Genomic DNA, 144179 nt, shown 5'->3' with positions numbered 1-144179 from the left:
TTGTTGCCTACCCTCATCACCTGGGCTCGGGCCTTCATTTAGTTCAGTTAGCTTGCTTGGGTGCAGGAACAATGGAGGTCATCTTGAAGCAAGTGGGGACAACAGACTGGGATAGGGAGAGGTTGAAAATGTTTGTAAACACTCCAGCCAGCTGGTCTGCGCATGCTCTGAGAATGCGGCTTGGGATGCCGTCCAGGGCAGCAGCCTTGCAAGGGTTAACACGCTTGATGGTCCTACTCACATCGGTGACAGATATCAGGAGCCTGCAGTCCTCGAGAACACCACGTCGGGGGAGTGAGGCGTCTGTGTCCGTGACGTGGCTGGTTTTCCCTTTATAATCCGTAAAAGTGTGTAGTCCCTGCCACATGCGTCTCATGTCTGAGCCGTTGAATTGCAACTCCACAGAGTCTTTGATTGACTTGCGGAGGTGGTCTGTTTGTGCTGCAGTGGTTCGTGATTTCAGTTTTGCTCGAATGCTTCCATCTAGCCACAGTGTTTGTTTTAAGTATGTTCTAATCGTCACTGTAGGAACACACATCCTCTATGCACTTCCAGATTAACCAGAGTATTTGTTGATGTTATTCCCAGAGGCAACCCTGAACATTTCCTGGGGGAGTGGGGGGGGTGTACATAGCTGTGATGTATAAACAGCTGTAAATTCTCTTGGGAGATGATAGGGTCAGCAATTGATTGTGAGGTATTCCAGGTTAGGGGAACAGAAACTCTTATGGGTTTGTACATTCATACAATCACACCATGAGTTGTTGACCATGAAGCATAATGCTCCGCCTTTGGTTTTGCCGCAAAGCTATTCTTCCCTGTTCCTGCGGAAAACACTGCAGGATGTTAAGCCTGATCAAGCACCTCCCCTGTCAGCAAAGTCTCTGTAAAGCAGATTACGTCAAATGTATAACAACTGTGCATACTCTTCAAGAACACAAAACTTTGCATGGTGATTTAAGTTGTTTTAACACAGCACCAACATAAAATGGAAACCATGTTGTAGTGTTTCCAGTAATCCTTGGGATTCTAGCAAACGTAAGCAGATAACTCTGCCTGATCCTCAACTCAATTTACTCTCCCCTCTCATCTGCATATGTATTTTAATACAAAGCTGGAGTCAAACTGGCTGGTCTGGTGAATATTGGAATCCAGCTAATCTTGGGAAATTCTAATAATGGGTGGAATGTCATGAATAATTTGATCTCATAACAGAAAGAGATCCTGGACTAGAATGATGATTTCCAAAAAGGCTGCACTGTATAAATGTCTAAAGCGGTGGTGTTGGTTCCAAGACAAACATCAGTTTGAACACAAACAAATGCATTGTTTGCTCAAACACCAGCTGAGCATCCACTTTCCTCTCTGAGTAAATTGCTAAGGCATTGTATGAGGTTAATTGCAAACTATTCTGGACAGTGTACATACCCATGTCAAATTTTCCCTGAGGTGAGATTTTACTTTCCAACAATAACTGTGATTTTCAAAACTAATTTCTAGTGTTTACTTTTCTGCATTATCAAATAGAGTTTGATAACAAAATAGAGCTTTGGACCAGTAATTGAAAGTTCACTGGTGTGAATCTCCGAGCCGACCATGTGAAAGACCTGTGCCCTTGAGCAAGGCACTTAACCCGAACTGCTCCTGTAAATTGCTCTGGATAAGAATATCTTCTAAATTACTTAAATGTAAGTGTTTTGAGGGCTGGTATGCGCATATCTGTAAAAACATTTGTCTGACTTGCGGGATTGGATTTTATCTACATACAGTAGCTTTAAAAATATACCTGGCTTCTAGGGTAGACCAAGGACTACAATTGCTCTCCAACCAGGGGCACTGCACTGCGGCTGACTCTGTGCTTCTCAACGTGTGTGTGTGTGTGTTTTGTTTATCTGGGGGCGTTGGAGAAGGAACAAGACACATTTCTGTTCTAACGAATGGACAGTAAAGTGTCTAAGGACAAGGAGTATGTCTCATTACAAGGTGGAATGCTGATTGTCAATTGTAATATTTGCTCAGACATTGAGTGGACACACTGATGTGTAAACAAGTTACAGTATATTCCAGGGGGTGATACCTCTCAATGCTTGCCTAGATGAAAACCAGATAATTGCCAGATCGCAGTTACGCCCCCCTTCTCTTTGGTGCACATAAACAACATGCATCTACAGGGACATCATCAAATCCATTCGAATAAGGTTTCAACCAATCCCCATCAAGAACAATTGTGTCATCAGTGACCAATTTAGCCGACAAGCTCAAATACAATTTTCCATAGTCTTTAGTAATATCTAGCTCTCTAACATTATGGCTAACATTGTGTATAGCAAGCTAACTAGCCACCACCACAACGTGGTCGTCGATAAAGCATGCAGAGGAGTGAAACTAAGTCTTCCATTATGCAGGAAACTGATTTTGTGCAGCACCTTTAGAGCTGCTAACCAGCCTACCTCATGTATCATTTTCATTATTTCTCCACTTCCTTGGGGAACGCGTCAGGTGATATGAACTTAATTAATGGGAACAATCAAGGGGAGAGAATAAAAAAACACCAGTTCTCTTTCAGTGATTTCAACACTCTCTACCAGAGATGAGCTTTACTTACAAGAAACCCTTTCAGATGGAGACAAAGGGAGTGAACCAAAATCAGAGTGACACAGTCACCTCTTTCAAGAAACAAGGGAGTGATAGCGAGAAACAAACAATGCTGTCCATTTTCCATCTCGTCTCTTTGCTTTCCTTTCCTTTCAAGAAAGAGAAAGGAGAGGTTAAGCGCATGGAGAATTCCACAGGTGGACCTCTTTAAACATAGCTGGTGTTTGAATCATCAAGATAACAAACTGAGTGTACAAAACATTATGCTCTTTCCATGACCGACTGACCAGGTGAAAAGCATGACATATTGATGTCACTTGTTAAATTCACTTAAATCAGTGTAGATGGAGACAAGTAAAATAATGATTTTTAAGCCTTGAGACAGTTGAGATAAGGATTGTGTTTGTGGGCCATTCAGATGGTGAATGGGTGAAAAAAAGATTCAAGTGCCCTTGAACGGGGTATGGTAGTAGGTGCCTGGTGCACCGGTTTGTGTCAAGAACTGCAACACTGCTGGTTTTGTCACACTCAACAGTTTCCCGTGTGTATCAAGAATGATCCACCACCCAAAGGACATCCAGCCAGCTTGACATAACTGTGGGAAGCATTGGAGTCAACATGGGCCAGCATCCCTGTGGAATGCTTTCGACACCTTGTAGAGTCCATGCCTTGACAAATTGAGGCTGTTCTGAGGGCAACTCAATAGGAAGGTGTTCTTAATGTTTTGTCCATTCAGTGTATGTAACAATGGTACATTTATTATCAAAGTATGCCATGAGGGACACTCAGCATGTTCACATTAAATTACTTTTGGTTTATATATATACACACACCACATCTTATATGATTAAAAGCCTTAATGTTGGAAAAGGTTACACACATTCCGTGTAACTTTATGGAGATCAAAGAACATATTATTCAAAAGGTTAAAATCCTGACCTAATGAGGACAGGTGGTTAAGAACATTGGGCCAGTAACCAAAATGTCACTGGTTTGAATCCCTGAGGCGATTAGGCCAACAATATGTCAATGTGCCCTTGATAAAGGCACTGATAAGACCAAACATATTTATCATACAAAAGAGCTTGAACTAAAGTGATCTTTACTCAGTGAAGATGTACAGCTTAAGACATACATTCAATACAGTGCATTGTCCACTTATACCGGTTGTTCCCAACCCCTCCCTACCACAAAGATGTACAGTGCATTGTCCACTTATACCGGTTGTTCCCAACCCCTCCCTACCACAAAGATGTACAGTGCATTGTCCACTTATACCGGTTGTTCCCAACCCCTCCCTACCACAAAGATGTACAGTGCATTGTCCACTTATACCGGTTGTTCCCAACCCCTCCCTACCACAAAGATGTACAGTGCAATCAGAAAGTATTCAAACGCCTTGACCTTTCCCACATTTTGTTAAGTTACCACCTTATTTTAAAATGGATTAAATTGTTCCCCCCCACTCAATACCCCATAATGACAAAGCAAAACAGTTTTTTAGACGCAAGAACATTCAAAGACTTGTACAAAGCCACTCCTGCGTTGTCTTGGCTGTGTGCTTAGGGTCGTTGTCCTGTTGGAAGGTGAACCTTCACCCCAGTCTGAGGTCCTGAGCAGAATTTCATCAAGGATATCTGTTCTTTGCGCCGTTCATCTTTCCCGCGATCCTGACTAACCTCCCAGTCCCTGCCACTGAAAATCCCTACGGCATGATGCTGCCACCGTCATGCTTCACCATAGCGATAGTGCTCGGTTTCCTCCAGACATGATGCTTGGCATTCAGGCCAAAGAATTCAATCTTGGTTTCATCAGACCAGAGAATCTTGTTTCTCATGGTCTGAGAGTCCTTTAGGTGCCTTTTGGTAAACTCCAAGCGGTCTGTCATGTGCCTTTTACTGAGGAGTGGCTTCCGTCTGGCCACTCTACCATAAAGGCCTGATTAGTGGAGTGCTGCAGAGATTGTTGTCCTTCTGGAAGGTTCTCCCATTGCCACAGAGGAGCTCTGTCAGAGTGACCATCGGGTTCTTGGTCTCCACCCAAACCAAGGTCCTTCTCCCCCAATTGCGCAGTTTGGCCGGGCGGCCAGCTCTAGGAAGAGTCTTGGTGGTTCCAAACTGTCTCCATTTAAGGATGATGGAGGCCACTGTATTCTTGGAGACCTCCAATGCTGCAGAATTTTTTTGTACCCTTCCCCAGATCTGTGCCTCGACAAAATCCTGTCTCGGCGCTCTACAGACAATTCCTTCGAGCTCATGGCTTGGTTTTTGCTCTGATGTGCACTGTCAACTGTGGGACCTTATATAGACAGGTGTGTGCCTTTCCAAATCATGTCTAATCAATTTAAATTACCATAGGTGGACTCCAATCAAGGTGTAGAAACATCTCCTGGATGAACAATGGAAACAGGATAGAACTGAGGTCAATTTCGAGTGGCAAAGCAAAGGGTATGAATTCTTATGTTAATAAGGTTTTTCTGTTTTTTGGGGGGGTTGAGAGAATGCCAAGATTGTGCAAAGCTGTCATCAAGGCAAAGGGTGTCTACTTTGAAGAATCTCCAATTTAAATATGTGTTGATTTGTTTAACACTTTGGTTACTACATAATTCCATATGTGTTATTTCATAGATGTGATGTCTTCACTATTATAATACAATGCAGAAAATAGTAAAAATTAAGAAAAACCCTTGAATGAGTAGATGTGTCCAAACTTTTAACTGGTACTGTATGTCCACAATCTGCTCTATACACATCCTGGAGTGTCTTAACAATGCACATATTTAATGAGATTATTCAATATTTGCATATTGTAATACAATATTTCAGAAAAGTTGTAATACAAAAATGTATTATATTGGTGTCGTTATTCAACTGGTTAAAGTTAATTAACCAAGGGCTCCCGAGTGGCGCAGCGGCCTAATGCACTGCATCTCAGTGCTAGAGGTGTCACTACAGACCCTGGTTTGATTCCAGGCTGTATCACAACTGGCCATGATTGGGAGTCCCATAGGGCGGTGCACAATTGGCCCAGCGTCGTTAGGGTTTGGCAGGGGTAGGCCATCATTGTGAATAATAAGTTGTTCTTAACTGACTTGCATAGTTAAATAAAGGTTAAATAACAATTTAAAATAAATAATTGTGATATGAGTAAGGGACAAAATTACCCTATTAGAGTGTGGTGCCTCACCTTATGTCCAGGCCATAGGTCCCCATAAGGAAATGTGAAAAAGTAAAGCAACTTTACATGTAAACCCAGTGAGGTGTGCTCTGTTATTTCAAGCCCTATGGTAAAGATATGTTGGGTAAGCAGCAATGTGCAGGATGGGATTGTCCATGTTGTTCACTGCAGAGGAGTCAGGCTGATGAAATATTTATGTTCCAGGCAGTGCACCCGACCCGGGCTAGGTCTACTAGGTATAGCCTTTATGTGTCAGGAAACATCAGGCAATCATTAGGGCAGTCCTGTCATGACTGGGCACAGGTTCAATTCCCAGGTAGGGTAATCCTGCACTCACAGCCTCCTCCAGGGAAGACTGATTCATATAAAGCTGGAAAAATGTTTGAAATTTACTCATGACTGGTCTTTCAGTCTGATGAACACAACTTGGTGCATGCTAATATAAGTAGTGTTTGGTTCATACTTTATTTCAAATCTGGCCCATAATTTCCACTGAACATTTGTCATTTTGTGAACAAATGTCAATTTATGCTCTGAATTGACCCAAAATCTACATTGGATTGTGAAAATAGTACAGCATTTGGTCGATGGGTTTATACCGGTTGCATTAGTTGGCCGTCCAATATAGTAATTTATTCAGGGTGAATCAATGTGGCTAAAGCAAGTCAGCTTACAAATGTATTCAGAATGAAATATAGTGGGCAGGAAACTAATGCAAACTGCCTTAGGGCTGAAAGACTCATATATTAGAGCCATTTTCACTTTCTAAGGGATTGGAACAGGAACGTTTTCCTATTACGACGTAAAAAAAAGTATTTGTCCATGCTTTAGCTCTGCGGTGGATGGATGCTTAAGAGTGTTCTTCACAGTACTCCAACCCGAACCACATTATCCTGCACTCATAGCCTTGTGCCTTTTTAGGTCCCTCTAAATGCTATGGAGATGCAGGGAATTCTCATTTTAAACCTTCTCTGCATTACATCAAAGCTGGTAGACATCTAATACCTTCCCTAATATGGATTATTCCTACTTTCCTCGAGTGCAGAGGGAGGCAACAGGGTGGGAGGGGATGGTGATGGATCAGAGAAGGGTGGCAATATACAGAGGGCACATTGCATGATGGACATAAAAGTAGTTGTCAAATCCATTTGCACTTTCCCCTTTTCATTCCTTCCCTTCACTACAGCTACTTAACTTCAATCGACCTCAGAACACTTAGAGTACACATGCCATGAAAGTGGTTGGACTTGGAAGAGTGCATCTTCCCCACAAATAGATCAATGAAAACTCTGTGCCAGTCCACTACCCAGCTAGAAAGCTCATAGTCATAATTAGTGAGAGTTTGGTCAATTTGAAAGTCCCTCCCCAAGCACCCATCAGGAGTATTTTGGGCTGTTATTCTAATTCTGTGGGATCAATCTGGATTTTCAAATATCTGATCTTACTGAGACGAATCAATTATTTCCTGTGAGAGAAATCAATCTTCATCAACAATGGTCACATGGTGTCATCTCCTCCATCACTGGGAGGAAGTTGTATCCAATCAGATATACCAGATGACAGAAGCTTTGGAGGGTGACCCAAAGTCTAGATCAGCAGTAGGCAACCCTGGTCCTAGAGTGCCGTTGGCACTTCATGTTTTTGATGTAACCGACCTGGAAGACCAAGTGTGTTGAATGTAGGCAATCACTGAACTGATCAATTCGCTAGTTGGTCAGGTGTGGCGCTTGTTGCACTACAGGAACAGGGTTGCTTACCGCTGGTCTAGATCATACCAGCTAAACTGCAAACTGCTTCAGCTGGAACAAAATGGCTGAAGGCATTTCTAGACGTGTAATCAATATAACAGTCTAAAGTAGGATTCAAAAGCCACCTATAGATTAATTAAAATGCTGTTTTTACTTTATTTCAGAAACTCCTGGTTATTGACTGATTGAACAGCTGCTTTTAGTTATGTCCTGACTCTAACAAGGCCTTAGAAGCAAAGGAAACCAGTTTAAAACACCAAGTAAAGAGATTGATCTCTCAATTCTAAAACACAGAGGTGAGATTCTTCATAGCCTCTAATGGGTCTCACCACCATCCTCTATGGACTACCTGTCAACACAGCCACCTTCATTCAGAACCACATCCATTCATCCCCTGGCGAGGAACATTTGTGTTCCAGTGTCTAAATAGCACTTCTGTGTCCAGACACTTCCCCGAGACATCAGGCTCCTTGTGTCTGAGTGTCCTGGTTCTCTCCCTGAAGTGGTTCCATTCCATCCTGACAAGGATCTATTGTTAGAATACTTTTAAATGAGAGGCCTTCAGAATAGAGGATGTTCCCTGTTGATGGCAATCTTGTGTAAGGCAATGTATGGTTCTACCTGACATTCTATTGGTAATTTCCACTTCCCTATGGTGTTCAATGAATACGGGTTAGATATACCTGAAAAGCTGTCTTACATGACCATGAACAAAAACAGAAAACGTCCCTCTAATGCCACGAGTCGAGTGCTCTTGATGTGATTCTTTGTCTGATGCTTGTCAAATAATTCCGACTACCCAATGTACATTTAATATGATTTCAATTTAACAATATGTGATGAAAAGGCCTTCCATTGTTCTTTACCTAACATAAGCTAAAATGAGAAGGAATCAATCTAATTTCCTTATTCAACATTTAGTTTCATTACATTTAATTCAATGTTATATGTTTGGGCTTTGCGCGCTCTTGGGTGCCGTTCCTATAGTTCGAAGGTTTTCCCAGGTTACAGTGGAGAGTAAAAATGAGCCGATTTGAAATCTTCTCAGTGATAAGCCTGGTGGATGCCATTTTGTCAGACTTGAAAAGAAAGCAAACCCGCAGAGAAACATTGTTGGTCAGGATTACAACATTAACCTTTTTGTGGTAGACATTGCATAATCAAGAAACCCAGAGGGGCACAGTTACGTAAAAAGCTCTTTTCAGAGAGCCCGATGTAACACAGCACATGTGTCTGTCAGCAAAGGAACACCTTTCCCTTAGAGAGAATTATACTTCCTTTGCGAAGATGAAATATTAATGCAGAGAAGTAGGCTAATTCAAGCCAGCATAATGTTTCAGGTAGGTCACCCTGACACTGATTATGTGTGTGAGTTAGAGGGAGAACGAGACTGACTGCCTCTCACCTACCTTTCTCTGAGTCTTTCTCAGACTTTCTTTGTTAAGCATTAAATATTTAAACTTGTCTAATTAGATTCTATTTCTGGTGGCTGTTAGAGAATGAGACAGTTCAGTCCATGATAGTCACAACTGCACTGCAAATAAAGGGGGCTTGAACAGTGTTCCCTCTGTCCCTGTAAATTATACAAGAGGAGCTAAATATGTATGCCTCAAACTATTTAGAATACATCTACAGTCTGGTTCTAAGTAAGCCATAGCGATAGAGGACTTATATTTGTATCATGTCTCCTACTAACCAATTCCATGAGCAGCAGCACTTAAGAGCTCCTCCTTAAATTGCAATTTTTTGTTAAATTATTTTATTATATGTGAACAGTTCAGTTATTTTAGTGCACATCTAGAGAAATTGGAAGATACTTTTTTTTTGTGGAAATAGTTGAGAGATTTTAACAGATTGATCAACTTGGTTCTTGCAAGGTTCATCTGCTGAGTCATCAGGCAAAACAAGGAAGGAATGGGAACAGGAAACCCAAGAAGTATAACTTTTTATTTAACTAGGCAAGTCAGTTAACCTGTTTGGGCTGCAAGCCCGACACCGGTACACTTATGACAACAGCCAGCTCAAAGTGCAGGGCGCGAAATTCAAAAGATATTTTTTTTAAATATTTAACTTTCACACATTAACAAGTCCAATACAGCATATGAAAGGTACACATCTTGTGAATCAAGCCAACATGTCCGATTTTTAAAATGTTTTACAGGGAAGACAAAATATGTAAATCTATTAGCTAACCACGTTAGCAAAAGACACCACTTTTCTTACTCCATCAGTTTCTTACTCCATCGCTAGCTATCACAAATTCGACCAAATAAAGAGATAAATAGCCACTAACCAAGAAAAAACTTCATCAGATGACAGTCTGATAACATATTTATTGTATAGCATATGTTTTGTTCGAAAAATTTGCATATTTCAGGTATAAATCATAGTTTACATTTCAGCTACAATCAGAAATTGCACCGAAAGCAGCCATAATATTTACAGACACCAACGTCAAATACCTAATTACTCATCATAAAACATTTCTGAAAAATACATAGTGTACAGCAATTGAAAGACAGGCATCTTGTGATTCCAGACAATATTTCCGATTTATGAAATGTTTTACAGCGAAAACAAAATGTAGCGCTATATTAGCGTAACCACAATAGCCAGAAACACTTGGGCGCCCACGACCAGTTCACATGCACGACAGATATTAGAAATAGCATCATAAAATGTTTCTTACTTTTGGTGATCTTCCGTCACAATGTTGGACAAGGTGTCCTTTGTCCAGAAGAGTCGTTGTTTTGATCTGGAACGGCAAATATCCCTCTTCATTTAGCATGGGCACTTGCCAAGTGGTACGGATCTCTCCAACGTAAAAAAAGTCAGAGAACGGAACACGGCAAAACTCCCGAAAAAATGTCAATAATCTGATTAAACTATATTGAAAAAACATACGTTACTATGATATGGTCACATGTATCAAATAAAATCTAAGACGGAGATGTTAGTCGTTCATAACGACAGCTAAACAGAAGGCAATCTCACTGTCCAAGTCGCGCGCTTCAGAGTACCGGAAGTGGACGGTCACGTCAAAGAAATAGCTTTTATTCCACCTCAGACCAAGATAAACACAAAATTTCTTCTCTCACAGCCTCTTGACACCCAGAGGAAGGCGTAAGAAGTGTACGTAGACTCTTACGTATCATGACCATGTATAGGCAGGAAGTTGAACAGAGCATATATTTCTGACATTCCACTTCCTGGTCAGGAAAAGTGCTGCATAATGAGTTCTGTTTCACTCAGAGAAATAATTCAAACGGTTTTAGAAACTAGAGAGTGTTTTCTATCCAATAGTAATAATAATATGCATATTGTACGAGCAAGAATTGAGTACGAGGCCGTTTGAAATGGGCATCTTTTATCTGGCTACTCAATACTTTCCCTTGCAGCCATAACAGGTTTTAAGAACCAATTCTTATTTACAATGACAGCCTAGGAACAGTGGGTTATTCAGGGGTAGAACAACAGATTTTTACCTTGTCAGCTTGGGGATTTGATCTAGCAACCTTTCAGTTACTGGCCCAACGCTCTAACCACTAGGCTAACTGCCGCCCCAATTAGGACATAGATAAACAAACACAAAACCAACAGAGGGAGAAAGAGGATTTCTGGAGGATAGTTCTGTTCTTGATAAGAAAACAACCATTCAGACAACAAACAAACAAGCAAAGAGAACCTGGAAAGGAGGTGGGAACATTCTAAACATTGAGAGAGTATCTAAATCTATGGGTGCGTTCGTAAATTCACTCTGGCTATCTACTCCGATTGCAGAGCACTCTCGTCTGAGTGTGCCAGAGCACAGAATAATTGACGAATTTACAAACGCTCAATACCCATTGAAAAGGGCCGGTGTCACTAAACGTCGACAGCACAGTTGCCAGCAGCACAGTTACAGTCACCAATGCTCTGGATAACATGAAAACAGCCTAACCTGCTCTGCTAGGGCGAGTAAAATGATCAGAGTGAGGTGTTCTCTCATTTGTGTCTGGAAGTAGCTAGCAAGTTAGCCAGTTAGCTTGGGTGCTTGACTGCTGTTGTGGGGCCAGAACGCTCGGATCAACCCTACTTCTCGGTCAGAGCGTCCAGTGTGCGCTCTGATCGCTCCGAGAGCGAAACGCTCTGAATTTACAAATGCCTAGAGGGCACTCTGGCACTCCAGATAGAATTTATGAATGCAACCTATGTGTAATGTGTTTTTCATTGTAATCATTGTATTATTCATAAAAGTGCATTGTTTAAAAATTCTTAGAGCATCCCCACAGACTCTGAGGGCAGACTTCATCCTAAAATCTTCTGTTCTACACAGATGATCCTAATGCTTGGCACACAGCTCTCCACAAGACCAAAATTGAAAAGAAAGAACAATGAGGCAACTGTACATTGATTCCAACACCAAATGTAACATTAGTATTTATAATAATGGCACTGTGGGAGGCCAGTCTTGAAAAAATCTGTCCGCTACTTCGACCAAATAATGCCTCATTGCGGAACTTAAAACCTATCCACTGTCACTACCTACAACAGCTTCCACTCTCTCTGTGCCCCAGTATATAGTCCACAGTGTCCCTCTCCCGCCTGCAGCAGACATAGCCCGCAGCATGTCACTCTCACATGTGACATCTGCAGCACCACAGCATCTAACATGCTAACCAGATCGGACACATCGCGTGCGCGAGTGTCGCAAAATAAATTTAGAAATCCATGTTATTCAATTATTGCACCCACACTGCTCGCGCGCGCACGAGCGTCTGCGATGCCAGGGGCTAAAATAGAAGTAATTCCTATTTCTGACGCAGATCGCGCTGAAAGTCCTGCCTCTCCCATCTCCTCATTGGTTTATAGAAGCTGGTACCCACGTGCCATCTCCTCATTGGTTATACCCACGTGGGTGATTGAAAGACGAAATGTTTTGCCGGTTGTCGTGGTAAAAGTGTAGATGCCAATCACCATATAAGTTCAAATATGAAAAAGCCTGGAAGGAGGAGAGATGACTAGAAACGAGTCGGTTGGCCGTTTTAACTGTCGGAGTAGAAGACCTTGTGCATTTCAGGTAAAATAACATCTCAATATTTATATCCCAGGACAAATTAGCTAGCAACAGCAAGCTAGCTAAATAGGACAAATTAGCTAGCAAGTGCAAGCTAACTAGCTAAATTGCCATACATGTTTAATGTTTTTCGACCTGTCCCCAAATTAATGTCATTGGTTCAGAGTTTGTTTTGATATTTTAACCTACGTGTCATGATTGCGTTCGGTGTGGGGGGACAAAATAAATGTATGCACGATAGCGCACGATGGCGCACGTGCGCAGCCGGTCTGGGTTTCGTGTTAGACAGCAGGTGATCAGCCTGGTGCGTCAGCATAGGGATGAGATCCAGGAGCTGCACTGTGCAATGAAAAGGAAACCAGGCTCTCAGGATGGAAGTGTGCAGACTCAGAGAGGAACTTTCCAGCACAGTCAACACCAGCCACATGGAAGACCTGCAGAAGGAGCTACATGAGCCAAGGCAAGTATTTCTCAGCCACCGCCATCCACGCTACAAAGAGTCCCACAAGAACCAAGGATCAAGCCAACAGCTGAATCAGAACCCACCAACCAATGCACCAACCCAGCTGACCCTCTCCATTTCCATCTCACAGCCTGTAATTACTTCCATCACACCTGCCATCCTCCACAGACCTGACGAGAAACCAGACATTATATGAAGGATGGCCTCCAATGGAAAGTGTATATTAGAGAATAAACTTTTCCCAAATAATAAGGTGGAAAAGTTATGGTGCCCCACAACATGGTTGGTTCCCCCAGTGTTGCTGGGAACCCCCCCCCCCCCCCCCAGAAGTTGGTACAGAGTACAGTATATGATATCTCTCCTCAGGTTCTGCAAAGTCTCTAAGACATCCTGTAACTCATATAGCCTCCCCAGTTCCCTTTGCGTGACTTTCCCTGGCAACAACATTTTAATAAAATCTAATCTCCCCCTGACAGCAGCAACCATCTTGTCCGCAATTAAAAGCTCAGAAGTGGGTTTAACCGAAACTTGACCTTTAATCACAAGTAGGGTCATAACAAGGTGAATGAGTCTAAGCATCTTCTGGCAGCTGGCTGTTTTCATCAGGCCTGCAGTAGCCTTGTGTTCTCAGAAAACCAGTCGTATTCTCAGAACCTCAGATAGCCACGGTGGGGCCCAGATAGGAGGAGCATGAGTGGAGACCTTACAGTTCATCATAACACAATTTATTAACCCTTTAAAAGGTATGAGTCCTTGGTTTAACCCCTTCACACACCTATTCATTCAAAGGATTTTCTTTATTTTTACTATTTTTGACATTGTAGAATAATACTGAAGACATCAAAACTATGAAAAAACACAAATAAAATCATGCAGTAACCAAAAAAGTGTAAAAACGAGTTCTTCAAAGTAGCCACAGCTTTGCACACTCTTGGCATTATCTCAACCAGCTTACCTTGAATGCTTTTCCAACAGTCTTGATTGAGTTCCCACATATGCTGAGCACTTGATGGCTGCGTTTCCTTCACTCTGCGGTCCAACTCATCCCAAACCATCTCAATTGGGTTGAGGTCGGGTGATTGTGGAGGCCAGATCATCTGATGCAGCACTCCATCACTCTCCTTCTTAGTAAAATAGCCCTTACACAGTCTGAAGGTGTGTTGGGTCATTGCCCTGTTGAAAAACAAATGACAGTCCCACTAAGACCAAACCAGATGGGATGGCGTATCGCTGCAGAATGCTGTGGTAGCCATGCTGGTTAAGTGTGCCTTGAATTCTAAATAAATCACCGACGGTGTCACCAGCAAAGCACCCCCACAGCATAACACCTCCTCCTCCATGCTTTACGGTGGGAACCACACATGCAGAGATCATCTGTTCAAATACTCTGCGTCTCACAAAGACACAGCGGTTGGAACCAAACATCTGAAATTTGGACTCATCAGACCGAAGGACAGATTTCGACCCTTCAAATGTCAATTGCTCATGTTGCTTGGCCCAAGCAAGTCTATTCTTCTTATTGGTGTCCTTTAGTAGTGGTTTCTATATTATATATTTCTATATAAGCTATTTATGCTACCTTTTATATTCTTGATCCTAATGATTTAAGCCTAGGTGTAAAACAGCTGAGGTGATAGAGCAACGACCCTGGAAAAAAAACAAAATGTGTTTGGGTGGAGAGAGGGTTGGTTTTACAGGTTTACTCGCTCTGGATTGTCAGTAGTGCATGTGTTCTTGGCTGTCGTGCCGTGCCGTGGCTTTGTCGGAATCGATTGTGAGTTGAACTTGGGTATGCCTTCCCATAAAGGAGTGCCCGGATTTGGCTTGCGGTCGGCTCTGGCACGGCCATGGCATGATATAAGAGGAATACAACAGGATATAATGTGATGCCCAAGACACATTTTTACTTGTAGTCATTAGCACCCGTTAGAATCTATGTTCCTTTTTCCTTCCTTTTTTTGTCGGAAATTAAACAGGATTTAATGAGGACTACATGAAATACGTCTGGCATGTAATGGACATTAAAACTTCTTATGGCTGCAAGGGAAAGTATTGAGTAGCCAGATAAAAGATGCCCATTTCAAACGGCCTCGTACTCAATTCTTGCTCGTACAATATGCATATTATTATTACTATTGGATAGAAAACACTCTCTAGTTTCTAAAACCGTTTGAATTATTTCTCTGAGTGAAACAGAACTCCTTCTGCAGCACTTTTCCTGACCAGGAAGTGGAATGTCAGAAATCGATGCTCTGTTCAACTTCTTGCCTATACATGGGCATAAGACGTAAGAGCCTACGTACATTTCATACACCTTCCCCTGGTTGGTCAAGAGGTGGTGAGAGAAAAAAATTTGTGTTTATCTTGGTCTAAGGTGGAATAAAAGCTCTTTCTTTGACGTGACCGTCCACTTCCTGTTTCTGGAGCGCGCAAAGGGGACATGGATTTGGCTTCTTTTTAGCTGTCGTTATGAACGACTAACTTCTCCGTCTTAGATTTTATTTGATACATGTGTCCATATCATCGTAAAGTATGTTTTTTCAATATAGTTTAATCAGATTATTGAATTTTTTTCGGGAGTTTTGCCGTGTTCCGTTCTCTGACTTTGTTTACGTTGGAGAGATATGTAGCACTTGGCAAGTGCCCATGCTAAATGAAGAGGGGAATTTGCCGTTCCAGTTCAAAACAACGACTGTTCTGGACAAAGGACACCTTGTCCAACATTCTGACGGAAGATCACCAAAAGTAAGAAACATTTTATGATGCTATTTCTAATATCTGTCGTGCATGTGAACTGGTCGTGGGCGCCCAAGTGTTTCTGGCTATTGTGGCTACGCTAATATAGCGCTACATTTTGTTTTCGCTGTAAAACATTTCATAAATCGGAAATATTGTCTGGAATCACAAGATGCCTGTCTTTCAATTGCTGTACACTATGTATTTTTCAGAAATGTTTTATGATGAGTAATTAGGTATTTGACGTTGGTGTCTGTAAATATTATGGCTGCTTTCGGTGCAATTTCTGATTGTAGCTGAAATGTAAACTATGATTTATACCTGAAATATGCAAATTTGTCGAACAAAACATATGCTATACAATAAATATGTTATCAGACTGTCATCTGATGAAGTTTTTTCTTGGTTAGTGGCTATTTATCTCTTTATTTGGTCGAATTTGTGATAGCTAGTGATGGAGTAAGAAACTGATGGAGTTAGAAAAGTGGTGTCTTTTGCTAACGTGGTTAGCTAATAGATTTACATATTTTGTCTTCCCTGTAAAACATTTTAAAAATCGGACATGTTGGCTTGATTCACAAGATGTGTACCTTTCATATGCTGTATTGGACTTGTTAATGTGTGAAAGTTAAATATTTAAAAAAAATATCTTTTGAATTTCGCGCCCTGCACTTTGAGCTGGCTGTTGTCATAAGTGTACCGGTGTCGGGCTGCAGCTCAAACAGGTTAAAAAAAAGGACTGCGATATATTTAGTTAGTTTTCTCTTCATTTTTTTGAACAATTGAATCCAATAAACTGAGCAGGCTGGGCTGACATTCTTATAGCCTTGCTAGGACTTTCAAATATGAGCATGCATTTATAAGATTGTGCTGTTATTATTTCAATTAATATGATCTATTATTGTTACTATTTATTTCTGACTGGTTTCCATGTTATTTGGTTAGTTATCTTAAGCATCCTTATAGATATTTATGTTATCGTGGGACTGTCCATATTTCCCTCTGGCCGACACCAATTGGCGGCCAGGGGTTTGTTTTAGGATGCAAATGTGCGTCATGAGTCAGGGAGATGATCTGATGGTTTTAGTGACCACAAACCTAGATATGGGGGGAGATTTTAGTTGGTGGAATATTAGGACAATTGGAGGTTTAGAAATTTGCAGCTATGGTATGCTTAGCACTGCAAATTATTATGGTACAGCTATATGGACACTTAATCATCATGTTACTTGTAAAAGTAAGTTTATAAACATTGGTTGTGGTAAGTATAAATGAAACTTGGGCATCATTATGGTAAGTGGGGAAATAAGTATAGCAAGTTATAATTGCAATGGCTTAGCAGATCATAAAAACATATCATTTTTTTGCATGGCTAAAGGAGGAATAATATAATATCTATTGTAAATACAGATGTTTGGTGGAAAAAGGACTGTGAGGGAGAAATATATTTTCGTCATGGGCAAAGAAACTCAAAAGGGGTGATTATACTCATTAATACAAATGTTGATCCGATTGTGCAAACTGTGCAAACAGATCCGCAAGGATTATTTTAAATATGCTACTGGACCAAAAACAGATCTGGCTAATTAATCCATATGCGCCAAATAATGATGATCCACACTTTTTCGAAAATATATAAAATAATCTATTGAGCTCACAAGCAACGAAATAATCAATTAATATGGTGGGAGATAATAATACGGTTTAAAGTACCACAATGGATCTCAAAGGAAATCATTCTACAAACGATCAGCCTCAAGCACTCTACCCTTGTGTAGTTTTAACATTCTGTATACTCACCTTGTCCTAAGGGTAACAAATGACCCGCCTTCACTAAACCCCAAAAATAAAGCCGTTTAATTGAATTTTTAACCCAAAATCTATTTTACATGAAGAAACAACCTGTCATTAATCACAAACTTTGTGAATATCTGGGTTTTCCCTCTTCACAATGCAAAAAGACTGCATTTAATCAGTGAGCATCACTCGTTTTTATTAGAACACACTTGTCATAATTGTTTTCTTTACTAAAGTAGAAGTTTATTATTATTATTATTATTGCTAAAGGTACTGCATACGTGTAAACATACATTTTTTAGCAATATATAGCACTTGTAAAGGCTAAGAAAGTAGCAGAAATGTGCAGAAAGTAGTTTTGAATTCATTTTATTGAAGGGAAACAATAACAGTCTTGACCTTTTTTGGCAGCATAGTGATACATTCTTATATACTGTACAAAAAGGAATTCAACTACAAAATAATAGTCTTCTCCCATTTTTTAACCATTGCCCCTACACACAAGGTGTAAAACCAACAACAATAAATACAAATAAAATAAGATAATAGTTACAAAACAAAAATGTGAAGAACCTAAATCAACCAACTCTAATTGGACAGTATGAAATTGTGTGTGCATAGACTTTGCAGATGTATTTCTCAAATGTGCAGCACATAGTATTTGTTTTTACAGTCCTGCTTTGGGGGGTAGAATTTCCATCTCCTCCTCTTGCCTGCCCCAGCTGCAGCCTCAGGTGGATCAGGACAAGATTCAGCCCCCTGAACAGCTTTCACAAGCACTGCAGAGGCTGCTGTGCGGGGGAGGCGCTCCTTTCTTTGAATGTGTGGGGTTCGAAGTGCCTTCCCAGCTGCTCCAGGAACAACAACCTCTTGTTCTGCTTATCAGGCATCCAGGTAGGCTTGATCTTGTTCCATATCACAAAGGCATTGTATGAGGACACATCAATGATGTTATGGAAGATGACCAGGGCCAGCAAGCAGTCATCCTCCTGCAGCTGTAAGTTCCAATCACCTTGTCCAGGTTGTCCACGCCTCCTTTTTTGTGGTTGTAGTCCAGGATGATGACTGGCTCAACGTCAACAGTGAAGAGGCGACTCCGGGATGCTGGCCTTCTAGGCAAAGTTGCAAAGAAAAAGCTATATCTCAGACTGGTCAATAAAAATGTAAGATTAAGATGGGCAAAAGAACACTGGACAGAGAAACTCTGCCTATTAGGCCAGCATCCCGGAGTCGCCTCTTCACTGTTGACGTTGAGACTGGTGTTTTGTGAGTACTATTTAATGAACCTGATAGTTGAGGACTTGTGAGGTGTCTGTCTGTTTCTCAAACTAGACACTCTAATGTACTTTTCCTCTTTCTCAGTTGTGCACCAGGGCCTCCCACTCCTCTTTCTATTCTGGTTAGAGCCAGTTTGCACTGTTCTGTGAAGGGATTAGTACACAGCGTTGTATACGATCTTCAGATTCTTGGCAATTTCTCGCATGGAATAGCCTTCATTTCTCAGGACAAGAATAGAATGACGCGTTTCAGAAGAAAGTTCTTTGTTTCTGGCCATTTTGAGCCTGTAATCGAACCCACAAATACTTATGCTCCAGATACTCAACTAGACTAAAGAAGGCCAATTTTATTGCTTCTTAAATCAGGACAACAGTTTTCAGCTGTGCTAACATAATTGCAAAATGGTTTTCTAATGATCAAATAGCCTTTTAAAATGATAAACTTGAATTAACTAACACAACGAGCCATTGGAACACATGAGTGATGGTTGCTGATAATGGGCCTCTGTACACCTACGTAGATATTCCACAAAATAATCTGCCGTTTCCAGCTACATGAACAATGTCTACACTGTATTTCTGATCAATTTGATGTTTTTTAATGGACAAAAAAAGGTGCTTTTCTTTCAAAAATAAGGACATTTCTAAGTGACCCCAAACTTTTGAACGGTACTGTACATGGAGGAGGCTTAATCAAGCTTGCCGTCTTGATTACTTCCCAGCCTCGTTCTTGCTGGCATCAAAAGTAAATAAAAAAATAAAAAAGTATTAATAGCAGACCGATTACGATCGGACCACCATCTAATTGGCCTCCATAAAACTCTTACAGAATTTCCACGTGGATGGGGATATTGGAAATTTAATCAAAGCTTATTGGATGACAATTCCTTCTTAACTAGGACAAAATAATTAATAATTGACTTATTTTGGACACCATAGGTACAGCAGATCCCCATATTGCATGGGGCACTTTCAAATGTACTTTTAGAGGCCATTCAAAACAATACTCATCATTAAAACAAAAGCAGTTTAGGTCAAAAGAGATTAGACTAATAATGTCATGAGGAGCGAAACAGGTGAGCCCAAGAGCAGACTCAGACGAGGAGACCTTAAAAATATATATATTTTTCACCTTTATTTAACCAGGTAGGTCAGTTGAGAACAAGTTCTCATTTGCAACTGCAACCTGGCCAAGATAAAGCAAAGCAGTGCGACAAAAACAACAACACAAAGTTACACATAAACAAACGTACAGTCAATAACACAATAGAAACAAATCTATGTACAGTATGTGCAAATGTAGAAGAGTAGGGAGGTAAGGCAATAAATAGGCCATAGTGGTGAAATAATTACAATTTAGCATTAATACTTGAGTGATAGATGTGCAGATGATGATGTGCAAGTAGAGATACTGGGGAGCGAAAGAGCAAAAATAAATAACTATATGGGGATGAGATAGTTGGGTGGGCTATTTACAGATGGGCTGTGTACAGGTGCAGTGATCGGTAGACTGCTCTAACAGCTGAAGCTTAAAGTTAATGAGGGAGATATGTCTCCAACTTCACTGATTTTTGCAATTTGTTATTCATTGGCAGCAGAGAGCTGGAAGGAAGGTGACCAAATGAGGAGTTGGCTTTGGGGATGTTCAGTGAAATATACCTGCTGGAGAGCGGGATGAGGCGGGGCTTTACCTAGCAATAACTTATAGATGACCTAGAGCCAGTGGGGTTGGTGCCGAATATGAAGCGAGGGACAGCCAATGAGAGAGCATAGGTCGCAGTGGTGGGTAGTATATGGGGCTTTAGTGACAAAACGGATGGCACTGTGATAGACTACATCCAATTTGTTGAGTAGAGTGTTGGAGGCTAATTTGTAAATGACATCAAGTCAAGGATCGGTAGGATTGTCAGTTTTATGAGGGTATGTTAAGCAGCATGAGTGAAGGAGGCTTTGTTGCGAAATAGGAAGCCGATTCTAGATTTAATTTTGGATTGGAGATGCTTAATGTGAGTCTGGAAGGAGAGTTTACAGTCGAACCATACACCTAGGTATTTGTAGTTGTCCACATTGTCCACATATGTCCACATAAGCCAGAACCGTCCAGAGTAGTGATGCTAGTCAGGCAGGCGGGTGCGGGCAGCGATCGGTTGAAGAGCATGCATTTAGTTTTACTAGCATTTAAGAGCAGTTGGAGGCAGCTCAGGTAGACGGTAATGGAAACTACTATAGAGGCACAAAATAGGTTAGAGGAAAAACAAAAATAATTGGAGGTAATTATTCAAGAACGATCAAGTGTAATGTATTACAAATAAAAAGTGAATTGGATGGGGAAAAAAAAAATATCATCTTCAACATAGAAATTCTACCAAAAATAATTTACAGAAACTCGTTACAAATGGAGATATCCATAATTTACCAAATTATATTTTGAAAGAGAAAGCAAAATATTTCAAGCATGTTCTCTTTCAGTCTCCTCCATTTCCACTGAATGGTGTTAACTGTAAGGATTTCTTTCATAATAATAATAATGTAAAATTAACATCTTTACATTAAGTCCTGTGTGAAGGTGAACTTACAGAAGAACTTCTTGAGGCAATAAAATATTTTCAGTCTGGAAAAACACCAGGTCTTGATGGTATACCAGTAGAGGTATATCAGACCTTTTTTTATGTACTCAAAGATCCATTATTAGCATGTTTTAATTACTCTTATACAAATGGTAGACTTTCAGGTACTCAACAAGGTCTGGTTTCATTACTACTAAAACAGGTCCCAGGTGGTAAGTATAAAGATCCAGTCCATTTAAATAACTGGAGACCTCTAACACTTCAATGTTGTGATGTGAAAATCCTGGTGAAATGCATAGCACACAATAAAAAAGGTTTTACCAGATATTGTTCTTCCTGATCAGACAGGTTTTTTACATGGACGATATATTGGAGATAATATACAACAATTACTTTGAACATTATGGAACATCGAAGATACCAGGCCTGGTCTTCATAGCAGATTTTGAAAAGGCGTTTGATAAAGTACGACTAGAATTTATATATAAATGCCTGGATGACTTTAACTTCTTATGGCTGCAAGGCAAAGTGTTGAGTAGCCAGTGAAATCGTGCCCATTTCAAACGGCCTCCTACTCAAATCTTGCTCGTACAATATGAATATTATTATTCTTTTAGGATAGAAAACACTTTCTAGTTTCTAAAACAGTTGGAATTATTTCTCTGAGTGAAACACAAGTCCTTCTGCAGCACTTTTCCTGACCAGGAAGTGAAATGTCAGAAATCTATGCTCTTTTCAATCTGATGCCTATACATGGTCTTAACACCTAGGAGTCTGCTGACAGTCTATACGCCTTCCTATTGGTGTAAAGAGGATGTCAGAGAAGAAATTTTTTTGCTCCTCTTGGTCTGTGGTGGAAAAAAACCTATTTCTTTGACCTGAGCGCCCACTTCCGGTATTCTGAAGGAAGTGGGATGGACTTCTGTTTTGCCTTCCTAACGAACGGCTAACGTCTCCGGCTCGAATTTTTTTGGATATATGTGACCATATCATCGTAATGTATGTTTTTTCAATATAGTTTAATCAGATTATTGAAACTTTATTCGGGAGTTTTGCCGTGTTCCGTCGTATGACTGTGTTTACGTTGGGCCACGGCTACTGGAAATGGTAAATGAACAGGGATATTTCTCATTCTGAAACGAAACAACGACTCATCTGGACAGAGGACGCCTGTTTCAACATTCTGATGAAAGATCAGCCAAAGTAAGACTCATTTTATGATGTTATTTCATATATCTGTCGTGCATGTGAACGGGTCGTGGGCGCCCAAATGTGTCTCTCTATTGTGGCTACGCTAATATAGCGATACATTTTGTTTTCGCTGTAAAACATTTAATAAATCGGAAATATTGTTTGGAATCACAAGTTGCCTATCTTTCAATTGCTGCAAACTATATATTTTTCGGAAATGTTTTATGATGAGTAATAAGCTATTTGACGTTGGTGTCTGTTGGTGTCTGTAAATATTATGGCTGCTTTCGGTGCACTTTCTGATTTGTAGCTGAAATGTAAAATATGATTTATACCTGAAATATGCACATTTTTCGAAAAAAAATATGCTATACAATAAATATGTTATCAGACTGTCATCTGATGAATTTGTTTCTTGGTTAGTGGCTATTTATATCTTTATTTGGTCGAATTTGTGATAGCACCTGATGGAGTAAGAAACTGATGGAGTTAGAAAAGTGGTGTCATTTGCTAACGTGGTTAGCTAATAGATTTACATATTTTGTCTTCCCTGTAAAACATTTTAAAAATCGGACATGTTGGTTTGATTCACAAGAAGTTTATCTTTCATCTGGTGTCTTGGACTTGTTAATGTGTGAAAGTTAAATATTTTTAAAAACTAGCTTTTGAATTTCGCGCCCTGCACTTTGAGCTGGATGTTGTCATATTGTGGGCGGTGTCGGGCTTGCAGCCCAAACAGGTTAATGTTGGTGCATCTCTTATACAATGAGTTAAAGTTATGTACAGCAACCCCAGATGTAAAATAGTAAATAATGGTTACTTCTCAGAAAGTATTGAGCTTTTAAGAGGAGTAAAACAAGGGTGTCCGTTGTCTCCATATTTATTTAATATGGCCATTGAAATGCTAGCTATTAAAATTAGATCAAACAAGAACAGCAAGGGGTTAGAAATCCAGGGAACCAAAACAAAAGTGTTAATGTATGCCAATGACTCTAGTTTCTTCTTAAGTCCGCAAAATGGATCCCTGCACAGTCTCATTGAAGATCTCAATCACTTTTCTAGCCTCTCTGGATTAAAACCTAATTATGACAAGTGTACCATATTACGTATTGGATCATAAAAAATACAGTGTTTACACTACCTTGTAGTTTACCAACAAAATGGGCGGATGAAGAAGTAGGCATACTTGATATTCACATCTCAAAAAATATAAATGAACTTACCACAATTAATTTCAATAGAAGGTTAGCAAAAATAGACAAGATTCTGCAACCATGGAGAGGTAATTACTTGTCTATTTATGGAAAAAAATCACATTGATTAACGCTTTGGTCCTGTCACAGTTTACTTACTTACTAATGCCACTGCCTACTCCAGATGACTATATTTTTTAAATCATATGAGCAAAACATATTTCATTTGATTTGGAATGCTAAACCAGACACGCACCTTTTTATATAATGAATGTGAGTTTGGGGGGCTAAAAGTATTTCATATTTAAGCTGTAAACCTCTCACTAAAAGCATCACTCACACATAAATTAGACTTAAACCCAAAATGGTTCTACAGTAGATTATTAAGAAAGGCTCATCCTTTGTTAAAAAATTGCCTTTTTGCCTTCATACAGATTACAACTTCTCATTTCCGACTAATTGAAAATGAAATCTTGTTTAAAGTATCGCCCTTTCTTAAACAAGCTATACAAAGCTGGTTACAATTTCAGTTTTATCCTCCAGAAAAGATAGAACAAATGTTTTGGTTAAACTCAAATACTGATTAATAAAAAAACGGTATTAGATGTATTAATGATATTCTGAATAGAAACAGGAGTTATGTCACATAGGCAGTTAATAAAAATGTATGGGAATATCTGCTCAATCCAAATTTACAATCGATGGATTGCAGCACTCCAGAAAAATGGAGGAGGCAAGTGGAAAAGGGGGAAGGTAGGGAACTTGTTTGGCTGCCATATATTAAAGATACAAATTGGCTGAAAGGAACTGGCATAAATAGAAAAATATACCAGTTTCATCTGAGGACAAAAATATTAACAGCTGCGCCATACCAGTTACAAAACAAATGGGAGGAGATTTTTGATGTACCAATTCCATGGCACATGGTTTATGAACTGGTACAAAAAACTAAACTTTATTCATCACTTAGATTTTTTCACCAACACCAACACAATGCTTTAAATATGGGGAATGCAGCAATCTCAGCTCTGTAGATTTTGCTAAAAATACAGACTCAATAGATCATTTATTCCGGTATTGCCCCTATGTAGCTTGTTTCTGGTCACAGGTTCAGGAATGGTTAACTTCTCTAGGATAGGGGGCAGCATTTTCACGTTTGGATGAAAAGCATACCCAAATTCAACTGCCAGCTACTCATCCCCAGAAGATAAGATATGCATATTATTAGTAGATTTGGATAGAAAACACTCTGAAGTTTCTAAAACTGTTTGAATCATGTCTGTGAGTATAACAGAACTTATTTAGCGGGCGAAACCCCGAGGACAAACCATTCAGATTTTTTTTTTTCAGGTCACTCTCTTTTCAAAGGGTTTCATTGGGTATCCAGATTTCTAATTGACCGTGTTGCAGTTCCTACCGCTTCCACTGGATGTCAACAGTCTTTAGAAATTGGTTGAGTTTTTTTCCTTTGTGTAATGAAGAAGTACGGCCGTCTTGAACGAGGGTCACTTGAAGTGTACTGTTAGATAGAGGCGCATGACCAGAAAGCTAGCTACAGTTTGTTTTAATCCTGTATTGAGCACAGATCATCCCGTCTTCAATTTTATCGATGATTTACGTAAAAAAATACCTAAAGTTGTATTACAAAAGTGGTTTGAAATGTTTTGGCAAAGTTTGCAGGTAACTTTTGAGATATTTTGTAGTCACATTGCAGAAGTTGGAACCGGTGTTTTTCTGGATCAAACACGCCAAATAAATGGACATTTTGGATATATATCGACGGAATTAATCGAACAAAAGGATCATTTGTGATGTTTATGGGACATATTGGAGTGCCAACAACAGAAGCTCGTCAAAGGTAAGGCATGAATTATATTTTTATTTCTGCGTTTTGTAGCCTGCAGGGTTGAAATATGCTTCTCTCTCTTTGTTTACTATGGTGCTATCCTCAGATAATAGCATCGTTTGCTTTCGCCGAAAAGCCTATTTGAAATCTGACATGTTGGCTGGATTCACAATAAGTGTAGCTTTAATTTGGTCTATTGCATGTGTGATTTCATGAAAGTTAGATTTTTATAGTAATTTATTTGAATTTGGCGCTCTGCATTTTTACTGGCTTTTGGCCAAGTGGAACGTTAGCGTCCCACATATCCCAGAGAAGTTAAACGATCACAAAATGCACTTAAAATTAACCTTACAAATAGCAATGTTGGCCATTTTGGAAAGCCATAGTCTGTCAAAAAATAATAACCTTTCCTACGGGTATTATTTCATCTTCAGCTCACAATCTGCTGTGGATAATATACGATTAGAAAGGTAAAAAAAATGTTGGTCTATGGTGATAGGTGGGATGGGCTGAGGGTTGGGATTAAAGAGCTTATGTTTGGTAATGTATTATTGTTAAGTGACTGCTTTATATAAAAGTACCATATATGTTAAATGTATATGTAAAATGTATATGTAAAATGTAGCATAAAAGCTGTAAAATAAAATAAGATATTTGTCCTCCGAAGAGTGGGTGTGGTTTTTAAATAACAAAAATTAGTGGTTTCTTTGCAGCAATTTGACCATGAAGGCCTGAATCACGCAGTGTCCTCTGAACAGTTGATGTTGAGATGTGTCTGTTACTTGAACTCTGAAGCATTTATTTGGGCTGCAATCTGAGGTGCAGTTAACTTCTTATGGCTGCAGCCCGACGTCGGTACACTTATGACAACAGCCAGCTCAAAGTGCAGGGCGCGAAATTCAAAAGATATTTTTTTTAAATATTTAACTTTCACACATTAACAAGTCCAATACAGCATATGAAAGGTACACATCTTGTGAATCCAGCCAACATGTCCGATTTTTAAAATGTTTTACAGGGAAGACACAATATGTAAATCTATTAGCTAACCACGTTAGCAAAAGACACCACTTTTTTTACTCCAACAGTTTTTTACTCCATCAGTAGCTATCACAAATTCAACCAAATAAAGATATAAATAGCCACTAACCAAGAAACAACTTCATCAGATGACAGTCTGATAACATATTTATTGTATAGCATATGTTTTGTTCGAAAAATGTGCATATTTCAGGTATAAATCATAGTTTACATTGCAGCTACAATCAGAAATTGCACCGAAAGCAGCCATAATATTTACAGACACCAACGTCAAATACCTAATTACTCATCATAAAACATTTCTGAAAAATACATAGTGTACAGCAATTGAAAGACAGGCATCTTGTGATTCCAGACAATATTTCCGATTTATCAAGTGTTTTACAGCGAAAACACAATAGAGCGTTATATTAGCGTACCACAATAGCCAAAAACACAAGCAATTTCCCATTAGCAAAAGTTAGCGATCGTAACAAACAAGCAAAAGATATATAATTTTTGACTAACCTTGATTTTCTTCATCAGATGACAGTCCTATAACATCAGGTTATACATACACTTATGTTTTGTTCGAAAATGTGCATATTTAGGGCTGAAATCAGTGGTTACACATTCTGCTAACGTAGCATCTTTTTCCCACAACGTCTAAACAGCAACGATATTTTTCTGACACGTTTTCTGACACACATATTCTGACCAAATAGCTATTCATAAACATAAGTAAAAAATACATGTTGTATAGGAAATGATAGATCCATTGGTTCTTAATGAAATTGCAGTGTTAGAATTCTAAAAAATAACTTCATTACGACATCCAGCTTCGGTATAGCTGAGTACCCCAAAGTTGGGCGCCCACGACTAATTCACATGCACGACAGATATATGAATTAGCATCATAAAATGTTTCTTACTTTTGGTGATCTTCCGTCAGAATGTTGGACAAGGTGTCCTTTGTCAAGAACAGTCGTTGTTTGGATTCAGAACGTTCATTTTCCCTCTCGATTTAGCCGCACACTTGCCAAGTGGCACAAAGCTCTCCAAGTCAACAAACGGAAGAGAACGGAACACGGCAAAACTCCCGAAAAATTTTCAATAATCTGATGAAACTATATTGAAAAAACATACTTTACGATGATATGGTCACATGTATCAAATAAAATCATAGCCGGAGATATTAGTCGTCCATAACGACAGCTAAACAGAAGGCAAATCGATGTCCCTTTCGCGCGCTCCAGAAAACAGAAAATGGACGGTCACAAAGAGCTGTTATTCCACCTCAGACCAAGAAAAACACGAAATTTCTTCTCTCACCGCCTCTTGACACCCAGGGGAAGGTGTATGAAGTGCACGTAGACTCTTACGTATCATGCCCATGTATAGGCAGGGAGTAGAAGAGAGCCTCGGTTTCAGACATTCCACTTCCTGGTCAGGAAGTGTGCTGCAGAATGACTTCTGTTTCACTCAGAGAAATAATTCAAACGGTTTTAGAAACTAGAGAGTGTTTTCTATCCAACAGTAATAATAATATGCATATTGTACGAGCAAGAATTGAGTACGAGGCCGTTTGAAATGGGCACATTTTATCTGGCTACTCAATACGCCCCCTGCAGCCCAAACAGGTTAACTCTAATGAACTTATCCTCTGCAGCAGAGGTAACTGGATCTTCCTTTCCCGTGGCGGTCCTCATGAGAGACAGTTTCCTCATAGCGCTTGATGATTTTTGCAACTGTACTTGAAGAAATGTTCAAAGTTCTTGAAATGTCCCTTATTGACTGACCTTCATGTCTTAAAGTAATGATGGACTGTCGTTTCTCTTTGCTTTTTTGAGCTGTTCTTGCCATAATATGGACTTGGTCTTTTACCAAATAAGGCTATCTTCTGTATACCAACCCTACCTTGTCACAACACAACTGATTGGCTCAAACGCATTAAGAAGGAAAGAAATTCCACAAATTAACTTTTAACAAGGCACATCTGTTAATTGAAATGCATTCCAGGTGACTACCTCATGAAGCTGGTTGAGAGAATGCCAAGAGTGTGCAAAGCTGCCATCAAGGCAAAGGGTGGCTACTTTGAAAAATCTCAAATATAAAATATATTTTGATTTGTTTAAAACCTTTTTGGTTAATTTATGATTCCATATGTGTTATTTCATAGTTTTGATGTATTCACTATTATTTTACAATGTAGAAAATAGTAAACATAAAGAAAAACCCTTGAATGAGTAGGTGTGTCCAAACTTTTGCCTGGTACTGTATCTGAACTCATTCAGATGAGAAATCAGGCCTGGGCCAAAGCAAGAAAACTGACTCTGTCGTGGACTGTCAATCTTTCAGAAAATTAAGAAACAGATGTACAATCTCGGTTAAGAAAGCTAAACCAAGCTACTTTTTAAACTCTATCTCTGATCCTTCTAAATTTTGGAAAAAAATAAACGCACTGAACCATACAAATTCCTCTTCTTCCCTGCCTAAGCAAGTTCTGTCTGACACTGGCATCATAACTGAGAAGAATGGGATAAGTGATGCTGTTAATCATTATTTTATCTCGGCAGGTTTTTTATATAAGAGAAACTGTGGTTTAATTGACCGTGATCAGTCAATCGACTGCTCTTCCCTCTGCCAGACTCTAGCTGACTCGAGGTTTAACTTGTCAACTTCAGGTGAATCTTTGTTTTCATTTAAACAATTTACTATCTGTGATGTGCTAGATGCCTTGCTTAAGAGTGATGTAAAAAAAATCCACTGGGGCTGATATGCTTGGTACATTTTTGCTGCAGCTCTGTTCCTCCCTGATTGCTGAATCATTAACCCATATTTTTAAACTGACAATTACATCTGGTACTATTCCCAAGGTTTGGTCAAAACGGGTGAATCTTTCCTCTAGTTCAAATTCAATGCTACAAGGAATTTCAGTGTATATGCAAACATTTTCATTTGAAGAGAACACTGATGTTACAGTCTATCTGTTCCAAAGCAAATGCTTGTTTCTGGTAACTTCTCACAAAACACATTGCTGTGTCATCTTCATGTCGGTCTTACCATCTCAGAGATTCAGTATAGAAGTCATAAAAAAATTTGTTTTATGGATTCTAAACACTTCATCCGGCTGAAAGGACTTTTAGTGTCTATTCTGCAAAGCACGTCCCCCTCATTTGAGGGGCGAGTGACAGTAGCTGTCACTTTGCCACGGTTGATGTGCTGTTCTTCTCCTGAAAGATGGCAAACTTTACTCTAAGAGCTCCAACATACTGCTCAGTCGCATAACAACATCCAAAGATCACTCGCATTTTAACTTTTAAAATGCAGCATGTCTGCACTGAATATGACCTAGAGATATACAAATGCAATGCAATGTTAAATAAAATCTGCAGAAAATGTATGACGTTCCCGTAGAAAGCTCTGTGATGACATTATAAAGATCATTAGTCTTTGAAGACGATGGAAATGTTACTAGGTACTTTCTACAAAGAACTGTCCGGCCTCGTGCTCCACAAGGTGCGAAGAGGAGGTAGTACTTTCTTTATCAGTGTTTCCGAAAGGAGAGGCAGGATAAACTACCAAACTCCATGATGTTCAGCCCAACCGGAGAGATAATCCTTATTTTTCTATTCTCTCCCGTTCTCTTTTTCCCACTTTGTGAATCAATAAGAGATCAGCGTCCTTCAGCATACACAGATGGATGTGTGTGTCGGCACGTAAATGCATTTGTATCCCCTGTGGTTTGAAGAGACACAATAATCAGACTGGTTGAGAGGATATGGAGGTCGAGTGTTCCTAAAATCACAGTAATTTGTGTGATCAATCACCTCCTTTGCTCCTACAGCCCTCCTGTCTACTTTGCAGAGCACAGGATCAATACAGTGCATTAAGTAATATCCTTAGATTATTGACTTGGGCTTTGACTAACAATGGAACGTGATCGCATTGACTTTATACCACAAAGTCAACAGGCATCACAGTCAACAGCAGGGTTACCACTGATGGAGTTCTAAATAAACTCAGCAAAAAAAGAAACCCCTTTTTCAGGACCATGTCTTTACCCATCCACCAATAGGTGCCCTTTGTGAGGCATTGGAAAACCTCCCCGGTCTTTGTGGTTGCATCTGTGTTTGAAATGCACTGCTTGACTGAGGGACCTTACAGATAATTGTATGTGTGGGGTACAGAGATAAGGTAGTCATTCAAAAAGCATGTTAAACACTATTATTGCACACAGAGTGAGTCCCTGCAACTAATTATGTGACTTGATAGGCAAAGATTTACTCCTAAACGTATTTGGACTTGCCATAATACAGGGGTTGAATACTTATTGACTGAATATATTTCAGCTTTACATTTTTTATTAATTTGTTTCAAAAAATCTAAATTATGGGGTATTATCTGTAGGCCAGTGACACAAGTCTCAATTTAATACATTTTAAATTCAGGCTGTAACACAACAAAATGTGGAAAAAGTTAAGTGATGTAAATACTTTCCAATTTCCTTTGATCATCTTTGAGATGTTACTACAACTTAATTGATTGTGGCCAATTCAATTGTTTGGACATGATTTAGAAAGAAACGCACTTGTCTATATAAGGTCCCAAAGTTGTCCGAGCAGGAATTGTCAATAGATCTCCGAGATAGCATTGTGATGAGGCATATATCTGGGGAAGGGTATAAAACAATTTCTAGAGTTTTGAAAGTTTCCAATAGCACAGTGGTTTCCATCATTGAGAATTTGAAAAAATAAGGAACTACCCAGATTCTGCCTTGAGATGGCCGTCTGACCAAACTGAGCAACTGCGCAGGAAGGACATAATTCAGTCAATTGGTGTACCTGTGGATGTATTTCAAGATCTACCTTCAAACTCAGTGCCTCTTTGCTCGACATCATGGGGAAATCAAAAGAAATCAGCCAAGACCTCAGAAAAAAATTTGTGGACCTCCACAAGTCTGGTTCATCCTTGGGAGAATTTCCAAATGCATGAATGTACCACGTTCATCTGTAAAAGCAATAGCAATAGTACGCAAGTATAAACACCATGGGACCATGCAGCCGTCATACCGCACAGGAAGGAGACGCGTTCTGTCTCCTAGAGATGAATGTACTTTGGTGTGAAAAGTGCAAATCAATCCCAGAACAACAGCAAAGGACCTTGTGAAGATACTTTTGTACCTGTTTCCTAAAGTATCTATATCCACAGTAAAACAAGTCCTATATCGACATAACCTGAAAGGCCGCTCAGCAAGCAAGAAGCCACTGCTCCAGAACCGCCATAAAAAAGACAAACTACGGTTTGCAACTGCACATGGAGACAAAGATCGTACTTTTTGGAGAAATGTCCTCTGGTCTGATGAAACAAAAATGGAACTGTTTGGCCACAATGACCATCATTATATTTGGAGGAAAAAGGGGGAGGCTTGCAAGCCAAAGAACACCATCCCAACCGTGAAGCCAGGGGGTGGCAGCATCATGTTGTGGGGGTGCTTTGCTGCAGGAGGGACTGGTGCACTTCACAAAATAGATGGCATCATGAGGAGGCTAAGTTATGTGGATATGTTAAAGAAACATCTCAAGACATCAGTCAGGAAGTTAAAGCTTGGTCGCAAATGGGTCTTCCAAATGGACAATGACCCCAAGCATACTTTCAAAGTTGTGGCAAAATAGCTTAAGGACAACAAAGTCAAGGTATTGGAGTGGCCATCACAAAGCCCTGACCTCAATCCCATAGAACATTTGTGGGCAGAACTGAAAAAGCATGTACGAGCAAGGAGGCCCACAAACCTGACTCAGTTACACCAGCTCTGCCAGGAGGAATGGGCCAAAATCCACTCAACTTATTGTGGGAAGCTTGTGGAAGGCTACCCAAAACGTTTGATCCAAGTTAAACAATTTAAAGGCAATGCTACCAAATACTAATTGAGTGTATGTAAACTTCTGACCCACTGGGAATGTGATGAAAGAAATAAAAGCTGAAATAAATCATTCTCTGTACTATTATTTTGACATTTCACATTCTTAAAATTAAGTGGGGATCCTAACTGACCTAAGACAGGGAATTTTTGCTAGGTTAAATGTCAGCAATTGTGAAAAACTGAGTTTAAATGTATTTGAATCAGGTGTATTTAAACTTCAGACTTCACCTGTAAACACACATTGAATTGTTCTTTTTCACAGCTACCCATACAACTTAATTAATCTTTAGCTTGAGTATTTTGTACTCTTCCATCATTCACTCCTCCATATCTTAGTTATACAGTAGATTGCTGTATAACCAACTAAATATTGATGCACTGAATTATTTCCTAGGCTAGAGGATTAGAAGTGCACTGTTACATGAGACAGGTAACCTTAAAACGCAATGAGCTTTTTAATCACAACTCCAGGAGCCTCTCAAAGCAATAACACAAAAAGGTCACCTTGCCTTAGCCGAGTTGAAAAGATGGAGAGCAGACAGTCTAGATCTATTTTTTTGCAAAGCTGTGCGTATTTTGCAAATCAGAAGTAAGGGATGTGGGTCCAAATCCAAAATGACTCAGATATATCCATCACACTACTTGCAATAAACGTGGGTTAGATCCACAGTGAAAGAATGGTAGAGAAAGTGACAATTCTTTGGAGTCCTAGTTGCAAGAAAATCTCCACAACCCACTGGGCAAGGGTTGTCATGACTACACATGACTACACTGTGGGAAGTTAAACAAATTCAGGAGAGTTCATCAAAGCAAACCCTCTCTCTCTTCTGTGCAGGTACTTGAATTCAACTAAACTAGGATGCTGTGAAATGGACACAATAAGAGCCCTCGAGACTGTTGCTACCGAGTTTTAGAGTTGAAGGTCCATCTTGAGTTTAGCCTTTTGCTGTTTTTATTATTGAATTAAATATACTTCACCATATGCCACATCTCTCAAGCGTTTGGTTCACTGTAAACACAACATATTAATGTTCCATGTGTGCTGTATTTAGAAACATAATTATTGAATGTGGGAAGAATGTGTTCTTGTACAGCCTGTACACTGTGTGTTGTTTCCTTACTGTGTGTGTCGTTTCTGATACCCTCCGAGTGAGACCCTGCCCTATCTCTCAGTGGCCATGCGGTGACAGTCTAGTGTGGCTCAAGCATACCCAGTGTAGGAACAATGGCTGGAGCCCCCCATTGCACACCAGTGTCAGAAACACACTGCTTTTAAACCCTTGGTCTGGAGACAAATGAGACACTGTTAAGTCCTGACCTAACATGCAAAGTTTGACTCCAGCTGGTTTTACAGTACTATCATGGGTGAATGTCTCATCTAGGCATCCATAGTCAACGTCAGGTACAGTAGACAGCACAAGTACTACAGATCTCTAGCCTGTGACTAGGTTTGCTAAATTCTGGTAAATTTCCCCAAATTACCTGGTTTTCCAGAAATCCTGGTTCCAGAAGTTTCCTGTTTATTACATTCTGATTCATGGAATCTTTCAACTGGGATTTCTGGAAAAGTTGGGTATTTTAGGAAATGTATGACATTTTGCAACCTTACCTGTGACCATACAATGCTTGGCGTTATTGACACACATGGGCTGACACTAAAACAGATAATAGTATTCAACCATCAGATGGTCACATAGTGGTCTGTCTGTCCAAGGCCAACAGAGAAAAATCTCTGAGCAAGACAAATGTGTTACTGATTACTAAAATCCCCATTCTTCATAAGCAAGAGCCACCATTTGTCAGTTTGAGAAGACAGACATACAGTTCTAAAGCTATGACAATGAAACAAGGACACAGCTCAGTCCACAAATACAGGTTTGGTTCAAGTGTATCCACTTAGAAATTGAAGACACGTTTTCAGGGAATGAATGCGGAGGCTCTCATCTCTTTACTGACAAAGATGTATTCTGTCCTACAACAAAGCAATCCTTATCTACCGCTATCTGTCTTCCAGTACAGAGACATTCATTTGTCTCTGGATAGAACAAGAGGCCATATTGGATGAATACTCTATTCATTGTGTAAAAGCAGTACACACACACACACACACACACACACACACACACACACACACACACACACACACACACACACACACACACACACTCTCCCCCTCTAACAACCAAACTCTGGCTGCTGGCTCACATGAATGTCCACCTTCATATGCCACAGTTCAAATAGGAGTATTCTACAACCTGTGTGTGTTAACGGTTGATGCAGTAATCATTAATTAAAATACAGCAGAATACAGTTCAAAGAGTCTGTTTTGATACGTCTGTTATACACAACATCTTTCAGTTGTGTCATAAAAATGTTTCAGTCTATAGACAGTGTGTACAATTAAGACAATGCAAGTATGCTTCATTTTTGTTCAGAGAAATAATAGAGAATATTTAAATATAAAAAATAAAATAAAGAACTTCCAAATTCCAAGGAACTTCCACAGGTATTCAGGTATTAGTTACTAAGAATGGGTATGTGGGGTAATGGAGAAGATGGTGTCAGGTGGTGAGGGCAGGGGACAGCTTAAATGAGGTCACCAGAGGAACATGAGCCTGCTCCTGAAAGTGGATGATGACGCCCTTCTGGTGTGGCCGAGTGTAGAATGAGCATGCCCTTTCTCTTCCGCATTTTTAAAAAATGGCCATTTAGAAGATGCTTTTAAAAAAAAATCCTCTGGGAAAAGCTCAAGCAAACTTCCTGCGAACACACTTCAGGTAGAGTGTTTGGCCACAGGAAACAGGACAAAATCTGGATTTGCAATGACCTCATTAATGCCTACGTAAAACTACGTCCTCTGTTCTTTTGAGACTTGCCACCCTTTGACCTTGCATTTGAATAGGCTTCCCTGAAGACCCTAAAAGACACACAGTCACTCGGCTGGGACTAATCTAGGAGGAGGCAAAAAGTCAGAGTGGAAAAACACAACCGCATCTAAATAATTAACAGCCTGGAGATATGAAGACCAACAAGAGGCTGTCGCAAAACTGTATTTTGAAAATCTGTCTTCTCCCACTCTACCTCTACTCTGTCATCCCTGTATGCATCTCTTTCCTCATCCTTTTCTCTGTCTAAAAAGACGGGCCTCAAAGTCCTCTGTGTTTTTTCTTTACCCTGCTGTTCACGGTCTTCAATTGGTCTGACATCCACACCGTTAATCAATCAATTGACCTATTTAACATATTTATGTGAGGACTGGAACACACACCTGCTCACAAAGACATTCTGCTCTACCACAGAAAGTAGACTGAATTCATGTTACCTGCATTTCAGTTAATAGGAGAAAAGTTTAGGAACAAGGGCCTTGGAAAGTGTTAGCCAAAGCACAGGTATAATGTGTACGCTAACAATCGGGAAGCAAGTACAGGGAGTGAATTGAATAAATAAACGAACATGGAACGAAACAAGAACCACGAACAGCGTACAGACATGAAATAGAAACAGAGCCAATAACACCTCAGGAAAGCACCAAGGGGAGTGACAGATATAGGGGAGATAATCAGGAAGGGGATGGAGACCAGGTGAATCTTATGAGGCGCAGATGCGCATAACGATGGTGGCAGGTGTGTTTAATAATCTGGTGACGTCGAGCGCCTGAGAGGGGGAGCTGGAGTACACGTGACAATAGGGTTAGAGCGGGGGACTGGGTGTATGCACAAGGTAAGACTTTTCAGGGACACTCTGAAGGCCATGGGCGAGGAGGTTTGAACAGACAAGGTCAAGTGTCAGTAGAATAATCTGAGTCATGCACTTCTCCAGTCACCTCCACTCCCGGCCATCCAGCTTGGAGGGTACAATGGTGTTGAGTGCTCAGTTATAGTCAATGAACAGCATTCTTACATAGGTAATCCTCTTGTCCAGATGGAATATGGCAGTGTGCAGTGCGATGGCATTGTCTTTGGATTTATTGGGGTGGAAAGCAAATTGAAGAGGGTCAAGGGTGTCTGGTAAGGTAGAGGTTAAATGATCCTTAACTAGCCTCTAAAAGCACTTCATGATGACAGAAGTGAGTGCTACGGTGCGATTGTCATTTTGTTCAGTTACATTTGCTTTCTTGGGTACATGAACAATTGTGGACATCTTGAAGCACGTGGGGACAGCAGACTGGGATAGGGAGAGATTGAATATGTCTGTAAACACTCCAGCCAGCTGGTCTGCGCATGCTCTGAGGACGCGGCTAGGAATTCTGTCTGGGCCGGCAGCCTTGCAAGGGTTAACATGCTTAAATGTCTTACTCACGTCGGCCACGGAGAAGGAGAGCCCACAGTCCTTGGTAGCGGGCAGCGTCGGTGGAACTGTGTTATCCTCAAAGCAGGCCAAGAAGGTGTTTAGCTTGTCCGGAAGCAAGACGGTGTCCGCGACGTGGCTTGTTTTCCCTTTGTAGTCCGTGATTGTCTTTAGACACTGCCACGTCTTGTGTCTGAGCTGTTGAATTGCAACTCCACTTGGTCTCTATACTGACGTTTTTCCTGTTTGAATGCCTTATGGAGGGAATAACTACACTGTTTGTATTCGGCCTTATTCCCAGTCACCTTGCTATGGTTAATGCTGCCATATTTCCACAGTTTCTGGTTTGGGTAGGTTTTAATAGTCACTGTGGGTACAACATCTCCTATACACTTCTTGATGAACTCACCATATCTGTGTATTCGCTGATGTTATTCTTAGAGGCTACCCGGAATATATCCCAGTCCGTGAGATCAAAACAATCTTGAAGCAAGGATTCAGATTGGTCAGACAAGCATTAAATAGACCTTAGCACGGGTACTTCCTATTTGAGTTTCTGCCTACAGGAAGGGGGGAGCAAAATGGAGTCATGATCAGATTTGCCAAAGGGAGGGCGGGAGGGCCTTGTAGGCATTTTGAAAAAAGGTTTAGCAATGGTCCAATGTTTTACCAGCACGAGTACTACAGTCAATGTGAAGGTAGAACTTCAGTAGCGTTTTCCTTAAATTTGCTCTGTTAATAGGGGGGCGCTGTTCTCACTTTGTAAAAAATCGTTCCCAAATTAAACTGCCTCGTACTCAATTCTTGCTCGTACAATATGCATATTATTATTACTATTGGATAGAAAACACTCTCTAGTTTCTAAAACCGTTTGAATTATATCTGTGAGTAAAACAGAACTCATTTTGCAGCAAACTTCCTGTCAGGAAGTGAGAAATCTGAAATCGAGGGCTCTGTTCCAGGGTCAGTTTATTAATTTGCATGGAATCTATGGGTCTACATGCACTGCATACGCCTTCCCCTAGATGTCAGTAGGCAGTGAGAATTGGAATGGGGTGTATAGCTCTATCTGAGGCCGAATAAGACCTGTTGGAATGACGCGACCACTCTTTCATTTCTTCACCATGGCGCGAATCGGTCACCTGGATTGCGTTCTGAACAGCTGTCGTTATAGGCCTTAGATATATCCGGCTCTGATTTTATTCGATATATGTGTTAAAAACATCATCAACTAGTTATATTAAACCGACTTATATCAGTTTATATAAGTTTATTCCGATTTTCGGTATTTTCTTTGTGATGCGTTCTGGGGATTTGGACACTTCTGTGCCGCATGGCTAACGTTGGCTAGCGTTCTACAGATGAAGACGACATTCTACAACCGAGCAACGATTATTCTGGACAAAGGACAACTTGTACAAGATTCTGATGGAAGCTCATCAAAGAGTAGGAACGATTTATGATGTTTTTTCATATTTCTGTCAAATGTTTAGATGTAATTTGGGCGCTGATTTTGGGTGCTGTATCGCTATAACGTAAGCTGTAAGTCGTACTAAAGTTAATTTAAAAAATCTAACACAGCGGTTGCATTAAGAACTAGTGTATCTTTAATTTGCTGTCCAACATGTATTTTTAGTAAAGCTTATGATTAGTTATTTGATTAGAATAGGTGCCTCTCCAAGATTTCTCCGGACAATATTTATGTATTTTCACTACGTATTCACATTGTTCAACCACGATTTGTGCCGCTAAATATGCACATTTTCGAACAAACCATATATGTATTGTGTAATATGATGTTATAGGACTGTCATCTGATGAAGTTTGAGAAGGTTAGTGAAAAAATTTATATATTTTGCTGATTTATTCGCTATTGCTAACGTGTCTTGAATGAATGCGGCTGTGTGGTAGGCTATTGTAGTAAGCTAATATAATGCTATATTGTGTTTTCGCTGTAAAACACTTAAAAAATCTGAAATATTGGCTGGATTCACAAGATGTTTGTCTTTCATTTGCTGTACACCGTGTATTTTTCATAAATGTTTTATGATGAGTATTTAGGTATTTCACGTTGGTTTCTGTAGTTATTCTAGCTGCTTTGGTGAGACTACTGCAATGTAAAACTATGATTTATACCTGAAATATGCACATTTTTCGAACAAAACATATGCTATACAATAAATATGTTATCAGACTGTCATCTGATGAAGTTGTTTCTTGGTTAGTGACTATTTATATCTTTATTTGGTCGAATTTGTGATAGCTACCTATGCAGTAAAAAAATTGTGAAAATATGCGGTTGGGTCTTTTGCTATCGTGGTTAGCTAATAGAAATACATAGTGTTTTCCCTGTAAAACATTTTAAAAATCGGAAATGATGGCTGGATTCACAAGATGTGTATCTTTCATCTGGTGTCTTGGTCTTGTGATTTCATGATATTTAGATGCTAGTATTTACTTGTGGCGCTATGCTAGGCTATGCTAGTCAGCTTTTTTACTGATGAGCGTGCTCCCGGATCCGGGATTGTGACCAAGTAGAAGTTAAAATTGCCAGCGACAATAAATGTGGTCTCAGGATATGTAGTTTCCAGTTTGCATAAAGTCCAGTTTAGTTATTTGAGGGTCGTTGTGGTATTGGCTTGAGGGGGAATATACATGGCTGTGACTATAACCGAAGATCATTCTTTTGGGAGGTAATACGGTCGGCATTTGATTGTGAGGTATTCTAGGTCGGATGAACAAAAGGACTTGCGTTTCTTTCTTCTTCCCGGGTAGTTTTTTATTCCTGTCTGCACGATAAACTGAGAACCCAGATGGCTGTATGGACGGGGACAGTATGTCCCGAGAGAGACATGTTTCCATGACACAGAGTATGTTACAATCCCTGATGTCTCTCTGGAAGGAGATCCTCGGCCTGAGCTCGACTACTTTATTATCCAGAGACTGAACATTAGCGAGTAATATACTCGGAAATGGTGGATGGTGGGCACTTCTCCTGAGTCGGACTAGAAGTCCACTCCGAATACCTCTTCTCCGCCAGCGGTGTTTTGGAGCAGCCTCTGGCATAAGTTCAATTGCCCTGGGGGGTACGAACAAAGGATCCAATTCGGGAAAATCGTGTTCCTGGCCGTAATGCTGGTGAGTTACCTCCGCTCTGATATCGAAAAGTTATTTCTGGCTGTACGTAAGAAATAACAAATACTGCAAAGTTGCTTAGGAGATAGAAGCAGAACTGCCATATCTGTCGGCACCATCTTACTCCATTTCCATTCTGTCACCTTCTCCTCCTCCAGTCTCACAACAACTTGGTCACACAGTGTCCTACACTTGGCTGTAATTGGAACTATGACAGAAATCTGTCACATGAATGAAGTGAGTCTGCGACTTGAATATCTAGTTCTGATGGGAATGTCTCAGTTCAGAAAATAGCTCAGAAAACACAATGCTGTCATTGTCAGCTGATATCATAAACAGATCATGCATGTACTGAAACAGTATGGGCCCTTCATAGTTTTAGCTAAAGATATGGCTCCAGAAAGTGTGCCACTTCTTTGAGCATGACATGAAGCCAGGAAGGGACATCTGTCTTGACAAGTTACTGCTCAATGAAAAGGGAATTGAGTATGCACAGTTCTTGTTATGACTTTTTCGGGATCGGTGTCCCTTCCATGGAACGGTTGAGCTAATGTAGGCTAGTGCGATTAGCATGAGGTTGTAAGTAACAAGACAATTTCCCAGGACAAAGACATATCTGATATTGGCAGAAAGCTTAATCTTGTTAATCTAATTGCACTGTCCAATTTACAGTAGCTATTACAGTGAAAGAATACCATGCTATTGTTTGAGGAGAGTGCACAATTTTGAACATGAAAAGTTATTAATAAACAAATTAGGCACATTTGGGCAGTCTTGATTACAATTTTGAACAGACATGCAAATGTTGATTGGATCAGTCTAAAACTTTGCACATACACTGCTGACATCTAGAGGCCAAAATCTAAATTGCACCTGGGCTGGAATAATACATTATTGCCTTTCTATTGCATTGCAAAGATGATGGTACAAACAAAATACAAAAGAATGGTTGGTTTTTTCTTTGTATTATGTTTTACCAGATCTATTGTGCTATATTCTCCTACATTCACATTTCCACAAACTTCAACGTGTTTCCTTTCAAATGCTACCAATAATATGCATATCCTTGCTTCAGGGCCGAGCTACAGGCAGTTAGATTTGGGTATTTCATTTTAGTCGAAAATTGAAAAAAAGTTTTGGATCCTTAAGAGGTTTTTAAGTCAGTGCTAAGTGGCCATACATCATATTTGCACAATCACAGAAGGAGACAAAGAAAATACCTCATGATGATGTTAAGCTATTTGCATACTGCTGCAATCCCCTTCTATAAAGGCACTTGAAAGTGAAGCCTAGGAACATTTTGGCATACATTGTGGTAGCCTTGATGTCACTTCAACTAGAAGTTGATATAATTCCTCACCTAGTTTAACCCAATGAGTCCCACCGTTGGGCCAGAGTGACTTAGGACTTCTAACTTACTTTAAACATTATGTGTTTGAGCTAGAGAATTCTTGTACTATTGAATTTGTCGCTTTCTTCAGTATCCGTTGGTACCAACCATTAGTCTATTTATTGGGGCTGAGCTAGAGCGAGGTTTGAGAGAAGGGCAGATCCCGAAGGGACCCGCGGCTGGGTCTTTTTTATAAAAATTTCTGTCGAGTCAGAATGATTTGAGGTTTTAATAGTTTGTAGCTATCTATAAAAAGCTGAGATTCTCACGAACACGCACGTTCACTGTTTTATGCTCACAAGCTAAGGCGTTATTTTACATAGGATATCATAGGAAATCCCAGGACATGGTGTCGATAATACTGTAATAAGCTCACATAGTTACAATCACAAACTCCAAACAATTGTCACTGACAATTGGAAATTAATTTCCCACAGATTATGGGGATTTATGTACTAACAGCATTCACATAAATTCATTCACATGCATTTTTATCCGTTTTATTCTTTGGCTGACCTTTTTTAGTTATTGACATTTGTCAATAGAATTCATGAATCCAACTGTTTATGTCAAAAAGTTTTGCGTTCTACTTGTAGCCCTGGCTTTCCTGAAAAGAAAATGGTGAAACGCTTAATTGTGACTCATTTATCTGCATGTCCAGCCCTTATATTTAGAGTCAAATAAATGAAAGTGGGTTAACAGATTTGCATGGTATCCATTTGCAGGCGTCATCGGCTATTTGTATCGATCTAATTAGTAGACTAGAAGTGTTTATCTTTTCCACCACTATTATCCAGCATACTGTAGCATAAAATACAAGTATTTTATTTTGTTCTACTCAATGTGGCTCCATAAGCAGGCGTCCCATTCTTGTTAAGTCAGTGCTAAGTGGCCATACATCATAATAACACAATCACAGAGGTTAGACAAGGAATTTCTGAAGGCCACTCTTTCCCAGGACTGTAACGGATGGATAGGGCACCGTGCAATGACAGACAGACAGAAGGCAGCCATCCCTGTGTGTGTGGTTGGTACAATATCACCATTAAAACAATCTAAGAAGTCTAACAGGTCCCAATTAGGAGATGAGGAAATTAAACATTTTGACCCCTCACCAGTCCTTTATAGAGACAGAGATTTGCATGGCACTTAGCAATGGATCACCAAAGCTGTGTTTATTGGAGCATTTCATCTAACATTCATTCCCTCTGGCTTTGATCAATCATTCCCTCTGGCTTTGATCAATAAATAATATTTGATCAAGCTACTGTCCAAAATCTAGCTCATCATACTGAGAATGAGGCATCTAATACACAATTGTGTTGATTCCCTCCATTCGTTCATTTTGGTACACAGCGTCCCCTCCGCTGATTGTCGAACACACGTGAGTCTCGAAAGACGATTATCTTCCACAATAGGACATTATCAATAAATCTTCACATTAAAGTGCAGAGCATTCGATTTGGCTGTTGGGGGGGGGGGGGGGGGGGGGCGCAAGGCAGTGGCATCATTAGTTCTGGGCTTCCGGATCTTCAGCCAAGGATGTTTTTATCAAGCCCTGAACCTTTTTATGGTACATTTATTTTTAAAATGTTTTACTGGCACATTTTAATGACAAAAATAAACAATATAATATACTGCAGTAGCAGGTACTGCAAGAAGCCCCTAGACTGGTGCGGTGCCTGCTGTGATTGGTCGAGATTTTACAACGCAGTGAACCGCTCACGTCCCTTGACCCCTCTCCCGCCCCCACAGCACCGGTTAGATGTCAATGTCATCCATAGGAGGTTGGTGACACCTTGATTGGGGAGGACAGGCTTGGGGTAATGGCTGGAGCAGAAAAGGTGGAACATGGTTTCCATGTGTTTGATTCCATTCGCTTCTTTCCAGCCATTATGATGAGCCGTCCACCCCTCAGCAGCCTCCACTGATGTAATCACTTAGAAAACGCCTGTCACTCAGTAAGAGTCTGAAGCATAGCACAGAGCAAGTATGGATTTTTTAAATAAAAAAATCACACATTAGCTGGTAGGACTGATTAAAATTAAATGAATCATAGATGTCTTATAATTTGTTCCATGCTACAGGTCCATTTTTCGATTTATATTCATATAGCCTAGGGGCTGTGTATCTTCTAATCTGTCATGTTTGGAGTTGTGTTGCGCTGTTATGCGGACACTTATATTTTTATTTCCAGTTGCGTTGCCCTGGTCGTGCCAGGATACAGTAACTTTAAAGAGCAACTGCCCCTTAAAAACAACTTCTCATTTAGAAAAACAGCCTATGTGGCATCGATACAAGTCAGAAAACTGTATTCTACTGTCAAAATTGACTACAAATTGAAAGTAGGATAATTTTGGTTATAAAGTCAGTCTCGTCCAAAACTGAGTTTTATGCTCGTGACTGCATCAAAACGTAAATGCAGGTTGGGCTTGTTTCAATCCTGCCCACATGCCCACAGCTGGCAGCACATAATCATTCTGAGTTCAGCTGCACGCGACCCAATTGTAATGCCTGTGGTAAGTTTGGGTTTACTTTGGATAGAGCTGTTGGGTGAGTTTGGGACCATCGGTAAAATTGCACAATGCGCATGGTAAAATATTGAAAAATACCAATAGCTCCAAATGAAAATGACAAAAAAAACGAACCAACTATAAATAGTAGAAATTCATATAGAAATATTGAAAGCATTTATTGAGAACTAAAAGGTGTGCAACATCAATATTGTCTTATTTACATTTACATACAATTTATTGACATCGCTAACTAGCCCTGGATAGAGGCTAACTAAAGTCAAAGTCAGGTCGCACACCAGCCGACTGAAGTTAATTAGCTAAATAATTTGTCACACCTGCGAACACACACGAGATACCCACCGACATCAAACCACACCATGAATTCAGTCATGGCTGCTAGCATTTCTTAAATAAACCAAATCTAAATTATGGCCAAATCAGGAATTGTAGTCACCCTTTAAAACTAACTAATAACAAGCTACCCCAGTATACCCTTAACCGTTTTGGATTACAAAACTAAAGAGATAGACAAGACACAGAAACGGCAACAAAAGAATAGGTGATGGAGAGAGACACCAGAAGATTAGAAAAAGCCATACGCGAAGAGGATAGACAAAGGAGACCGTAACAAGCAAGAACCTGAGACAATAATGTTTAATATTGTTTGCATTCTGTTTTACCCACTTCATATTGCATTCTAGTCAAGGCTCATCCTATATAACTACTGCTGTACACACCTTTCCTATTCATATACTGTCCGTACTGTCTATACACACCATTACTTCTTATGGCTGGGGGCAGTATTGAGTAGCTTGGATGAATAAGGTGCCCAGAGTAAACTGCCTGCTGCTCAGGCCCCAAAGATATGCATATTATTAGTAGATTTGGATAGAAAACACTCTGAAGTTTCTAAAACTGTTTGAATGATGTCTGTGAGTATAACAGAACTCATATGGCAGGCAAAAACCTGAGACAAAATACAACCAGGAAGTGGGAAATCTGAGGTTTGTAGGTTTATAAGTCCTTGCCTATCCAATATAGAGTGTCTATGGGGTCATGTTGCACTTCATAACGTTTCCACTAGATGTCAACAGTCTTTAGAACTTTGTTTCAGGCTTCTACTGTGAAGGGGGAAAGAATAAGAGCTGATTGACTAAGAAGTCTGGCAGAATGCCATGAGCTCAGTCAGGCGCACGCCCGTGAGAGGTAGCTGCGTTCCTTTTCCTTTCTAAAGACAAAGGAATTCTCCGGTTGAAACATTATTGAATATTTATGATAAAAACATCCTAAAGATTGATTCTATACATCGTTTGACATGTTTCTACGAACTGTAATGGAACTTTTTGACTTTTTGTCTGGCTTGCGCTTCGTGAATTTGAATTTGTGAACTAAACGCACTAACAAAAAGGAGGTATTTGGACATAAATGATGGACTTTATCGAACAAAATAAACATTTATTGTGGAACTGGATTCCTGGATTCCTGGGAGTGCATTCTGATGAAGATCATCAAAGGTAAGGGAATATTCTTTATGCTATTTCTGACTTCTGTTGACTCCACAACATGGCAGGTATCTATCTGTATGGCTTGTTTCGGTCTCTGAGCGCTGTACTAAAATTATTGCATGGTGTGCTTTTTCGAAATCTGACACAGCGGTTGCATTAAGGAGAAGTTTATCTATAATTCCATGCATAACACTTCTATCTTTTATCAATGTTTATTATGAGTATTTCTGTAAATTGATGTGGCTCTCTGCAAAATCCCCGGATGTTTTGGAAGCAAAACATTACTGAACGTAACGCGCCAATGTAAACTGAGATTTTTGGATATAAATATGAACTTTATCGAACAAAACATAAATGTATTGTGTAACATGAAGTCCTATGAGTGTCATCTGATGAAGATCATCAAAGGTTAGTGATTCATTTTATCTCTATTTCTGCTTTTTGTGACTCCTCTCTTTGGCTGGAAAAATGGCTGTTTTTTTGTGACTAGGTGCTGACCTAACATAATCGCATGGTATGCTTTCATCGTAAAGCCTTTTTGAAATCGGACACTGTGGTGGGATTAACAACAAGTTTATCTTTAAAATGGTGTATAATACTTGTATGTTTGAGGAATTTTAATTATGAGATTTCTGTTGTTTGATTTTGGCGCCCTGCACTTTCACTGGCTGTTGTCATATCGATCCCGTTAACGGGATTTCAGCCGTAAGAAGTTATTAAAGAGCATATTTATATACAGTACCAGGCAAGTTTGGACACACCAACTCATTCAAGGGTTTTCTTTATTTTACTACAGAACAATAGTGAAGACATCAAAACTATGAAATAACACATATGGAATCATCTAGTAACCAACAAAGTTTTAAACAAATCGAAATATAAAATATATTTGAGATTCTTCAAACAGACAACCTTTGCCTTGATGACAGCTTGCACACTCTTGGCTTTCTTTCAACCAGCTTCATGAGGTAGTCATCTGGAATGCATTTCAATTATCAGCAAATGTGTCCTCCTCCTGCTTGACAGGCAGGCAGAGCCCACAAATAATGGGAAATTAACCTAAACCACTCATACTTGTCAGGTATAGTTCACTATATATCACTCAACAATCCAATTAATGGTGGCCAATATTGAGAGCTATCGTGAGCATGTAGCTGAAATGACATGATCAATTGATGTTTACTGATCATGAAAAGCATGGAGTTACTTGATGTATAACTCTGATGATAGACCTAAATGTGCACAACTGTTTTGCATGGAATAGTTGGAAATGTATAGTTCTGACTATGTTCTTCAAGAGGTGAGGATATTACAACCAAATAGTTAACATTTATTTAACAATCCTTTGAAAACGGCAAGCAGTCATCAATGGTTTTAGCAGAGCTGGAGGTCTCCTTTCTCCCCAACAGGCAAATCGAATACTCTGCACCTTATTGTGATGTTTTATTGATAACGACCTGATAGTGTGCACTATGCAGCGAATTCTACTAGATGAAAAGGGTTGTCACTAATTTCCACAAGCACAAAGTAATAAACCCTGTATATTTATATATATTTTTAAACATAACCCTACCTTTAACCACACTGCTTACCATATGCATAACCGTGAGCATGGTTAGGTCTGATGAAACAAAAATAGAACTGTTTGGCCATAATGACCACCGTTATGTTTAGAGGAAAAAGGGGGAGGCTTGCAACCCGAAGAACATACACTAATTTGAGTGTATGTAATCTTCTGACCCACTGGGAATGTGATGAAAGAAATACAAGTTTAAATAAATCATTCTCTACTATTATTCTGACATTTCACATTCTTAAAATAAAGTGGTGATCCTAAATGACCAAAGACAGGTAATTTTTACTAGGATTAAATGTCAGGAATTGTGAAAATCTGAGTTTAAATATATTTGGCTAAAGTGTATGTAAACTTCCGACTTTAAATGTATTTGAATTTACTGGTTTATCTCAGGAAAACGGAGTGGTCTTTGGTGGTAAATCTCAACCCTAATCCGAGCGAGCGAAGCAGCGCCCCTCTGTCCCTGCATGTGTAGACCATGTATCCGATACTGTCTGGACCAAAAGAGTGTGGCATGTCATACGATTTCTGGCCAGACAGCATCAGATACTTGGGCTACATATTGAGTGGTGCTGTTTTTCTCGATCGGATGCTTTCACCGGTGACATAGTTTCAGCCCAATTTGTTTCTATGGGCATAATATGCAGACCTAAGCTTGTTGCCTGCCTTCCCGCCTTTGGGACAAAGACTCCCATTGTCAGGGCAGAGACATGATTATCTCGTTATCATATACAGATCTCTGGTTTCAGCCTCTTGCGAATTTGAAACGAAAGTTGGCGGGTGCACAGTGCACTCTTGGGACAATGAATTCCCCTAAAGTAAATTAATGTTTTGCCAAAATTATAGGCTATAATTACACCTATCTATTCAAAATCATTCAAAATACTTCACCAGAGAGCACGACTTAGCCACAGAGAATCATCAGATAAATTTGTGCAGGCTATGCCTATTTATGAAGCCAGCAATTTGGGTGGTGCGTGTGGCAATAGTTCTAGCTGATTGAGTTACGGCTGTCAGTGATAAGCATCTAAAATATGTGTGACAATAATGTGTCTTGAGTAAAATTGTGACCCGTTTCAGGAAACTAGGCGTATGTCGCTAGGCGTATGTCGCGGGTCACTACTCCACAGGAGAGCCGTTTGAACGTAATTTTGGCAGACATTCCTTCTGTGAACATTCAGGTGCCTTAATAACAAACTTGTATGCCACCTGTGAGTATACAGTGGTCATACTGCAGCACACCTTGTTGCCTGCCACAGAATTACGTTATTTAATATCAGTCATTGTTACCATTAATGCTAGTTAGTGCTAGTTTGACCTCCAGAGGGCTGCTTTGAGAAGCATTTGATAGCCTTGAATAGTGGATGAACTAGAGAATTTCAAAACTTTTTTGTAATAACTTAGTAGATGGAATTGATTAAGACATTCTGGTGCTTCTATTCTAAGAAAAACAAAAAATGAAACCATCAGGGTTTCCGTTAGGATGGAACGGGAAACATGTCGCTACGTACTGTAGACCTGTTTTCCCCACCAATCAACGCACAGAGAAATAGACAAAAATAATAATTGAATAGAGACAGTGATTTTATGAGAGTAATCACATCAAAATTATAATCTTATTGTCACTGAATTTATTATGTTCTAATCATATGTGTTAAACATGTTAAATTTGTAGTGTAGGCCAATTAATTGTGCTAATATTATATACTTATTATGTTCTGGCCCGCCGACTATTGGATCAGAAAAAATTTGGCCTGAGGTCAAACCTAGTTGACGAACCCTGATATACAATATGTCTTACAGATCCTTTCCATAAGTCCACTCAAGTTTCTTCAACTGTCTTTTGACTGTGATTGGGGTGTGGAAACGGTCATGTTGTACAGGGCCAAATTTCCCTAATGGAGTGGCGCAGCGGTCTAACACTGCATCCCAGTGCAAACTGCATTGCTACGGATGCTGGTTTGATACTGGCCGTGACCGGGAGACCCATGAGGCGACGGTGGGCTTTTGGTTTCTCTCCCTCTAAAGACATAAATAAATAATTCTAAATAAGAAACTGGCTTTATTTACAAATTAGTAAGAATGTCTCACTCCAATTAACAACGAAATCTCCAAAATATATTTTTTAAACAAGGCGATTATTATTATTATTAATTCATTTAGAATGATATACAAGCCCTTAGATATTCTCAAAGATCAGATTTGCCCTAATGCAAAATGCCCCTTAGATATTAATTTAGAATCCTCCAATCCTCCAAATGAAATAATTGGCAGAGAGTCATGTCATTGCAAAAAATATTTTTAGATATACTGTCATCCTACCCTGGGCGACTTGAGTCTCACTAGTGTTGAGGAATGGGCTGTCAAAAGTGGTGTAGGTCTTGTTTATTTAAAAAGCATATTGAAATTAGAAGCAATAGCCTACCCGCTGTGGTCAACTATTTCATTATAATTTTGCGCTGCTCTGAGACAAGCATGGGGACTGGTCTTGATAAATCTATTTTATTTTTTATTTTCACTGAATCTCCATTTGGATATTGGTTAGACTACAATTAGGGAGTGTTAATGTTATGCTCTTAGTACTGTAGCCTACTCCCAACCGTCACGTTGTACAGCATCATTTTCCTAACGGAAAACCTGAGGGTTTAGTTTTTCTTGGAAAAGAAACACTATAATATTAAGCAAATAATTAAGTTAAAATTCTTAATCAATCACTTATACTAAGTTCTTTAGTATTGCCAATATTGAAGGCTATCAAATGCTTCTCGAAGATGCCCTCTGGTGGTAAAACTAGCACTAGCTAGCATTAATGGTAACAATGGCTGACAATTAAATAATGTGTCATAGAATTCTACGGCAGCCCGCAAGGTGTGTTGCAGTATGACGCAAATTTTACAGGAAGAACCACTCTAGTCTAGCTAGCTACATGTTCAGATATTACACATTTCTAATTTTGACAAAGTGGTTTCATTTCAAGTTAAAGTGTACAGTTAGCTAGCTAGCTAACTTTAGCTGGCTGGCTCGCTAGCTAACGTTATGTATATTATCTTATTATTCATATCTCAGATGCATTTGCTTGACTTATAGCCTAATGTTAGTTCGCAAACATTGAACCTGATTGGTTAGCTACCTGCAGATTCATGCAGGGTAGTAACGTCATGAGTTGGGATTATGGTTCATTGTTTACCTAGCTAGATCCCTAGCTACATGTCTTAACAAAAGACTCTCGTCTGAGTGTGCCAGAGCACAGAATAACTGATGAATTTACAGCATGCTCGGATCAACCCTACTCCTCGGCCAGAGCATCCAGTGTGCTCTTGAACGCTCTGAATTACGAACGGACAATCTGATGGCACAGTTGCAGTCACCAATGCTCTTGATAACATAACAGCCTAACCAGCTCTGCTAGGGCAAGTAATTTTCAGTGAGCTGTTCTCTCATTTGTATCTCTTTTTTTCTCCCCAATTTCGTGGTATCCAATTGGTAGTTACAGTCTTGTCTCATCGCTGCAACTCCCGTATGGACTCGGGAGGCCTTCGCCTCCGAAACACAACACAACCCAACCAAACCACACTGCTTATTGACACAATGCCCACTTAACCCAAAACACCGTACACCTGGCAACCATGTCAGTGTGCACTACGCCCGGCCCGCCACAGGAGTCGATGGGACAGGGACATCCCTGCCGGCCAAACCCTCCCCTACCCCGGACAACGCTGGGCCAATTGTGCGCCGCCCCATGGGTCTCCTGGTCACGGCCGGATGCGACAGAGCCTGGACTGAAACCAAGAATCTCTAGTGGCACAGCTAGCACTGTGATTATCAACTTTCAAAGCAAAATTGTTTTCCCTTTGTTCCTCAACTGTAGTGTATTATACACCATTTTGTAGCTCTGAGTCTCTACTTTTTGAGCCGGTTGGTCACAATTTAAAATGTTGCAGCAAGAAGAAGGGGAGGAGTGTTTGGCAAATGTATGACGCATCTCTCTCCAGAATTCATGCACTCAGCTGTCTCCCGCCAATTATTGGCATTCATTGTTTCATTGTGTGAATTGTTTGCCCCTTTGATTTTAAATATTTTAAAATAAATTCTCCATTAGGCCTAACAAAAATTACCATTTATCCCCCGTCATTTGTTAAGATACATTTATGTTAATGCATATATTAATTACAATCATTTACACAACCTGCTACACTTTGGTTTGGTTTATTTCATAACCGTTTTGAGTTTTGCAAATTATTTATTTGTGTTTTGTTTGGAGTGCTCTATTTGAGCAATGAGCATGTGTCTTGTTACTCTTTCCTGATAATGCTGAGGGAGCGTATGCGCCTGACAACACATAGAAGTAGGTCTACCTGGCCTGCTACGCGCAAAAGTAGGAATGTGCCCATTTGGCATTGTCTGTTTATCATAAGTCATCACATCCACCACTAATAAGCTGAGCTTCTCAGTCATTGTTTCTTCAACTCACACAGTAAGTCAATGAAGTAAATTTCTTTAACATTCATTGCGAATGACAGTTCCTCAGTATTTGAAAAATCTAGCCTATAGACTATCTCTGAGTTCTATGTGCTTATTTATTTAGCCATCAACGGATCACAGTATCAATGTGTCCATATTGTAGAGGCTGGTGCTCTCCGCTTAGTTGAATATTAATTTTGAGATTTTTATCATTGTACTTCATTTTACTTTTATGAGTAACCACATGACAATAATTTAGAGAAACAAAAACTTTATTATAGAAATGAAACTGTTCAAGGAAAATGCGCATATAACCATAACTGGCACGCAGATCGGTAGAAATGGTAGGATGAATTGTAAGCTTCCCCAAACTCAAGAGCTGCCTATGGTCTTTGCTGTAGCACCTATAAAAACAGTTTTTGCACACATAGAAGGTCCTGTAAAATAAAAGGTCCCGCCTATGGACATCAAAGGCCCGTCCAACTGATTAGTTCTGACTCCCGCCCTGGAGAAATGTCTCTCAGTCTTACTGCTTACTCAGTGCAGAATGACCTCTGCAGTTTGGCTTACTGCAGGCATGAAGAGAGGAAGATTGTCCATAAAAAAAATATTATTCTGATATTATCACTATGGTTTTGATAATACATACAACTTTCAATGATATTAAGTTTGCTAAACAACATTTTAGTTTTTCCTTCCCACAACTTTTTACTCAGTGTTACCGATTAGACTTCCATAAATAGCAACCAGAAAGTCCCAATTATTAGCATGTTATTAGGGGGTGAATACTTGGGAATATCCATTCAAAGCAAGGGCTATCAAAGTGTTTTATTCATGTTTTTGTGTGTGTGTGCATCCATAGAGAAACAGAAACTGCACAAACAGATTCTCTCTGCAGGGTGGCATTTCTCCCAACAAAGAAGCCCCATTTCCATATTAATGATTAGATAAATCAGAATAAATAAATAGCACAATAAAACAGATAGTTAAATGAATAATTGAATTAAACTGAAAATGCAAATCTGGGAATGTGTGAAACTGTAGGCGAGAAAACAGTGCCTAGATGGTACACTCAGCTTCCAGTAGACCTTCTGAGCCAAACAAGAGAGAATGATAATGTTAATTCTTCTCAATGCTCACCATCATATGACCTTTCAACAGCAGATATAATTCAGCTAATGGGGAGGCCAACACAACATAATCGCTACTGCAAGGAAACTAACAAGCTCAGAAGTAAATAAAGGGATCACAGCTTAACTTGCCTCTCCTTGCACAAAGCCAGTGTGACACTGAACTGTCAATTAAGCCAGAAGGAAGCATGGAAAATAAACTAGATTCTCCAGGACGCCGATAGTGTTAGAATCAAGTCCCCTAGGGCGTCATTAACATTTCATTTTCCAATATATGTGTTGAGGGCAATCATTAGGTTCAAACTGAATGAATCTGTGGTGTAATGATTATAACAGAGGGAGAGGAAAACATTAGACTTGACTGACTTTACTTTATATTAGTCTATCTAGTAATATAAGAATCAGCCAAGTTTGGTAGCCTATGCTGTTTCTGACCATGGACATGGTTGTTCATACAGTGGTTACAATGTACTGTATCACTGATCTAATATTCTCATAAAAGGTCAGCACGAAACCGTGTGAGCAAACAAGTTTGGTACAGGGATCATTTTTACGTACAAATAATTGGATACAGCATTTTATTATTGAAATATCAGCCTCAATTTAACTTCAGTTGCTTTTTTCTTTGAGGGCTAATCAGGGGCATTTTCGGGGACACCTGTAGCCAGGGAAAGGCAACCAGAATTGGGGACTGTCCCTGAGAATTGGGGACTGTCCCTGAGAATTGGGGACTGTCCCTGGAAATCGGGGACATCAGGTCACCATAGACTTAAACCGAGCATAGGGGGTCCACCATGACACTCTACCTCTTTCTTCTGTGCACTGGCTTGCATCTCAGTTGTTTTTTTTTGGCCCTTTCCACTTTCTTTTTCTTTGTATATTGTAGTCCAGTGCTTGTCTTGTGGTATCCCTTTCCTGCAGTTATGTGACCAAATCGCCCTCCTCTCCCTCCTAGTGGCCTCATGGGTGGAATGTTATTAATATTTCTCATGTCATAATTAATAAATATTAATTCAAAAAACCCGCCAAAGATCCGATGTTTCTATGTCAAACGGTTTTGTTATATTTTAGTCTCTGTGATTTATATAAAGTGTAATATTGGGAGGCGACCTCAAAATGGAATACATGTCAACTTTGTATATGACATGGTACAGATGTATTATTTGTGTACAGTTGTGTACTTTTGTTTCAACGTAGATTTGTTTAAGACTACCAAGAATCACTCTGTGACCCTGATTTAGCCCAATGCAGTAAAAGGTTCAAATCCGATGTCACGTTCCTGACCTGTTTTCCTTTTTCTTGTATTTATTTAGTTGGTCAGGGCGTGAGTTGGCTGGGTTTGTCTATGTTTGATTTTCTATGTTGGGATGTTTGTGTTCGGTCGGGTATGATTCTCAATCAGAGACAGCTGTCAATCGTTGTCCCTGATTGAGAATCATACTTAGGCAGCCTGGGTTTCACGTGTGTTTTGTGGGTGTTTGTTTCCGTGTCTGTGTTTGTTGCACCACACGGTACTGTATCGGTTTATGCACTTCGTTTATTTGTTTTGTAATTCAGTATTCAGTTTCGTTTTAATAAATCATTATGAACACTAACCACTCTGCGTATTGGTCCGATCCGTCTCGCCTCTCCTCGTCCGAGGAGGAAGAATATGACGATAGCCGTAACATCCGACTTCAACTCTGACTCAGCTGTTCCCTTGTTCATATCGGCCCCCGTTCCTTTGTTTCACGGGCTACCAAAACGTTGCAGGCGTAGACGAGGGAGATGTGTTGGCATCCTTGTGACATTGAGGAGATAATATATTTTCGGAAATAAAACTCAAATCTCTGTCTAGCAAGGACTAACAGCCAACTTGAAAGAGCTTGAAGAATTAAAAAAAAGAATGCAAATATTGTACAATCCAGATGTGCAGAGCTCTTAGAGACTTACCCAGAAAGACTCACAGCTGTAATCGCTGCCAGATGTGATTCTAACATGTATTGACTCGGGGTTGAAGACTTATGTAGTCAAGACATAATAGTGTTTTTTGTGTTTTTTTTCTCCAAATGTTAGATTTTTATTTTTTCACTTTGACATTACATTTTGTGTAGATTGTTGACAATTTAAAATGAAATCCATTTTAATCCTACCTTGTAACACAACAAAATGTGGATAATGTCAAGGGGTGTGAATACTTTATGAAGGCATGGGATATCATTCCTGTAAGATGAAAAATTACATTGCACCAGCACTGAGCTTTTAAAATGGCTGTGTTCTTATATGAATTTGCACATTTAGAGCGACACCATTGGAACAGTACTTGGTGACATACAGTGCCTTCGGAAAGTATTCAGACCGCTTGACATTTTCCACATTTTGTTATGTTACAGCCTTATTCTAAATTGAATAAAATAGTTTTTAACCCCAATTTACACACAATACCCCGTAATGACAAAGCAAAAACAGGTTTATAGAAATTTTTGCAAATTTTTCACAAATATACTGAAATAACAGATTTACATACAGTACCAATCAAAAGTTTGGACACCTAGTCATCCAAGGGTTTTTCTTGATGTTTAGTATTTTCTACATTGTAGAATAATAGTGAAGACATCAAAACTATGAAATAACACATATGGAATCATGTAGTAACCAAAAAAGTGTTCAATTGGTTTGAGGTCAGGGGATTGTGGAGGCCAGGTCATCTGATGCAGCACTCCATCACTCTCCTTCTTCGTCAAATAACCCTTACACAGCCTGGAGATGTGTTGGGTCATTTTCATGTTGAAAAACAAATTATAGTCTGACTAAGCGTTAACCAGATGGGATGGCGTATCGGTGCAGAATGATGTGATAGCTATGCTGGTTAAGTGTGCCTTGAATTCTAAATGAATCATAGACAGTGTCACCAGCAAAGCAATTCCATACCATCACACCTCCTCCATGCTTCACGTTGGGAACTACACATGCCGAGATCATCCGTTCACCTACTCTGTGTCAGGCCCTGATGTGTTTCACCTGTCCTTGTGGTTGTCTCCACTCCCCTACAGGTGTCGACTTGCTTCCCCATTATCCCCTTTGTATTTATACCAGTGTTCTCTTTTTGTCTGTTGCCAGTTCGTCTTGTTTGTTCAAGTCAACCAGCGGTTTGTCTCAGCTCCTGCTTTTCCCGTCTCTCTATTTCTCATCCTCTTGGTTTTGACCCTTACCTGTCCTGACTCTGAGCTGCCTACCATCCTGTACCATATGGCCCCACTACTCCGGGTTATCGACCACTGCCTGCCTTGACCTGTCGTTTGCCTGCCCTTGTTGCAATAAACATTATTACTTCAACACAGTCTGCACTTGGGTCTTACCTGAAACCTGATACTCTGTGTCTCACAAAGACATGGCGATTGGAACCAAAAATTTAAAATTTGGACTCCAGACCAAAGGACAGACTTCCACCTGTCTAACGTCCATTGCTTGTGTTTCTTGGCCCAAACAAGTCTCTTCTTCGTATTGATGTCCTTTAGTAGTGTCACACCCAGATCTGTTCCATCTGTATTTGTTCTTATCTCCACCCTCTTCCAGGTGTCGCCCATCTTCCGCATTACCCCCAGTGCATTTATACCGGTGTTCTCTGTTTGTCTGCTGCCAGTTCAGTTCATCTTGTCTCGTCAAGCCTGCCAGCGTCTGTTTTCCCCGTGCTCTTGTTTTTCCTAGTCTCTGTTTTCTACCCCTCCCAGTTCCGACATTTTCTGTCTGCCCTGACACTGAGCCTGCCTGTCTGACCATTCAGCCTGCCCTGACCTCGAGTTTGCCTGCCGCCCTGTACCTTTCGGACTCTGACCTGGTTAATGAACTTCTGCCTGTCCTCGACCTGCCTATTGCCTGCCACTTGTATTTTAAAATCAGAGAATCGAACCAACTGCCTCCTGTTTCTGCATTTGTGTCTCACCCTGTGTCGTTACATTCAAATCAAATTGTATTTGTCACATGCGCCGAATGCATGTAGACCTTATATTGAAATGCTTAACACAAGCCCTTAAACCAATATAAGTTGTGGTTTCTTTGCAGCAATTCAACCACAAAGGCCTGATTCTCACAGTTAATGTTGAGATGTGTCTGTTACTTGAACTCTGTGAAGCATTTATTGGGGCTGCAATTTCTGAGGCTGGTAACTCTAATGAACTTATCCTCTGCAGCAGAGATAACTATGTCTTCTTTTCCTGTGGCGGTCCTCATGAGAGCCAGTTTCATCATTGCGCTTGATGGTTTTTGCGACTGAACTTGAAGAAACCTTCAAAGTTCTTGACATTTTCCGGATTGACTGACCTTCATGTCAGTAATGATGGACTGTCGTTTCTCTTTGCTTATTTGAGCTCCTCTTATCTTAATATGGACTTGATCTTTTACCAAATTGGGCTATCTTCTGTATACCACCCCTACCTTGTCACAGCACAACTGATTGGCTCAAACGCATTAAGAAGGAAAGAAATTCCACAAATCTAACTTTTAACAAGGCACACCTGTTAATTGAAATGTATTCCAGGTAACTACCTCATGAAGCGAGTTGAGAGAATGCCAAGAGTGTGCAAAGCTGTCATCAAGGCAAAGGGTGGCTGCTGTGAAGAATCTCAAATGAAATATATTTTGATTTGTTTAATACTTTTTTGTTACTACATGATTCCATATGTGTTATTTCAAAGTTTCATAATTCTACAATGTAGAAAATAGTCAAAATTAAGTAGGTGTGTCCAAACTTTTGACTGGTATTATTATATTGGACATTGCTCGTGCTGACGTTTCTTAATTTCTTTATACATTTTTTTTTGGGGGGGGGTGTGTGTGTTTTGTATTGTTAGGTATACTGAACTGTTGGAGCATAAGCATTTCACTGCACCTGCGATAACACGGCCAATAAAATGTGATTTGATTTTGGCTCAGCATTGGCTCATAAAATTACATCTAACTTCCTTCCTACTTGACATAAATACATACAAATGGTATTGACAAGTTCATCTGACTCTGGGGAAGGAGATAAAGGGCTTCACTGCCAAAATCCTGAAGTATCCTTTTAACTAGCCATATATACGTGAACTATTAATAGCTAGCTAGCCAATTTGACCTGGTCCATCAATCAATGTAGCCTATCATGTCAGTCAGCAGCAATTGTGATTAAACAGATAAAAACAGTGTTCAAAAGGGGATAATAATTTGCAAGTTTGGCCTTCGTTGGTTGGAGAAAAATGTACATAGTGGTAAGTAGACAATGTTTAGCCAACTTTAATCACTGTCAAAGGTGCTTCAACAAAGTACTGAGTAAAGGGTCTGAATACTTATTTAAGTGATATTTAATTGATTTATTTTAAATTTGCAAACATTTATCAAAAAAATGGTTTTGCTTGTCATTATGTTTGTAGAGTGTGTAGATTGATGAAGGGATTTAAAAAAAAAAAAATTTGACATACATATTCCATATGATAATAAAAGTAAAAGACAACATTTTCATTGTTGTCAACTTAGCTACATTGGAGAAGGGCAACATCTTACGAGTTCTAACCTGTCTTTGCTATTTAGTGACTTTTTTGTGTGAATCTTTATGTTTTAGTACATAATGTTCATGCTGTTATCTCATATACCAAGCACTTCTGACATCAGATCGACACTTACTAATGTCACGCCCTGACCTTAGAGAGCCTTTTTATATGTCTATTTGGTTTGGTCAGGCTGTGATTTGGGTGGGCATTCTATGTTCTTTATTTCTAGGTTTTGTGTTTCTATGTTTTGGCCGGGTATGGTTTTCAATCAGGGACAGCTGTCTATCGTTGTCTCTGATTGGGAATCATACTTAGGCAGCCTGTTTTGCAACCTTGGGTTGTGGGATGTTGTTTTTTGTTAGCTCTGCGTTATTCTTTAAATAAAGAATCATGAACACGTACCACGCTGCACCTTGGTCCACTTCTTCCGACGAGCATTACAACTAACCTCAATTTCAACTCCGACTCAGCTGTTCCCTTGTTCATACCAGACCCTATGTTTCACAGGCTACCAAAATGTCGCAGGCGTAGACGAGGGAGACGTGCTGGCATCCTGCTGAGATTGAGATGAAGAGAATATCGACCAGCACTCCCCTCCGTTCTATTGGCAAATATCCAGTCACTCGAGAATATGATAAATTAACATTGTTCGAGAGTCTCCTATCAGAGAGACATAAAAAGCTGCAATATGAATTATATGCCTTGCAGAGATGTTGCTGGATGACTCTATGTAGGACTCAGTGGTTTCTCCATAAAGCGGCACAAAGGCGGCTTTGCACAAGTCCAAGGGGGGAGAGGTACACTATACTGTATATACAAAAGTATGCCGAAACCCCTCTAAATTAGTGGATACGGCGATTTCAGCCACACCGGGGGCTCACAGGTGTACAAAATCGAGCACACAGCTATGCAATCTCCATAGGAAAAATTGGCAGTAGAATGACCCGTTCTGAAGAGCTCAGTGACTTTAAACGTGGCACAGTCATAGGATGCTTCCTTTTCAAGAAGTACGTTTTTCAAATTTTTGCCCTGCTTGAGCTGCGAAGTGGAAATGTCTAGGAGCAACATTGGCTCAGCTGCTTACAGAACGGGACTGCCGAGTGCTGAAGCACGTAGCTCATAAAAATCATCTGTCCTCGGTTGCAACACTCACTACAGACTTCCAAACCGCCTCTGGAAGCAACGTCATCACAAGAACTGTTCGTCGGGAGCTTCATGAAATGGGTTAAGAGTGGTGTAAAGCTCGCTGGCATGTCACAAGCCTAAGATCGATCACCATGCGACATGCCAAGCGTTAGCTGGAGTGGTGTAAAGCTCACCGCCATTGGACTCTGGAGCAGTGAAAACGTGTTCTCTGGAGTGAGGAATCAAGCTTCCCCATCTAGTAGAACGTGGTGCAGGGGAGCACTACCTGCCCGAATGCATAGTGACAATTTTAACTTCACTGCGCTACGGATCCCTTTTACGGGATCATTTTCCTAAACAACCGCTGAATTACAAGGCGCAAAATATTACTAAAAATATTTATAATCATGCAATCACAAGTGAAATATACCACCAAAACACAGCTTTGCTTGTTGTTAATCCACCTATCGTGTCAGATTTTGAAAATATGCTTTACAGAGAAAGAAATCCAAGTTTTTGTGAGTATTATATATTTTTTGTGAGTAAATATTACTTTTATAACAAAAAAACGCCATTTGGGTTGCACGTTATGTTCAGAAAACAACAGCCTCGTTCCGGTCCTGAAAGGCAGAAGAAAATTCCCAAACGTATCAGATTCAAAAATATTGCTAAAAATATTTATAATCATGCAATCACAAGTGAAATATACCAAAACACTGCTTAGCTTGTTGTTAATCCACCTATCGTGTCAGATTTTGAAAATATGCTTTGCAACGAAAGCAATCTAAGCTTTTGTGAGTGTATCAATCAATGCTACAATCAATGCTAGAAAAATCACTTCCGGGTTAGATTTTCTCAGGTTTTCGCCTGCAGAATCAGTTTTGTTATACTCACAGACAATATTTTGACAGTTTTGGAAACTTTGGAGTGTTTTCTATCCTAATCTGTAAAATATATGCATATTCCCACGATCTGGACCTGAGAAATAGTCTGTTTACCTTGGGAAAGTTATTTAAAAAAAAATATATAATAATCTGACCCCTAGCGTCAAGAGGTTAAAGTTTGGTGGAGGAGGAATAATGGTCTGAGACTGTTTTTCATGGTTTGGGCAAGGCCCCTTAGTTCCAGTGAAGGGAAATCTTAACGCTACAGCATACAATTAAATTCTAGTCAATTTTGTGCTTCCAACTTTGTGGCCCTTCCTGTTTCAGAATGACAATGCACCCATACACAAAGCGAGGTCCATACTGAAATGATTTGTCGATCGGTGTGGAAGAACTTTACTGTCCTGTACAGAGCCCTGACTTCAACCCCATCAAACAACTTTGGGATGAATTGGAATGCTGACTGCGAGCCAGGCCTAATCACCCAACATCAGTGCCCGATCTCACTAATATTCTTGTGGTTGAATGGAAGCAAGTCCCCACAGCAATGTTCCAACATTTAGTGGAAAGCCTTCCCAGAAGAGTGGAGGATGTTATAGCAGCAAAGGGGGGACCAAATCCATATTAAGATGATGATGTTCGATGAGTAGGTGTCCACATACTTTTGGTCATGTAGTGTATGTCTCTTCATAAACAACAACTGGTGCGGTGTGAAGGAAAGCTCAAGCTTTTGCTCACCTAATATAGAATACCTGCAGACCCTTTTATCTACCAAGATAATTATCCTCACTAATCATTATGGCTGTATACATCCCTACACAAGCCAACACCACTTTGGCACTCAACAAACTTTATGGGGCCATAAACAAACAAGACACCGCTCACCCTGAGGAAGCGTTTCTGGTGGACAGAGACTTTAACGCGTGGAGACTTAAAACTGTTCACTAGGGGCGCTAAAACTTTATCCACTTTTATTCTACCAACAGAAATGCATATAAGGCCCTCCCTCATCCTCCCTTCGGCAAATCTAACCATGACTCTATTCTCCTGCTTCCTGTTTACAAACAAAAGCTCAAACAGGAAGTACCAGTGACATGCTTAATACAGAAGTGGTCCGAAGCAAATGCGAAGCTACAAGACTGTTTTTCTAGTATAGAATGGGATATATTTTTGGATTCATCTGATAACCACATCAGTCATGGGCTTCATCATTAAGTGCATAGACAATGTCATGCTAACAGTGACTATAAGAACTTATCCAAACCAAAAACTATGGATTACAGTCCAAATCTACACTGGGCTAAAGAATAGAGCTACCGATTATTATAAGAAATGGGACATGTACATGGACGCATACATGAAAGCCCGCTACGGCCTACGATGAGACATCAGACAAGCAAAAGGACAATATAGGTGGAAGGTGGAATCCTACTAAACCAGCAGGGCTTACAGACAGTAACTGATTACAAAGGGAAACCCAGCCATGAGATGCCCAATGATGCAGAACTCCTAAACCAGCTAAATTCCTTTTATGCTCGCTTCGAGGAATACAACACTGAGTCTTTTGTGAAGCTCCTGTTCAGGATGACTGTGTGATCTCAGTCTCTGATGTGAGTAAAACTTTTCAACAGGTTAACACTCGCAAGGCCACCGGGGGCGCATTCTCAAAGCATGCACAGACCAGCTGGCAAGTGTATTCACAGACATTTCGATCTATCCTTGTACCAGTATTTAAGCCCAACATGTTTCAAGCTGACCACCATTGCCCCTGTTCCCAAGAACTCCATGGGTACCTGCCTAAATAACTATCGCCCTGTAGCACTCAAATCTGTAATTATGAAGTGCTTTTAAAGGCTGGTCATGACACACATCAAACTGTTATTCCAGACACCTTGGACACAATCCAATTTGCATACCACCCTAACAGATCCACAGACATTGCCCTCTCCCACCTGGACAAGATGGGAATTAACTATGTGAGAATGTTGTTCATAGACTAGAGCTCAGCGTTCAACAGCTTAGTCCCCTCCAAGCTCATCACCAAGCTGGGGACCCTGGGACTGAATACTTCCCTTTGTAACTGGATCCTGGACTTATCGACAGGACGGCCCCAGGTGGTGAGGGTAGGCAACAACAACTTGAGAAGTCAGGCCTCTTCCTAGAGTTCCAACTTTCCTACCGGAAGATCCCTGATGTCATGATTTGACCTCGTATTTTTCTGAATGCACAATAAGTCCCCTCCTGTACTCCCTGTTCACCCATGACTGAGTGGCCACGCACAACTCCAACACCATCATCAAGTTTGCTGAAGACACAAAGGTGGTAGGCCTGATCACTGACACCGATGAGACAGACTACACAGAGGAGGACAGAGCCTTGACAGTGTGGTGCCATGACAACAACCTCTTCCTCAACATCAGTAAAACCAAGGAGCTGATCATGGACAACAAGGGAAAGAGGGGAGAGCATGCGCCCATCCACATCGACAGGGCACTAGTGGAGCAAATTGAGAGCTTCAAGTTCCTTGGCGTCCACATCACTCCCAACACACACTTGCACAGTCGTGACGAGGGCACGACGCCTGAAAAAATTTAGCATGGGCCCTCGGATCCTCAAAAAGTTGACTGGCTTCCTTACCGTAAAGCATTACAGAGGGTTGTTGTTACCCAGACCATCTGCGCTGACTCTATGCATATTCACAAGACTATATACAGTATACACAACTTATCAACTTATCCAAAATGTTGCAGCCTGCCTGGAGTTCAACCTTCCCAAGTTCTCCCATGTCATCCCGCTCCACTGCACACTCCACTGGCTTCCATTTGAAGCTCACATCCATTGCAAGACCATGGGGGACTTTCCTACCGAGCAGCAAGAGGAAATGTCCCTCCCTACCTTTTAGGCTATTCTAAAACCCTACACCCCAAACCGAGCACTCCGTTTTGACACCTTTGGTCTCTTGGTCCTCCCACCCCTATGGGAGGACAGCACCCACTCAGCCCAGTCCAAGCTTTTCTCTGTCCTGGCACCCATATGGTGGATCCAGCTTGCCACTGAAGTCCCTGCCCATCTTCTGAAAACATCTGAAACCATGCCTCTTCAAAGAGTTTCGCCCCCTGAAGTCGATTGACACACACGAGTGTAAATCTAATTAACATAAAAATATGTCTGTTTGTATGGGTTGTGTCTCAATCCACCACATCCGCCTATGTCGGCCTTCCGCACGTGAGGTGGAAAGTGGCAGAGCTACAGCGATGTTAGTCAGACCAGGAGAAATCCTAAAAATCGGTCTTCTCATGAAAATATCTGTAGCGTCCGACCACTCTATGGAAAGGGGAGTGTCAAGGGACTCGTCTGAAGGTAACCGGATTAAAAAATGAATGAAAGTATGGAAGTAGTTTTGTGCTCCCAAAAAGGGGTTATATATGTGTAAAAATAAAACAAATAATAATCCTGAGCTTTCTTATATCTCGACAGACACCTTAAAAACCTTTTTGGAAAATTTTTGGACTGTCTGTTTTGCCATTTATGAATGTGTTATTCTATGCATTGCTCTGGGCTATAGCAGTAAAGGCAAAATTCTAAATATAGACAATTTTATACCTACAGGGGTCCTAAGATTCTACATCAAATAACAAAATGATCCATGGTTTGACCATCTTAAAACAAATCCATATGTTAGCTTAGTAGACCCCCCAAAGGCTTAGACTTTCAGGGGTTAAATAATCCCACAGCATGCCCCCTTGCAACCCCTCCTCACCCCGAACCCCCCCCCTCCCCCCCACCTAGACTTTTTTCCACCTTACTAGATCTGACTTTGCTGAAAGCTACTTTATTGAGGAAAAATGTCTGAGATATTGTTCCACCAAGCTATCGTAAAATGAATGCGCTAACTATACAGTGGTGCCTCCTTTAAAAGTTGCGTCATACTGTGGCACACCTTGCTGCCGCAGCATTCTGTGGCACGTCAATTCAATTTCAGCCATTTTTTCTGTTACTGCAAATCAAATCAAATCAAAGTTTATTTGTCACGTGCGCCGAATACAACAGGTGTAGACCTTACAGTGAAATGATTACTTACAGGCTCTAACCAATTGTGCAAAAAAGGTATTAGCTGAACTATAGGTAAGTAAAGAAATAAAAACAACAGTAAAAAGACAGTGAAAAATAACAGTAGCGAGGCTATATACAGTAGCGAGGCTATAAAAGTAGCGAGGCTACATACAGACACCGGTTAGTCGGGCTTATTGAGGTAGTATTTACATGTAGATATGGTTAAAGTGACTATGCATATATGATGAACAGAGAGTAGCAGCAGCGTAAAAGAGGGGTTGGTGGGGCACCCAATGCAAATAGCCTGGGTAGCCATTTGGTTACCTGTTCAGGAGTCTTATTGTTATTCTGGCACAATCCGGCCAGGTCTCTGACCTCCTCCCTATAGGCTGTATCGTCGTTGTCTCGTCTGCAAACTTAATGATGGTGTTGGAGTCGTGCCTGGCCATGCAGTCGTGGGTGAACAGGGAGTACAGGAGGGGAGCAAGTTTGTATGAAGGTGTGGTTATTCACAGGAAAATTGTTATATGCTATGGAGGTACATTTGTGTCTTTTGTCGAGAGCAAAACTTTTTTTATTTAGAATCAGAAATAATTGTTCTGAAAGCAAACTTTTTCCGACACAAAGGAAGTCATAGCGGACACCTACGAAGAAGGACTGTGTGATGATGGCATCTCAGGTAAGCAACTCATAAGCAGGCCATGTCATATGTTTCATAGTCGATATATTATCATATTTCATGACAGTATAACGGTTAGCTTTTTTTACAGAAGGATGGAAAGAACACTATGTCTGTCAGGGAATGCTATTCTGATATCTCAGATGAAGAGTTAGACCAGAAAGTCAGCGCCATTAAGGCAAAGATGCCCCATGCGGGCTTTAGAATGGTCAAAGGAAGTCTCCAAGCAATGGGCCATGGTGTACAATGGCGAAGAGTTAGCGAGTCTTTGCAGCGTGTAGATGGCGCAGGTATCATTGCATATTTCCCATCACCTAATGAACAACCACAATACCTGTCTGGTGTTAAGCTTTCTGTGCTGTATTGACGTATCCTGAAAATGTATTCTGCTGCTTTAGATTGAACGGTCATATCTCAGTTATTGTTTTCATATCTACAAAAAATAAGCTATTTTCTTTACTTTCAGAGAGCGAGCTGATCAAGGGATCGAAAATTTAGATATTGCCAGATGTTCACTGTCCGAGGAACAGGCGGTGGAAGCATTATTGCTGGCAAAAGTGTCCATAACCAGAGGTAATTAAACTGTTCTGGAGGAACCACAGTAAGTTGCTTTGGATAAGAGCATCTGCTAAACGACTAAAATGTCAATGTAAATACACACTCACTCTCTCACACACACACACTACACTGACACTCTCACACATAACCCACACACATGCACTACATACCGTTGGCACACACACAGGCATACCGACCACACACACACACTTTTACACTCATCATATGCTACTGCTACTCTGTTCTTTATTTCACTCTTATTATTATCTATCCTGATGCCTAGTCACTTTACACTGCCCCTTAATGTCCATATCTACCTCAAGTACCTCGTACCTCTGCACATTGATCTGGTACTTCCTGTATATAGCTCCATTCTTGTGTATTTTATTCCTCTTGTCTTATTATTATTAGTATTTTTTTTTACTCTGCATCGTTGGGAAGGGTTTGTAAGCAAGCATTTCACGGTTAAGTCTACACCCGTTATATTCGGCGAATGTTATAAATAAAATGTGATTGATTGATTGACATTTGACCTATTGTCACCACCGTGAATCAGCAGTGAATGAGAGTGAGGTACTTTAGATACTTTCCCCTGGCTCATCTCTTCAGGAGTTCAAACCATCCCACAAAGTTTAATACTTGCTAAATGCTTGATACTGATGCACAGACCATGGGCTCTGCATCAGTGAAATTGCCATTGAGTTTTTATTATGGGGCCCTAATAGAAAGTAATGAAAAGGGATTCATGCTCCACCGGCTATGCTTTGAGCAGTATATGGCCCAGTCCTTAGACACAAGCCCCAAGCCCAGGAAACCTGATTGGGAGAGACACTTGGGTACAGAACAGGCCATGATCTTTCGTCATGGTTGACTCAAACTGATTGGCGTAAACCTCTGAGGCAGGAATGCATATGCTATATACCGGCACTAGTGATGTAAATAGTCCGGGTAGCCATTTGATGAACTGTTCAAGAGTCTTATGGCTTGGGGGTAGAAGCTGTTAAGAAGCCTTTTTGACCTAGACTTGGTGCTCTGATACTGCTTGCTGTGCGGTAGCAGAGAGTCATGACTAGGGTGGCTGGAGTCCTTGCTAATCCTTGCTAATTTTTGGGGCCTTCCTGTGACACCGCCTGGTATAGAGCGCCTGGACGGTAGGATGCTTGGCCCCAGTGATGTACTGGGCCGTACGCACTACCCTCTAGTGCCTTGAGGTTGGAGGCCAAGCAGTTGCAATACCAGGTGGTGATGCAACCAGTCAGGATGCTCTCGATGGTGCAGCAGTATAACTTTTTGAGGATCTGAGGACCAATGCCAAACCTTTTCAGTCTCCTGATGGGGAATAGGCATTGTCGTGCCCTCTTCACCACTCACTTGGTGTGTTTGGACCATCCAATTGGTAGTCTTGTCTCATCGCTGAAACTCCCATACGGACTCGGGAGAGGCGAAGGACGAGAGCCGTGCGTCCTCCGAAACACACCTCAGCCAAGCTGCACTGCTTCTTGACACAATGCCCACTTAACCCGGAAGCCATCCGCACCAATGTGTCGGAGGAAACACCGTACACCTGGTGACCGTGTCTGTGTGCACTACGCCCGGCCCGCCACCGGAGTCACTAGCGTGCGAAGGGACAAGAACATCCCTGCCGGCCAAACATTCCCCTAACCCGGACGACGCTGGGCCAATTGTGTGCCGCCCCACGGGTCTCCCGGTCGCGGCCGGCTGCGACAGAGCCTGGACTCAAACCCAGAATCTCTAGTGGCACAGCTAGCACTGCGATGCAGCGCCATAAACCACAGCACCACTCGGGAGGCCCGTCATTGGCAAACTTAATGATGGTGTTGGAGTCGTGCTTGGCCATGCAGTCATGGGTGAACATGGAGTACAGGAGGTGACTGAGCATGCACCCCTGAGGGGACCCTGTGTTGAGTATCAGCGTGGCTGATGTGTTGTTACCTACCCTCACCACCTAGGGGCGGCCCGTCAGGAAGTCCAAGAGCCAGTTGCAGAGGGATTTGTTTAATCCCAGTGTCCTTAGCTCAGTGATGAGCTTTGAGGGCACTATGGTGTTGAACGCTGAGCTGTAGTCAATGAATAGCATTCTCAAGTAGGTGTTCCTTATGTCCAGGTGGGAAAGGGCAGTGTGGAGTGCAATAGAGATTGCATCATCTGTGGATCTGTTGGGGCGGTATGCAAATTGGAGTGGGTCTAGTGTTTCTGGGATAATGGTGTTGATGTGAGCCATGACCAGCTTTTCAAAGCATTTTATGGCTACAGACGTGAGTACTACGGGTCGGTAGTCATTTAGGCAGGTTACTTGAAACATGTTGGTATTACAGACTCGTTCAGCTATAGGTTGAAAATGCCAGTTGGTCAGCGCATGCTCAGAGTACACGTCCTGGTAATTTGTCTGGCCTTGCAGCCTTGTGAATATTGACCCGTTTAAAGGTCTTACTCACATTGGCTACGGAGAGCGTTATCACACAGTCGTCCGGAACAGCTGATGCTCTCATGAATGCTTCAGTGTTGCTTGCCTCGAAGCGAGCATAGAAGTTGTTTAGCTCGTCTGGTAGGCATGTGTCACTGGGCAGCTTGCAGCTTTGCTTCCCTTTGTAGTCCATAATAGTTTGCAAGCCCTGCCACATCCGACGAGCGTCGGAGCCGGTGTAGTACGATTCAATCTTAGTCCTGTATTGAAGCTTTGCTTGTTTGATGGTTCATCCGAGGCCATAGCGGGATTTCTTATAAGCGTCCCGATCCTTGAAATCGGCAGCTCTACCCTTAAGCTCAGTAAGGATGTTGCCTGTAATCCTTGGCTTCTGGTTGGGGTATGTACGTACGGTCACTGTGGGGACGACGTCATCGATGAAGCTAGTGACTGAGGTGGTATACTCCTCAATGCCATCAGAAGAATCCCGGATATATTCAAGTCTGTGCTAGCTTAACAGTCCTGTAGCTTAGTATCTGCGTCCTCTGACCATTTCCTTATTGAGCGAGTCACTGGTGCTGCCTGCTTTAATTTTTGCTTGTAAGCAGGAATCAGGAGGCTAGAGTTATGGTCAGATTTGCCAAATGCAGAGCGAGGGAGAGCTTTGTACGCATCTCTGTGTGTGGAAAGTAACCAAATATGCTAACTGGGGGATCAGCAATTAGGTAAAACTGGTCTCTACCTATTAAGGAAACTGGTTTAAGACCAGCACTTACTCCATAATAGAACGGTGGACGAGATCCAATGCAGTGACCCCCTCTAGCTGCAGACCAAACGAATTAAGGGGGCAGCCCTATTCATTATCTTAATCATGTGATCGACTAGGTTATTCCATTGGCTGTGGCTATCTTGCAGGGTCAGTCTTAAGCATACATTAAGCCAGTGTAATTACCTCTGCCTTATTATAGGTCCTCCAGCCCCAAGGCTTTTAATGAAGGCTCCAGTGGTAGATAGAGAAGCCCAGAGTTGAGGTCAACGGGCACACATTCAAATGTCTTCAGACAGAGATACATGGATACACACACACACACACACACACACACACACACACACACACACACACACACACACACACACACAAAATAACACAGAAATGCTCACATTAATTCTTTGGATAAAAAATGTCTGTTAAATGACATATATTAAATGCAGAAAAAGATCCACAAATAGAATATTCACAAACATGCAGTCATATGATAGCCTGGCTGACGCAGACCAGCAACCGGCTGACTCACTGGTCTGGTAACACAGGCTTGTAAAAAGGAAGGTTTGCTATTTTTTTCAGGGACTTTGAGCAACTTTTTGATTGGTTCTCATAAGCACACTACTTGCATGAGTAACGCCTCATTTACCAGATAGCTAGCTAGTTCTAGTCTTCAGGACGCTAGGAAAACAGCCTCCAATCCTGACTGTCGTGTCCTCACTAGAGGCTGTGGTGGACGGAGGACCAAATCTGTGAGGCAATAACACTGGGTCGCTGATCGTGGAGAAAGACAAGAATACTATATGGGAGGACTTTAAAGTACATTGTAGATGTGATATAGAGTCTTTATGGATGTGTTGTGAATGACTGAAGGTGTTTCTACTTAAGTAGTTTTTTGGGAAGTTTACATACACAAAGTTGACTGTGCCTTTAAACAGCTTGGAAAATTCCAGAAAATGATGTCATGCTTTAGAAGCTTCTGATAGGCTAATCATCTGTACAAACAATACTACGCAAGTATAAACACCATGGGAACACACAGCCGTCATACCGCTCAGGAAGGAGACGCGTTCTGTCTCCTAGAGATGAACGTACTTTGGTGCGAAAAGTGCAAATCAATCCCAGAACAACAGCAAAGGACCTTGTGAAGATGCTGGAGGAAACCAGTACAAAAGTATCTATATCCACAGTAAAACGAGTCCTATATCGACATAACCTGAAAGGCCGCTCAGCAAGGAAGAAGCCACTGCTCCAAAACCGCCATAAAAAAGACACGGTTTGCAACTGCACATGGGGACAAAGATTGTACTTTTTGGAGAAATGTCCTATGGTCTGATGAAACACAAATGGAACTGTTTAGCCATAATGACTATCATTATTTTTGGAGGAAAAAGGGGGAGGCTTGCAAGCCAAAGAACACCATCCCAACCGTGAAGCATGGGAGTTGCAGCATCATGTTGTGGGGGTGCTTTGCTGCAGGAGGGACTGGTGCACTTCACAAAATAGATGGCATCATGAGGTAGGAAAATTTTGTGGATATATTGAAGCAACATCTCAAGACATCAGTCAGGAAGTTAAAGCTTGGTTGCAAATGGGTCTTCCAAATGGACAATGACCCCAAGCATACTTCCAAAGTTGTGACAAAATGGCTTAAAAACCTCTTGACGCTAGGGATCAGATTTTTTATTTTAATTTTAAATAACGTTCCCAAGGTAAACGGACTATTTCTCAGGTCCAGATCGTAGAATATGCATATGTTTTACAGATTAGGATAGAAAACACTCCGAAGTTTCCAAAACTGTCAAAATATTGTCTGTGAGTATAACAAAACTGATTCTGCAGGCAAAAACCTGAGAAAATCTAACCCGGAAGTGATTTTTTTTCTCAATCTGTGTTTCCTGTTCCGTCTTTCTTCCATTTAAAGGGGTATCAACCAGATTTCCTTTTCCAATGGCTTCCTCAGGCTGTGACCAGGCTTTAGACATAGTTTCAGGCTTTTATTTTGAAAAATTAGTGAGATTTTTCAAAAGTAGTCAGGTGTCCTCTGACTAGTTCCTGCGCGCGAGAGGGTAGCTCTCCATTTTCTTTTTCTCTTATTGAATAGGTTACGGTCCGGTTGAAATATTATCGATTATGTTTGTTAAAAACAACCTGAGGCCTCCCGGGTGGCGCAGTGGTCTAGGGCACTGCATCGCAGTGCTAGCTGCGCCACCAGAGTCTCTGGGTTCGCGCCCAGGCTCTGTCGCAGCCGGCCGCGACCGGGAGGTCCGTGGGGCGACGCACAATTGGGCTAGCGTCGTCCGGGTTAGGGAGGGTTTGGCCGGTAGGGATATCCTTGTCTCATCGCGCTCCAGCGACTCCTGTGGCGGGCCGGGCGCAGTGCGCGCTAACCAAGGGGGCCAGGTGCACGGTGTTTCCTCCGACACATTGGTGCGGCTGGCTTCCGGGTTGGAGGCGCGCTGTGTTAAGAAGCAGTGCGGCTTGGTTGGGTTGTGCTTCGGAGGACGCGTGGCTTTCGACCTTCGTCTCTCCCGAGCCCGTACGGGAGTTGTAGCGATGAGACAAGATAGTAATTACTAGCGATTGGATACCACGAAAATTGGGGAGAAAAGGGGCAAAAAAAAAAAAAAAAAAAAAAAAAAACAACCTGAGGATTGATTATAAAAAACATTTCACATGTTTCTACGACCTTTACGGATACTTTTTGGAATTTTCGTCGAACGGAACGAGGCTTTGGTTTTCTGAACATAATGCGCAACCCAAATGCCATTTTTTTTGTTCGATAAAAGTAATATTTATCGAACAAAAAGAACATTTGTTGTGTAACTGGGAGTCTCGTGAGTGCAAACATCCGAAGATTATCAAAGGTAAGCGATTAGTTTTATTGCTTTTCTGACTTTCGTGACCAAGCTAACCAAGCTAATATAAGGCTAACTGTTCTAGCATTGATTGATACACTCACAAAAGCTTAGATTGCTTTCGATGCAAAGCATATTTTCAAAATCTGACACGATAGGTGGATTAACAACAAGCTAAGCTGTGTTTTGGTATATTTCACTTGTGATTGCATGATTATAAATATTTTTAGTAATATTTTTGAATCTGATACGTTTGGGAATTTTCTTCTGCCTTTCAGCACCGGAACGAGGCTGTAGTTTTCTGAACATAACGCGCAACCCAAATGGTTTTTTTTTGTTATAAAAGTAATATTTATTGTGTAACTGGGAGTCTCGTGAGTGCACACATCCGAAGATTATCAAAGATAAGCGATTAATTTTATTGCTTTTCTGACTTTCGTGACCATGCTAATTTGGGGCTAGCTGTTCTAGCATTGATTGACACACTCACAAAAGCTTGGATTTCTTTCTCTGTAAAGCATATTTTCAAAATCTGACACGAAAGGTGGATTAACAACAAGCTAAACTGTGTTTTGGTATATTTCACTTGTGATTGCACGATTATAAATATTTTTAGTAATATTTTGCGCCCTGCAATTCAGCGGTTGTTTAGGAAAATGATCCCGTAAAAGGGATCCGTAGCGCAGAGAAGTTAAGGACAACAAAGTCAAGGTATTGGAGTGGCCATCACAAAGCCCTGACCTCAATCCTACAGAAAATGTGTGTGCGAGCAAGGAGGCTTGCAAACCTGACTCAGTTACACCAGCTCTGTCAGGAGGAAGGGGCCTAAATTCACCCAACTTATTGTGGGAAGCTTGTGGAAGGCTACCTGAAACGTTCAACAATTTCAAGGCAATGCCACCAAATACTAATTGAGTGTATGTAAACTTCTGACCCACTGGGAATGTGATGAAAGAAATAAAAGCTGAAATAAATCATTCTCTCTACTATTATTCTGACATTTCACATTCTTAAAATAAAGTGGTGATCCTAATTGACCTAAGACAGGGTATTTCTACTAAGATTAAATGTCAGGAATTGTGAAAAACTGAGTTTAAATGTATTTGGCTAAGGTGTATGTAAACTTCCGACCTCAACTGTCTCAACTGTGGTTCCAGAAGAAAATCACTTTAAATGTCTTTATGTTGTTGTCCTTCATCAAGGTAAGTGTTTCTTGGTGTAACGTCGTCCCCAGGCTTTTGAGCAAACAGCACATATAAGCCTGGGATATCAACCATTCAAAATTGGCCTTAGTGGGAGTGACCATAGAATTCTATGGGAGTGACCTTACTGAGTAAAGTGTTTGTCAACAGGCTTTGCTAGCAAAAAACATTATCCCTTCTCGTTACTAGTTAACATAGCCACAAAGACATCATTATGGCTAAACCCTGCCCATTTCCACAAATGTTCTTCTTAAAATTGAATTCTAAACCTAACCCTAATCTCTTTTTTGCCAAGACAACAACCAAGACGTCAGGCTGGTGCGACGGCCAAGACGTCGAGCCGATAAGACAGAGATGTACAAGACACGTTGTGGGATATGATTGGTTGGTAGATTAAACCAGTGAGTAATGATTCTCCCTGCATTCTGTATTGGCTAACGAAGGCCAAGTTTGATGCGTTGGTCCACCAGACCTTCTGCGCATTTGGGCAGAAGTGTCTGGGAACAAGATTGGTCCTTGCTATTCTGGATCCTTAGGACCCCATTGAAATTGAAATGTAAAATTGTTAAAATAAGGGTCAAAGTTAGGATTAGGTAAGGGTTATGGATAAGGTTAGGGTAGAGGTTAATGTTAGGGTTGAAGTTTAGGGAAGATGTCACATGGATCCCGAATAGCATTAACCGAAAGAAATTAGGTATAATCTGACTAACATGACTTTAGATCGTGCCATCCTTCAGCACAACATGCCACCCTTTATAAAGCACATATTTATATCATTTTTGACATAGTGGGTACATCACATTTGACATTGATGATTATGCCACATTTAATAACCCTTTATAAAAAATGATATAAAAATTGTTAAAGATTAAAGATGCTTTGTAACACATTTATGTAGTGCTTATGAAGGCATTATGAAGGCTTTATAAGCTGAACGTCATTTAAAGAGGGACCCAAAATGCTATAGTATGCACTACATGGTCGAGGGATACTACAGTGTAGAGTATTCTCCAGTACACTACACAATCAAGGAATAATACAGACTGACCAGACATTTTGCAAGGTTAAAATGTGTATTGCTATGTGTGCAGCCCAGATGCTTAGTAGTGGGGTGCATATCTCACCTGTGCCCAACAAAGCCCTTCTCTTTAAAAGTAGCCTTGAAAAACTGGAGGATGATATGGACTCAGGGCACCAGTAAGAACCCTAAAGAGACAGCCAGGAAAGTCTGACGCAAATAAAAACACATGTATCTGGTGGGAATCAAACCCACAATCTCTTTAACATTTCACCAATCAAATCTAGAAGTGTTATCCATTGCGCCACAGGGCCTGAGCAGAGAAGGCCAAATAGATGTCCTCCACTAGAGAGGAGATTGATGGGGAGAGAACACTTGAATAGACAGCAGAAGGTAAACGCAATGCCTCGCCTCATGGCTTTCCAGGGTATCTCAGATTATACCTATCACTGGCATGAGAGAGCGTCTGACAAGATGAAAGAGAGCAACAGAACCACATTGTCAAGATTGGCATGGTCCAAATGACATTTTCTGGCCAGCCCCTGCCCTGCCAAGCCTTTCACAGACATAGGACAAGACACGTGTACATGTACACACACACAAGCATGACACGCACGCACACACTCACTCACTCACTCACTCACTCACTCACTCACTCACTCACTCACTCACTCACTCACTCACTCACTCACTCACTCACATGGCCTGTAATAAACCATCTCAAGCAAACAAAGTGCCACCTCCCACTGCCGTGATGGCAGTAGACTGCTATTACACAGCCAGGGAATCCATTTTCCTGTCAATCGTGTATGGGATAAATGCACTCTGAGGCCCAGGTGTAAATTACACCTATTGTCTTTGAAGTGAGCCCGTGCTAGCTGTGAGCGGAGAGCAAAGTAATAGAGTTCACAAAGTTGTTTTTAGGTGTGTGAGGCATAGTGAACATCAGTGACTGCCTTTGTAGACGTATACAGCGCATTCGGAAAGTATTCAGACCCCTTGACTTTCTCCAGAATTTGTTATGTTACAGCCTTATTCTAAAATGAATTAAATGTTTTTTTCCCTCATCAATCTACACAAAATACCCCATAATGACAAAGCAAAAACAGGTTTTTAGAAATGTTTGCAAATGTATTAAAAATAATAAACAGAAATACCTTATTGACATAAGTATTCAGACCCTTTACTCAGTACTTTGTTGAAGCACCTTTGGTAGCGATTACAGCCTTGAGTCTTCTTGGGTATGACGCTACAGGCTTGGCACACCTGTATTTTGGGAATTTCTCTACAGATCCTTTCAAGCTCTGTCAGGATGGATGGGGAGTGTCGCTGCACAGCTATATTCAGGTCTCTCCAGAGATGATTGATCGGGTTCAAGTCCGGGCTCTGTCTGGGTCACTCGAGGACATTCAGAGACTTGTCCCGAAGCCACTCCTGCGTTGTCTTGGCTGTGTGCTTAGGGTCATTGTCCTGTTAGAAGGTGAACCTTCACCCCAGTCTGAGGTCCTGAGTGTTCTGGAGCAGGTTTTCATCAAGGATCTCTCTGTACTTTGCTCCGTTCATCTTTCCCTCAATCCTGACTAGTCTCCCAGTCCCTGCTGCTGAAAAACATCCCCACAGCATGATGCTGCCACCACAACGCTACACCGTAGGGATGGTGCCAGGTTTCCTCCTGATGTGGCGCTTGGCATTCAGGCCAAAGAGTTCAATCATAGTTTCATAAGACCAGAGAATCTTGTTTCTCATGGTCTGAGAGTCTATGACATCTATGAAGTCTTTAGGTGCCTTTTGGCAAACTCCAAGCGGGCTGTCATGCCTTTTACTGTGGAGTGGCTTCGGTCTGGCAACCTACCATAAAGACCTGATTGGTGGAGTTTTGCGGGGATTGTTGTCCTTCTGGAAGGTTCTCCCATCTCCACAGAGGCCATTGGGTTCTTGGTCACCTCCCTGACCAAGGACCTTCTCCCCCGATTGCTCAGTTTGGCCGGACTCTATGAAGAGTTTTGGTGATTCCAAACTTCTTCCATTTAACTTCTTGTCAATATGGGGGCGCTGTTTTCACTTTGTAAAAATTCGTTCCCAAATTAAACTGCCTCGTACTCAATTCTTGCTCGTACAATATGCATATTATTATTACTATTGGATAGAAAACACTCTCTAGTTTCTAAAACCGTTTGAATTATATCTGTGAGTAAAACAGAACTCAAGTTGCAGCTAACTTCCTGGCAGGAAGTGAGAAATCTGAAATTGGGCACTCTGTTCCAGGGTCAGTTTATTAATTTGCATGTAATCTATGAGTCGACATGCACTGCATACGATTTCCCCTAGATGTCAGTAAGCAGTGAGAATTGGAATGGTGTTGCTAGGCAGATCTGAGGCCATATAAAGGCTTTTGGAACGTGGGGTGCACTCTTTTCAACGTTCGTCATGGCGCAAGACAGACCTCAGGATGGCATTCTGAAAAGCTCTCGTTATAGGCCTTAGATATATCCGGCTGTGATTTTATTCGATATAGGTGTTAAAGACATCATAATGTAGTTATTTTAAACCGAGTTATATCAGTTTATATCAGTATATTGCAATTTTCGGATATTTCTTTGTGCTGCGTTATGAAGAGTTGGACACGTCTGGGCCACATAGCTAATGTTTGCTGCTAATTCCTAAGTTGAAGACGACAATCTACAACCGAGCAACGATGATTCTGGACAAAGGACCACTTGCACAAGATTCTGATGGAAGCTCATCAAAAAGTAAGAACTATTTATGATGTTAATTCGTTGTTCTGTTGAAAAATGTTACACTACTATTCCGCCATTAATTTCGGTGCGGTCTCGCTTTAACGCACGCTGTATGTCGTAGTAACGTTAATTTTAAAAATCTAACACAGCGGTTGCATTAAGAACTAATGTATCTTTCATTTGCTGTCCAACCTGTATTTTTTAGTCAAGTTTATGATTAGTTATTGATTAGATTAGGTGCCTCTCCCAAGATTTCTCCCGACATTTTGTTGGCAGCTTGGCTACTATTCTCATTGTATAACCACGATTTGTGCCGCTAAATATGCACATTTTCGAACAAACAATATATGTATTGTGTAATATGATGTTATAGGACTGTCATCTGATGAAGTTTTGAGAAGGTTAGTGAAAATTTTTATATCTTTTGCTGGTTTATTCGCTATCGCTAATGTGCATGAATCAATGCTGCTGTGTGGTTGGCTATTGTAGTAAGCTAATATAATGCTAAATTGTGTTTTCGCTGTAAAACACTTAAAGAATCTGAAACATTGGCTGGATTCACAAGATCTTTGTCTTTCATTTGCTGTACGCTGTGTATTTTTCATAAATGTTTTATGATGAGTATTTAGGTAATTCACGTTGCTCTCTGTAGTTATTCTAGTTGCTTTGGTGAGAGTTGTGATGGTGGCTGCAATGTAAAACTATGATTTATACCTGAAATATGCACATTTTTCGAACAAAACATATGCTATACAATAAATATGTTATCAGACTGTCATCTGATGAAGTTGTTTCTTGGGTAGTGACTATTCATATCTTTATTTGGTCGAATTTGTGATAGCTACCTATGCAGGAAAAAAATGGTGGAAAAAAAAGTTGTGTCTTTTGCTATGGTGGTTAGCTAATAGAAATACATATTGTGTCTTCCCTGTAAAACATTTTAAAAATCAGAAATGATGGCTGGATTCACAAGATGTGTATCTTTTATTTGGTGTCTTGGACTTGTGATTTCATGAACATTTTATTATATGATATCCCTGTGGCTTTAGGCTAGGCTATGCTAAAGTCAGCTTTTTTGATGGGGGGGATCCCGGATCCGGGTTTGTGTTAAGAATGATGGAAGCCACTGTGTTCTTGGGTACCTTCAATGCTGCAGACATTTTTTGATACCCTTCCCCAGATCTGTGCCTCGACACAATCCTGTCTCAGAGCTCTACGGACACTTTCTTGGCTTGGTTTTTGTCTGACATGCACTGTCAACTGTGGGACCTTATATAGACAGGCGTGTGCCTTTCCAAATCATGTCCAATCAATTGACTTTACCACAGGTGGACTCCAAGGAAGTTGTAGAAACATCTCAAGGATCATCAATGGAAACAGGATGCACCTGAGATCAATTCCGAGTCTCATAGCATAGGGTCTGAATACTTATGTAAATAAGGTATTTTATTTTTAGTACATTGGCAAACATTTCTAAAAACCTGTTTTTGCTTTGCCATTGTGTGGTATTGTGTGTAGATTGATGAGGAACATTTTTTATTTAATCAATTTTAGAATAAGGCTGTAATGTAACAAAATGTGGAAAAAGTGAAGGGGTCTGAATATTTTCATATCTGGGACTGGCTGTGTTTGCCTGTACAGTATGTTTGTGTGCTCTCTTATCCATATGGGAGAAGATCTCCATAAGTCATTACCACGTTGGCCCTGCTGCCTATGTCAATAAACCTTTTGGGTCTGGCCCATATGATTGTTTTTACAAAATCATATGGGTGGGGAGTGGATCATCATCTGTGTCCGGGTTTTTTGGTTTCATTTAATTTCTCAATGAACAGAAGTTCATCTTCTGTTGAGTGATAGTAAAAAGGGGAACTTAATTGAGATACAAATGTCTTTTCTCATAAAATATGGATGAGGCAAATTGGGCAAGGGAAGCTCCAGATGCTTTCAAACCTACAGATTTGGGATATTTTCTTCCTGATCAGAAACAAACCAAATTGTGATATCACCAAGGAGAATTGACCAATCACAGTGCACAATCAGCAACAAGGCGGTAATGCCCCTGGTGCACTTCACATTAATAAGGTCTGCTTAAATGTTCTGTTATCATCACCAAATTTGCTTTGTTTGGAGAAAAAACTCAATGACGTCCGCACAAAAACCTCTCGCAACATTGAGCTAAATGGTTGCCCCCTTTTTTCCCTTTTGGTTAGCGAATAATAAATAGGCTGAATAAGCTGCGAAACCTCATTAATATCACTGAAGGTGCATTTCAGCGCTTAAGAGCCCCACGAGGCTGCTCCTATTTATTTAGGATATTAGTACAGGAGGCAGATCGGCCCTGTTTCTCAGACCGTTGCAAATGTTGCAATCTGTCCACAGCAGCAGTTATTTTCCGTTGTGTTTGTGTGATCATGACGTTGGCTCTGGCTAATTTTATAAAGGACAACGTTTCCCAACCTCTAATTATTCATAAACAATTTTACCAGTCTTGAACTCTATTCTGACCTTAAATAGATTGTGATCCTTCAGCCCAACAAGTACATCCAACCAACCCCCCACCCCACCTGCCTTCCCACCCCACACCTCTGATCCCATAGTTGGAGGGAGTAGGGGCTTCTGTGGTAGGATTGTCTTGCTCAGCATGCAGGAGGGCCACCCCTATGCACAGTCTGCAACACAACTGCAGACTGCTGACATTTTAAGTAGCAGCCTTTCTGTCCTCACTATATCACTCAGTTTGATGTTTTCTGTAGGTAGCTAAGCAGGGTCAGGCCTGGTCGGGAGCTGGATGGAGGACAGTCTGGAAAGTGAAAATGGGCCTAGAAGGCCAGTAGGGGGCACTACATCCTCTGGCTTAAAGTGATTACAAAGCCCTGATGGCAGTGGCTGGGACACTGTACTGTTCTGTATATGCACTGTATGTTAGTGTGTTGTTGCCTTTGTTGATCTGGTGGGTGGATGACAATTGGGTAGTTTTGACTTTGTTATGTATGAGAGAACCCAGTAAGCAAAATTATGGTGGAAAACGTATTATCCAGATGTTGACATCACGTGCATTTTAGGTGCTGAATAAAACGTTAGAAGACTTCTTTTCCAGATGTCGAAAAAACATCTTATATGGATGTCAAAAATACGTAATTTCCGGATTTCCAGATTTCTGGACGTTAAACATACAGCACCAGTCACAGGTTTGGACACACCTACTCATTCCAGGGTTCTTCTTTATTTTTTACTATTTTCTACATTGTAGAATAATAGTGAAAACATCAAAACTATGAAATAACACATATGGATTAAGGGAGTAATCAAAAAAAGTGTAAAACAAATCAAAATATATTTTATATTTAAGATTCTTCAAAGTAGCCACCCTTTGCCAAAATGACAGCTTTGCACACTCTTGGCATTCTCTCAATCATCTTCATGAGGTAGTCACCTGGAATGCATTTCAATTAACAGGTGTGCCTTGTTAAAAGTATTTATTTCTTAATGTGTTTGAGCCAATCAGTTGTGTTGTGACAAGGTAGGGGTGGTATAAAGAAGATCGCCCTATATGGCAAAAACAGCTCAAATAAGCAAAGAGAAAGGACAGTCCATCCTTACACGGAACCGAAACCGGCTGCGTGCGTGCACCATCATGCGCCATCATGCATAAATGTATTTTGTCCCCCCACACCAAACGCGATCACGACACACAGGTTAAAATATCAAAACAAACTCTGAACCAATTATATTCATTGGGAGACAGGTCGAAAAGCATTAAACATGTATGGCTAGCTTGCACTTGCTAGCTAATTTGTCCTATTTAGCTAGCTTGCTGTTGCAAGCTAATTTGTCCTGGGATATAAACATTGAGTTGTTATTTTACCTGAAATGCAAAAGGTCCTCTACTCCACCAATTAATCGACACATAAAATGGTCAACTGAATTGTTTCTAGTCATCTCTCTTACTTCCAGGCTTTTTCTTCTCTTGACTTTATATTGCGATTGGCAACTTTCATAAATTAGGTGCATTACCGCCACTGACCTCGTTCGTCTTCAGTCACCCACGTGGGTATAACCAATGAGGAGATGGCACATGGGTACTTGCTTCTATAAACCAATGAGGAGATGGGAGAGGCAGGACTTGCAGCGCGATCTGCGTCAGAAATAGAACTGACTTCTATTTTAGCCCTTGACAACGCAGATGCTCATTGGCGCGCGCGAGCAGTGTGGGTGCAATAATTGAATAATATAGATTTCTAAATGTATTTTGCAATGCTCGTGCACGTGACGCAAGCGGTGTAGTCAGCCTGTTACTTTAACCTTTTCACACGTACCAACAAACGGGTGTGACCATTTTACAGGGGCCCCTGCAGCGTACGCTCAAATGGGTTTAATTAGAAGGCTTATTTAGAACGTCCAGTTTCGATTGACACAACAGTCAGCATTTGAACACAGTTCTTACAAAGTTATGTCCTGAATGTGATAAGTTTATTGGATGCAATGTTCTGTCATTCACAAAAGTTGCAACAGCATACACAATCATCCAACCCTGAAAATGTAAGTTACAATAGTCCTAGTGCTAACTGAGGAAATATTGACATAACACATGCGGTCATATTTAGAATAACTCTCAGCTGACAGAAACCACAATATGAATTAGCTAATAGCAAATACTATTTATAATTCATCACATCATTGGTAAGCTCCACATTGATAGAAATAATTGAGTAAAACACTATCTAGAAATAGAAAGTAATCTGATTATGGGTAGTTTGTGCGTGCCGCAATGGCGCCACACATAGCTGGTAAATAGCTTAGCATTGGCTCATTATAATCAGTACAACCTTCAAAAAAGTATTTTACACACATCATAGGTCTCCATTACAATCTATGCAATAATCGAAATGCATTATTTGTCACCAGTACTTCAAAATATGAATAAAACTGTAAAAACATTATGCTCCATACATACATACATATTTCATGCTACAGTAGAAACGACAACACCATATACAGCAAATAATGCACTTACTTTGATAGGAACGCACACATGTCCAAAGTTATATTTAAGGGAAAAAACTATGGAGGCAATACGAGAGCCAGCCAGAAAATATGCCCATTCGTGTCAGACTGCGCAAAATGTCTGCATACTTGATGTGGGGAAAAAATTGGGAAGGGCTCTCCTCGAAGAGGGAAGTTTGTCCGGCTCAGTAAAGCCTCAAACATAAATTGTCCTCAACACTGAAATGGGCTACTTCTATGTGAATTAATGAGGAGGTGGAACAACCCTCAATTCAAACTGTTGTTAGAAAATACAACTTGTTAGAAAATAATTTCAAATTGACAAGTTGAAACACAGCCTATAAATAATTAGCAGGCAGCACGTGTTAACTGTCCTGCTGTGTAACAAATCACATTTTGCAAAAGAGGGCATTCTGACATCACGTGCATAAACAACTCACGCTGGGCCGACCGTTAGAGATATTTGGAACTCACATATGAAAAGGTTAAGACATGAAGGTCAGCCAATCCGGAAAATGTCAGGAACTTTGAAAGTGCAGTCACAAAAACCATCAAGTGCTATGATGAACCCGGTCACTGATTATATTGCCAAATTTCAGATGCTATACATCCACAATTAAAGAATCATTTTATTACCATACACATTTTTCGCACCTGTAAATAGAAAGGAGGAGTCGAGTGAAAAATTGCAACAACATTGTTATTAATGCACCCATCTATAACAGGCACTTACATCAGCTTTTTCAAAAGCTTTGAATCTAGCATGTATAAAAATTCTGACAGATGGAATAAATGAACAGACCACAAAAACATTCTGAGCAACGGTTACAGATTTTTTTGGGGGTGATATATTTTGGTTTATCTCCCTTATTTGAATGCACTGATTAAGTCACTGGTTAAGAGCGTCTGCTGAATAACCAAAATGTAAATGTAAAAACAAACACTTGCAAAGCATGCTTGGTATGATTTTAATGAGCTTTGCCTTCAAACAAGTAAACACTATAGCCAGGGCGACCCAGATCTAATTCTGAACGAATCATAGACGTCTAGGCTATGCTTCACAAGTTTCAACATCACAGTACAGTATGGAACATTTTAGTACATTAGAACACAGAAGAGTACAGTACAATGCGCTATGGCATGTTACGGTACAGGACAGTAAAGTAGAGTTATTCATTATAGTTGTCACGTTCTGACCATAGTTCTTTTGTGTTTTCTTTGTTTTAGTTTTGGTCAGGACGTGAGCTGAGTGGGCATTCTATGTTGTGTGTCTAGTTTTCCCGTTTCTATGTTTGGCCTGATATGGTTCTCAATCAGAGGCAGGTGTTAGTCATTGTCTCTGATTGGGAACCATATTTAGGTAGCCTGTTTTGTGTTGGGTGTTGTGGGTGGTTGTCTTCTGTCTCCGTGTGTCTGCACCAGACAGAACTGTTTCGTTGTTTTGTATTTTGTAGTGTTCACGTTTATTGTCTTTATTAAATCATGATGAACACTAACCACGCTGCGCTTTGGTCCTCTCCTTCGTCCACAGAAGAAAGCCGTTACAATAGTAGAGAACAGTAGAGTACAGTAAAGTACAGCACAGTACAGTATAGTTTAATTCAGTACAGTAGAGCAAACTACAGTATAGTTTAATTCAGTGGAGTACAGTAAATTACAGTAGAATTTAATTCAGTAGAGTACAGTTTAGTTCAGTGGACTAAAGCACATCAGAACATACAGTACACTGTATTTGACTTTTCTTTACTCTAGTGTGCTCTACTGTATTGTCCTGTAATGTACTGTACTCTGCTGTGCTCTACTGTACTGTGCTGTCCAAACATGTGAAACATAGATGTCTATAATTGGTTCGGATAAGGTCCCGGTCTGGGCCAAATCTGAACCAATTCTAGACGTCTATGTTTGGTCTGTGGACGTCTATAATTGGTTCAGATTTGTTCCTGACCGGACCAGAAATATACATCCGTGGACGTTGAAATAAAGGCCAGTCCGAACTGCACCAAAAAAAGCGCCCAAAAAAGACAGAGAACCAAGAAAAGTATTCCAGAAGACATCGCCTGACATCAAATGTTTAGTGGGAATGTGGTCATGTGTGTCCATTGAGTAAATGTTTGTGTTTTGGGGTGGTCGGTACTCGCAGGATGGGCGGCTATGTATTTCATGTTGTTCGGCATGTGAGCATACGTGTGTGTGTGTGTGTGTGTGTGTGTGTGTGTGTGTGTGTGTGTGTGTGTGTGTGTGTGTGTGTGTGTGTGTGTGTGTGTGTGTGTGTGTGTGTGTGTGTGTTCTCAAACGGACTAGTGTTTCCTGAATACAAAGCTAATAACCCCCTCGCGACACATGCATGTACACACACACAGTCTCCTTGCTGGGAGTAATCTTGTGTATCTTGGTATGAACTTCAAACAACCAGGAGCAGTGGTTCTGCACTAGCTCAACAAAGGACACAGCATAGATTGCCTTGGAATTCTGCCACCACCTAGCTCTGTGCACTTTAAATATAATGGCATTTCACTTTACCCCCAACCAACAACCTACCTGACAGCACTGTCTACCCAGGAAGTCTCATGGGCCTTTTACATCAAGGCAGGACACAACAGTACTGGTGCCTTTTATAGGCTTCAATCAATTAGAGACAGAGAGGGGAAGAGATGGGGAGTCGGGGTATGGAGCAAATGGGCGTCTCACTTCCCCAGGCAATTGTTTGTTCCCGATCCTCCGGGGTAAAAGAAACCGCTCATGACTCAAGAGCAGTAGAGGAATATTCATCAGAGACAGGAAGGAAGACGGAGAAAGAGAAGAAGAAAATGGGATGGCACACCTTGACACAGGGGACTTCAAACACTGCTTTCCTTCTCTGTCCTTTGTTCTTCTCCTCTATTTCTGGTCAAACACACTCACACACTAGGTAACACATACACACACATTCTCACTCAAGTGCACAATGTTTAAACACATAGAGGCACGAGGACACACACAAACACACACACATTATTCTTTCTCCAGGGGCCCTCCACAAAGCCGTGGCATTAATCAGATGGCGTGCTGGTGGCGGACAGAAGGGGAATCAATTTCCCTTCCTGCCTACCACTCTCGCCCGCTCACTCCCTCCCTCTTTCCCTCGCTCCCCCACCAGAGGATTTCAGCCTCTGTGTTCTGCAGCGCTTCCGCCTGCAACACTAGGAACATTCACATGCTCCACCTATCTCCTCAGAGAGGAGGCAAAAAACACAGGACAGAGAAAGGGAGGAAGAGGGTACAACCCAGGGAGAGTCTAAGAGGTTATCTTGGTCTAAACAGACTATAGATAGTTGGTATTTTGAGAATTACTGAATGTATTAAAGGCATGTCAATGTGAGGGTAAACAAGTTCCACACTGTCACCTTGATAACACAGTGAGAAACTAACAGGAGGTGGGTAGCATGCCCAGATGGATGGCATAGACACACGCTGCGTGGCATGGCTTAACGTGACCACGCCCCCGAGTAGGGTTCTCCAGTTACTCCCATGTCAAATAGCCTACTTCACGCATAACCCGAATATGTCGTTATTCTTAATTTTTTAAATTTATTCTACAAACATTAATCAACAAACTAGAGAAAGCTTCACCGATGAATCCTGGTGTCAACTGTACCGGGCAGATGGCAGATGTAGGGCGTTGTGTGGGCGATTGGTTTGCCCCACGGTGGAGGTGGGGTTATGGTATGTGCAGGCAAAAGCTACAGACTACGAACCCAATTGATAAAACGCAATGGCCATTTGAATGGACAGAGATAGCGTGATGAGATCCTGAGGCCCATTGTCGTACCATTCATCTGCCGCCATCACCTCATGTTTCAGCATGATAATGGACAGCCCCATGTCGCAAGGATCTGTACACAATTCCTGGAAGCTGAAAATGTCCCAGTTCTTCTATGGCCTGCATACTCACCAGACATGTCACCCATTGTACATGTTTGGGATACTCTGAATCAATGCGTACGACATCGTGTTCCAGTTCCCGTCAATATCCAGCAACTTCACACAGCCATTGAAGAGGAGTGTGACAATATTCCACAGGCCACAATCAATAGCCTGATTAACTCTATGAGAAGGACTGGTATACTTTTATTTATAAAGCCATTTTGGCTTTACTACCTTTTTATTTGGGCATTTTTATTGTTCAGAAATGTGGTGGGTACTCTCTTCATTCGCTGGACTTTATCCTGCTAACTGTTCCAAATGTCCGAACTGAATTTGGTAAAAGGGCTTTTATGTACTCGGCGCCATTGTCTTGGAACGCCTTACAAAATACTTTTAAACTGGAAGAACTTGTCCCGATTGGTATTTTTAAATCACTGATGAATGAACTTCGAGACTGATTCCCTGACCTGTCAATGTTTTTAATTTGCTGTTTTTGATTTTTGTTATACTCTTGTGAATGTTATGGTTTTTACTAGATTACTTGTAGTTTTTCATGTTGTTTGTCTGTAATTTTTGTAATGACTTGGTGCTGCCTATCTTGGCCAGGACGCTATTGAAAAATAGATTTTAAATCTCAATGAGCCCTTCCTGGTTAAAAAAAGGTTAAATAAAATAAAATGTGTCGCACTGCATGAGGCAAACGGTGGTCACACCAGAAACTGACTGGGTTTCTGATCCACGCCCCTAACTTTTTTTTAAGGTATCTGATCAAGGGAAGGATATCTGTATTCCCAGTCATGTGAAATCCATAGATTAGGGCCTAATTCCTTATTTCAATTGACTGATTTCCTTATATGAACTGTAACTCAGTCAAATCTTTGAAATTGTTGCATGTTACATATACTGTAAATATTTGTTCAGTATAGTTGCAAGCAACATCCAATCAAAACTAATGCTTTTGTCACATGATCCATTTGAAGGTTTGGAACTCCGGCCCAGTTATCATGTCAACAACACAGCTGTCAGTGATGCGGGAAATGTGATCTAGGGGTGAACTCCTGTTCACACACACAAACTCATTATTGCAGAGTCCTACTAGGAAGACAAATTGTGTATTCTAGAGAGGATTGGCATGATGCTGCCCTTTTGCTTATCAATTTATACAATTCCTATGCTTTTATTTTGTTTTAACATTACACAGCTGATTTAAATTATCAAAGCTTGATGATTAGTTGATTATTTGAATCAGCTGTGTAATTGCTATGGGAAAAAACAAAACGTGCACCCCTTGTGGTCCTGAGTTTTGGAAACCCTGAACTAGAACATTTCATTCATATTTCCGCTGTGCACAGCCTTGACAGATCCAATGGGATGATGTGGTGCACTCTATGCCGATAAGCCTTCTTTGGCGTGTTATATAGCCCTATTCGGATGGGATTAGTATTACTAAAGACGTTGGTTATGTAATTATTATCCAAGCATGTGTGTAATTCCGGAAGACAATTCACACGATTTGTTTTTTTCTAAACTGCTCCCAGTAATTCTTTGTATTTATGATGTAAGCCTGAAGTGGAGGATTTTGTTCTAGGCTTGAAGATATTTCAATATTTAGATGATAATAGGCTACACATAACTTGTGCTTGGCTGCCAAATGTATAGGTGTCCTCATAATATTTGAATTATCATATTAAATAAAATCATTATTTGCTGATTTGAGCTGATGGACAGTATGTCCATCATTGTTGGATTAAGACACCGTGGAGCCGGCGTGAGATATATGGTTCGGAAAAAAACGTGCCTCAAGCCACAGATTTCCATCCACATTCACTCTCCTCGCCGACTCTCCTCAATGAACTTTTGCCTTTTTCAAAAAGAGGTGAGAAAGGACAGAGGCGGTGGAGGTGAATGCTGGAGGTGAGTAAAACTAAATGATAAAAAGCCTTTGTGTACTCGGAAGTAGCCTACAGCAACTAGCCTACTCAGTCTCCTCCATCGCAAGCTTGACACCAAGAAATGGGAGTCAATGAGCAAGGAGTTGAGGAATTGATTATTTTAGAGTTGACTGTCCACCACTACCGTGATCAAGGTGGACAGAAAAGACATTATCCAAATGGGAGCTGTATAAATAAATAATGGCATTAGGGCCAGTAAAGGTTTATGTATATCAGGGATTGGGCCGCTGGTGGCACATGGTTTTGAAGGCCCTCAGATCTACATTTGGTTGTGCATCAGCCGTTTTTTCTTGTTATTATTGAATATTGTCCTTTCCGGACGATGAGGAAAAATGAGACCTTTCCAGCTATGTGGTCAAACTAATATCAGAGGAACTTGACCTGGCTATGTCACCAGAAGATCTGGAACGATGTCATAGGATTGGGGTGAAACAGAAAAATGCTAAATATCCATGTGTAACAGTATTGCTTCCGTCCCTCTCCTCGCGCTTACCTGGGCTAGAACCAGGGACCCTCTGCACACATCAACAACTGACGCCGTCAAAGCATCGTTACCTATCCCTCCACAAAAGCCACGGCCCTTGCAGAGCAAGGGAAACAACTACTTCAAGGTCTCAGAGCAAGTGACGTCACCGATTGAAAGGCTATTAGCGTGCACCCCGCTAACTAACTAGCCATTTCACACTGGTTACACACACATGGTAATCTTCAAACTGTGGAACTATCAGATCAAAATAAACATTCTGAGGGCACAGGGGGAAAAGGAGATCAAAATCCATGGCCGGTCCATTTGATTCGTCCAGGACCTGTCTGCTAAGCTGAGAGCGAGACACAAGTAATACATTCCGACCAGACAGTCACTGGAGGAAAAGGGGATAACGTCTCAGCTCCGCTTCCCAGCAGTGTGGGTATGAAAGGGAATGCAAAGAATGGAATTCACAAGTGCCAATGCAGCCCTAATCAAACTACAAGAAACCTTCTCAGTTGAGAAGAGGACGAAGAAGGAAAAAACGATGAGTGCACTAGGCTACATACAGTGATGCCTAAGACCAGCTTATCCTAAATTGAGACAATATTCTTTCCTCCTCCCCCAGTAGAATATGTACTCTACTTTCCCCAAATAACTGTTCTTCTCTATGAAGTAACAATAGAAGTAGCCGATGCCAATGGGCTACATGGACACTAAAAAGACAATTCAAACGGGGAAATATAGCATGTACACTATGTCAATAACATTTCTATGTGTGCGTGTGTGTGGGTGTGCAGGTGTGTATGTGTTTTTGTGTATGTGAGTGTGAGGGAAGCTGAATACGAATATGTGTTGGTGGGTGGGAGAATAGGTGTGTGGGTGCATAGGGTATGTGGGGTGTAAGTGTGTCTGCAAGGTAGGGAGGGTGGTCGTACATTTTTTACTACGATGCGGTCGCCACAGAAGTCAGAGCAAACATACTTTTTGTGCTTCGCGGAGCAAAGCTTTTGTGAAGGAAGTTGTCAAGGAAGTGAGTTTGTGTTTATACAGGACCTCCCACTCTTGCCTACCATCAACCAATAATGTCAATGCGGAGCTATACGTAGCCCTCTGCATTGTTACAACATTTGAGAGGTACACATTGATGCAGTACGGACCTTGATTTGGCCTCTGCATGCCTCATGATGCGTCACACCCTCATGATGCGTCACACCCTCCATACAATTTCGTCACACCCTCCATTTGACTCCGAAGATCACATTTTCGGATCAAGCATAAATTGGCTTTACGGGTGGGCAAGGATGGGAGGTAGGGACAATTTTAACTTGGATGGGCAAGCATAGGAAGTTGGGACAAGCTTGGCTTGGGTAGGTTAAAGGAGGGGGGACAGAGAGGGGAAGGTGGAGAGGGATGGAGTTGACTTGGGAAAGAGAGAAGGAAGGATTTAACTGTACTACAAAGTCATTTTATTGATTTTTGTGACTTGCAAACCTGATGTAAAAAGAATGAGGTTTGGACAGATTAGTCATTATTATTGTCAAGTCATTATTATTCCTTGTTTGTTATCATAGCTAAGATTTAATTGTGGTTATTGGTCAGAGTGTTAGAGCGGCTCTATCCGAGGGATTGGGATGGGTTGACAGGTGGGGCATCAGACATCCCCTGCACATTGACTCAGTACCAGTACCCCCTGTATATAACCTCGTTTCTGTTATTATATTGTGTAACTTTACTTTAGTTTATTTAGTAAATATTTTCTTAACTCTTTTCTTAAAACTGCATTGTTGATTAAGTGCTTGTAAGTAAGCATTTCACGGTAATACAAACCTGTTGTATTCAGCACTGTGACAAATGTATTTTATTTATGTGAAGTGTGTGTGGGACCTGCACTCATCTCACTTCAGTCTCTTGGTGGACCCACTCTCCCCAAGTAGACCTCCACCAGCCACTGTATTTTAATTTCATTTACAAGGTAATACAAACTGAACACAATACATAAGTGGCCGTCTTTCTCCAATGGATCTACAATGACATAATCCACAAACTTGTGGTATATTAGGAGAGGAGTTGGAGCTTAAAACCTCTACTGGATCAGTGTACCGAAAGCAGGACAGTTGCTGCTCAATTTGCGATATTTGACTAGAATGGCCTTGTAAACAAAAGGCAACTTTCCAGGACAGAGACATGTTTTATATGGTCAGAAAGCTTACATTGTTAATCTAACTGCATTGTCCAATTTACAGTAGCTATTACAGCAAAAAAAATACCAAGCTATTGTTTGAGGATAGCAAACAACAACAAAACAACAACAACAAAAAATGATCATTTTGATACATTCCCCTCTGATGGTATATAATATTACATTCAGTAATCTTGCTCTGATTTGTCATCCTTAGTGATAAAATGTTTGATCAAATAAATATTTATATCCTAACATGATCCATGATGCATACAGCTTTCACATGAATTCCGACTCTTTCAACTTGCAACAAAACAATCTATTAAATCTTATTGGATTCGGGGGTAAACTTTGAACATTGATATACTAGAGACATGATAGATCAGAAACAGAAGCATAGTATATAAAGGAGTGAAAGAGATGTTTTTATATCAGAGGTTAATGGTTCTCTGTAGAAGACAGATGGCTTTGGAATGTGTTGGGTGGACGGGAGGAAGTCAAAAGATTGCTATAGGGTGAAGCAGATGGACATCTGTGGATTAGGCGAAGGAGGGGTTGAGGTCAGGTCAGATCCCCTGAAGGGAGAAATTACGGTTTATTATCCTATTACCCTATTACCATAAAATCTATAAGGATTGGCGAGAAGGAGTGGCTAAAGTGGAGTATATATACTTGTTGTGGTGGAAACATGTTTTTGTCTGAATTACAGCTGTATCGACCCTTTGGGAAGAATTAAACTTGGTTAAGCCTCTAGTGTCCGTGAGTTATTTACTCTGAAAAATTAGAACCTAACAATCTAAATGGCTAAACTTTGTTTCACCCAGTCAAGTTTGGTTTATGTGCAATCCTCAGACACTCTAGAAGGCAACCAAACTTTTCTTCATCATTCTACATGACGTATTGGTTACACAACACCTCTTTTAGCCCACGAAGGACATACATCATTATGCACCAATGAGACTGGCGGTGTTCACTTGATTGACAGTTTCTTGGTCTTATGACCACCTATCATTCTGAAACATATCTAGCTAGATAATCAATGAGCTGGGATTTACATTAGTATGTGATGGCCCTTTGTAGGCGTATCGACCATTTTCCTATGGCTGCGCGCAACGCGATTCATTCTGCATTGAAAATCAACATGGCACAGGGGAGAGCTGGCTTTCTTCTAGAAACATTTCTCAAAACTTAAGAAGTACAACATGGCTACTAAGAGTATAAACACTAAATAAAACTTAAAGTATACACATTTGGATGAGATTATTGCAGAAATTGACTGGGAGAGGGACACGAGGATTTCTGCTTGCATGAAAGATTGGAAGGAGAATGTAATATTATTTTTAGATCAGTAAGTAAAATATGTTCTTGCTTCTCGTGCTAATCCAGTTGTTTAAATTGTTGTATATTCATTTAAGATATTTGTCTTTGATTTCTATACATGTATATATAATATATACATATATAGAAGTCTTATTGTCTATTGATCCACATATTTCATTATAGTGATTGTGTTCCACATACTCGATATAATATATATATATATATATATATATATATATATATATATATAAATGTTTATATATATGTGTTGTGTATTTGATGTATGGATGCAGTGCTGACCCCCTGCTAAAAGTAAGGTTAAATAAAATAAGTAACAGTAAACTTGAGTTCTAACTGATCTTTTTTTATCCTCAATAGTGGTAAAGAATAACATGACCTGGGAAGCCAACTTCAAACAAAACCCACTCATTCAAATGTAGGAACTGGCTTCTGCAGTCTAACCCCTCTGCTCTCTCTGGCTCCACACTCACCAGCCCGCCCACCATCTATAGGTGTGAAGGTTAGTTAGTACCTTTTATGTAGGGAAGCTAATGATCCATTGTGTATGACATTCCTGGGAGTGTGTAAACTTAAATGTTTTATTACCATAGCATTTTTGTATGTTCTCTATAGATATGTACTTGGAAATGTATCAATTGACCAATTCAGCCACTTGTGTACATTTGGGCAAACTCGTGAGGGACACCTGGAAGATTGATACAAAATATTATGTAGGGCTGTCATTCTTCAACGTATCAGTCTGAAACATTGCCACACACTGCTGCTCTCATCCTAGGTCATTGTATGGTCTTTCTTTTGCACTTCAATGATAATGAAAAAAAAAAATGCATGATTTGTTTGCTTTATCTTTTACCAGATCTAATGTGTTACATTCTCCTACATTAATTTTACATTTCCACAAACTTCAAAGTGTTTCCTATCAAATAGTTCAAGAATATGCATGTCCTTGCTTCAGGTCCTGAGGTACAGCCAGTTAGATTTGGGTATGTCATTTTAGGCGGAAATTGAAAAGAAGGGTGTGATCCTTAAGAGGTTTTATAAGCCATAAAAAGGCTTATGGGCTTGCTCCTACCTATCTTTCTGATTTTTGTCCTGCCGTACATACCTACACGTACGCTACGGTCACAAGACGCAGGCCTCCTAATTGTCCCTAGAATTTCTAAGCAAAGAGCTGGAGGCAGGGCTTTCTCCTATAGAGCTCCATTTTATGGAATGGTCTGCCTACCCATGTGAGAGACGCAGACTCGGTCTCAACTTTTAAGTCTTTACTGAAGACTAATCTCTTCAGTGGGTCATATGATTGAGTGTAGTCTGGCCCAGGAGTGTGAAGGTGAACGGAAAGGCTCTGGAGCAACGAACCACCCTTGCTGTCTCTGCCTGGCCGGTTCCCCTCTCTCCACTGGGATTCTCTGCCTCTAACCCTATTACAGGGGCTGAGTCACTGGCTTACTGGTGCTCTTTCATGCCGTCCCTAGGAGGGGTGCGTCACTTGAGTGGGTTGAGTCACTGACGTGGTCTTCCTGTCTGGGTTGGCCCCCCCCCCCCCTTGGGTTGTGCCGTGGCGGAGATCTTTGTGGGCTATACTCGGCCTTGTCTCAGGATGGTAAGTTGGTGGTTGAAGATATCCCTCTAGTGGTGCGGGGGCTGTGCTTTGGCAAAGTGGGTGGGGTTATATCCTTCCTGTTTGGCCCTGTCCGGGGGTATCATCAAATGGGGCCACAGTGTCTCCTGACCCCTCCTGTCTCAGCCTCAGCTGCAGTAGTTTATGTGTCGGGGGCTAGGGTCAGTTTGTTATATCTGGAGTACTTCTCCTGTCTTATCCGGTGTCCTGTGTGAATGTAAGTATGCTCTCTCTAATTCTCTCTTTCTTTCTCTCTCTCGGAGGACCTGAGCCCTAGGACCATGCCTCAGGACTACCTGGCATGATGACTCCTCGCTGTCCCCAGTCCACCTGGCCGTGCTGCTGCTCCAGTTTCAACTGTTCTGCCTGCGGCTAAGGAACCCTGACCTGTTCACCGGACATGCTACCTGTCCCAGACCTGCTGTTTTCAACTCTCTAGAGACAGCAGGAGCGGTAGAAATACTCTTAATGATCGGCTATGAAAAGCCAACTGACATTTACTCCTGAGGTGCTGACTTGCTGCACCCTCGACAACTACTGTGATTATTATTATTTGACCATGCTGGTCATTTATGAACATATGAACATCTTGGCCATGTTCTGTTATAATCTCCAACCGGCACAGCCAGAAGAGGACTGGCCACCCCTCATAGCCTGGTTCCTCTCTAGGTTTCTTCCTAGGTTTTGGCCTTTCTAGGGAGTTTTTCCTAGCCACCGTGCTTCTACACCTGCATTACTTGCTGTTTTGGGTTTTAGGCTGGGTTTCTGTACAGCACTTCGAGATATTAGCTGATGTTAGAAGGGCTATATAAATACATTTGATTTGATTTAGTGGAGCAGGTTTGGCATGGGCATGGGTCCTCAAATCCTCAAAAGGTTTTACAGCTGCACCATCGAGAGCATCATCCTGATGGGTTGCATCACTGCCTGGTATGGCAACTGCTCGGGCCTCCGACCGCAAGGCACTACATAGTGTAGTGCGTACGGCCAAGTACATCGCCGGGGACAAGCTTCCATCTAGGCCCTCTATACCAGGCGGTGTCAGAGGAAGGCCCTAAAAAATGTCAAAGACTTCAGCCACCCTAGTCATGGACTGTTCTCTCTGCTACCGCATAGCAAGCGGAACTGGAGCGCAAAGTCTAGGTCCAAGACTACTACCCCCAAGCCATAAGACTCTTGAACAGCTAATAAAATGGCTACCCAGACTATTTGCACCTCCCCCACGCTGTTGCTACTCTCTGTTATCATCTGTGCATAGCCACTGTAATAACCCTACCTGCATGTTCATAATTACCTCAACTACCTCGACACCGGTGACCCTGCACATTGACACATTGACTCTGAACCGGTACCCCCTGTATATAGCTCCGCTATTGTTATTTACTGCTGCTCTCTAATTATTTGTTTTTCTTATCTCTTACTTTTTTGGGTATTTTCTTAAAACTGCATTGTTGGTTAAGGGCTTGTAAGTAAGCATTTCACCTGTTGTATTCGGCGCATGTGACAAATACAATTTGATTTGATTTGAACTGCTTGTCATCCAACCGCAAGGCGCTACAGAGGGTAGTGCATACGGCCCAGTACATTACTGGGGCCGAGCTCCCTGTCATCCAGGGCCTCTATACCAGGCGGTGTCAAAGGAAGGCTCTAAAAATTGTCAAAGACTCCAGCCACCGTAGTCATAGACTGTTCTCTCAGGTACCGATGAACCAAGTCTGGAAGCAACAGGACCCTAAACAACTTCCACCCCCAAGCCATAAAACTGCTTTAACCAAATAGCTACGCGGACTATTTGCACTGACCCTTTATGCACTAACTATTTTGACTGATCACATACACTGCTGCTACTGCTTATTATCTATCCTGTTGCTTAGTCACTTTATCACTAACTATATGTACATATCTACCTCAGTTACCTTTTACCCCTCATCGACTCAGTACAGCCAAGTTATCGTTACTCATTGTGTATTTATTCCTTGTGTCATTATATTTCTATTATTTGTATATGTTTCTCTCTGCATTGTTGGGAAGGGCCCGTAAGTAAGCATTTCACTGTTCGTCTACACCTGTTGTTTACTAAGCATGTGACATAACATTTGATTTGACTTTTGATTTGAAGATATTGAAACATACAGTACATTATCTTTAGTTTAGTTAGACTTTGTAGCTAACCCCTCAGCCTCACCACTGAGCTCCACATCACTGTCTGTCTCAGTTGCCTAATCTCTGTAAAGGAAAGGTATTATGAGAACTTAGTAGCCAATTTTTATTTCCCCTGCTGAGGTAGGCTCTGTTTAACGTTAGCTTCTTACTTCATCCTTCTAGCTGATTCATCCTTCTAAGTGATATTAGCCAGAGCCCTTCAACTTTACTGTAATATAAGTCTCTGCCAGCAGCTAGCCACCTGACTGACTGACATATCTATAAGCGACTATTTATCATTTGTTCACTCATTTTTGGAGAGTTGTTTTTTTGTTTTGTTTTGGAGATGTCTAGACACGGCAGGAGTCACATGATGGTTTAAAAATTGCCCTTTGTGCGGCATCCCGGAGTCGCCTTTTCACTGTTGACGTTGAGACTGGTGTTTTGTGGGTACTATTTAATGAAGCTGCCAGTTGAGGACTTGTGAGGCGTCTGTTTCTCAGACTAGACACTCCAATGTACTTGTCCTCTTGCTCAGTTGTGCACCGGGGCCTCCCACTCCTCTTTCTATTCTGGTTAGAGACAGTTTGCGCTGTTCTGTGAAGGGAGTAGTACACAGCGTTGTACGAGATCTTCAGTTTCTTGGTAATTGCTCGCATGGAATAGCCTTCATTTCTCAGAACAAAAATAGACGGATGAGTTTCAGAAGAAAGGTCTTTGTTTCTAGCCATTTTGAGCCTGAAATCGAACCCACAAATGCTGACACTCAAGATACTCAACTAGTCTAAAGAAGGCCAGTTTTATTGCTTCGTTAATCAGGACAACAGTTTTCAGCTGTGCTAACATGATTGCAAAAGGGTTTTAAATTAGCTTTTTAAAATGATAAACTTGGATTAGCTAACACAACGTGCCATTGGAACACAGGAGTGATGATTGCTGAGAATGGGCCTCTCTACGCCTATGTAGATATTCCATTAAAAACCAGCCGTTTCCAGCTACAATAGTCATTTACAACATTAACAATGCCTACTCTGTATTTCTGATCGATTTGATGTTATTTTAATGGACAAAAAATGTGTCTTTCTTTAATTAACAAGAACATTTCTAAGTGACCCCAAACTTTTTAACAGTAGTGTAGATTTTTGGGGGTTGAAATGATGTGGAAACAACGTTGATTCAACAGGTTTTTTGCCAAGTGGTTGGTGGCTTACTCATTAAAGAGTCAAACACACTGTCTTCAGAGTTCCTCCTTCGGGCTCATGCTTACTCTCCATCACTTCAGCTCTCATTACAGAGAAGTTTCAGTGGGGCTCCCACTGTATCCAACTTGACATGACTTACCAGGGGCCTTGGGTTACTCTAAGCTCATTCAGGAAGTAGGTCTGCCTTCAAATTAGGATGAGCAAGTCACTTATTAGTACATCATGATCTCAGGAAGAAGATGAAACAAGGGAGGACCTTGTCGCGGATAAGGAACTCATTGTGCCCTGATCTTCATTGTTCAGTTTGACCTTCCATTCCCAGGTTTCTTTCCGGCTGATGTGGAGGCGAAGGCCTCGACCTCTTACAACACCAGAAGCAGAGTGAGAATAGATTGAGGAAAAGTGGATTAAGTAAATCTTCGAGACACAATGTCGTTAGGACTGTTCACTGGGGCCTGCCACTCTGGACTTTAGAACAGACCTTAGGGTAAAGTTGCATTAGAGAATAGAGCGATTGAATGAGCCAGTTGAAAGCTGTAGATGATTAGGTGGCCATGGTAGTATGAGCCGCCCAGTTTAGGGTCTTATCAAAATGGAAGCTAATTATCTCATTTGACAAACAGCAGAACCAACTTTTTGACACTCACACGTCAAGCCTATGACACTTAGGAGTCTGGAGATTAATTAGCGAGAAGGAAATAACAACAGTACGCTTCGCTTACACTCCTTGACATCGAGGAACACAAACACCATTTCTTTTTCTCTTTTTTGCCATCTCTCTTTTCCCAACAGATATAATTGTTCTGTGTTGTGCCGCACTCAAGTGTGCTGTGATCAAAACTGTGGAAGGAAGGAGGAGGCTGACAAGGATTACAATGCCAGCTGAGGAGAAAGGGAGATAATTAAAACACAAACTATGCGTTTCCACGGCAATGAATGCTTTCATGAGTGCCTGGTGCCTCAGAGGCTGTTAGGTAAGGGGTGGGGGATGTTGGGATGTTGGGATACTAGGCTAGGTTAAGTCAGGCTGCAGCTTCAAAGAATTACATTGAGCCCTTCATCTGCCCATGGTCTGTTTCCTGTTCACCAAGGGAGCATTTCCTGTAGGCCAGTGCAAGAGGCTAACAATATGGTGGATGGTCTGCCTCAGAGGTAAACCCTGGCCATCTGCCCTAAGCAAAACCAGGGACACTGGCTGCCCTTTCCAAACACCTGTGTCGAATAATCAAAGCCGCCCAATCCCTGAAACGCCCCCAGCCAAGGGAGGCCAACAAGAGCGTGCAGCATTAAAAGGCTTAAAAAGCATTTTAAAAGGCCCTATAATGAGAGTCAGTAGTCTGTTCAATCTACAGCGGCGTTCAATTCCACAAAGCAGAATAATATGTTTGAGATATTTGAAAAATAAATGCCAGTACACTGTTATGCTATTAAAAGTACCCTCTTTAGTCCCAAATTGTATTTATATTTTTTATGAGTGTGTACTTAGGTGCGTGGGCGTGCATTCACCTAGCCATGTGTCAGCCTGGGTCAGAAATCCTACCCCAGAAAAAGATTAACACAGGCAATGAATGTGGATCTACCACCAGCACCACACACCTCCCAATCATCATGTTGAATGAAGCCAACATTTACTTATAGTTACTGCTGATACATATTAACTGGATGATGCAATATGAGTGGTGGATAAAAAAAAACATACAAATAATAGTGGTTAAGAATATTAAATAACACAATCTAATCAACCTTTACATTCAAAACATGATTATGTTCCACTTGTGTTGTTATTTATTTCACTGAATAAGAAAATGCAGTTGCTGCAGGACGGCATTCCCTTCAGAAATCTAAGAAAACCACTGTGCTGAATCAGCGAGAGATGGAAAAAGAAAACAATGAATCAGTAAGACTCAAAAGCGCACTTCAGCATGTCTGGACCAAATAATGACTGTGAAATCCCATTATTACAGTAGCCTTACTTGATGGCGGATAAAGTTATTGCACCAAAGGTCTGTGAGAATAAACTACACCTTACCGTGAGCCTTTACCCACTGCTTTGTGACAAGGTTGGGGAGATTTTGATCTGTAATTTTGGTCCCTGTAAAAGATTGTAGTCAGGAGGATGGCTTCATAACATGGCTCCAGTCCACTGTCATGTCCTTTTCTTCTCCTTAAATATGTGCCATGCAACTGGAATGGCCACTTTTAATGTTATTAGTCCTCTACCTTGGTAGATTTCTCAACTTGTCCTGGGGAACCCCAATGCTTGCAGATTCTTGTTCCAACCTCCACATAAGTATCTTACTTTGTTAGACGCCTGTATATTTGAGCTCTGCATGCACAGTAGGGATTCACCTCTTAATCATCATAAATTTGTTCATTGACAAACAGTGTGGATATAAGATCCTCTGAACCTAGTGAAAGTTGGAACAAAGACCAACTTTACACACAGCAATTCCCAAGCACTGACTTTTAAGAGCATCTGCTTCCTAATATGGAAAATATATTAAATCAAGTGAGTGACCACATACTGAGGCCGCAGAAAGTTAAATATGCCACTGAAAGCTAGAAAATTACTTTGGACACCACAGGGGAGGTGTAATAAAGTAAAAAATGTACACCAGTCAAAGGATATAAGTAAAGAGTTCCAACAAGAGAGATGTGAGGAGAGATGAGTCTAATATAAAATAAAAAATCTGCCTTTGTTTGAAATAGCATCACGTATTAGGGTGACATACACAGAGTATACAAAACATTAAGAACACCTTCCTAATATTGAGTTGCACCTCGATTCGTCAGGGCATGGACTCTACAAGGTGTCGAAAACGTTTCACAGAGATGCTAGCCCATGTTGACTCCAATGCTTCCCACAGTTGTGTCAAGTGGACTGGATGTCCTTTGAGTGGAGGAACATTCTTGATACACACGTGAAACTGTTGAGGGTAAAAAACCCAGCAGCGCTGCCTTTCTTGACACAAACCGGTGCGCCTGGCACCTACTGCCATACCCCGTACAATGTCACTTAAATATCTTGTCTTGCCCATTCAGCCTCTGATTGGCACACATACACAATCCATGTCTCAAAGTCTTAAAAATCCTTCTTTAACCTGTCTCCTCTTCATCTACACTGATTGACGTGATGGAAGTGGATTTAAGAAGTGACATCAATAAGGGATCAAAGATTTCACTTGGATTAACCTGGTCAGTCTATGTCATGGAAAGAGCAGGTGTTCTTAATGTTTTGTACACGCAGTGTATAATCAGATATAATTTGCAGTGGCAGAAATGATTAACACATATCGCATACTGTATTAGTTTATATTGTTAGTCATATATTTGTAACGATCATTGCATGACAAACCAATAAATGCATTGTTTCATTGATCAGAGAAAGTTTATTTTATGATTAAGGATGGGTTGCACTAACATAGTTTAAATTAATCTAGGATTAGAGCTAACCTAGGGTTTGTAAATCTAGGTTTATAATTAATCAGAGATGTGTTGCACCACTTAATTTAAAATTTGTATCAGTAAAACTGTGATTAAAAATGTTGAATATTTACACCAATATATGAGGTATTTCCTGAGTTGTAACAAAGTTTCAAATTCTTGACAAATGAGGCAATACATTTGCTGTTCTTTGATAAAATATTAACAATGTAGCACTATGTCACGCCCTGACCTTAGAGATTCTTTTATTTCTCTATTTGGTTAGGTCAGGGTGTGATTAGGGTGGGCATTCTAGTTTTTCGTTTCTATGTTGGCCTGGTATGGTTCCCAATCAGAGGCAGCTGTCTATCATTGTCTCTGATTGGGGATCATATTTAGGCAGCCTTTTCCCACCTGTTATTTGTGGGATCTTGTTTTTGTGTAGTGCCTGTGAGCATTCCATTACTTCACGTTTCATTTGTTTCTGTATTTGTTTTGGTGAGTTTAATTTATTAAAACATGTGGAACTCTACTCACGCTGCGCCTTGGTCCATTTAATACAAACAATCGTGAGAGAAGATCCCACCACCCCAAGACCAAGCAGCGTGCCCAGGAGGAGCAGACAGCCTGGACGTGGGAGGATATATTGGACGGGAAGGGATCCTGGACGTGGGAGAAAATCCTGGCCGGAAAGGATTGCCTTCCATGGGAGCAGACAGAAGCAGCGAGGGAGCAACAACACCGACACCGGGGTTCGCGGCCACGACGGAAGCCCGAGAGGCAGCCTCAAAAAAAATTGGAAGGGGGCACACGGGGTGGTTGGCGGAGCCAAGGTGGGAACCAGAACCAACTCCCTGTACTCACCGTGTAGAGTTGGTCACCGTTCATGTGCCATGTTTTCCGGTTCTACGCACCGTGTCTCCAGTGCGCCCCCACAGCCCGGTGCGTTCTGTGCCAGCTCCCCGCACTTGTCGTGCTAAAGTGGGTATCTGTCCAGGACGGGTTGTGCTGGCTCAGCACTCCTGGTGTCCAGTACGCCTCCAGGGTCCAGTACATCCTGCGCCGGCTCTACGCACTGTGTCCCCAGTGCGCCTTCACAGCCCAGTGCGTCCTGTGCCAGCTCCTCGCACTTGCCGTGCGAAGGTGGTCATTGGTCCAGGAGGCGTTGTGCCAGCTCTACGCTCCAGACCTCCAGTGAGGATCCATGGCCCGAAGCCTCCAGTGATTATCCATGGCCCGAAGCCTCCAGTAACGATCCATGGCCCGGAGCCTCCAGTGATGATCCATGGCCCGGAGCCTCCAGTGACGATCCATGGCCCGGAGCCTCCAGTGACGATCCATGGCCCGGAGCCTCCAGTGACGATCCATGGCCCGGAGCCTCCAGTGACGATCCATGGCCCGGAGCCTCCAGTGACGATCCATGGCCCGGAGCCTCCAGTAACGATCCATGGCCCGGAGCCTCCAGAGAAGATCCAAGGTCCGGAGCCTCCAGCGACGGTTCCCAGTCCGGAGCCTCCAGCGACGGTTCCCAATCCGGAGCCTCCAGCGACGGTTCCCAGTCCGGAGCCTCCAGCGACGGTTCCCAGTCCGGAGCCTTCAGCGAGGGTTCCCAGTCCGGAGTCCCCGGCGACGATCTACGGTCCGGAGTCCCCGGCGACGATCTACGGTTCGGAGTCCCCGGCGACGATCTACGGTCCGGAGTCCCCGGCGACGATCCACGGTCCTGTTCCTCCGGCGACGATCCACAGTCCAGAGCTTCCGGTGACGATCTACGGTCCAGAGTCCCCGGCGACGATCCACGGTCTGGAGCTTCCGGCGACGATCCACGGTCCAGTTCCTCCGGCGACGATCCACGGTCAGGAGCTTCCGGTAATGATCCACGGCCCAGAGTCTCTGGCGATGAACCACGGTCCGGAGCTTCCGGCGACGATCCCCGCACCAGAGTCGCCACCTAAGCTGGCGGATCCGCGAGTGGAGCGGGGTCGACGTCCCGCACCGGAGCCGCCACCGAGGCTGGATGCCCACCAGGAACCCCCCCCTATAGAGTCAGGTTTTGCGGCCGGAGTCCGCACCTTTGGGGGGGGGGGGGGGTACTGTCACGCCCTGACGTTAGAGATACTTTTATTTCTCTATTTGGTTAGGTCAGGGTGTGATTAGGGTGGGCATTCTAGTTTTTCTTCCGCAGCGCGCCGACGCCGGCCTCGAGGACGACCCGGAGGGCGAGGCGCAGGGCGGTCAGGATAGAGGCGGTGGAACTCACCCAGCAGAGATGTGTGCAAGATGGCACCCAGCACCTCTCCTCTGGACCGTACCCCTCCCAATCCACGAGGTACTGCAGGCCCCCCACCCGACGTCTAGAGTCCAGGATGGAACGTACAGTGTACACACGGACCCCCCTCGATGTCCAGGGGGGGCGGAGGGACCTTCCGTACCTCAACGTCCTGCAGTGGACCAGCTACCACCGGCCTGAGGAGAGACACATGAAATGAGGGGTTAATACGATAGTAAGGGGGAGCTGTAACCTATAACACACCTCGTCTATTCTCCTCAGGACTTTAAATGGCCCCACAAACCGCGGGCCCAGCTTCCGGCAGGGCAGGTGGAGGGGCAGGTTTCGGGTCGAGAGCCAGACCCTGTCCCCCGGTCTCAATCAGAAAGATTTCTGGCTCCCAGGGGTCTTTTATACAGGTAACGAGCTGAGATTATGAGCACACTCTTAAAGGGAGTGCTCCTAATCTCAGTTTGTTACCTGTGTAACAGACACCTGTCCACAGAAAGCAATCAATCAGATTCCAAACTCTCCACCATGGCCAAGACCAAAGAGCTCTCCAAGTATGTCAGGGACAAGATTGTAGACCTACACAAGGCTGGAATGGGCTACAAGACCATCGCCAAGCAGCTTGGTGAGAAGATGACAACAGTTGGTGCGATTATTCGCAAATGGAAGAAACACAAAAGAACTGTCAATCTCCCTCGGCCTGGGTCTCTATGCAAGATCTCACCTCGTGGAGTTGCAATGATCATAAGAACGGTGAGGAATCAGCCCAGAACTACACGGGGGGATCTTGTCAATGATCTCAAGGCAGCTGGGACCATAGTCACCAAGAAAACAATTGGTAACACACTATGCCGTGAAGGACTGAAATCCTGCAGCGCCTGCAAGGTCCCCCTGCTCAAGAAAGCACATATACATGGCCGTCTGAAGTTTGCCAATGAACATCTGAATGATTCAGAGGACAACTGGGTGAAAGTGTTGTGGTCAGATGAGATGAAAATGGAGCTCTTTGGCATCAACTCAACTCGCCATGTTTGGAGGAAGAGGAATGCTGCCTATGACCCCAAGAACACCATCCCCACCGTCAAACATGGAGGTGGAAACATTATGCTTTGGGGGTGTTTTTCTGCTAAGGGGACAGGACAACTTCACCGCATCAAAGGGACGATGGACGGGGCCCGAGAACCTCCTTCCCTCAGCCAGGGAATTGAAAATGGGTCGTGGATGGGTATTCCAGCATGACAATGACCCAAAACACACGGCCAAGGCAACAAAGTAGTGGCTCAAGAAGAAGCACATTAAGGTCCTGGAGTGGCCTAGCCAGTCTCCAGACCTTAACCTGTCTGACTCTAGCGTTCCGCCAGCGGAACTCCTCCCACATTCCACTGAAAAGGCAGAGCGCGAAATTCAAAATATATTTTTTTGAAATATTTAACTTTCACACATTAACAAGTCCAATACAGCAAATGAAAGGTACACATCTTGTGAATCCAGCCAACATGTCCGATTTTTAAAATGTTTTACAGCGAAAACAGCACGTATATTTATGTTAGCTCACCACCAAATACAAAAAAGGACAGACATTTTTCACAGCACAGGTAGCATGCACAAAGCCAACCTAACTAACCAAGAACCAACCAAACTAACCAAGAAACAACTTCATCAGATGACAGTCTTATAACATGTTACACAATAAATCTATGTTTTGTTCGAAAAATGTGCATATTTGAGGTATAAATCAGTTTTACATTGCAGCTACCATCACAGCTACCGTCAAAAATAGCACCGAAGCAGCCAGAGTAATTATAGAGACCAACGTGGAATACCTAAATACTCATCATAAAACATTTCTGAAAAATGCATCGTGTACAGCAAATGAAAGACAAGCATCTTGTGAATCCAGCCAATATTTCAGATTTTTTACAGCGAAAACACAATATAGCATTATATTAGCTTACTACAATAGACTACCACACTACCGCATTCATTCATCAAGGCACGTTAGCGATAGCAATAGGCACGTTAGCGTTAGCGAATAAACCAGCAAAATATATTAATTTTCACTAACCTTCATAAACCTTCCTCAGATGACAGTCCTATAACATCAGGTTATACATACACTTATGTTTTGTTCGAAAATGTGCATATTTAGAGCTGAAACGTTATGCTAACGTAGCTTATTTTTCCCAGAATGTGCGGATATTTCTATTAGACTCTCACCTATTCTGACCAAATAGCTATTCATAAACATTACAAAAAAATACATGTTGTATAGGAAATGATAGATCCACTAGTTCTTAATGCAATCGCAGTGTTAGAATTCTAAAAATATCTTCATCTTCCAAATTTCAAAGGTCAGCTCAATGTTAGATAGTCCCCTAATAAGAAAACAAACTCCTAGTAGAATCAGTGTTGCCGGGTTTTTCCCTACCTATATTTTACTTTGTAAAACGTTTTGCAAGTGTTTTCTACGATGTGGACTGATGATTACACCCCTGGACAGAGTTGCTGCCATATTACTTATTCCCATCCAGTCATTTAGCTTGAATGAGGAGTAAGAGATAGTGGGTGTATTCGTTAGTTGCACACCGTAGCAAAACATTTTGCACCGTAACAAAACGTTTTGCAACGGAAACCATTGCTTTACTCCAAACGGAGTAAAGTAACGCTTCCGTTTGGTTCTATTTGGTTCTTAGTTAATAAACCCAGGGACTCTCCTTGTCTCTCCTCTCCTTTATCGCACTATTCTGGAAAAGCTAACATGATGTAAGCGATCCTAATAATGAGCTTCCACTAAATTTAACCTATCAAGATATTTGCAATCAGTGCAGATGAAGGGAGACAAGGAGAGGAAAGAGTTTTTAACGATTGAAAAAGAGCCAGGACATTACACATGAAGATACTTTAAAATGCCTTCTCCTGCTCAGACTGTCATCGACTGTGTCATCGACTGACAGATTGCTATAAAATATGGGGCTCTAGTTTAACAAACCAAACGCAATGGGAAATCTTAGCACTGGCGTTGGCGTTATTGGTTCGGTGGTATGTCAGAAATTGTTTTGCTATTTTCACAACCGAAATTATGGGGACAGTAGCTGGTGGTGGCGTGAAAGGGCTGGGTGTTAATGAAACAAGTTGTGGGTGTGTCGAGGCTTGACCACTTACTGGCCAATCAGAATGTGCTCCATGGCTGAATATGTTGTTTCTTCAAGGTTTATATTTACAGTCTTTTATTTGTTGTCTTGTCATGAACTCAATTTCATAAAATAGCCTGCCCCACATTTGCAAAATATTTGTAACATGTTTAATACATTTTTGGGGTGGTAGATCAGCTTTAATATTTCAGATAGATTGTCGTTTCTATCAATGTAATTGTCTGCATCATTTCCAATACCCATATATTATTTTGTAAATATAGTCAAACATTTGGACACACCTACTCTTTCAAGGGTTTTTATTTATTTGTATTATTTTCTACATTGTAGAATAATAGTGAAGAGATCACAACTATGAAATAACACGTATGTAAGCATATAGTAACCAAAAAAGTGTTAAACAACTCAAAATACATTTATATTTGAGATTCTTCAAACTAGCCACCCTTTGCCTTGACGACAGTTTTGCACACTCTTGGCATTCTCTCAAACAGCTTCATGAGGAATGCTTTTCCAACAGCCTTGAAGGAATTCCCACATATGCTGAGCACTTGTTGGCTGCTTTTTCTCCACTCTGCAGTCCAACTCATTCCAAGCCATCTCATTTGGGTTGAGGTTGGGTGATTGTGGAGGCCAGGTCATCTCATGCAGCACTCCATCACTCTCCTTCTTGGTCGAATAGCCCTAACTGTCACGTTCCTGACCTGTTTTCCGTTGTTTTTGTATTGGTTTAGTATGGTCAGGGCGTGAGCTGGGTGGGTAGTCTATGTTATGTGTTTCTATGTTGGATTCAATGTGTTGCCTGATATGGTTCTCAATTAGGGGCAGGTGTTTGACGTTTCCTCTGATTGAGAACCATATTAAGGTAGGCTGTTCTCACTGTTTGTTTGTGGGTGATTGTCTTCCGTGTCAGTGTTTGTACCACACGGGACTGTATCGTTTGTTCTAGTCTGTACCTGTTTGTGCGTTCTTCGTGTTTATGTAAGTTCATATGTTCAGGTCGGTCTACGTCGTTTTTTGTTTTGTAATTTCTCAAGTGTGTTACGTGTTCGTCTTGTCTAAATAAATTCATCATGTCTTCACAACACGCTGCGTTTTGGTCCGATCCCTACACCTCCTCTTCAGACGAAGAGGAGGAAATCAGCCGTTACAGAATCACCCACCAACCAAGGACCAAGCGGCGTGGGGGAAAGCAGCAGCAGCGATCGCAGGATTCCTGGACATGGGAGGAAATACTGGATGGTAAAGGTCCATGGGCACAACCTGGAGAATATCGCCGCCGATCGACCCAGGGAGAAAGCCGGAGCCCGCCTGGGATTCTTTGGCGCAGTGTGAGGAGGGATACCGGCGAATGGAGGCAGCACGACGACGCGGTAGGAAGCCTGTTAGTGTCGTGGACAATCGGTTCAAATATAACGCTGACAAGAACTTGTGAAATCAATTAGGCTTTTAATACAATTGTATAGCAAGCTGGAATGTCCCGCGGAACACACAATTTCCCAGAGCCCTAGCTCTTCTATTTATACACACATAGTATTATGTCCATCCCTTATGCAAATGAAGTTTCTCTTCTTAAGTCATTCACCACCATTATCTTTTAGTTCAAGCTTCCTACTTGTTCACGCCCAATAACGCCCATATCTGCTTTCAATTAGTTTATAATGGTGGCCGGACCCTCTATCTTAGTGTGTCAGCAGATTCTGTGTCTCTTCCTTTCATTCATGTGTCAATGTACTCTTTGTTCTGCCTTTATTGGAATCAGCAGATTCTATCCTATGAGCCTTCTTTTTAGAAGGAGCTGACTATGGGTCTTTTTATCATTAGTGTGTCAGGTCAGCAGACCATGTGTCTCCCCCTTTCATTACTGTGTCAATCTACTCTTTGTTCTGTTCTCCCCTATCCTTAGTGTGTCCAGTTGCCTTAGGCGCCTATTTCTCTGGTATGTGTGCTCTTAGTGGAATGGGCAGACTATATGTCTAGTGTGTCCAAGTGCCCTAAGTGCATATTTCTCTGGTATGTGAATCTCTAGTTGAATCAGCAGACTATGTGTCTCTTCTCTTCATGTGGTCTGTTTTTTTAATGTTCAGCTGTCCTATACGTCTATGTGTTATATTTGTGTCTCATTTACTCCTACATAATCCCTCCTCTGAGGCTAATTAGCCACATAAATTATGCAAATATGACTTTGGAATGGTAAATGAGAATACCTATAATGGACAATAAAATACAAAAACAGAGTAAAGCATATAAACCAACTGGACCAAACATCTCCAAATTATTAATACTAAATAGGAGTAAAAGATCCAATTAGAAACATTAATGAAAACCTAACTAGACCAAACATCTCTAGTAATTCATAAGAGTAAAATATCTAATTTGGTATAGAACTAATAAAAATTAATATATTACATTTTTGATGAAGCATGAGCATGTAGGTACCTAGCCTTGCCTGAGGTTATCTCAGTTATGTGAAAATTAAAAAGAAAATAATACAATGAGTATAATAAGAAATTGAATATGAGAAAATTAAAAACCTACATGCAGTTACAAAAGAAAATTGACACAACATCATTCTAAATTTAAGCATTTCAACATGATCCTCCCTTGCAGACACCTCTCTAATAAAGTGATATCAATGATACCAACCTTAGTTAAAAGATTAAGGACATGGTCCGTAGACACTTGTAACCAGAATACCCTCTGTCACCTAACATGTTTTTGAAATTAACCTAGTTTTTTAGAAGGCATAACTAGCTTTAATTAAAGGAAACCAGATATATTCATTGATATACATATCTAAAAATTCAACCAAACATACAAAAACACAAGGCCTTAACTTCTTATGGCTGCAGGGGGCGTATTGAAAAACTGGAAAATATGTGCCCATTTTCAAACGGCCTCTTAATCAATTTTTGCTCTTACAATATGCATATTATTACTACTATTGGATAGAAAACAGTCTCTAGTTTCTAAAAACGTTTGAATTATTTCTCTAAGTGGAACAGAACTATTTTTACAGCCCATTTCCTATCCGGAAGTGAGATTTCCAACATCGATGTCTCTCTTCAAGACCTTGTCTATAAAAGGGCATGTCACTTAGGACTGTAGAAACACGTCATACGCCTTCCCCTGGGTGTCATGCGGAAGTGAGAGCAGAAAGGACTTGAATATCTCGTCCAGGGACTGAACACAACCTCTTGGAGTGAGACTTGCGCACTTTATTTTTTTTTTCTGGGCGCGAAGTAGGACCTGTACTCGGCTCCTGGAAAACGCTCGTTAAAGGTGAATATGACCTCCGGCTTCGATTTTATTTGATACATGTCACAATATCATCCTAAAGTATGTTTTTTCAATATAGTTTAATTATATTATTGAAATTTATTCTGGACTTTAGACGTGATGCGACGCAAGAATTTTGTCAAGATGGAGAGGTTAGCGTCGCACTGCCAGTGTGCTTGCTAATTCAAGAGGGAAATCGTTCGTTCTGGATCGAAATAAAGACGTTTCTGAACAAAGGACCCCTTGGAGAACATTCTGATGGAAGATCAACAAAGATAAGGACCCAATTTGGGATGCTTTTTCATATATCTGTCGAACTGTGCTATGCTACCGTTCGACTAGAATCAATGCTGCTGTGTGCTAGCTAATGTAGTAAGCTAATATAACGATATATTGTGTTTTCGCTGTAAAACACTTCAAAAATCGGAAATATTGGCTCTTTTCACAAGATCTTTGTCTTTCATTAGCTATCCACCATATATTTTTCTGAAATGTTTTATGATGTGTAATTAGTAGTTGACGTTGGTGTCTGTATTTTCTCTGGCTACTCCCGTGCGATTTCGGACTGTAGCTATGATGGTAGCAGTAATGTAAAACTGATTTATAGCTAAAATATGCACATTTTTTGAACAAAACATAGATTTATTGTGTAACATGTTATAGGACTGTCATCTGAGGTAGTTTTTTCTAGGTTATTTAGGTTGGTTCTAGGTTAGTTAGGTTGGCTTGTGCATGCTACTTGCATCCTACTTGTGCTGTGAAAAATGTCTGTCCTCTTTTTTATTTGGTGGTGAGCTAACATAAATATATGTGGTGTTTTCTCTGTAAAACATTTAAAAAATCGGACATGTTGGCTGGATTGACAAGATGTTTATCTTTCAAATGCTGTATTGGACTTGTTAATGTGTGAAAGTTAAATATTTAAAAAAAATAGATTTTGAATTTCGCGCCCTGCACTTGAGCTGGATGTTGTCATAAGTGTACCGATGTCGGGACAGCCCGCCTAACAGGTTAAGCAAAAATAGATATACTAAAATCCTTACATAGGTGCACAGTCCTCATCCTTACAGATACTACAATCTCCTCTTTGACATTTCGCGCAAAACACGGGGTCTCCGTGATGGTCATGGCCTTCCACATTAAAACCTGTTATGGCTGCAAGGGAAAGTATTGAGTAGCCAGATAAAAGATGCCCATTTCAAACGGCCTCGTACTCAATTCTTGCTCGTACAATATGCATATTATTATTACTATTGGATAGAAAACACTCTCTAGTTTCTAAAACCGTTTGAATTATTTCTCTGAGTGAAACAGAACTCATTATGCAGCACTTTTCCTGACCAGGAAGTTCAAAGTCTGAAATCGAGGCTCTCTTCCTCTTCATGCCTATACATGGGCAATGAACGTAAGAGTCTACGTACACTTCTTACGCCTTCCTCTGGGTGTCAAGAGGATGTGAGAGAAGAAATTTTGTGTTTATCTTGGTCTGAGGTGGAATAAAAGCTATTTCTTTGACGTGACCGTCCACTTCCGGTACTCTGAAGCGCGCGACTTGGACATGGATATGCCTTCTGTTTAGCTGTCGTTATGAACGACTAACATCTCCGTCTTAGATTTTATTTGATACATGTGACCATATCATAGTAACGTATGTTTTTTCAATATAGTTTCATCAGATTATTGAAATTTTTTCGGGAGTTTTACCGTGTTCCGTTCTCTTCCGTTTGTTTACATGGAGAGATCCGTGCAACCCGGCTAGCGTGCTTGCTAAATGGAGAGAGAAAGTTGCCATTCTGAATCCAAACAACGACTCATCTGGACAAAGGACACCTTGTTCAACATTCTGATGAAAGATCAGCAAAAGTAAGACCCAATTTATGATGTTATTTCATATATCTGTCGTAGTCGCCGGCGCCCAAGTGTTTCTATTGTGCTAAGCTAAGCTAATATAGCGCTACATTTTGTTTTCGCTGTAAAACATTTAATAAATCGGAAATATTGTCTGGAATCACAAGATGCCTGTCTTTCAATTGCTGTACACTATGTATTTTTCAGAAATGTTTTATGATGAGTAATTAGGTATTTGACGTTGGTGTCTGTAAATATTATGGCTGCTTTCGGTGCAATTTCTGATTGTAGCTGAAATGTAAACTATGATTTATACCTGAAATATGCAAATTTTTCGAAAAAAACATATGCTATACAATAAATATGTTATCAGACTGTCATCTGATGAAGTTTTTTCTTGGTTAGTGGCTATTTATTTCTTTATTTGGTCGAATTTGTGATAGCTAGTGATGGAGTAAGAAACTGATGGAGTTAGAAAAGTGGTGTCTTTTGCTAACGTGGTTAGCTAATAGATTTACATATTTTGTCTTCCCTGTAAAAAATTAAAAAATCGGACATGTTGGCTTGATTCACAAGATGTGTACCTTTCATATGCTGTATTGGACTTGTTAATGTGTGAAAGTTAAATATTTAAAAAAAAATATCTTTTGAATTTCGCGCCCTGCACTTTGAGCTGGCTGTTGTCATAAGTGTACCGGTGTCGGGCTTGCAGCCCAAACAGGTTAAATTTTGTACACCACTTGCACTTACGGCGCAAATGACACTTTTTGTGGACATGTACAAGTAGACATTCATCTGAATTTGGGAATACAACATATACAGGTAGACCATCCTTACGAAAATTATGGCAAGCATAACCACCTCCCCGCACCACTCCATGTAGACAATTTGGATTACCAAACGGGCAGTCTAAAGGTCCACCAACCGCATTGCATGGCTGTCCATTTTTGTCTGGTATACTGGCCTGGGCTCCCAGGTACAGGACTAATTATCACAGGAGGGTCAGCTCTCCTTACAGACATCTGTTTAACTGTTGTCTGGACCACAGGTGATTTTACCAAGGGTAAAACACAACAAAATACAATACCCAGAGCCAATAACCCTCCTCCCAGCATAATAGCCATCCTAGCAAACATAGCTCCCCACTTTCCTAATGCTAGATCCAACCAATCCCAAACATGAGAGTCAAACCCAGCATTTGCCTTAACCTCTGCTCGTAAACCTTTAAGTTTAGCCATAGCGATTGCAAAGGATCCATTAGGCGCAGTGTTATTGGGAATAAAGGTGCAACAATCATCCCCAAACATAACACAAACTCCACCCTTCTCCGCTAAGAGCCAATTGAGAGCCTGTCTATTTTGCCAAGTCATTTTACTTGTAGCCTGTACCTGTTCCCCCAACACTGTTAGGGCCGAGTCAGTATAGTTAATGAATCTCTGTTGGTTATAATATATATAATTAATCCACTCTAAGTTTTTATTTGGTGTTATCCACAAAAATATAGATTCAAATCCTGATTTAACTTCATCTCTTGCCTTGAACTCCCGAGGTACACCTCTAGGCTGTCCAATTGCATCAAGGTATACCTCAGGGTCTTTCTCATACGCCCTTTTAACTCTAGGTTTAACATAGTCATCGTGGGGTGATTTAATAATGGTAACCTGTTGAATTGCTCTAACTAAGGCACAAAGACCAATCCATTCATTATGCAATACATTCAACAATTTGTTTTTTCCACACATCCAGAAACTATCCGCAATACCTCTGTCTTGATTCTTTAGCATAGTAAGAGACAGTGCAACCTGAGTTATTTTACCACACAACCCTTTTCTGTTCATTATCAACCCTTTATCATTATTTCTACGAACTCCCGCAGTCTCTAGCACCCAAATAGTATCACATTCTACAGTGGTGTTTCCTACATCAATTCCTTCGGTGTTATAGCTGTAAAAACATTAATATTTTCCTTTAACCACAGTACTTCTGTCTAATTGGGGTCCATTTAATTCAGTTCTAATGTCATAGGCAGCACAATCATTGTCTCCCAACTTAGTCTCGTTCAACATGGCTCTGCCTCTAGTGCTCCCTCGAGCAACCCTACATTCTATGTCACACAAGGGAATAGAATACTGTCTATTGGTACAATGATCATTTTTCCAACTTACACAGCTTTTAAATGATGCTGGTTCAGAGACTATTAAAAGATCAGACAAAGTTGATTTTCTACACAAAATACAATTGTCCATTTTGTGTTTGTTTGCCATATACTTAGCCCATTCGTATCACTCCTTCTTCACTACTTCTTCTCGTGTGGTGTCCTTGAGTGGTTCTGATTCTGATATATCTAATTCTGTCGCTTTTACAATGTTCTTATCTTGAGGTAGATCATTAGAGTTTATCAGAAAGTTCCAAATGTCAGTAAAAAACTCTCCTGACTCTGATGTCTCAGGTTGCTTTGTGGGTATGGTGGTCTGCTTGGTAAGGGAGGTCGATGTCATCTTAGTGGTAGCTACTGTGGTCGTCACAGCAGCCGCCACCCTTGTTGTTGTCACAGGTTCTTCCTGTTCAGGTGCAGGGGTAGGATCAATCTTAATGACCGTGGTGCTACTCCCTTCGGTCACTGTTGTTCTTGTTATTTCAACTATTAATTCTTCACCTTCAACTGGTTCAATCTGATTCATGATGAGCACCCTCTCGTCTTTTTCTTTGATTAATGTCAGGTCACATCCTTTCGGATCCCAAACGACTTGTCCCTTTGTTTGGTAATGGGTCCATCCACAGAGTGCCATCTCCGGTAAGGGTTTTATCCTTATGATTGAGATAGACTTCAGTTCTCCTGCTTCTGTTATAAGTTGAGGTGGAACAGAGATTCTAACCTTGTCAGTCTTTTTGGATTGTTCGGCTGATTCCTTTCTTCTCTTCCTGCTTCCACCATACGTCTTGATTGTGCATGAGTCTGTTGTTTCTATACTAGCATTCACTGTTACTTCTGTTATGTCAATGTCATTATTATTTTGTTGTTCTAACTTCAATTGTCTAAAGGAGACCATTCAAGAGCCGAAAAGTCAATTGTGGGGAAATCCCCATTTTCTTCAGCTTGCGGGACTTTTCCTCCTCTTTCTTCACCTGAGGCTCCCTCCTCAGGCAGGACTTAGCTTCCATCTGGAAGGGTTTCAATTTTTAGGGAAGAGATGTTCTCATTCTGTTCCTTGTGAGGCCTCTCCTCCTCTTCTGGGTGCATTAGTCGGTGCACCTGTCACATTTTGGCTTCACTTGATTTGCTGTTTTCTTGGCTCCTCCCTGGTGAATCAGCATCCTCTGTGTCCTCATCTCTATATGGTTGTGTCCTTCTCTCTGTTGGGACTCAGGTGTAGTGGTTCAGATGGTACCACGTCTGGCTTCCTTTCACTTGGACGGCCGTTCTTGTTGCTTTGGCCACCTCATAGGGTCCTTCTCTCCTTGGTTGATCCCACTTCCTCCGGAACACTCGAACGTGGACTAGATCTCCTGGTATCACTGGGAGAGGTCCTTCTGGTCCCCTTGGATCATCAGACGCAGAACCTCTCGTCCTGGTTCAGGTTTCTGCCTTCTTTCTGTGAGGCATTCATACTTAGAGACTTATGGCCTCTGTTCTATGATTGCACCATACATCCTCTTACTTCCATCACTCATCACACAACAAACTGACATTCCAGCTGAAGCTGGCGAACCCCTCTCCTTCTGGTTTCCTAAACATAAGACTTGGAAAACAACAGACAAAGCATAACAGTATTGACAATGTTATGTGTTATGCATAAATATATTCATGAAAACTGAAATCTGAGACCATGACAATTCCCACTCTCTCTTCACCTGACTCTATGCCTCCAGGATACTTTTCTGCTGGACTCCACAAAAATAAAAGCCCTAAAAAGCTTCCTCATGCTTCCACCCAGTCTTCCCCTTTTGGCCCCAGGTTCTGAGAGGTGTTCCCAAATCATGTCATTTTTTACTTAGTTTCCCATCTGCTCTATTTCAACTGATAATCATGTGCATAACCTTAATCAACATTATCTTTTCTTGACGTAATTCAACACTGTATATGCTTTCACATCAATTCCTTTAACATATTTGTTTAGAGTATAATATCCTATCATCTATTCTTTTTCACATGATGCATTAAAAAATGAAACAAGTAACACCCAAACTCAACCCAGTATGTCTATAGTGGAATCTAGTCTCTCTCTCTCTCTAATTCCACGTCCTCTGTCATGGTGTTTTCAAGCTCACCCCTTATTCAGCTGGACCTCACTTCTCGTGAGACTTATGTACCCACCAAAGAGAGACATGAAGATCTTTACCACTGCAGTGTTGTAAGAAGTATACCACCAGCCTGGTGTATCTTGATGTACACTCAATCTCCAGAATGCAGCCCAAACCCTTCCATTTCTGGCTGTTTTTTCCTGAGGACATACACACTAACACATGGGTTATTTCCTGACAACAGACTTTATTCTTATAGCAAGATCACTTTTTAATAACAGCCCTATGTAAACATTCTGCCTCAAATACCTGGCCTCCTGCCACAGAAATATTCATAATGATAGTCAAATGATGGTCCCTACAGCAACTGCTGTAAAATAACATATAATAAGTCAAGTGTCTTCCAGTTGGATTAATATCCAATCCTAACAAAACTAAGTCATAAGTTTCTTAAACTTTTGCTCTAATGTTCAAAATGCCACCACTTATTATTTTTACCTTTTTACCATTCTTACCATTTTATCATTATTTTATTTTTACCATTTTACCATTTTACCATATGTGAATTGTTCTATTCACTTTAGAATTGTCCCTATATTTTACACAGCCAGCTGTCTTTCCTTTTCTGTGAATTATCTCTATTATTATACATAGTTTCTAGAAATAACACCCCTTCACTACCATTACCTGCATTTATGAGTCCCCTCATATCCCCAATGTAGTCACAGTTTTTTCTAACCGATAACAGCCATTTGTTTGATACATACTTAAAACATTCTTAAATCAATTTATATATCATTTATATCAGTATCAGTCCCTCCTCAGGAACATATACACAACCTTATGTTCCTCAAAACAAAAATAAATTGACCAAACGAGAAAAAGAGGAAAAAATATATAATAATTGCACATGTGCAATATTATCACTATTTGTAATGTAATTAAACCTGGGGAAAACGTCCATTCGTTTCATTCTATGCCAATGTTATTGTTGGTCTCTTTCTTCTTCATCCTTGGGTATCATCGCACAACAGACTACCTTTTTATTCAATTATATTATTACATTTTATCATTACAATTCCAATGACATTATAAAACGAAAGAAACAAAAAACCTTTAATCTAATATTCTGTAAGTTTTGTCAACCACCCTGTCTCAGGATTAGTTTCCAGAGCTTCCCTAGGCCTATTAAATTTAAACAGTTCTATATCTAAATAACTAAACAGTTATTTTTTAAATACATTTTCCAACCCAATATTCAGGATAACAGTCCTTAGTGTTTACTTTAACTCAAATTTGACCTTATCTATTCAATACACATCATCCCTTTAATAATTAACATTTATACTAAACACTTTTATTACCAGTATTATCTATTTTCCCAATAGCCCTTTTGTCTCAGTTTTTCTCTCATGAGTGGCCTGATAATAAAAAGGTCAGTACCCCAATTCCTTTAAGTCATTATTCTCCCAACAAATATAATGTCAGCATGTCTATTTTTAGATACAGTTCACAGGTCATCAGACACAGTTGTCCCTCACTATTCAGTCGGTTAGGGTGGGTTTGAGCTCCACACCCACTTGTGGTGATATTCTCTCCCATGCCTTAAAGCATTCGGACGTCACCTTCCATGATAACTCCCTTATTCTACTGGTGATTTCTCAGACAAATTACAGATGATGTATCTATCAACATAACCCTCACAGAGACCCACACTCCAATAAACCCTTTGGAGTAACTTTCATCACTTTTTATATGCAGAATGAACAAAGCACATTTGTGTATTTACCCAAAGACCATAACCCCAGGGAACTGATATTTTTTCAAAGTAATTATACACTTTGAATAGAGTCTGGTGTTTCTTAATTATTTTATAATTAAATCCCACCTGTTCCAACAATTTCTAGTGAAGGTGATCAGTCTTACACAGGAAATTCTTAGGATTCAGGGCATTTTGACACCATTAAAATGTTTCCACTCCCCTTTCTTTAGAAACAACTTAAATACATTTTCAAAAAACATTTCCATCCTTTTGCATACCCAATTTGAAACTGAATTGGAAAAAACCCTTCCAATAAATCTACTAATGCATATTCATTCCCAGTACATGGTGTACTTACTAGTGAACCATAGGCCAATAACACAAAGGGACTGGACTCACTTATCCAGAACTCCATTTTTTAGCCTTATCCAGATATTTTTATTTTTAAAGCGGCTGACTTTAATTAACTGCTTTCCGCAGTCTCCAATGACATTTTGACCAGAGAAGATTAAAACCCTTTTTTTTTTTCCTTATTCTTTCTGGAAAAGAAAGTGTACATATCGTTAATATTCACAATGTTACCTTTTAATCAGCAAACCAATATTATTACTTATACATAGATTTTATTCTATAATCGTCTTTAACAGTTCCAGAGAATTGTGGTATAGAATGTCTAACAATTAAAATTCCATCGGTACTCTACTAGAAGTTAGGTAAAAACATGATCTAATACTTTTTTCATCACATATAAACTGTAATCTCTATGAACCACTCATTGATCAATCAGAGACTATACACCGCCAAGTGAAAATTCCATACCTACTAACCTCAAACCAATTAGTTGTTTGTTATTTTGACAAGGATACAAACTCTTGTAGAGCGACATTTCCTGCTATTGCACTAAGTTCTAGTGTCACCTTACACTAATTTTCCCCATACCCGCTATACCCATATCCAAAACAGGGAGCTATATTCTTATTTGTTCTTAGATATTGTCAATAGTTCTGCTAATCACCCGCACGTCTGCGAGGACGAGTGGAACCACATTTGTCTTTTATCGTAATGTATTTTCTGATGATAGAATGTTACCGGGTAATGGCGTCCCCTATTATCCAGTTTTTTCATATTCAATCCGAATTCGGTAGAACTAATGTGCGCTTCTTTCAGTGACTCCATGGCTTTTAAAAAAATCCCTCATCTCTCTATGCTATGGAAACAGTCATTTTGTTTTCATGCCACTATTTATTTATTTATTTTTCCTAAATACTCCCATGTATTATACACCTTTTATTTACTATTTTTCCGAGGTAGAGCTAATCCCCTTTCCAATTAATAATTCATTTGTCACATCACTTAATTTCTCTTATCAAAGCCTACTCTATATAGTACAGACATTATTTCTGAATACTACAGATGACTTAATGTCTTATTCTAGTACAGTACTTCAAATATCACTGTGTTTTTCCCTTTACAGATATCATTATTTATTCATTTTATTCGTTTGGTTTGTTCTGTTATTACAGTTCAAATCAATTTTTAAGATTACATTTACATTACATTTAAGTCATTTAGCAGACGCTCTTATCCAGAGCGACTTACAAATTAGAAAGTTCATACATATTCATCCTGGTCCCCCCGTGGGAATTGAACCCACAACCCTGGCGTTGCAAGCGCTATGCTCTACCAACTGAGCCACACGGGACCACTGCCCGCTCCGTTAAGATCTCTATCTAACGTCTTACTTTTACCTTTATTTATTTATTTTGTCTATACTTTCTTACCTCTACTCTATATTCTTATTGTTTGATCCTATGGTCAATTTACTAGTGAGGCAAGCCTCAGTATTTTTACACCCCTCTCTGCCCTTCAGACTATTTTTAGACCGTAGTTTCTGTGACCACAGAGTGACTATCGCCTGTTTTTTCCTCTTACTCTGTTTACACTGTTTATGAATTCTTAATGTGTCCTGGATTTTACCTAGTTATCACTCTTTATCTTAGCTAACCTAGATTCGTTTTAACGTTATAGTACAATTTCAGTTTATTGGCGATTCTGTTTTCTCTTTTGTTACCCACTTCCTATCCGTATTATACTATTCGGTTAACGCCTTTTTAAGTATTTTTATTTATTATTTGTTTTGACACCTTTTTGTTATTCTTACCGCGGTCTCTTACCACTTTATCACATCAGTGTTTTTATCCTTGCTTAGAACTTATTTTACTTCGATGTTTCTTAACTTCGTTCCCTCTGCCTAATAGCAGTTAACTGCACCCTTCTACAACTCTATACTCTATTCACAGGAGGGCTGCGCGCTCCCTCTTCTGGACGTTCTGCCTACACACACACAACCTGTCCTTTCTTTCTTCCTAATGTTCTATTTTTACACAGATCTACTCATTTCTTATAATCATTTTCATTCATCCTTTTATTTTTCATCCGTTCATTCAATCCCTTTGTTTTTACCTCAAAACAACTTAGTCTTTCTTTATTGACCTAATTCACTTCCTCTACATAAGCCTTAGACTGCTAGGATTTCTACAATATGACGAGACTACTGTCTAATCGGATCAGCCTGTCTTCATATCATATTCACCCACCCCGTACTGATCTCTATTTTATATTAGAGCAATATCGTGGCGTGACCTACTGAATTACAAACCCCCGTTTAGCTAGACGGAGCGTTTCTTATTCGTAGGATTTCGCTTGCAGTTGAACGCCGCACAATCAGGCTAACGTTCTTCCTGCCTTCTAAATATTCATCCGTTCAGTCCCCCGTTCTGGGGCGGTAGCCATGAAATATTTATTTACTAAATATTCACCCACAGATTCTTCTGCCGTGAATATCCCACCCAAGCAGACCTCTTTAAAAATGTTCCTTTTTTAAAGAGCGGTATCGTGGCTTCCTAACTACTTATTTATGCAGTTCTCTATTATTTTTAGAGCCGTTATTCATAAGTAACCTGTCCAAGCATTCCTTCTACTAATTTTATTGAAGAGGTATCACAGGATTTTCTACCTACATTATCTGTTTTGACCGTATGGGCTGTCCCACATTATAGCCAACCATCTCAGCCAGATAGCGCAAACAACCGCATCATTTAAGCTACACCTTCGAACGGTCCGATCAGAACGAGCGCATGCTCCGCTAAACACCCAACACAAGCAAAGTTCACAGCGCCTATTCACTCAGTCTCTATACATGCGCATACATTTATATTTAATACAATTCCCCAAATCACACATACATGCAAATTCATTGAATTCAAAAGTTCTTTAGTATTTACTGGTTTCTTTTTAGGAAATTTGAAAGAGAGACTTACATGGCGCCCCTCTCGCTGAGACAGGATCTCTGAAGCAATCCATACAAACATTTCAACTACGTAAGAACAAGCTTACCTTTTCATAGTTGTGGCCATAGTGTTTGCAAGATTGTCCAAAGAAACTATCTCCAGCCCTGAACGCCATTCCGCAGTCCCTGTCCCTCCTGGCAAGCTCGCCAAATTATGTCGTGGACAATCGGTTCAAATATAACGCTGACAAGAACTTGTGAAATCAATTAGGCTTTTAATACAATTGTATAGCAAGCTGGAATGTCCCGCGGAACACACAATTTCCCAGAGCCCTAGCTCTTCTATTTATACACACATAGTATTATGTCCATCCCTTATGCAAATGAAGTTTCTCTTCTTAAGTCATTCACCACCATTATCTTTTAGTTCAAGCTTCCTACTTGTTCACGCCCAATAACGCCCATATCTGCTTTCAATTAGTTTATAATGGTGGCCGGACCCTCTATCTTAGTGTGTCAGCAGATTCTGTGTCTCTTCCTTTCATTCATGTGTCAATGTACTCTTTGTTCTGCCTTTATTGGAATCAGCAGATTCTATCCTATGAGCCTTCTTTTTAGAAGGAGCTGACTATGGGTCTTTTTATCATTAGTGTGTCAGGTCAGCAGACCATGTGTCTCCCCCTTTCATTACTGTGTCAATCTACTCTTTGTTCTGTTCTCCCCTATCCTTAGTGTGTCCAGTTGCCTTAGGCGCCTATTTCTCTGGTATGTGTGCTCTTAGTGGAATGGGCAGACTATATGTCTAGTGTGTCCAAGTGCCCTAAGTGCATATTTCTCTGGTATGTGTATCTCTAGTTGAATCAGCAGACTATGTGTCTCTTCTCTTCATGTGGTCTGTTTTTTTAATGTTCAGCTGTCCTATACGTCTATGTGTTATATTTGTGTCTCATTTACTCCTACATTAGTCAAGCCCAAAAATGTATTGGAGGGGGGGGGAGGCTAAAGGGTAGTGTGGCGAAGTCAGGTAAGAGACCTGCGCCAACTTCCCGATCTTACCGTGGAGAGCGAGAGTACGGGCAGACACCGTGTTATGCGGTAGAGCGCACGGTGTCTCCTGTACGTGTGCATAGCCCGGTGCGGGTTATTCCACCTCCCCGCACTGGCAGGGCTAGATTGAGTATTGAGCCAGGTGCCATGAAGCCGGCTCAACGCGTCGGGTCTCCAGTGCGTCTCCTCGGGCCGGCATACATGGCACCAGCCTTACGCATGGTGTCCCCGGTTCGCCTACACAGCCCAGTGCGGGTTATTCCACCTCCCCGCACTGGTCGGGCTACGGGGAGCATACAACCAGGTAAGGTTGGGCAGGCTCAGTGCTCAAGGGAGCCAGTACGCCTGCATGGTCCGGTATATCCGGCGCCACCTCCCCGCCCCAGCCCAGTACCACCAGTGCCTACACCACGCACCAGGCTTCCTGTGCGTCTCCAGAGCCCTGTTCCTCCTCCACGCACTAGCCCTATGGTGCGTGTCCTTAGCCCGGTACCTCCAGTTCCGGCACCACGCACCAGGCCTACAGTGCACCTCAGCCGGCCAGAGTCTGCCGTCTGCCCAGCGGCGCCTGAACTGCCCGTCTGCTCAACGCCGTCTGAGCTGTCCGTCTGCCAAGCGCCGCCTGCGCTGCCCGTCTGTACTGAGCTTTCAAAGCCGCCCGTCTGTCCTGAGCCTTCAAAGCCGCCCGTCTGTCCTGAGCCTTCAAAGCCGCCCGTCTGTCCTGAGCCTTCAAAGCCGCCCGTCTGTCCTGAGCCTTCAAAGCCGCCCGTCTGTCCTGAGCCTTCAGAGCCGTCCGTCAGTCAGGAGCCGCTAGAGCCGTCCGCCAGACAGGAGCCGCTAGAGCCGTCCGCCAGACAGGAGCCGCTAGAGCCGTCCGCCAGACAGGAGCCGCTAGAGCCGTCCGCCAGACAGGAGCAGCCAGAGCCTTCCGCCAGACAGGAGCAGCCAGAGCCTTCCGCCAGACAGGAGCAGCCAGAGCCTTCCGCCAGACAGGAGCAGCCAGAGCCTTCCGCCAGACAGGAGCAGCCAGAGCCTTCCGCCAGACAGGAGCAGCCAGAGCCTTCCGCCAGACAGGAGCAGCCAGAGCCATCAGCCAGCCATGAGCAGCCCTTCAGTCATGAGCTGCCCTCCAGTCATGAGCTGACAGTGTCACCAGCAAAGCACCCCCACACCATCACTCTTCCTCCTCCATGCTTCACAGTTGGAACCAAAATTCTCAAATTTAGACTCGTCAGACCAAAGGACAGATTTCCACCAATCTAATGTTCATTGCTCATGTTTCTTGGCCCAAGCAAGTATCTTCTTTTTATTGGTGTCCTTTAGTAGTGGTTTCTTTGCAGCAATTCGACCATGAAGCCCAGATTCATGCACTCTTTTCTGAACAGTTGATGTTTAGATGTGTCTGTTACTTGAACTCTCTGAAGTATTTATTTGGGCTGCAATCTGAGGCTGGTAACTCTAATGAACTTATCCTCTGCAGCAGAGGTAACTCTGGGTCTTCCTTTCCTGTGGAAGTCCTAGTGAGAGCCAGTTTCATCATAGCGCTTGATGGATTTTGCGACTGCACTTAAAGAAACTTTCAACGTTTTTGAAATTTTACGGATTGACTGACCTTCTTGTCCTAATATGGATTTGGTATTTTACGAAAATAGGGCTATCTTCTGTATACCTCCCCCCTCCTTGTCACAACACAACTGATTGGCTCAAACACATTAAGAAGGAAATAAATTCCACAAATTAACTTTTAACAAGGCACACCTGTTAATTGGTCCCGTGTGGCTCAGTTGGTAGAGCATGGTGTTTGCAACGCCAGGGTTGTGGGTTCATTCCCCACGGGGGGACCAGGATGAATATGTATGAACTTTCCAATTTGTAAGTCGCTCTGGATAAGAGCGTCTGCTAAATGACTTAAATGTAAATGTAAATGTAAATTGAAATGCATTCCAAGTGACTACCTCATGAAGCTGTTTGAGAGAATGCCAAGAGTGTGCAAAGCTGTCATCAAGGCAAAGGGTGGCTACTTTGAAGAATCTCAAATACAAAATATATTTTGATATATTTGACACTTTTTGGGGGTATTATTCTACAATACAGAAAATAGTAAAAGTAAAGAAAAACCCTTGAATGAGTAGGTGTGTCCAAACTTTTGACTGGTGCTGTATTTAATTTTTTTTCCAATTGAATTACATTTTGTTACATGTAATTTTTTGGTTCAACCATAATGCATACTAAGCATCATCAACATGGGGATCATATTGTGTGTACGCTGATAAGCTGTAGAAAGAATATATTAATTTATAAGAATTGTCCATATGAAGGGCCTGAGACCACTAGGGGTCAATGTTTTTAGATAGGAGATCCAGTAGGCCTCCCTCTGTAGTAGTAGTGTCTCGATGTTACCTCCTCTCCTTGGTAGAGTAACATGCTCAATGCCTGTGTATTTGAGGGAGGAGATAGGATGGTTAACTTCAACAAAGTGAGGTTAGCTTCAACAAAGTGAGCTGCTACTGGATAGTCTGTTCTTAAACCAGATTGAGCTGCGGTGTTCAGCTATGCTTGTTTTAATTGTATTTTCGTTTGTCCTACGTAGGCTTTCCCACATGAACAGGTGATGAGATAGAGCCCTTTGTCTTGCATGAGATGATACCCCGAACAGTGATTTTTCGACCTGTATGTGCGTGTCTGAAGAATTATGTTTTTGTAGTGCTATTGCACTGTAGGTATGAGACACATTTGTAGTTCCCATTTGGAATGGGTGTCGGGAGTGTCTGAGTGGGCTCAAGTGGCAGGTCAGATCTCACTAAGCTATCCCCAATATTGCGACCACGCTTATAGACCATCAGTGGGGGTTCCTTGAAGAGGTGTGCAATTTTTATGTCTGATTGCAGAATATGCCAGTGCTTTTTCAGGATTGCTTATTTTTTCTCAGAACACTGTTGCGTTGTTTTTCTTCTTTGGTTTAGTTTTTAGCAATTTCACTCTTGGTTTTTGAGATATTTCATCAAGAGTTTTGTCCTTGTAGCCTCTAATTTTGAATGTCTTTTTCTAAGCATTGCTGTCAAAATCTGACTGGTGGCCACAAATTCGTTTAACCATGCATAACTGGCTATACGGTAGTCCATTCTTGAGGGGAAGGGGATGCATACTATCCGCATGTAGCAGGGTATTGAGCTATTAAGGGCTATGTGTATGTCTGTGTGTAGTGCATCATTCTCTTTAAGAATCTATAAGTCCAGGTAGTTTATTTTTCTCTCATCAGTCTGCATGGTGTATTTGAGATATTCAGAGCTCTCGTTTGGAATTAATTTCGTTCCTTCTGACTTCCTTCCCAAAGCACAAAGACATCATCTATGTATCTCTTCCATAGGAGGTTTTAAGAAAGTAAGGGGTTGTTTCTGTTTTGTAAATGAGTGCTTCCTAAAATTGTCCCACATACAGGTTCACATAGTTGGGGGCAAAGGGGGAGCCCATGGCTACACCCAGAATCTGAAGGAAGAAATCTGATGCAATCATTCTCTTCTGAAGGCAGCGTTGCAGTGCCTGCAAGCCTCAAGTGTGTGGGATGTTAGTGCACAAGAGCTCCACATCAAAAGTGTCCAGCAGGGTGCCCTCTGGTATCCTCACTAAGCCCTCTATCAATGAGATCATGTGACTAGTGTCTTTTACGTAAGATGGGAGATTCTCAACAATCGGTTTGATGTGGTGATCCACAAACTTAGAAATGTTGGATGTCACAAAGTTGATTGCTGCTACAATGGGTCTACCTGGGGGAGGAGACACTTGTTTTGTAATTTAGTGACAATATAAAAAGTTGGTATCTTAGGAAATTCACATTCTTTTTTGGTGATTTGTCCTGATTCCAAACAGCTTTCCGCTGTGTATATGATATTATGCTGGAAATCTAGGGTAGGGTCATAATTCATTACAGGGGAAGCAACGAGTCAAGCAAAAAGTTTACAATTGAGATTTACAATCGCTATTTAGCAAGTTTTTTTCAGTCATATTCAATACCAGGTGTATCAAACTCCATTATTTGAATGATGCTGTGTCTGCATGTATGCATTACAATTATACACTTCAACAGTGTTTACCACTCATGCTCCTGGGACATCAATGATTACACATTGTAACTATGCCATAGACTAGAAACATGATTTAAGTAAAGGCTGATTTGTAATTCATATATACAGAATAAAAAACTGTACATCCTGCCAGCACGCCCACAAGCATGCTGAATGACACGTGGAAGAGGGCGAGGAATGAGATGGGAGTAACAATCCAGGCTATTTGCTCTGAGACCGGCATAATAGTGTAATGAAACAAGCAGGGAGCAGGTATCGAACCCTCAACATTCAGCACGCTATCGACCGTGCCCAAAATTATTAATTGGGGTTGGGGCCGATTGTGGCTAAAAACACTTTATCAATTGGAATCTTTAACATGTGGAAAGGGGGGAAAGTATTATTATTTGTTTTTCACAAGCATAGCAGGATGGGCTATTAGATGAAAATAGACTATTCAACCTTTACTAAAGAATTGTCTAATAGCCGAGCTAGGTGTAAAACCCCTCCCCAACTTGAGCTAGGTGTGAACCCCCCTGACTTGCAACAAATCATTTGTATCTATCTTCCCACATCTACCTACACAGCATGTATCTACCTACACACGGTTAATGTTCTGAAAAAATCTATACATATACAGTTGAGTTCAGAAGATGACATACACTTAGGTTGGAATCATTAAAACTCGTTTTTCAACCACTCCACAAATTTCATGTTAACAAACTGTAGTTTTGGCAAGTCGGTTAGGACATCTACTTTGTGCATGACACAAGTCATTTTTCCAACAATTGTTTACAGACAGATTATTTCACTTAAAATCCACTGTATCACAATTCCAGTGGATCAGAAGTTTACATACACTAAGTTGACTGTGCCTTTAAACAGCTTGGAAAATTCCAGAAAATGATGTCATGGCTTTAGAAGCTTCTGATAGGCTAATTGACATCATTTGAGTCAATTGGAGGTGTACCTGTGGATGTATTTCAAGGCATACCTTCAAACTCAGTGCCTCTTTGCTTGACATCATTGGAAAATCAAAATAAATCAGCCAAGACCTCAGAATAAAAATTGTAGACCTCCACATGTCTGGTTCATCCTGGGGAGCAATTTCCAACTCCCTGAAGGTACCACGTTCATCTGTACAAACAATAGTACGCAAGTATAAACACCATGGGACCACGCAGCTGTCATACCGCACAGGAAGGAGACGCATTCTGTCTCCTAGAGATGAACGTACTTTGGTGCGAAAAGTGCAAATCAATCCCAGAACAACAGCAAAAAACCTTGTGAAGATACTGGAGGAAACGGGTACAAAAGTTTTTATATCCACAGTAAAACGAGTTCTATATCGACATAACCTGAAAGCCTGCTCAGCAAGGAAGAAGCAACTGCTCCAAAACCACCATAAAAAAGACAGACTACGGTTTGCAACTGCACATGGGGCCAAAGATTGTACTTTTTGGAGAAATGTCCTCTGGTCAGATGAAACAAAAATAGAACTGTTTGGCCATAATGACCATCATTATGTTTGGAGGAAAAAGTGGGATGCTTGCAAGCCGAAGAACACCATCCCAACCGTGAAGCATGGGGGTGGCAGCATCATGTTGTGGGGGTGCTTTGCTGCAGAAGGGACTGGTGCACTTCACAAAATAGATGGCATCATGAGAAAGGAAAATTATGTGGATATATTGAAGCAACATCTCAAGACATCAGTCAGGGAGTTAAAGTTTGGTCGCAAATAGGTCTTCCAAATGGACAATGACCCCAAGCATACTTCCAAAGTTGTGGCAAAATGTCTTAAGGACAACAAATTCAAGGTATTGGAGTGGAATTGTGAATAACTGAGTTTAAAAGTATTTGGCTAAGGTGTATGTAAACTTCCGACTTCAACTGTACATGTAGAGATGAAAGAAATATTGTTGATGTTTATTTAGTTATGGATCCATAATGAATTACTTGTTCAAATATTACATGATATTCTTAATTGTGTTGACTGACTATAAGCAAGTGATGTCTGCTAAATAATCAGGTTAGGTTTCTCCAGAAATAAATATTTCTAAATAACAAACTGGCTTTATTTACAAATTAGTGAGAATGTCTCACCCCATATCCAATAATTGCCTTTTTCCTCGCTCACTCTAGGTTAAATGAAAACAAACAAAGCTATTATTATTATTAATAATAATTAATTTAGAATTATATAAAAGCCACTTATTCTGATGAAGATCATCAAAGGTAAGGGAATATTTATCATGCTATTTCTGACTTCTGTTGACTCCACAACATGGCGGGTACCTGTATGGCTTGTTTTTGTGTCTGAGCGCCGTACTCAGATTATTGCATGGTGTGCTTTTTCCGTAAAGTTTTTTTGAAATCTGACACAGCGGTTGCATTAAGGAGAAGTATATATTTACTTCTGTGCATAACACTTGTATCTTTTATCAAAGTTTATGATGAGTATTTCTGTAAATTGATGTGGCTGTCTGAGAAATTCGCCGGATGTTTTCGAGGCACAACATTACTGACCATAACGCGCCAATGTAAACTGAGATTTTTGGATATAAATATGAACATTTATTGAACAAAACATAAATGTATTGTGTAACATGAAGTCCTATGAGTGCCACCTGATGAAGATCATCAAAGGTTAGTGATTCATTTTATCTCTATTTCTGCTTTTTGTGACTCCTCTCTTTGGCTGGAAAATGGCTGTATGTGTTTTTGTGACTAGGCTCTGACCTAACATAATCATATGGTGTGCTTTCGCTGTAAAGCCTTTTTGAAATCGGACACGATGGGTAGATGAACAAGAAATTAAGCTTTAATTTGTTGTATTGCACTTGTGAATGTATGAAAGTTAAATATTTCAACCTAAAAAAAATATATATTTTGCGCTCTGCCTTTTCCGCTAGCGGAACCCCTAGCCGTAAGAAGATAAGTTTGCAGACGACACAACGGTGGTAGGCCTGACCACCAATGATGACGAGACAGCCTACAGGGAGGAGATCAGAGACCTTGCAGTGTGGTGCCAGGACAACAACCTCTCCCTCAACGTCAGCACGGCTATGGGAGCTGATTGTGGACTACAGGAAACAGAGGGCAGAGCATGCCCCCATCAATTATGATGGTGCTGTAGAAAGCGGTGTCAAGAGCTTCAAGGTTCGGTGTCCACATTACTAAGGAATTAACATGGTCCACACACACCAACACAGTCGTGAAGAAGGCACAACAACTCCTCATCCCCCTCAAGAGGCTGAAAAGATTTGTCAAGGGCCCTCAAATCTTCATAAAGTTATACAGCTGCACCACTGAGAGCATCTTGACTGGCTGCATCAATGCTTGGTATGACGACTGCTTGGCATCCGACCGCAAGGCACTACAGAGGGTAGTGCATACGGACCAGTATATCACTGGAGCCAAGCTCACAGACATCCATGACCTCTGTACCAGGAGGTGTCAGAGGAAGGCCCTAAAAACCCAAGTCATATACTGTTCTCTCTGCTACCACGCGGCAAGTGGTACAGGAGAGCCATTAGACTGCTGAACAGTTAATCAAATGGCTGACTAGACAATTTGAACTTAGCCCCCTTTTTTTGCATTAACTTCTTATGGGCAGGTGGGACCTTATCGATCTCGCTCCAGAGTACAGGCCTCGGTGTAACACTCATCTCTTCGATGATAAACGCAAATCTGACCATCACCCTTGGTGAGACAAAACCATGCGTGCCTTAGGCATGCTGCAAGGAGGCATGAGGACTGCAGATGTGGCCAGGGCAATAAATTGCAATGTCCGTACTGTGAGACGCCTAAGACAGCCCTACAGGGAGACAGGACGGACAGCTGATTGTTCTCACAGTGGCAGACCACGTGTAACAACACCTGCACAGAATTGGTACATCTGAACATCACACCTGCGGGACAGGTACAGGATGGCAACAACAACTGCCATCAGTGCTCAGACTGTCCGCAATAGGCTGAGAGAGGCTGGACTGAGGGCTTGCAGGCCTGTTGTAAGGCAGGTCCTCACCAGACATCACTGGCAACAACGTCGCCTATGGGCACAGACCCAAAAGTGCTCTTCACTGATGAGTCATGGTTTTGTCTCACCAAGGGTGATGGTCAGATTTGCGTTTATCATCGAAGAGATGAGTGTTACACCGAGGCCTGTACTCTGGAGCGAGATCGATTTGGAGGTGGAGGGTCCGTCATGGTCTCGGGCGGTGTGTCACATCATCATCAGACTGAGCTTGTTGTCATTGCAGGCAATCTCAACACTGTGCGTTACAGGGAAGACATCCTCCACCCTCACGTGGTACCATTCCTGCAGGCTCATCCTGACATGACCCTTTAGCATGACAATGCCACCAGCCATACTGCTCCTTCTGTGCGTGATTTCCTGCAAGACAGGAATGTCAGTGTTCTGCTATGGCCAGCAAATACTCCCATTGAGCACATCTGGGACATGCTAGGGCCATTCCCCCCCAGAAATGTCCGGGAACTTGCAGGTGTCTTGGTGGAAGAGTGGGGTAACATCTCACAGCAAGAACTGGCAAATCTGGTGCAGTCCATGAGGAGGAGACACACTGCAGTACTTAATGCAGCTGGTGGCCACACCAGATACTGACTGTTACTTTTGGGACACATTATTCAATTTCTGTTAGTCACATGTCTGGAACTTGTTTATGTCTCAGTTGTTGAAAGTTTATGTCTCAGTTGTTGAATCTTATGTTCATACAAATATTTTAACATGTTAAGTTTGCTTAAAATAAACGCAGTTGACAGTGAGGGCATTTCTTTTTTTGATGAGTTTATATAGCCTCGTTATTGTTATTGTGTTACTATTTCCTCGTAAACAAGTAAGAAAATAACATTTGATTTGATTTATGCAGGCTACGGAGCTGTGAATGCATTGTATTACAAACTCCGCAAATAATTGCAATTATTTTCAGAAAGTTTTTAATGGATATGGCCTGTTTTGACCATAGCACTGCTGCTTTATCCTGTCAAAGTTTTACCATAGTGTTACTGTATACCAGAAACATAACTTCATTTGCCCCTTAGGTACAGAATGATTTCAATTGTACCATTTTATAAACATTTGAATGTTTTTCCTTTTGCCAATACTGCTAAAGCTATTGGGTGTTGAGGATTTAAAATCTAGCTGGCATTTTATTTTGTGTTAGTAATGTTGCCAATATGCCAATTCTGTTTCAAATCCTGTTTGTGTTTCGTGAAATGCATTAAAGAGAGAGTCAATCTCTTTTTCCTCCACACATTCATGAAAATCCATTTATATTATTTATCAACCTTAACTGAAGTGGAAAGGGTCCAAAGGATGTTCACACTTCCATTCTTCTGCAGTTATTTCTCCAGCTGTAAAAAATCATAAAAATCAATTCTTTATTTATCTTCAAGGCAGGGCTGAAACTTGTAGAAATATTTTTTTTTAAAGACTTTCGTAACTTCTTTTCAGAACCAAGGTAAAACCTGGATGCAGACTGTTGCTACAATGTTTATTGTAGCAACAGGGGCAGGCAAAGACAGGTCAAGGCAGGCAGGGGTCAATGATCCAGAGTATGGGAGCAAAGGTACAGGACAGCAGGCAGGCTCAGGGTAGATAAAGATTAGTAATCCAGAGGGGGCAGAGGTACAGATTGGCAGGCAAGGTCAGGGACAGGCAGAATGGTCAGGCAGGCGGGCTCAGAGTCAGGACAGGCAAGGGTCAAAACCAGGAAGACAAGAAAAGAGAGACTGGGGAAAAACCAGGAGCTGAGAACACAAAACGCTGGTTGACTTGACAAACAAGACAAACTGGCACAGACAGACAGGTGTAAATAGACGGGATAATGGGGAAGATGGGCGACACCTGGAGGGGGGTGGAGACAATCACAAGGACAGATGAAACAGATCAGGGCGTGACACTTCTGATTTACAATAAATACTGTAAAGAACTTTGAGGAGGTTATATAAAATAATTACATCCAGCTTTTTTTGGAATGTTGTGTTTAATTATTATTTAAATGCAAGAGCTTTAAAATTAATGAGATGTGTTTAACCTTTCATAGCTGAACAGTGGGTGTAGTGAGTTAAACTCATCAATCTTTAGGAAACACTGAACACATTATTACCTTCATGAACCCTTATGGGTTTGCCTTTTGAAGTGCTAGAAAAATATTACAACATTGCAATAGAAGCTTTATCAAAATTATTACATTTCAAAATGTAATGTGGAAGACCAAGATCTTGTTGACAGTGTTAAGTGTATGCTAACAAAGTTCTCTGAAGTATTAGACGCTTTTGAGTAATGTTTAGAAAACTTTTCGATGGCTCTAATTTGCACCTCTGGGTGTTGCGTGCGTCATTGTGTACACCCGCTCTCTAATAAAGCCACTCTAGCAGCCGAGGGAGGAAATGCACGATTTTATTTAACAAATCAGACAGTGTTGATCAAACAGGCGCCTCAGACAAAAGACTTCATCAGTTCATCAAACAGATCATTCCAACCCATTTCCTGACCTCCCTCTCTGGTTGTCAGTCAAAGTCTCATTTACACCTCTGTAATTGGGCTGTGTGAGTGGCTTACTGCATGGCTGACATTCGCCTAATGAGAAACCCCTGGCACTGCTGCCCCTCTTTCTGCCTCCCCTGGGGGAGCTCTACAGGAGTGTGTGTATTTGTGGCTTGGGTGCACGTGTGTGAAGAGGGAGGGGATATGGTGAGGGGTTCATCACCAGTCAACCCCATAGCTAATTGCCCCGTTAAAGAACACACACTTCACATGCAAATGGCTACTGCATTGCGCCAATCTGAAGTTGATGGTGATCCCGTGCAAATACTATATGCCCAGCATAAATTTGGTCCCAGATATATCCCTGCTTACATCTCCAGCTGACAGAAGTGTAAGGTTAATTGTAAAACCATTACTGCTTATGTAAGAAATACAGGGGAAAACATTGAGTTAGTCTTATAATGAGAGAGGCAGTTAAAAGTGCTGACCCTGCACTTGTTTGTAAAGAGATAGCAAGATAAAGATTACAGATAACTATTTTTATACAGATGGTTCGTATAATAAAGTATTACTGCCTATATCCTCTCAGTCACTTCAGGTCTAAACCCAAGGGCTGCAAACAGGTACAAACACATCTGCAAACGGTAAACTTGTGCTGAGGCCATAGAGGTCTATAGAGAAAGAGCAACCCCCCACTTGTGGCAGAGGTAATCCCTTGAGCTAGTATTTTCTCTGGGCATGGGGTTTGGATGCCTTTCAGTTGAGTTTGCTTGTTTTTCTGTTGTGGTCGCTGGCTCAGGGAAGAGGCAATTAAAATTGTAAACTGCAGCCGCTCCGCTCAAATAAACATCCATTAAGGCAAGCGTTCAAAGTCATCGGATGTAACAAAAGAACTGGGCTGTGTAGTATCCAACCGTTTCAATTGAGCTGGGGACGTGGCAGTGAACAAAGTTACATACAGTAACTAATGATAACATGCTATACTGATTTGTCATGTCTTGGCCCGGGTATTTCTATCCGTTTAGATGTGATTGGTACACTTAAAAGCAAACACAAGTGACCAGAAACGGACAAGATAAGTCACTCTTCCTTTTGGTATTTATAGGCAGGTATACTTGCCAATAACTTCCCTTTCAGACCTAATGTTTTGTACACTCAGTGTATAAACATAATTGGTTAACATAACATAGCCATGTAACAAGAACAGCAGGTACAGGCCCACACTGACCACAAACCCTCATCAAGTCTGGGGAACATACACACAGAGGTTATAACATGACATAGCCAGTTATTACTGAAACCCACCCTCCAGGCGGTTGGTTCCCCCATGGGTGTTGAGTTGATATGCCCACTGCACCACGTCACAGCATGCCTCTTCTGTAGGCTCCTGCAGTGCCAGGCGCCACACCTTCCCCCCCTCGGAGAACGCCAGCAGGGAGAACCTGGGACACAGTCAGGGAGGGGGTCTGGGGTTAGATATGACAATAACAAATGGGTGTGAATGTAGCAGGGGTAAGATGGTTTCATGAACATAATGAACCTAAGTTACACAGAACTATAATTCAATTTTATTTTTATGGACACAACCTTCCCTGAAACATGAAGTATACTGTATAAGGCTCTGCTGGAAACCATCCCTAAAATAATCAACAACAGACAAAACCAACAACACTAAGGATCTATTACTTTCACAAAGTAAAATTTCAAAGTAAAATTGTACTGAAAAACTATCAAACTAGTCAACCAAGATGAGATACTTTTTTATTCCTCTCCTAAAGTTGGAGCATATTGTATTTCCATTTACCTGAGTTGGATCCACTACTCCTCAGATGAAAGAAAGAAATTAGTTGCCACTTGCACAGGTTTAAGTCATGTTTAAAATCCTAAACAAGGCACAGCTTTTCATCAGTTGCCTATCCCAGCTGGGAGTAAGAAATAGTCTCACCATCAATATTAATTAAACAGAAAACATTGTTTAATTGCCTGCACCCATTTGTCCAGAGCAGTCACAGTGGCCTTCATTATAGAGAACACAGGACAATCTCAAGGGTTCAGCAAGTAAATACATTGTTCCAGAAACGTTTTACCAACAGTCAACAAACACAGCTGTGTCTGAAGCATTAGGCTAAAATCAAGCATTGATCTAAGCAGTGTTAGTGTTTTAACAGTCCTATGAAAAATGTCTTCATGTTAAGGCTAGGCGTCAAGCTAGCGGGACAACTTCCGGTGAAACTGGAGGGTGCGCAATTCAAATAAATAATCATAAGAATTATGGATATTAAACATCTAGTTTAATATCTAGTGTCTTATATTGGTTAAAAGCTTAAATTATTGTTAATCTAACTGCGCTGTCCGATTTACAGTAGGCTTTACAGCAAAAGCATTCCATCTAATTGTTTGAGGACGGCACCCCACATCAAAATATTTTTCCACCAGCACAGGTTTCATAAATTCACAAATAGCGATGAAATGTTCACTTACTTTTTGAAAATCTTCCTCTGATTTGTCATCCAAAGGGTCCCAGCTACAACATGTAGTGTAATTTTGTTAGATAAAATCCTTCTTTATATCCCAAAAAGTCTGCTTAGTTGGCGCCATCATCAAATCAAATCAAGTTTATTTTATATAGCCCTTCCTACATCAGCTAATATCTCGAAGTGCTGTACAGAAACCCAGCCTAAAACCCCAAACAGCAAGCATACAGGTGTAGAAGCACGGTGGCTAGGAAAAACTCCCTAGAAAGGCCAAAACCTAGGAAGAAGGCTATGAGGGGTGGCCAGTCCTCTTCTGGCTGTGCCGGGTGGAGATTATAACGGAACATGGCCAAGATGTTCAAATGTTCATAAATGACCAGCATGGTCAAATAATAATCAGGAGTAAATGTCAGTTGGATTTTCATAGCCGATCATTAAGAGTATTTTTACCACTCCTGCGGTCTCTAGAGAGTTGAAAACAGCAGGTCTGGGACAGGTAGCACGTCCGGTGGACAGGTCAGGGTTCCATAGCCGCAGGCAGAACAGTTGAAACTGGAACAGCAGCAAGGCCAGGTGGACTGGAGACAGCATGGAGTCATCATGCCAGGTAGTCCTGACGCATGGTCCTAGGGCTCAGGTCCTCCGAGAGAGAGAAAGAAAGAGAGAAGGAGAGAATTAGAGAGCATACTTAAATTCACACAGGACACCGGATAAGACAGGAGAAGTACTCCAGATATAACCAACTGACCCTAGCCCCCCGACACATAAACTACTGCAGCATAAATACTGGAGGCTGAGACAGGAGGGGTCAGGAGACACTGTGGCCCCATCCGATGATACCCCCGGACAGGGCCAAACAGGAAGGATATAACCCCACCCACTTTGCCAAAGCACAGCCCCCGCACCACTAGAGGGATATCTTCAACCACCAACTTACAATCCTGAGACAAGGCCGAGTATAGCCCACAAAGATCTCCACCACAGCACAAACCAAGGGGGGGAGGCGCCAACCCAGACAAGAAGATCATGTCAGTAACTCAACCCACTCAAGTGACGCACCCCTCCTAGGGATGGCATGAAAGAGCACCAGTAAGCCAGTGACTCAGCCCCTGTAATAGGGTTAGAGGCAGAGAATCCCAGTGGAGAGAGGGGAACCGGCCAGGCAGAGACAGCAAGGGCGGTTCATTGCTCCAGAGCCTTTCCGTTCACCTTCACACTCCTGGGCCAGACTACACTCAATCATATGACCTACTGAAGAGATAAGTCTTCAGTAAAGACTTAAAGGTTGAGACCGAGTCTGCGTCTCTCACATGGGTAGGCAGACCATTCCATAAAAATGGAGATCTATAGGAGAAAGCCCTGCCTCCAGCTGTTTGCTCATTCAACTTGCAGAAGGAAAGAAACCAAATAGCTACCGCTAAACTTTGTTAAAACAAGTCAAAATACGTTTCTACTCAATCATCAGATACCCTAAAATGTAATTAAACTATAATATTTCATACGGAAAGAAGTATTTTCAATAGGAAAACGATATTAGCAGGTGCGTGTCCACTTCGTCGCGCGCGCATACACATTTTATTATGTGTTACTTTTATTTTTATTTTTATTTTTTTACTTATCTAGTTTTTACTTAACACTTATTTTTCTTAAAACTGCATTGTTGGTAAGTAAGCATTTCACTGCAAGGTCTACACCTGTGGTATTCGGCGCATGTGACAAATCAAATTTGATTTGATTTGATGACAAGCCACACAGTTAGTTTGTTTGAAAGAGTTTTAAATACTGCAGCCATCTAAATAAGTCAATGAAATCCAGTTACTTTTGCAAAGCATTACATGCGATATAGCATCACTTTGCGTATTGAAAAGATATAAAACTTTCTTCACTCAAGGTTAATTGAGAACTTTTTATTGACCTGTAGCTTTCTGTGGTAATTGAGCAGCAACCACAATGCCAGGGCATTACCTCCAACTTCTTAAAAATACAATTGTAACCCAGATGGCTAAGGGATAGGGAATAGACAGTGCTAGCCGAGCCAAGACTCCTCAAGCTATTGGAGGCTGAACTGCTGTAAACAGATGATAATTTATCCTCTGGAGAAAAATATATATTTTTTTTATCATGATTTAAGGGAGTAAAGTAAATCTGTGTTTTCAACAGGGAAACTGACAAACAAAAATGATCAGTAGTGCTTAGGGCAGCGTTTGATTGGGCATGCCTGGGGCGGTGTTCTGCAGTTTGTGTGAAGAGTCAGCAGGACGCCCTGGGATTGATAAGTATCCTTTGATGAAGACATGGCAAATACTCCTCCCTCCCCAAACACAACAGAGCTTTGTAGGTTAAGGACAGTTATTGTGGGTGCCACGTTTCATCTAGTTTGCGAAAAGTATTTCAAACAAAACAGTGCATGTGGCAGAAACTCAAATAGACTAATACTGTCACCAAGTACATATGCAGACGAAAGTATGAATATGTTGACAAAACAATGATTCTGCTTGGTCCTGATTACGCTCACAGGAGAGCAGATTCTGCTCCAAAGTCATCCAAAAGCTGTCTAATGAAGAGAACAGGTCTTTTATAAATATTTTTGGTGACAATAGGCAATTGTCTCCCAATTACATCTTTTGTATTCAAAACAGATGAAGATGAAGGGAGCAGAGACAAAGAGATGAGGAGTGGAACGCAGCTAACAACAAATGTTCACACAACTTTAGAGGACGTTCCTTTAAGAGTCTCACTAGGTCATTAACTAACATTTTCATAGAAAATGTTCTATTGTCACACCCTGACCTTAGTTCCTTTTTTATGTCTCTATTTTTGTTTGGTCAGGGCGTGAGTTGGGGTGGGCATTCTATGTCTGGTGTTCTATGTTGTCTATTTCTTTGTGTTTGGCCGTGTGTGGTTCTCAATCAGAGGCAGCTGTCTATCTTTGTCTCTGATTGAGAACCATAATTAGGTAGCCTCTTCCCACCTGTGTTTGTGGGTAGTTGTTTTCTGTGTTGTGTGTTTTCACCATACAGAACTGTTTCGTTTGTTCGTTCGTGCTCTTTGTTATTTTGTTCAGTGTTCAGTTGATTTATTAAAATTACATATTATGGACACTTACCACGCTGCGTATTGGTCCGATCCTTCCTCCTCATCTTCCCAGGACGAGAATCGTTACATCTATGTTGTGCAAAGAATGTTCCCAAGAGACCATTCCCTTAATGTCAAATAGAACGTGGTTACCATGTTCTCAGAACTTAAGATATTATTATAGACACTTTTTATTGGAACATTGCATGAACATTCATGTCCAGTTTTCAAGAATAGTCTGATGGGTGACAATATTAGCCTATCAATTGTGAATTACATATTATCACTTGTGAATGATGCCCAGCATAAGGCAAGAGAAAATGTGTACCTTTTTTTGCGACTTTTTCCAATCATAGTTGCACACATCATGTAGCCTAGCCCATAGGCCTATATGTTTTGCGAAGGTTTGTATAACAACTAAAGTGGCCAAATAACTTCTTAATAATTAGCACATTAACTTCTTGGGGATATAGGGGGTGCTGTTTCGCATTAGCATAATTTGCTCTACAGATTAAACTGCCTAGTACTCAATTCTTGCTCGTACAATATGCATATTATTGTTATTATTGGATAGAAAACACTCTCTAGTTTCTATAGCCGTTTGAATTATGTCTCTGAGTGGAACAGAACTCATTCTACAGCACTTTTCCTGATAGGGAGTGAGATTTCAGAAATGTTGGCCTCTGGTCCCAGGTCAGTTTTAAAGTCCCTGTAAATCCTATGAGGATACAAACACTGCCCACGCCTTCCTCTAGATGTCAGTAAGTGGTGACAATTTGAATGGAGTCGATTGCGCAATCAGGGCCTGTATAAAAGGCCAAAGACCGGATGTACCGTTCTTTTCCTGCTGCGCCTGACGCAAGACGGACGTCGGATCTGCTCTCTTTCCAAGCTTGGGTTTAGCCACTTATATGTCGCCGGTCATGTTTTTACTCGTTATAGGTGTTAAAAACATCATAAGGTAGTTAATTTAAACCGTTTTATAGCAATTTATATCCGTTTAGTGCGATTTTGAGGCATTGCTTTGTGTTGCGCTTTGAAGCGCCGGGCACGTTTCGGGGTCCCGGTCGAACGTTAGTGGGCATTTCGACGGACAAGAGGACATCTTTCGACCAAAAGAAGATTAGACCCAAGAAAGGATACATTGCCCAAGATTCTGATGGAAGATCACCTCATAGTAAGAAATATTTAAGATGATAAATCGTTGTTCTGTCGAAAAATTTTAAACGCATATTCCGCCATTTTGTTTGGTATAGCTTCGCTTGGCGAACCCTGTATTGCACAGTAAGGATAATTTTAGAAATGTAATTCAGCGATTGCATTAAGAACTAATTTGTCTTTCGATTGCTGTCCACCCTATATTTTTTAGTAAAGTTTACGATTAGTTATTCATTACGCCAGATCACTGTCCAAAATGGCGCCCGACATTTTCAGGCTAGTTTTGCTAGTATTGTCATTGTATAACCACGGTTTTTTGTGGCTAAATATGCACATTTTCGAACAAACTCTATATGTATGTTGTAATATGATGTTACAGGAGTGTCATCGGAAGAATTCTGAGAAGGTTAGTGAAAAAATTAATATATTTTGGCGATGATTACGTTATCGCTCTCTTTGGCTTGAATCAATGCTCTGGTAACGTTTGCACATGTGGTATGCTAATATAACGATTTATTGTGTTTTCGCTGTAAAACACTTAGAACATCTGAAATATTGTCTGAATTCACAAGATCTGTGTCTTTCCATTGCTGTGAGCTGTGTATTTTTAAGAAATGTTTTATGATTAGTAATTAGGTAATACACGTTGCTCTGTGTATTTATTCTAGTCGAGTTGTGATGGTGGGTGCAATTGTAAACTATGATTTATACCTGAAATATGCACATTTTTCTAACAAAACCTATCCTATACAATAAATATGTTATCAGACTGTCATCTGATGAGGTTTTTTCTTGGTTAGTGGCTATCAATATCTTTATTTGGCCGAATTGGTGATAGCTACTGGTGGAGAGAAAAAATGGTGGACAAAGAAAAATGGTGTCTTTTGCTAACGTGGTTAGCTAATAGATTTACATATTTTGTCTTCCCTGTAAAACATTTAAAAAATCTGAAATGGTGGCTTTATTCACAAGATCTGTATCTTTCATTTGGTGTCTTGGACTTGTGATTTAATGATATTTAGATGCTACTATTTAATTGTGACGCTATGCTAGCGATGCTAATCAGTGGGGGGTGGGTGGGGGGTGCTCCCCAAGTGGGACGCAAGCGTCCCACTGTCCCAGAGAGGTTAATCTGCTTTACAACAGGTGTAGACCTAACTGGCACATGAGTTGAAGTTTGGGGAAGATAATTTTCACCATAAAAATGCACCTTTATAATAGAAGCATTATATGCATAGTCGCATTTGCAGTCACGCTTGATAATGGTGTTTTCCCGCTAATGGAACATTTGCGCTTCTAACCTACTGCCATGTGTGCATTGCTGCGCTTATAATGTGAAGAAATAGCCAAATAGTATCCCACAACTGTCACACCCTGATCTGTTTCACCTGTCTATGTGCTTGTCTCCATCCCCCTCCATGTGTTGCCCATCTTCCCCATTATCCCCAGTGTATTTATACCTGTGTTCTCTATTTGTCTGTTGCTATTTCATTTTGTTTCATCAAGCTTACCAGCGTTTTCCCCTTGGTCCTGTCTTTCTCTAGTTCCTGTTTTCCCGGTTCTGACCATTCTGCCTGCCCTGACCCTGAGCCCGTCTGCCATTCTGTACCTTGTCACACCACACTGGATTATTGACCTCTGCCTGCCCTGACCTTGAGCCTGCATGCCACTCTGTACATTTCGGACTCTGCTCTGGATTACTGACCTCTGCCTGCCCTTGACCTGTCGTTTGCCTCCCCCCCCTGTTTTAGTAATACACTTTTGTTACTTTAGGCTGTTTTGCCACAACTTTGGAAGTATGCTTGGAGTCATTGTCCAATTTGAAGACCCATTTGCGACCAAGCTTTAACTTCCTGACTGATGTCTTGAGATGTTGCTTCAATATATCCACATCATTTTCCTTCTCATGATGCCATCTATTAATGTGAAGTGCACCAGTCCCTCCTGCAGCAAAGCACCCCCACAACATGAGGCTGCCATCCCCAACGGTTGGGATGGTGTTCTTCAGCTTGCAAGCATCCCCTTTTTTCCTCCAAACATAACGATGGTCATTATGTCCAAACAGTTCTATTTTTGTTTCATCAGACCAGAGGACATTTCTCCAAAGAGTATGATCTTTGTCCCCATGTGCAGTTGCAAAATGTAGTCTGGCTTTTTTATGGCGGTTTTGGAGCAGTGGCTTCTTCCTTGCTGAGCGGCCTTTCAGGTTATGTATATATAGGACTCGTTTTTCTTTGGCTATAGATACTTTTGTACCTGTTTCCTCCAGCATCTTCACAAGGTCCTTTGCTGTTGTTCTGGGATTGATTTGCACTTTCCGCACCAAAGTACGTTCATCTCTAGGAGACACAACGTGTCTCCTTCCTAAGCAGTATGATCGCTGTGTGGTCCCATTGTGTTAATACTTGCATAATGTTATTTGTACAGATGAACGTGGTTCCTTCAGGCGTTTGGAAAATGCTCCCAAGGATGAACCAGACTTGTAGAGGTCTACAATTTTTTTTGCTGAGGTCTTAGCTGATTTCTTTTGATTTTCCCATGATGTCAAGCAAAGAGGCACTGATTTTGAAGGTAGGCCTTGAAATCCATCCACAGGTACACCTCCAATTGACTCAAATTATGTCAATTAGCCTATCAGAAGCTTCTAAAGCCATGACATCATTTTCTGGAGTTTTCCAAGCTGTTAAAGACACAGTCATCTTAGTGTATGTAAACTTCTGACCCACTGTAATTGTGATACAGTGAATTATAAGTGAAATAATCTGTCTGTAAACAAAATCAATGACACAAAAATTCCTTGTGTCATGCACAAAGTAGATGTCCTAACCGACTTGTCAAAACTATAGTTTGTTAACAAGAAATGTGTGGAGTGGTTGAAAAACGAATTTTAATGACTCCAACCTAAGTGTATGTAAACTTCCGACTTCAACTGTAAATGACTCCAAATGCAGCATATAGGAGGATCTCATTCTTTGTTAACCTCTCTGGGATATGGCCAACATCCAGTGAAAATGCAGAGCGCCAAATTCAAATAAATTACTATAAAAAATTTAACTTTCATGAAATCACACATTCAATATACCAAATTAAAGCTACACTTGTTGTGAATCCAGCCAACGTGTCAGATTTCAAAAATGCTTTACGGCGAAAGCAAACAATGCTATAATCTGAGGATAGCACCACAGCTAACAATCACAGACCATCATATGTCAACACTCCCGGCGCGACACAAAATGCAGAAATAAAGATATAATTCATGCCTTACCTTTGACCAGCTTCTTTGGCTGGCACTCCAATATGTCCCATTAACATCACAAATGGTCCTTTTGTCCGATTAATTCTGTCGATATATATCCAAAATGTCTATTTATTTGGCGCGTTTGATCCAGAAAAACACCAGTTCCAACTTGCACAACGTGACTACAAAATATCTCAAAAGTTACCTGTAAGCTTTGTCCAAACATTTCAAACTACTTTTGTAATACAACTTTAGATATTTTTTTATGTAAATAATCTATAAAATTGAAGACGGGATGATCTGTGTTCAATACCGGAGGAAAACAATGTGTAGCATGCTTTCTGGTCATGCGCCTCTAACAAACAGTACACTTCACTGGAGCCTCATTCTGAACATGGCTACTTCTTAATTTCTCAAAGGAAAAACCTCAACCAATTTCTAAAGACTGTTGACATCCAGTGGAAGCGATAGGAACTGCAGGAAGGTCCCTTAGAAATCTGGATTCCCAAGGAAATTTCATTGAAAAGAGAGTGACCTCAAAAAAAAAATCTTAATGGTTTGTCCTCGGGGTTTTGCCTGCCAAATAAGTTCTGTTATAGTCACAGACATGATTCAAACAGTTTTCAAAACTTCAGAGTGTTTTCTATCCAATACTAATAATAATATGCATATATTAGCATCTGGAACAGAGTAGGAGGCAGTTTACTCTGGGCACGCTTTTCATCCAAACGTACTAATAATAATATGCATATATTAGCATCTGGAACAGAGTAGGAGGCAATTTACTCTGGGCACGCTTTTCATCCAAACGTGAAAATGCTGCCCCCATCCTAGAGAAGTTAACCACTCATCACAGAATAGCCGCATGTGCGCACTCCCTCAAGTCTTTTGGAGAGAATTTATTTTCTTTTTTATTCAATTGTATTCTTCCTACTATAATATACTGTAAAATAATGCCACATACTTCTAAGCAAATCTTGTCTGCTAATTGAACTACTGAACTACCCACAGCCAAATGGAATAGCCAGATGAGTACCTAACATGAGGACAATTCACAGTATGATATTCTGTTCTTCTGAAAAAGACTACATTTTACATGTTTCTTTAGGCCTGTCTAAAATAAATAATGGATTTATTGTGAAGGTGTAGGCTATATTACATGGATGTCTTGGACTTTTTAAAATATAGATGTTCCAAAGGTCTGCATCAGTGGCTTGTAGCCTACATCTGGAAGCCAGACAATGCTAAATATGTTTAGGTTAATACACGGTCAATTATTTGCATGACAAAAACCGTCTGCAAAAATATTGTGACCGCCACAGCCCTAGTAGACACCTGCTCGTTGAACATCATTAAGAGCCTCCACTCTTCTGGGAAGGCTTTCCACAAAATGTTATGGCATTGCTGCGGGACCTTGCTTCCGTTCAGCCACAAGAGCATCAGTGTTGGGCACTGATGTTGGGCAATTAGGCCTGGCTCGCAGTCTGCATTCCAATTCATCCCAAAGGTGTTTGATGGGTTTTAGGTCAGGGCTCTGTGCAGGCCAGACAAGTTCTTCCACACCGATCAAGACAACCTCCAGGTTGGAGGTTAATGGTGCACTCGTACGGCTGATGAGGCGGCAGCGACAGGCGTGGTGCTTGCTGAACACAGGAGCTAGATCATAATACTCGGGAGGAACTGATGACAGGTCCGGAAGTTCTGGAATGAACTGGGGCACAGACAAGGCAGGGGGAAGGGCAGAATATTTTTTTTTTTTGTGACATAATGAATTCCAAGTGGTTACCTTTCTGTCGATCCAGTCAATCTGTGGGTTGTGTAGCTTTAACCATGGATGTCCAAGAACTAGGGGAGAGTAAGGACAGTCTATTATGTGGAAACTGATCTTTTCCTAGTGATTTCCAGAGAGACGCAGGATAACAAGGACAGTTCTCTCACAGGCGAGGAGCTGTCCACTGAGAGCGTTGGCATCGAGGAGTGAATCGAGTGGGACAATGCCCAGGCCCAACTGGGTAACAACACCTCGGTCCAGGAGGCTCCCGTTGGCACCCGAATCGATGAGAGCAGACAGGAAAAGCCTGGCTCTGCCACACAAGGTTGCCTTCAAGCAGGGGTATGGGGGAAGATGGGCAGGCAATTTGGCTCAACAGTATATCTCCCACTACTGCTGAGCACCCTCTTTTGCTGGACGCAGGGAACAAGTGGAGACAAAGTGACCAACCTGGCCAAAGTATAGGCAGCTCCTAGCGCCGATTCGTCACTGCATCTCCTCTGGATAGAGACGGGCCCGGATGAGCTGCATGTGTTCAGGATCTGGACGAGCCTGGGGATGGGATGCCGTCGGAGAAGGAGGACAAGGCACTGAAGCAGATGTTATGGGACATGCAACCCTACCTATCCTCTCCCTCTGACGCTCACAGAGACGGTTGTCGATGCGGATAGCGAGAGAGATGAGTTCATCAAGTCCATCAGGCTCATCGCTGGACACCAACTCGTCCTTGAGGGTCTCAGTGAGCGAGTTCTGGAATGCTCCCTGAAGGGCCTCCTCATTCCAGCCACTCTCAGCGGAGAGGGTGCGAAAGTCACATGCCATCTCAGCAACACAATGGGGGCCTTGACGGAGGGACAGGAGTCGTTTAGCGGCATACTTACCGCAGACCGGGTGGTCGAAGACTTTCTTCATCTCCTCCGTGAATCTGGAGTAGGAAAAGCAGATGGGGGACTGTCTCTCCCACACCGCCATTGCCCAGGAAAGCGCTGCTCCATGGAGGCAGCCAATCAGAAAGGATATCTTGGCCCGTTCGCTAGCATAAGAGTAGGGCTGTTGCTCAAATACTGGTGAACTTTGTACCAAAACGACTCTGCAAGCTCCGAGGTTGCCATCGTAACGCTCGGGAGTCAGAACAAACGGCTCTGTAGGTCAGACAGGCTCTGTGAAAACTCCTTGATGTGCTCCAGAAGGGTCTTCAGGGCTTGGTCATGTTGCTCGAGCAGGGCGCCTTGGCCGACGGGGGTTTGGTGGATAGTAGCAGAGTCTGCTGGGTTCATCTCTTGGGCCAGATCGTACTGTTACACGGAGTGGAAGAGGGGAACCCAAGAGCAAACTCAGACGAGGAGACTGGGATGAAGTAACCAA

This window comes from Salvelinus namaycush, chromosome 21 (assembly GCF_016432855.1).
Source record: "Salvelinus namaycush isolate Seneca chromosome 21, SaNama_1.0, whole genome shotgun sequence".
Classification (NCBI taxonomy): domain Eukaryota; kingdom Metazoa; phylum Chordata; class Actinopteri; order Salmoniformes; family Salmonidae; genus Salvelinus; species Salvelinus namaycush.
Note: the sequence above shows the minus strand (reverse complement) of the source record.